The sequence below is a fragment of the Melanaphis sacchari genome, unplaced genomic scaffold, assembly GCF_002803265.2.
Source record: "Melanaphis sacchari strain LSU unplaced genomic scaffold, SCAv2.0 Contig20_pilon_pilon, whole genome shotgun sequence".
NCBI classification, from domain to species: Eukaryota; Metazoa; Arthropoda; class Insecta; order Hemiptera; family Aphididae; genus Melanaphis; species Melanaphis sacchari.
Window position 1 is genome coordinate 5,150,804 of NW_020271042.1, and position 144,179 is coordinate 5,294,982.

Sequence of the window (144,179 nt, forward strand, 5' to 3'; positions counted from 1 at the left end):
GTAGATTTAAGTAGGCATTAATTTTTAGTTGTCATTAGAAGATTTGTTTTATAAATTTATATAAAGCTATAGTACTTATTCATTTTTAACCAATAAGAAATAATATTAGTGAAATTGTAAAAATAATTGGTTTGTCGAAAAGGATTTTTTAAATATATTTCGTAATTGACAAATATCTTAATAGAGTTAGAAACTCTGCTACTAGTATTTATTAATGTTTATTAAAGCGCCTATGTCATTGTGTGATAGACAAGTTCATCCAATTAAACAACAAAGTATAGTATATCTGTAAAATGTAAGATTTTTTTAGGTAATAATAAATGTAGGAATAAAAAAGTACAATCTTGTGAGAAAAATAAAATATGAAACATTATAAAGTTATATGCAAATGGATTAAAATTGTTTAATAGAATTTAAATGTTAACTTTATGCAATATGAAACTTAGTTACCTAGCTTAATAAAATAATATTAAAATATAACATAACGCAAAATATGTTGTTGGTTGAAAATCATATCGCTATCTTTTATTATACCTATAGTATACAGTGTTAATTTTAATTAATTAAGTATTTAAATAAACAACACACCAATGTGTTTTGTATAACAATACAAGCCGCACTAATTAATAAAATTGAAATAATATTTTTCAATTTTTATTTTTATTTTTTAATACGAACAAATTCAATTTTTGATCCGATTTTATTTTTTATATTCGCGGTTATAACCACTTTACATATTGTATCAAAAAATGAGTTTGACATGAAAATAATATTAATAATCATTCAAAAATATTATTCTCTATACAAATTATTAGTTATTATTATGGAGAATAATAATTATGAAATCTATGAATTATTTTATAAATCAAGTTGGCATGAAATTTTTTTAATTATTTATTGAGTAACTAATTGCTGCTTATAATTGGCAAATGATTGAATACATTATTATAATTATAATGTACCTACCTTTACAAAACCTGTAATTAAAATTTTAAGCGTGACTAGGTTCTTATTTAACTTCATAGTTTGATGTTTGTCATTGCATTATATCATGAATATTTAATAAAATAATGCACTCACTGCATTGAAAAGTAAATGTTTTTCTAAGGTTTTATTTTTCTTATAATATTCATTAGATACTGAACTTAATTATAAATCAATCATTATTTACTATATTATATAAGTAATGAATATGTAATGTAAAATAAATTATTTTTAGTATGATTGAGTGATTGTGCACATATATAACACAGTCCATTAAATAAAAAATATAAATAGTCAATTAGAGGTGTTAAACAACCAGTATTTATAAGACATTAAAAATAAAATTATTATTTTATTTTTTCAACTTTGTTATTTAAGTAGTGTTAGATGGCTTAAATATTTAAAATTCATTGAAGTTATACTAGTAACTGATGGATTGGTTAAAGTAATTATGAATTTAAATAGCATACATAGAATATTAAAATATTAAATATTGATACGAAATAAATAAATTACTACAATTTTTACATACACTACATATATATATATATATATATATATATATTTGTAGAAATAAAAAGAAGTTCTTATGAGAGCAATTTCAATTTTGACATGTTTTGTGACTGTTAAATCTAAAATAATAGAAAAGATAAAACTGAAATATTACTTTAGACATGTAAAGCTACAATAACTTTATAAATATTACAATAAAAAATACAATTTTAGTTTACTTTCTCTACCATAAAATGGAAAATTATTACCTGCCAAAACCTGTAATTTATATAATTGTACATTTATTTAAATTAATTGTATTAGATATTCAGAATAATTTTTGAAAGTTTTTTTTTTTTTATTATAAATAAATAAATGTATTTACAATCTGTAATATAACAAAACAATAAGTAAATTTGAGATTTTTAATTTTTGAAAGTTATAAAAATAATTTTATGTTATTATATAGATATATTTAATATTGTATATTATACCTAATTATGTTTTTATTGGACATTTGTTTGAAATATCGGAAAATGCATGCATGTCTTACATATTTAATATATTAATATTTATTGTTATAACTTACTAGTGTTTTTTTTTTTTTCAGAAATCGCTATTAGTAAATTGTTTATACCAAAATAATAAGTAAAATTCCTTATAGTATTTCATGTTTATATATAGTATAATATATTTAATGTTATTATAGATATTGTAGTTAGAAGTATAAGATCAATATATTTTAGTTCATGATTATTATTCATTGTAAGTATCTACTACCTAAATACTATGTATGTAGTAGGTACGTATACTTAACACGTTTGATATTATATATTATGTTAATACAAGTAATTAGAATTATAAATCGTTGGCCTGATATTTCATTTTAAGTAAGCCGCAGTAAGGTAATTACAATTATATAATATTATAACATTTTATTTATTTAACTCTTACAAATAATAATATTCAAACTGTAAATCTAGTATAACCTATTTACGTCATTTATATTATTTGTATTTAAATTGTATACAATGCATATTGTAGACAGTAGGATATATAATAACATTTATAATATTATATTATATAGTATACATATTGTACACAGAGTTATTCACCAAACACGCTAACCTTATTATTTTTTTTAGTAATAAAATTATTCAAATTCTTGTTTTTTAGAACTTTTAAATATATTTTTTTTACAGCAACTTAAGAGTTTTCTTTTTGTGATCTAATTTATTTATTTTTTTAAATGAGAATCGTCCTATTTTTTTGCAAGTTGTTATTTAGACGGATTATTTTAGTATCTAAATCAAAATTCTAACAATAGTATATAGGTTTTAAGTTTAGAAGATATGTAGGTTTGATTTTATCAAATCATTAAGTTTTCACTTAAATAATTAATATTAATCTATCAAATATTTTCATAATTAGTAAAAATACTAAATCTAATATTACGTTTGTTTATATTCATTTTTAAGGTTATTATTTATTTTATATTATTAAAAAAAAAGTGGGTGTGTTTTTGGTGATTAATCCTGTATATTTATTATTATATATATATAAAAAAAACACTTTTTAACAAAGTTAAACGTATTATTATTTATGTCTATTAAAAACAGTTATTGTACATAGTTATATTTTTTAATTACATATTACGTAGAATCATGTAACTGCTTGGTAATAATAATATTTCACGGTATTATGTAGCCGGGCAAAGGATTATTATTTTGCTCTTGCGAACTTGAAAATAGTGGCATCATTATTTTAATTAAATATCCAATATTATTGTTGTTATACGGACATACTATATAGGTACTACCGAATCCAGTTCGGTGCGATCATCTTTATCACGTTTCTTATGGGGCCATAACGATATCAGCATTATTATTACAATAAATGCAGTATTACCACAGAGTAAGAATATTACTGTAATATAATATTATAATCGAAAATTATTTTAACACATTAAACCGACGCATAGAGTAATTATTTGTCTCCAGACAAAAAGCATTTTTTGTTTTTTATAGACACAGTTCTCTAAGGTCTGAACGACTGCCGCATTTGATCAACGTGATTTTGCCTGATTTGCACACGAACATTTCCAACTCGTCTCTTTTTGGTGAGCTATCCACGCACACATCGTTCGCTGTCGTTCTGTCCGTACACCGCGTTGAATATCCTCTTTTCCATTCGGAAAATGTGGTGGACCGCATTGAGGAAAACCTCCCGTGATTCGCGTTTGATTTATTACGAAAACGACCACGTCGGAAGTGCCTCAATTTTATGTGGAATTCACGTTTGAATTTTTCCTGAAATTTCAATATTGTAAATGACTCTTACCTGTTATCCGTCTGAATATAGTTTTAATAATATCCACAAATCCCCAATCGATAACTCCGTAACAATATACTACTCTACCAACATCGTGGTGAAATATAAAACATAAATTATTCGACTTATAATTTTGATACATTTTGTATGAGTTAATATTGTTTATTTTAAAACGCATATAAAAATCTACAATATATTATTACATTCATTGTTAAAATTATATTAGTTGTGTAATCAAAAGTTATGGTTCACTATTAATGTCACTTGTATATTAATATTTTTGTGAATAGTAAATGACGAAAGTAAGCGGCTTAATAAATTGTAATAAAGTTAAATAGGTTACCTAATTAATTATTTCTAGTCCAAAAATTTTTAAGGTATACTCATAAGTATACTAAGCCATTAAATATGTTTAGTTGATAAAAAAATAATTTTAATCGAAAATTTTGGTTTTAAAAAGTGAAATATATATTGTAAAATTTCAAAAAAATAAAATAAACAACAAAACCATTTGTTTTTAATTTATAACTCAAAATTAACAAATAAATCTTGCAGTGTTTATTATAAACGTTAAGACGTCTAAAATATTAACTCTAATAGGAATTTAACATACATAACATAGCTTATAATGGTGAATTAAGATGTAAAATTTCAAAATTAACTCTATTTAGTTTATTTATTATTTTTGTTGTTTATTTCAATTATTTAAAACTAAACTTTTTATGATCTTTGACCAAACAAAATTACACCTATATTAAGTTTTTATTTTTATTTCGTATTAAAGCTTAAATTAAAATGTTTTTCAATGTTAATAAATTTTAAAACAAAACATTTTAATACAAATGTAAAAAGAAAAATATTAATATGATATAATAAAATTATTTTTGTTTTATAAATTATTTATTTTTGTTTTTTAAATTATTTTCAAATTAAATTCATAATGATACATTTATTTTTATAAATACTAATTTATACTAAAATTGTAAGATATTTTATTTTTCTAAAAAAAAAAAAAAAAAAAAATAAAAAATATTCAATACTTGATTTAGAATATTTTAAATCAAAATTTAATGAATCACTATTTAGAGACATATTTTTACCACGTCTGTCCATATTTTTGAACATATTTTAATAATTATAGTAAGAAACAAATTATACTGATTGTATAATACATAAAATATGAATAAAGCAGATAATTGGTTTTCGGTAATGTAGCATTTTGAGTATATTTCGCATTATTGTAATCTATTTGTTAAATTTTAAATTTCAACTTAATAAAAGCTCATTGAATATATAAGAAAAACAATTTTAAGCAAAATGTTCTATCAGCATTAATAAGACACTAATTATATTTTATGATGCATTTATATTTTTATGAATGTAATTTGATGAAAAAATTGCATTTTAAAATGTCATCTGTGTATAAAATGTAATGATATATTTTAAAAGTTTCAATAGTGCATATGAATAATATTTTAAAAATACAATTAAATAACTAGATTCGTTATTCTTCATTCAAATATCAAATTACATCTAAATTCAAGTTTTTCAGATATCCTATACAATAATTATTTTTTATAACTGAAAATCAAAGCATATTAACTGATCTAAAGGCTTATAATGAACAGAAATAAAACATACACTTCCTTGTAAAAATCATTAACATTCGTCACTTCGCTCAGAATCTCAATGAAGAATATTTTACAATATTAATTCAAATAAATTACAATGAATGGTTCTGTCATAGATTTTAGTAAATTAATCGTCTGCTTATAATGAATAATATGATATAATATTATTATTTATAAACTTAATACGTAATATTTAATGTTCTAATATATTTATAATATTTTTCATTAATAAATGAAAAACATACAATAATAACTTATGATACTTACATTATATATTCCATAGATGAATGGGTTGTAACAACTGTTGCTCATTGCCAGCCAGTCACAACAAAAGAATACAATGTTTATATAGCGAAACCTAAAATAATTCAAATTTAAAAATTTATTTGTACATTCAGAAATTGAGTACCGACAAAGCAATAATAATTTACTGATTTATTGATGGGAATATATCTTGAAGTACGTTATACGTTTGTAATGGTAACCAACATAAAACGAACAATCCAACCACAATAACTAACATCTTTATGACCTGGAAAATATCATCAAATAGATATATACATTTAATTTTTAAATTGTATTTAACGTAAGACAGTGTAATAATAAAAATAAATATATCAATTAATCTAGTAGTTTGTTAGAGTATTTATCACATATGAATTCAACATTATTTTTGTTTACAAAATGTAAAATAGTTAAAAATTATCAAACAGCCTTATGAATAATAAATTGCTGCTAATGCAATTAGGTTTCGTCTCAATTATTTCCTTGGAAATGTTTAATTAGTAATTCAAGTAATTTATATTCTTTTTAATAGTTTGTCAATGATACTTAAATATTAATAACCAAACTTATTGTAATTTATAAAATATCTAATAGTAGTAACTAAGAATAATAAAATTACTACCATTTACAATTAATACTAATATTTATGATAATTATAGTAATTATACAATTTGTATAAAATATTAAGAAAACCAATGATTATATAAGTGTATTCACTAAATTTTATACGATAAGTGTGTATGACGACTAGCTTACTAAATTATTATGAAAAAGTGAAAAATATATATTTTGTAAAAGTATGTAAGTTTGCTAAGATATCGTTTCTGTTTCAACTTAATATTGAACTATGCAGATTTTTACCGTATAGGTAGACTCAATTTTTTTAAAACTGTATATAATAATATCTGATAAGTTTTATCACACATATATTATGCATATAAATATGCAGTATATAATGATTGCCATCGTAACTTTTAATAAAATTAATTGGTTCAAAAATGCAATAAATAATTTAAAAGAATATTGATGTAAATTGAACTATTGTCCTTGTAAGAATAATGATGTAATTTTGAAAAATGTGGAATATTTTATATCAATTTATGTTTTATTACTGAAACTTAGTTAATTTTTTTTAAACTAGGTAGGTAATATAATAATTGAAAAATTAATTTTTTATTTTCAGTAGTGAAAAATATATTTGTTTCAATAATTTATAAACAGTTTAATTAAAACTATGAGTTAGTTGAGCGTTTTTAAGAAGCAACAGACAATCGATATGTGCTTATATACTCATATTTCTACTCATTAACTCATTATACTACCATATTTTACTGTCTTTTTAGATATTGTGTTTCTATTTTTTTAAATGGAAATTGTATTACAATAAAAACGTTTTAGTTTTTAACAAAATATTGACAAACTTTAAATAAACCAAGCTTATAGCCTACAGCATTTATTCAAATCCAATGATTGATTTAAATTAATTATAATAATACTACAGTTCTAAAAAAAATGAAAAACTGAAAATACAGCTTTTGTTTCTAATCTTACCTAAGTTTTTTTTTATTTTTTTATTTTTATTGAACTTAAGCTCAGCGACTGGGACCATTAGCTGTTGTAGGGGTTATGAACTGTGGTAGGGGTAAGGTTGGTACGATAGGTTATTTTTTTATGATTGTTGTTACGGTTGATAACAAACACGTGTATGTGTGGCAAGGTTTTTAACCACTATGATCCCGGGTGGTCACCCATCCAGGAGCTAGTAGCTGTGGTCGATACTAACTCTCAGTTGCATTCCGTGACTAGTAGCAGCCTACGCGCCACGCCAATCCACACCTTAGTTTTTAAATAATATGAAATTAGAACTAGAGAATTATAAGTCGGACAACGTACATTTTTTTGAATATTTACATATTCAATTTATCAAAAAGTTCAATAGTTAAAAGAATAGCATTTCTAATATTAATAATATTCACTTGATGTACCTAATTAGTACCTATTTAGTTTATTGGAATTTTAATCTACCTACATTATAGTTTAGTCATTTTGAATTTTCAACAAGTTTTTATGAAAATTTAACAAAGTCATTAATAACGACGTATAATAAAATTGTAAATAAATGAGTTTTCAAATATCTTTGGATTCACTTTATTTCATTGTTTTTTAATTTACTGATTGATCTAAAATATGATAGTTCACATCACGATTTTTCTTCAATACTATAAAATTTAGGTTTAAACTCCTCAATTGATCGCAAGCATGCAAGAATACAATTTATAAATATCTTCAATAATAGATCTGCTACTTCTTAGAAATATAATGAAACTCTTCGTTGTTGTACGCCGTTAGCTAATTTAAGCTAATTTCTATATTATCTCAAAATGTTTCATTTATTTTACCAAGCTTTAGTTATTAATTTATATTGTACCATTAATTTGTTATTCTATTTTATATTATTTGGAAATAATTGCATTACATTAAGAATGATTTGATACCGAACAATCGTAAGTTACATTTAAAATCACCACTATTTATATTTTTGAACGTTTGAAACAAATCAAATGATTACTGCAACAGTTTATATTGATTAACTATATTTATATTATAAATTAGTTCAATATTTGGTAATAAAAATAAAAAAAAATAATAAAATGAAAAAATATTTTATTAGTTATTTGAAATTTGATAATTTAATTGAGAACTACTTTATGAGATTTGTCAATACATTTTTTGCCTGAAAATGTTAAGCAATTTTTACGCATCAATTTATTCGATAGAAATTCCATAATTTTAATAATTAAACATGAGGTAATTTTACTATTAAAAATCGGACTATAGTTCAAAAGATTTTAAATTATTATTAATATTAAATAATTTCGATATTATTGCTATAATTCTTAGTATTAATATAGCATGTTACACTAGCTGATATTAACTACTGATTATTAAAATCATTTATTTAAATTTTAAATAATTTTTTTTTTGTATTGTGTGATTTCATTGTCATGCAAGTAGTATATATTTGTATGTTCACAGAATTTTTCAGCAGGAAAATTAAAAAAAAATTAATGGGGAATATCTCCTTCAAGCCAATATTTTTTCTAGTATAAAAAAACAGAGATTCTTAAAAATCATATTCAACACTACCACTAATATTTAATATTTTAAAATTTTCAAATATATTAAATAAATTAACAGATATTAATTTATATATATTAATCAAACAATATGAAAATAAATAAATTAAAAACTAAAATCTTCTTATGCAGTCGAAATGAAGTAGCTAAACCAGATTTAAAATTAGATGGTGACACACTAGAAGTAGTTGATGAATATAAGTATTTTGGAAGTACAACAACAAAAGATGAAGGATGTGACAAGGAAATAAGATACAGATTACAACAATGCACGATTTGCATTTCAAAAAAGAAGGGCTTACTCACTTCTAAAAATATAGAAATAATATTAGCTTGAGGGGAATATTCCCCCTAATTTTTTTTAATATCCCTTAATTTGCTATTTGTTTAATGTAAATAAGCATTTTAAGTTTCTTACAGAAAACTATCTAAATTAACAGTATGAGTGATAGTTTGGGAATTAGAACTACACTAAATTAGATCTCGTATTATATTTTTGACCGAATATAACAATTTTGTCAACACGTACAGTCAAAATATTACACCGATTTAAAAATGTTAAAAAATTATAAATATTAAAAAATGATCTTAAATATTTAAAATAATACTATACTATATTAAATAACATAGCATTTATTTTTTAAGTGCAAATTAACAATAAAGGAAATAAATAGACTTAAATATGTTTTTATAAATGTTTGAATATAAAATTAATGACAAATTGTGAATTACTATATAGGAAGCACATACAATTTTAAATTTTAACCTAAGGCTAGTTTAGACTTGAACATTTAATAGAACGTTCCTCACATTATGTTTGATATATTTCATTCGAAGTAGTGGCAGATTTAATTGTCATTTAGTTAAAAAATTCCGACGAAGTCCCTTCCTATTAGCTAATGTGTACCTAAATTAAATGGTTGATTTTTTTTAGTTTTGACCAAAAATTTATATTGCTAACTAGAATATAATTTACCATTATTTTAAAAATAAAATAATTTAAATATATAGGAATATTTCAAAAGTAAAGAAAAAATGTTATAATTAAAATAATTAAAAAAGTAAAAAATATCAAACTAATAACTTATATACGTTAATTTAAGTTATTCTACATTTAACAAACCACCATTGATCACAAATAATATTTTTTTTAGTTATAATCAATGCTACTTCGTATTAATCTTAATGTACAAATATATGATTTTTAATTAATTGCACTGCACCTGTTTTTCCATACAATACAAACTAAAATATATTAATATCAAGAATTCTATTATCGCGGAAACTAAAATAACCATTAACAGTCATTTGTTAGTTCGTGACAAGTAAAATATATTATTTTAATTATTTGATTATAACTCAACTTGTTACAAAACGTATGATTGTATGAAAATAAAAACAACAATTTTATAAGTATAATAAGTAATAACAATCTTTTCATTACTTCATCAGCGGGGCTATGGCGTAAATTATAATTAATTGGATACCGTTTTCGCGATAAATTCGCAAAGTACATAATATTAGAAAATGTGGTAAACAGAGTTGTGAATTTAATGTATTTGTACTATGTTTTGAATATGTGTATACATTTAACGGGTTAAGATATTGTTCTCACAGTAGAATAACTATAAAGTTCTTTCTGATATTTAAAAGTATTATCATAATATTAAAAAGAGAGTCAGCGAGTAATTTCCTTCCCACCACCAATTCACTCAACAACCTAGCTGACTGGTCGGTCACACACACACAACTTATGTTTTTGTGAGTCATAACTAACTGCTAATTTTATCATTGATTATTGTGTATAAAGTGCATTCAATTTACAGTTCTGTTGATAAATGTATGAATGATATATAGTTAGATACCACCTACTTTAAATACAAATTTGAATAAATATCATTATTTAAATTTTTTTCTTATAGAAAAATGTCTAAAAAATGAAGATTTGATTCGAGAGCTTAATAAAGAGCAAAAAAAAAATATTCAACTTCTTGTAGTTGCTTATGAATATCCAAGTTAAACCAAACTTTTTTTTTTACATCAACAGTAAAAAGTACAATAAAAAATATGCCTGCAATGAAGTCTGAGATGAATGCAATTTATGAAACTAATACAATTAATATTAAGAAAAAACTGTAATTTTTCATAATTTTAATAATTAATACAAAATTCGATGAATGAGATAAAAAAATACCATTGGATGTCTAACTTAATCATAAAAAATGTATATTGTCATCTTTGCTTGATTTTTTGGTGTTAATGACACTAAGTAAACAATTTGGGTCTCTGGATATTCGGATTGGAAACATTTAAACACAATCAGTCATAATTCATTGTAATAGTAAACAAAATTTTAGATCTGATGTGGCATTAGTTCAATTTTCTAAAGTTAAATCTATTAAAGCAATTATTTCAAATCAGTATTTATTAGAAGTGAAAAAAAAAAATGGCATAAAATCCTTTAATTATTAGTTGATGTACTTAGTACTATCACTTACATGATTAGTTTTAGCTTTATGAGAACATAGAGAGAATATCAACAATGTTTTTGTTTGTAGAGTTTACTAATCAATTTTAAATTTGTTAGAAAATTATAACCAAGTATTTGAACAAAATGTACAGCCCTTTTAATAAATTATGCAAGTAAGACAACTACAGAAGAAATGATACAAATATTGGAATCTGAAATGAAAATTCGATTTTAAAAAAGATGTATAGAAGCAAAATTGTTCACCGTCATTGCCGACTCCATACAGATATTAGCAATATAGATCAAATGACTATTATGATAAGATTTTTAGAAATTAATCAAAAAAACAAGGGATTGTAATGGCGATTTTTATGTTTAATACCAATAAAAAAGAGCCAGTTGTACTAGTAATTGACAAATTAAGTGTTTTAAGAGCTCATGATCAATATAATGCGTTAGCTAAAAAAGCAAAAAATATTTGATAAAACGTTGATCTCTTTACATATATCTTATAGAACCATAATTTCCAAAGAAGAGGATAAAAAAGAAATGTTGTTACAAATTTATGAAAATACTAGAGAAATAAGTTTATCAGAAGAAGAATAACAGAAAAAATATTTTGAAATATTAGACAACATGATTTGCAAATTAAATGAAAAGATGAATTAATAATTTCAAAAAATTTTAGATTTGTATAATTTTTTAAATCCAGATGAATTATAAAATATTTATTTTATGGTTGGTAATTATTTCATGTGAGCTAAACAAGTGGTTTTGTAAAATAGAGATAAAATTTATACGAGGCTCCTAATAGATTTTCTTTGAACCCTTGAATCCATCATCGAATTTCAAATACATTGTTTTAAAATCTAAAAAAATCTCAAGTATACATATGCATTAATTTTTGTATAGACATTGTTTAAATTTTATTAAAATTACATACATTATATATGTAAATGAAAAATAATTATTTTAGTTATTTTCTTGTGAGGGAGTTAAAAAAAAATATTTATAGGACAATTTACTTTAATGCCATTATGGGTCTAATTATTTATTGTACACAATAAAATTTTCCAAATACTTGTATTAATAAATTATTAGCTATTTGTATCATAAATCTATTCAAACCATTCTACTTGAAATTGATTTTAAGTTACTTTGTATTATTATACTATATACTATTATAATAATTATAATATAATATTTGATCGGCTTTTGAATTAAATTAGGTCAACTTACTATATCAATAAATTAAAAACAAATTATTAATAGTAAAATAACAATGTAATAAAACATTCTTAACACCCTACCTTTGGAACTTCCTTCTAAAAAATAATAACACTAGATTTAGTTTTTTATCAGAAACTATCATCAAAATTATGTTAGGTTATAATTAAAGTATTTTTTCTTTTATTATATAAAGAGTGTATATAAACAAAATATACAAATTAATTAATTGATTAATAAAAAAAAAAAAAATACTATTATAAAACGAATACATCAGAATCTAAAAATGTATATCAAATCAAAAAGTTAGGAATGAAAAACTTTTTCAAAGAAGCAAGGTACCTTTTTGATAGGTAAGATTTTTTGAATTAGGTCATATAACCATTATTAGATAGGTTGTATATCGTTATAACACAAAACATTGAATTGTTTTGAGATGGCTGTCTTGACAGTACTCATATGGGGTTCATAAGTGGAAGGAAGAAAACCTTTGAGACACTATCTGTTTACTATATTTATCGAGGTTACATCAAATTTATCAGATGAAAAAATTATACAATTAGTTGTTCAACGTGGAGTCATCACTGTGAAAATCATGTATGTAATTATTTAAATGGTGTACCACGTTCGTTTTAAAACCTTTAGGTATTTTTAAAAATAAAAAGTAATTTATAATAAATATAACAATGATTACTTTATAGAAACTATGGTCTGTGACTGTGTTTTAAAAAAAAATTAGATACAATATCTGTATTTATAAGAATCCTAGTAATAACGCGTGATTGCGTTATGTTTATAGCAATGGCTTATTATTCTAATGTTGAGTAAAGTTTTACTAATCGATAATAATATGCATTCGTCGATGAAAAAAAAAATGTTTAACATTTGATATTTCTTAATATTTGAAATAAAATATTCAATTACCAATACAATTATTAATTGAAAACTGTAATGATGTAATAATTAATAATTATTTGTTTGGTTTTACTATAAACGTTAGAATAAAGTATAACGATATTGTAATTAGAAGAAAATTATGAACTGTAAAAATGCACTTATCAAATTTATAATTAATTTAGTTTGTTAAACAAATGAACAGAATATAAAAAGAAGTTAAAAAATAATATGAAAAATGTAATAAATGAGATAAAACTACGTACGATAATGGACAAAAATGTACATTACTCAATAATATCTAGTAAATATCTGGGGATATAAGGTTGTTTGGAAAAATAGTCGTTTTTAAATCAACACATAGGTTAAAACTTAAAATTTATTATAAATTATGAGCGATCTCTGGTATGTATTTATCAAATTTTCTACTATTAAATGTCTTGCATAATTTATCTATTCTTTTAATTGTTTAATAATATTTCTTTTCATTTTCTAGCGATTTTTGTTTTAGTATATTGAACTATTTTCAAATGGTTTAGCTTTTTTTTTATAGGGCTCTTATAAATTTACAAATATTTGGATGAATAACAGTTAATATAGATAAAAATTCATTATACTATCATTACTATCTCTCTCTATTGGTTTTATCGAACTATTGGGTTTTGGAAGATTGCGTTTAACTATCAGCCTAGTGACTCCAAATTGTAATTGAAAATTTTAGCTTTTCCTTTTCCTGTTTCTATCCATGAAAATACACCATGACAAATTTTCCAAACGACCGATTGACGTGAACTCATATAACTGACGATATTTTATCCAATCGTAACCATTTTATTTTATTATTGTAGTAGAAATTGTGTTTGGTGGTAGTTCTATATACTAGACAATACACACCAGTAACTTATCTGAAACCGGTGTAGAAACTAAACCATTTGCTTAAGTAATCAGAATTGATTATTAAAATCATTAAGTATTATAACAATTTATTATGATAATTATTATTTTAAAATGTAAATAATAACCAATTGATTTTTTTTCTGACTATTAATTCTGTCATTTTCAGATAATTATAAAAAGCCTTATGAACAATTTTCAGACACTTATTTATTTAATAAGCTATCTAGAAAATTTTAACACCACAGAATAATATTACTATATCTAGTACTTTCTATGGTGTCATTTTATAAGACCTAAAATAATATACGTTTATCGGTAATAATGTAGTCAGTTACTTCTTCTTGAACAATATTTATAGATTGAAAAATCAAATAGGTATATGTTTTATAAATCATAATAGATTTTATTCATAATATATTTAAAAATTCAAGGGGATAATATATAAAGTACAATAATTTATTTAGATAATATTCATTTGAATTTTTATTTCGTTACTTTCGTTTATTTAATAAAAATATATTGTAAGTAAAAATAATATTCATTTGAAATAACAATTTGTGTCGGAATAGAAAAGTCATGGAATATAGTAAATAATTAAGTAACAAAATACGGTTTATAAGTATACTTAAAATTTAAAAAAATCAGAATTGTAATATATAAATAATTTAAGTATACTATATTAATTTATCCATGGCGATGCACTTATAAGAAACATAACATATTCATCTAACAACAAGTAGCAATATCTCATTTATGTTTGGTACTAATTACTATAAAAAATTAATCAATTTTTTTAAATTGTTGTTTGAAAACAAATATTGGTTTAATGTTTTTATTTTATATGTATAAATAGCTATACAACGAAAAATAAATCGAACTGTATAAAATATTAGATTTCAAATTTACATGATATGATATAAATTATTTTCTTGAGGCGTAAAAATGATTTATTGTTAAAAGTTAACACAACTTATCTTTACTAAAATGTAATTAATATTTTGTAGCAGTAGTTATAAATTTATATTAAAATCCCATACAGTATAGTATATATCTACAACTATAGGTGTTTCAGAAGTGTTTATTTTCTGCATCAGAAAAAAAAACTATCATTTTAAAATTTTGTAAATACAGTAATAACCTACTCTAATTGCTTTGAATTACATTTTAATTTGAGAGAAAGAATTAAAAATAAAGTACCCAACCCTTACGATATCATATTTTTATCTACAAAGGTATAAGCTATTAAAATATGTAAATAAATATACTAAAATGGATTTATTAATAATTGTAAATATAATAAATTTAGATTTATCCACTCATCCTTCCAAAGACCGTATGGATACCTTGTTAAGTACAACTTCACCCTGAATCTATAACTATATATACGTATATTATAGTAAAAGATATAATGAATATACTTAGTATGAATTGTTTATTTAAGAAAAGTGACAAATCATAATTTTTCAAAAAAATACTTAAAAAAAAAAATTGTGGTTATAGACCGTTTGTAAATTTTTGAATTTAATTATACTATTTGAACAAATTAGTACAATAGTTCTTTTTATATATGAATTCAAATATTTAGTTTGCTTAAATATACCCAAATTTTTTGTTTTTACTTAACCCACTTTAAAAAAATCTATTCATAAATGTATATGGTATAAAATTAAAATAAATTAATGAAACTTGGATACGGTTACATATTATATTTTATCGACATTATCAATCCATTATCAAGGTTAATTTTATACAGTAGCTCAGTGTTTGCGTGTCACTAAATCGAATTCATCACACAGTGAGTAATTTTTTTCATTTGATTCTCTATTCATGGCTTACCCTATTCTGTTTTAAATGATTACCCTGATGCTAAAGGTTTAGGATCATGTTGAATTACACTTAAAATGTGTGCTTTAATAAAATATTGCTTCTGATTTTATTTACAGGAACAACAAATTACGATAAAAAATTACTGTAAAATATATAAATACGTCTATAATATTATTATTATTAATATGCTAGAGAAATAATACAACTATGGTGCTCTAAAAATAATTAATCCTTAATATATGTATAGCATTAATATTATATAGTTATATTTTTATATTAACTTATTTAAAATTAATTTTTATTGTTTTAAATAATAGTAATTTATTTTCAATAACGTTTCAAACAACACATAATATTTTCAAACACAATGTTTCATAATTGATTAATAAAACAATATAGTTAACTTTATCAACATTTTCTGAGAATTTTTAACATTTAATTTTTGTGTATTATGATTTATTTTAAAATTATATTATTTTAAATACTTTTTGTATCGGTGTAAGATTATGTAAAAAACTATTTTATTTATATATTTTATGTACATTTTGTAATTTATAAATTAAATTGTTAGTAGAAATTAAAATTTTATTTTACTACGAAAATTGTGTTATTAGCAATTATAAAATTTCAATTATTTAATTTTAGAACGTTGTATTTGTGATTGAAAATATGCTGAAGGAAAATTTTTTAAAACTAAAATTTTCAAAGAAGCAAAATTTTTTATCTGGCTGCCACCCTCCTATTACAAAATGTGAAAAATAAATAGTTTTGTTTAATTTACTCCAAAGGTTTTGAACAGGCTAATATATACTATCAATAATTAAAAATGACAAGAACTCAGGACTTTCCGGATCAATTAAAACTGTCACTATATTTTATTAATCCTAAAAAAAAAAAAAAACACTAAACAGTATGGTTGATACTCAAAAACAATTTAATTTACCATTCTAGTCACTTTTGCTTTAACTAAAATTTAAAAAAACATATTTATCCAAGTTTGATATTGAATTTTAATATTTTGTACATCTATGCCTCACTTGTATGATACATATAAAACGTTAAAATTACTCCTACCTCGGCTCAAGTAGGTTAGATGGTTATAAAATGTATTAAAATAACTTATGATATAAATACTTTTCCTATTCTGCTCTTCTGCGTGGAAAAATAACGAAACATTTTTAATTTATCTTTATTTTTCTTAATTAAAATTGAAAAGCCAAAGTTTACAGACAAATAAATCTTAACGGGGCCATTATCAGTACTGTAAAATATGTTGTAAATTACATATTGACTAATATCTAGATAGTTTAATGTTTCTTGAAAATGTGGCTCTATTAAATATATGAGTCTGTTGGCAAATTTTCACATTTTTCCATGAAAAGTGTACTGAAGTTAAATTATTTTATCCACAGTTTCAGGTATTTATCTTATTAATATTATTAATGTAATATAAATATTATCTTATATTTAATTACATTTTTATTTATTTAATTTCTTTCATATAAAATTCAGATAACTGAAATATTGTATCAATATCAAATTCGAATCGTATTTATGTTAAAACTCAATTAATAACTAAAACGAAAACAAATTATCAAAAATTCATTATTATATACAATTTTTGTAATAAAGGTTAAAGCATACTTTTATAGATACAATTTTTAAATGTAACCTTTGAAGTTTTAAAGTTGTAAAACTTTTTCTTGAATAATAACCATGATTGTGATTGATGTCTATCATTTTTAAAGGACATTTTGTGCAATTTCCATTAATCGGTAAACAGTGTCATTATAAAATGCTTTCAAAAGATACTAAAGTCAAATAATTATTGGGTACTTGCAAACGCAGTTAAGCGATGGGAACAGATATTAAAATAAAATAATTAACAATATTTTGTTTTCAAAGCGTTGAGCACATACTTTTTTTTTGTTCCTCATTAAATTTGCATCTCTACTGTCCTGCGCATTGCCTGGTGCGTGTGAGCCCCACAGCCGTAATGCCATTCTCATATATACAACAGTTATAATGACAACGGGAACTAGATACTGGACAAATAGAAGCGTTACCCTGTAGAATAGCATAGAGCGCTCTGGAAGCCGAACGTTGTAGCAGAACGGTTTAACCAACTTCCGGCCGTCTGTAACATATAATAAACAAATTCAACTTAGTTATATTATATATATATATATATATATTATACAATGCATATAAGGTGATGTTTTTAAGAGAAAATATAAATTTTCTTAAAAAGCATTAATTTTTTAGAAATAGTTTTTACAAAATTTAAAAAAATTAAGTTTAAAAAAAATTCATGTGTATTTTATTTATTATAAATGTTTAAGACTTATTCGTCTAAACGACAGTATACAATTTTTATTGCATACTCAAAAGAAAAATTTTTTTTTAAATAATTAGTTAAACTCTTTAATTTGAAAGGAGAGTTGAGCAGGTCACAAAGGGTTATTCCATTAAATTTTGTTCCATTTTTCTGTTTATTGAAACTTAAAAACTTACAACTAATTTATTAAATACTCATTTAAAATCTTTGTACATTGAAGTTCTAAAAAACAAATTAGATATGGAATAAAAAATTAATGTTATTTATTTAACTAAATCCATAGTATAATTTTAATTTTAGAAAATATTGACTAGTAATGACTTCAAATTATACTTAAAAAAAATATTTTCAAAGCTATTAATACTTTTTGTGAAGACAAGTAAAGTTTTAATATACCTTTTACATGATCATTACATTTAGGTATATTATACTCTCTATCATACAGATAAATAGAGTACCTAATATAAAAATAGATAATAGAATAATTGTTTCATTGATATTTTTGATTTTCTTGAAGACAAGTATGGCATGGCATTAAATTAATTAATTTACATTGCCATTCGTTCAATTAATTTATGTAAGCCTGTGATATTAATTGTATAATATAATTCTTTTTCTTGACAATTATTGTACATTTACGTATTATAAAATAGCAATGCATGTATTTTTTAATTTTGTTGTATTTAGAATATTAATAGATTCTTTTAATATTTTACAATGTTAAAAAAAATATTGTTGTGTCTCAATAAAACATTGATTTTCTTATAACACTTATCATTAACTCCGAAATTGTAACTGGTCGTATCTAAACTAATTAAAATTTGATTAAAATAATTACAAGTCTAACTAGTATATTTTTTGAATATTATTATTGCCAATCAACATATTATAAAAAAAAATATTCTAAGCTCTAAAATTAAACAGAACCATATGAATTGTACATTTTGTGAATGCTTGCGTGATTATATTTTGTGAACACTCAATGATTGTTAGCTTTATATAGAGGTATGTGCAACATCTGCATATGATGTCTACATATTTATGTAATTTAGACAAATATATCCCTAAAATAATTTTAAATGTCATTTATTCTATCAAATTATTGTTAGTTATATCACAACGGCTTTAATATTAAATACCAAGTCACAAAATACATTTGTTTATTTAATCAAAAATAATTTTGAAATAAAAGTTGAAATAGTGTTTAGTAAAATAAATCTAAAATATTCCATTGGACTTAAGCCTCTGCGGGCATTATTTTATCAGAATTTTTTTTTAAAATTAATATTTCAATTTATAAATTAATACAATTGCATATATTATTAGTACGATAGTAAACCTAATTTTAGTATTTTACCTTATATTCGTATTGTGTATACATTCGTATACAGTGTTAGGAACATAAAGTAAATAAATCATCTGGATAAAGATAACAACATTAAATTTTATCTAAAATATAGATAAAAAATAAATATGTTTTATCCAGATAAATATAGAAAATAAAATAAAAGAAATAAATTATTAAAAAAAATATATACTTTTATTATGAACACGCCTGTATATACGTTTATTTTTGTCTTAATTTGTTACATGTTGTATATCATTAAACATTAACTTTAACACATCATATTATTATTAGTAATTAATATGAGAGTAACTTTTGACTAAAGACTACAAACAATTATATAACTTCACTTCTTAGTTCGTATCATGACATTTCGAATTGAAGAAATAATAAACGCAAAAAGATAACAAGTGAGGAAAATGTTTAATTTAAATATAGCATTTCTAAGAATACATTCTAAAATAACATACACAAAAACGCACACAAAAATTATTAATTAACAACATTAAAAAGATATTTACGAGTATTGTGTATACGAAATAATGTTTAGTATTGTTGTACATAAATGTATTAAAAATAGTTTACAGACAGTTCATAGATCTATGTATAAGACCTGAAATACGTTAATAGCATGTCACGGGATTATAACTTGTTGTCTGTTTATATTAATTGGTATTTTAATTAAGTTTTTGAATATTGATAAAATTATGGGAAATAACTCCGGTCGTGACAAACATTAGTAATATAAATATCTACGTATAATAAATAAATTAGTATATTGTATTTATATTTATACCTGAATTAAGAATATTAATAAATCGGGATAAATAATATTATAGTCTTTTCACAATAACGTCATATTATAATAGTAGCCTGTGTTATTTTATGTACAAGATGCGCCCGAGATTAAGAGAATAAAAGTGAAACATCTTAGGACAAATCTAGCAAATTAAAAAAAAAAAATGTATGCTATGAAGTTATCAAGGTAAGTGAAATATTTAGCTAAAATAAATATTTAGATAACTCGTAATTTTTTATCTGGATAAGATAAATGATAAAAAAAACAATTATCTAGATAAGTCCTAACACTACTTGTATATACAATAAGTATTTATGATATTTAACTACGATTGGACGGAAGAAAATTCATTAAAAAATAAAAATATTATTACTTATTACTCATTAGTATTAATTTATTAATATAAAACAAAAAATATTTATTTATTCTTAAGTGTTAAAATAAGGATTGTCTAAAACTTAGTGTTTGAGTTATTGTGATTTATTGATTACTATAAATTATTCTATACATCTATACTAAATCAATATTCAAAATCTGTGAATAAATCAATGGTAGTGTTGTTTCTATTGTTTTCAGTTTTTAACAATCTTGATACAAGCATATTATTTTAATTATTGTAACTTAGAACATATTTTTAATTTTCATACTCAAACATAACGTGTTAAATTAAAAATGTATGGAAATTCATCAAGGGAAATACAGCAATTGTACAGAATTTAAATTTTTTTAATTGAGTAAATTTAATTTTATTATAGTCCTTAGGTAAATTAAAATAAATAATTATACTTAAAGTGTTTAACAGATTATAATATTTGTTTTATGCATTGAATTATTTGCATAATAGTGTATGACTGATACTCTCTTAATAATCTCAAATCTTCCTGTTGAACAAAACAATGTAATATTTTCGTTAAGTTTTTCATATTGAGCATTTCATTTACGTATTTATTGCTTATTATAAATTTAATATATTTACTTTAAGTGTAAAATAATATATTATGTTGATTAAAATTATCAACGAATAAACGGTTTAACTTTTCAATCAAATTCTCATCTGTTCATTTTACCCAAATACCCAATATAAATATTACTCATTGTTGAACAATGAGGTATATCTTTTGACTGCAGTCAGTAGTGTAAACAATGTATTTCCTACATAAACCGGAAATAATGATGCATGGTGTTTAGAAACTGTTTGAAGAAACAGTTGTAATATAAAAGGGAATTCGTCATATAAATAAAATTACCACTAACCTCTATCTTCGTATTCGATAAATTCCACTCTGAGAGCAATAGCCATTGGTGTCGCAAGTACAAAAGCTATTGCCCAAATGGTGGCTATTGACATTTTTGCTCGGAATTTCGATGGTATTGCGCTGTTAACAATACGAAATAACAATAATACTAATAATAAATCATGACTGTTAGCACAACAATTATTTATACATTTTGAAATGTAATAACTAATAATTATATTGAGGTCTGTTTGTTGTGTAATATAATTTATTTTTACCAAGACAACTTACTAACCTGAGCGGACTGAGAATAGCTCTGTGCCGATCAACTGCGATCGCAGTTAGTGTAAAAATGCTCACATTTACGGAAAGTACTTGTACGAACGGACAAAATGGACACATTAAAGCAGGTAAATTCCATCGTTGCAATAAGGCAGCCTGAAACTTAATTATCATCAAATTTCTATATTAATCGTTTATTTAATCAACCATGATGTTATTTTTTTAACGCATACATCTACACCATCCAGTCTAGTATGCACTTAACTCCGGTATTGCATATTGTATTATTTATAGCTACCGTTCAATATTATATGATATAATTAAACTAACTATGATAGTTAATTACGTAAATAGGTTTGTAATTTAATTATGTTAAATTTTTATCCCAACAGGTACACCTAGAGGCTAGAATCTAGGTCCTAAATGATTATTAGTACCTATCCATGTACATAAATTTAACTAGACAAGTAGCCGAAATAAAATATGGTTTATAACTATTACATTTAAACAAATAAAAAAAATTTATATTAAAGATAAAATATAATATACATATTGTATCACTTAGACAATCATAATTCATTTATTCTCTATTTATTTCTCGTTTTGATTTATTAATTTTTGTTTTTCATTTTTAAGACAAATTTGTAGATCCTCAATTAATAAAATACTTTAATTTATTAGTTATTACACCCTTTCCTAAAATAAATATAAAAGTGTAATTTCTATCAAAACTGATAATTGTAAGTAAAATTAAATTTATTTTATAAGTTTTAACTTATGTCATTGTAAATGAAAAAAAATGTGACTACCCATATTTTTAACATTTTTTAATTCCATCAATTACTAAAACTATTTCAAAACACATATTGAATTTTTATAAGTACGAAATACGAAGAACAAATGTATATAACTCATTTGATTAATAAAATAACATCTAAAAAAATATTAAATTAAAAAAGTTTATAAATAGTTTAAAAAGATTTTCAAAATAATATTATGACTATTAAATACTTAAGAATTTCATTAAATTGTCATATCTCCATGATTATAATAACAATATAATTAAAATTGAGAATTGTACATAAATATTTTTAAATCCTTACTGTTTTTGATAGTTTTTTAAATAAAACTTTTTAATTTAAAAAAATAGTTTTATGAATTTTTATTTATTTTAATAATATTTAACTTATGTATAATGATTTTTACTGAGATATCTTTTACGGAACTATCTGTACCTACCTTATCTTTAAAGATATTTTATTTGTTAATATGGCTCAATAGTGAAACTGGTATAGCCACATGTACCCTTAATTTAAATAATGTGTTGTAGGTAGTACAAACAGAATCGGTGAATAACTGCACTTTTAATACACAGCATTACCAATTGTACATCTGTTAAATAAGTTCAATAAAATTACTTACTTGAAATGGTATTGAAAATAGGCCGATAACAATATCGGCTAATGCCAAGTTTGCTATGTACAAGTTGGTTACGTTATGCATCCGTTTACTGGACGTTACAATCCATATCACTAAAGCATTGCCAACCACTGCCATGACCGAAATTATACCATAGAACATTGACAGAAGAAAAATTATGCTTATGGGCACATCGTATAGAAATGTAGCTATAATATTAAAATAATAATAAAGTATATAAAAATTGATTGTTCTAGTTAAAAATAATAAATAAAGAAAACACGTTTTTTTTTATAATTAATTATCAATATTATAATATATATTATATTTTAATGACAACAGTTTTTTTAAACTGTTTAATGTCATAAATATAGTCTTCTATTTTTTTTTTAATGAAAATTATCTTTTTAAACTATCAAATAGATGATTTTTTTTTTTTTTTAATTTTCGATGTTTAAGCGAATAGATTTTGAGTCATTTAATTTTTCTAAAAATCCTAAGTATTCGAATTTTAATAAATACAATTTTATTCATACATATAAATATATAAAAGAAATAAAATAATAATGCCCCTTCCTTGGTAACATGCTTGGAAAATATAGCCATTTATTAATAATTTTAATAAAATAAATAACATATTTTGAATTCTTAACATTGTAAACACGTACTAAATTATAAATTTATATTATCATATTAGACCCAATTAAATATTTAAATTTAAATTAATAAGATGATTTTAGGGATTACTTCGAATTTAATGTTATTCACTTCTAAAAATTTAACTACATCAGTGGTGTAATATATGATGATTTTTGAATAAATTGTACGTGTGCATGAATTGATTTAACTAACATTTAAGTACCTAGCTAAATTTTAGAGTTATAGAATTGTAAAATATTACTTACAGCGATTACATAGCTTTGTCCAAGCGATAAAAATATATAAAATCCGGGAATGTATATATAAATACTATACACTGATGACTAATTACAGTGTTTTATAGGTATTATATTATAGTATGGAATTGTTTTATATTCATTAAGTTTTTTAAATGAACAACATTTGGATTATGACATATACTATTATAATATCAGTGCATTAAATCAGATTATGAAATAAAACATAAATCATTATAAATAGAATTGGATGGTAATAAATTATTATGATGTTTATTACCTTATAGTTATAGATTTTTATACTTATGATAACCACAAAATGTTACTTATGCGATGCTCAGTAGGTATACATATATTTTTTTTTATTATGGATACATATAATATTATAATAATGCCATGATTTTAATATCAGTAGGTAATATTTAAACAGACAAAATCGCACTAATGAATGTGCTTAATAATGTATATAAAAGTTTTTAAATTAGATACAGAAAAAAATACTTTTGTTCGTAATAGGCACAACAAGTATTAAAATAAAAAGCGGGATGCGGGATATGCAATAAAGATAAAAACAAAACGGTGTATTTTAATACGTTAACTGTTTGTAAAACAAAATGGAGAAAAAAAATCCTTTTTAACTTTTTACACCTAAAAATATACGTTTTAAATATATAAGACTGATTATTCATTCACTTATTCATTAGTCTAATTAAAAGTTTGCGTTATAATTTAATGAATATGTTTTTAAAATGCATCTCAATGTTTTCTACTCAATATATGTAATATATTTATACTTTTATTTAAAAGACAATATAACGTTATACATGTAACACAATAATATGTAATGTATACGTGTTTAAATAATAGTCTTACATTTTTTTTATCCATTTGCAAAATGGCACTATTATTACTTAGGATACGCCCTTAGTATGATGTATATATTATGAAGGACTAACTTTACTATACGTGTGGTATATCTACGTCATATGTACATTATTGTTATAGTTGTTTGTGCCTTTACAATTCTCAAGTAGAAATGCTATTGTTATTATTATAACGTTAAACTTTTTCCAGTAAGAATCTTGTATGTTGGAATTAAAAATAACAATTCATCCTAATATAAACATAATATAATAATATATGAACCAGAAAGTGGAGTAAAAAAAAGTTTTTGATGAAAGACTACGGTGGCATAAGTATACTAGAATGAATTTGAATGAATTGAGTGACGCGTCAATGAATCGCGCCTAACTATCAATAAACGGAAATATTGTTGGCGTTGAATTCGAATGAGATTGGATTATATAGTATATTATAATTTTTATATTATTTTCTCTCAAGTCACGTGCTCGAACCGTACGTTTTTTGATTTAGTAGCAGTACCTGTAACGCAACACTTACGGAACTAGAGAGAAACGTCTATGAAAAAATACAAAATTATAATAACTAAAATCTTTGGAAATCGCTACAATCCTCTCTTGCCATCCATCAACCAATCACTGGGCGTGATGCACGATCTATCACCGTTTTCGAATTATATGCACGTAATTAATTAAATTTATAAAATATTCATAAGAGTATAATATCAAATAGAAAATTATTATATGCATATAAGTACCTATATAATATATTGTTAAAATTATCAATTGTTTCTCTTTGTAATGCAAAATCTAAACTATGAAGTGTTTACGGCGAAAAATTTGTTTTAGATAATCTCTCAATCGATACGGAAAATGTCACTAGTAAGTGCACTCTTTACTTTAGACGTAAGTTATATCTATACTTACGCAAAAACACTTATTCACACACAAACTATGTAAAATTTGCCAAAAAGGCTTTTAAACGGGTAAATGATATTGATATCAATGGTATTAAATAATATTATACTTATTAAATGTATGTTATACATGCTTTATTTACCTCCAGAATTAATTTCACGAGCATGCAAAAAATATTTAAAGGCAATATTGTAATTTTAATTCATCTGATGGTTCAAGAACTAAAATATTATTACTGAATCGTTAAAAAAAAGACCAGTTGAATACGTTTTAAAAAAATATTTAAACACTTATAACATAAAAATGAATAATGCTTACAACTAACTCATTTTTAAAATAAATGAGTCCATAATAATTATAAAATTAATTATTTTGAAAACGTTTTTGATTTTTAATAGACCAAACATATAGATATATCTGAAAACTAAAAGGCTAATTGGCTGTTTAAGTAAGGTTGGCAAAGGACACGTTAATACTTACCTACACATTAATAAATAAACCCAACGAAAAGAAACCAATATGTAAATCTTGTAAACGATGGCTTGTTAGAATAAACAAATACTTGAAAGGTTTGAAAATAAAAAGAATTGATATGGATGATAAAAAACTAAGGAGAATTTTCATAAAAATATGGTTACATTTTTTTATAAAAATCAATGATTCAACTATTATGTTATCATACTATTCAATTTTATAATATTTTGACTATAATATAATATAATATTTTAAAACATAAATAGTTAACTTAATATTTGTGATTTAATTTTATATAAGTGCTGCATATGATGCTCATGGTCTAATTGTTTTACAATTTGATGTAAATAAATATTGTGGAAAATACAAATATGTTAGTATACATTTTATATAATTCATATAAATAATGCAATATACTACTATATTTCATTATATTTATGTTTGTATCAATATTATTATGATTATAAGAGAAATTTAAATAAAATTAAAACCATAATTATTTACAACACAAAATTTAAAAAAAATATATACCTATTTTGGATTTGATAATTTTACTAAAGAAATTATTTATCAGTTAATAAAGTTATAAATATTTTAAAAAAACACAAAAATCAAAAATCTAATATTTTTTGTTGATCTTGAGCCAGGTATAACAAATATAAGGATATATTTGGTGAAATATCAATATTCTATACCAATTGTATAGTATGGTGACATACATTTATAAATCTGCTGTGAATTGTCTAAATTTCTAATATTTAAATACTCGAAAGAAATAGTGTTCTAATTTGTCCATAAATTGCAACAAATCTAAAGAGTCAACTCATTATAAATAAATCAAACTAACAATAATTCACTTTTTGCCAATCCTCTAAAGGATTTTAAATTACTTATAAATTTATCGTTCTAATTTTTCACTCCAGTTCTTGATCACCTTGACTACCAGTTTAAAATATAAAATATTTAAATCATCTATTAGCTGTTTATTTGACTACTGGCTACTACAGAATTCCTTCGGTTTAGTCAATTAAAAAAATAATTAATGAATACATTAGATAAAACTTAAATTGACCTAGCAATCATGGAACTTAATAAACGAATTTATTTTTAATTGAAATTAATTTGCATAAAATTTATATTTAATAATTAATAAATAATGATGTTTTTTGTATAAATAATTAATTTGATTATAAGTACTAATAATATATAATCAATGGTAGTACGTACACATATACTTCAGACAATATTATTGTGTTTAAGTAAAATATTTGAGTCTTCAAAGATTTATAATTAATCATTTACAACTAAGATACTTATATGAATAAATCAACCGATGGTACAAAATATGGTTTACGATCAAGGAGTATTAAAATTAGTAAATATTATAAATGTTGAAGTTGCGTGAAACAAATTCTCTAAAAAGAAAATGAAAAAAAAAAATCAATACTTTTTGAAATGTAAGATTTTCCTTCTGTAGTTTTTATGCATATTTGTATTAAAAATATTAAGTTGGATAAAAATGAAGGACAAGTTCTTTTATTTACTTACGTTCTATATACAAATCCGTGTGATTAGTATAATTATTGCATCTATCTACTGCAATCGAAATGTTACTTTTTAGATTTATATTTTCTTCGAACGATTCATTGCATAAAATTGTGTAATGCATATCATCCATTTTATATAATTTTTATAAATCTGAAAACAAATTTATTAAACATTATTAATTGATAAGAATTAAACATAATATTTAAAATTACGTATTATTATTAAATTAAATTGTTAAAATTATAGTATTATAGTTAGGTATTAGATTGTTTTTTTTTTTTTAAAGTTTCGAAAGTTTTAACTCCTTGTAATGATGGTTCATATTATATCTATGAAAATATTAAAAAATCGATTATTATTTTATTTTATTTTATTTTTAAATACATTTTATTATGAATACAATAACCAAAAAAAAATCATAAGACTAAATTCTTAATTCTGTCAGATGTCAGCATAACTCCTTAAATACATATAATATATATATTGAGAGTTAATGTCATAATCTTTTCAAAGTGTTATAAAAATGGTTTAACAAATTTTAGAATAGAGTTAACAATTTTAGAAAAATACCACTTTTCAAGTGAAGATTACATTAGATTTCTTGAATAAACGCTTAACGTTAGTGAAAATAACCATAATAGTTTATGGAAAAAAAAATCCTATTTTCATATCAAGCATTTTTTTATTTTAATTTCAGTCTGATCAACCTTAATGAAATTGAATCACGCTTTTTGGAAGTACTTTTTGTCTTATTATAACTAGATACTAGATGTATAATTCTCGTTATAAGTTTTCTAAGGAGCAAGTTAATTTTATAGTCTTAGCATCAATAATACATTTCAACTGTTACATATATGGTATTTTTTTATTTTTTTATTTAAAAATAGTTATAGAAAACTGAGTTAGTTGACAACTATGGCTAATAACTACGGTAAAACCATAAATATTTTATGTGTACTATGTATAAATATTAGTTTATTTACAAGCAATAATAGTTTTTATTTTATAGCAAGGATAAAAAATACAATTTGTTGTTTAAAATATAAAAACAAACAAGCAAATCTATAAATATTTAAAAAAAAAAAAATGTTAACCATTTTATATTAATTATAAATTATTTAATATCTTATGACAAAAAAAGTAATTATTATGAATCTAGTAATTTTTTTTTCAGATTAAGATTTTACAAAACTTTGAAACATTAAAATGATTTTAAAAAAATTCTCGGAAAATATTTTCTTTTAAAACCTGTAGTACATAATATTATGTTTATATTAGGTTTGAGAACATTTAAAATATGTATAGTTTTTACATACTATTAAAATTCAGTGGCACCAGTAATTTGAATTCCGATCATAACATTTCCCGAGGAGTAAAAACATCAGATTCTTGAACGGATACTCACACATTAGTTATTGGCGTTATTGCAAATGTGATTCTATGATTTTTTCCATTAAAAACTATAATCTGTATAAATATGTTTATTATACAATTTATATTTATTATCGATATACGTTTACTCGTAATTATTTAAAACAGACGTATTTTTGGTAAGATATAATTATCAGTAAAAAAAAAAAAAAAAATAATAAATAAAAGGTAAGATTCGATGTATACATTTTGTTGATATTAAATTATTTATACGAAATTTAAATATTTAAATAACCAGAAATACTTAAATATATTATAGTATAAATGGACAAGTAACCTAAGATGATATTTTATCTCGAATTTATTTTTAAGTTCAAAATGATAATGTTAAGATTTTCTTAGCTTGAAAAACTGTTATTAATTTAAATCTGAACATATATTTTAAGTCAGTCATATTGTCCAGAAGTCTAAAATTGTTTTTGGTTTACCAGCTACCACAATATGATTTTTATAACAGATGCATATAACAAATAGTAAAATTACTTAAAAAAAAAATATTTCAGCAAAAATGTAATCACTTTTTTAAATCCATTAAACTTATAAAATATATTTTCTGACAAGTGGTATACCAAAAAAGTATATTAAATATTAATAAATGTAACTTATATTTTTAAAAGGATGTACCCTGAAATATATTTTGTTTTTTTCAATTACCATACATGTATATTACTATAGCAAAACCGTTCTTAGAATTTATTATTTTATGGTTGTGAGGTTCAAGTAAGGGTATTAGGGCACAATGGGTTCATTTTTTATAATCTATTATTATAATATTGTTATCATCAGAAATAATATATTTTTTAAAGTCATAGTATGGCTACCATACGTTAGATGTAATCAAATTGAGACCAGATTGACATGGGAACCTAATCCTTGCGTATAATATTGAAGACTAGAAGTTATTATCGGTATTGCCAGTAAATGGCATAAATGATTTTCAATGTTAAAAAATAAATTAAAATATGCAGAAGACGTTTTTAATTAAAATAGTTTATTATATCAGCATATTAAGTTAAATGAAACTTGAAACTTTTACTAAATAGTTAAATATATGCCTAGTTTATTCATTTTTATACATTAGAATACTAAAAATGCTTTTTTTTTAAAAAAAATTGAAGACATAAAATAATTAAAAATTATTTTTATTTTTTAAAAAATATTTTTAGTGTTATATTATTTAATTGTAATCTTGTAATTGCTTACAATTTTTCCTATAATTTACGATACTTGTTATTTTTATTCATATTATTCATTAAATACTATTATTATATCTGATATTAAAATATTTTTATATTTTTTATACTTATAGCCAATTGGTTTGATCGTTCGGAAATAATATATCAAATATATTTATATTTTAAATAAAATTATAAGGTATTGCAGAAATAATAATAATTTTAAAAATGTGCATAGTATAAAGTTTTTATAAACTTATATATTAATACCATTTGATTTATCATTTACATAATATATTGAATTATATATATATGTATAATGTAGATTATTTATTTTTCATCAGTATGAAAAGTATTAAATTTTTTTTTTAGTAATATACTTGTAAAATTAATATCAGATACTTATTTATTTAAAAATTATAAAAAAATAAATATTTTCAAAATAGGCTACTATTCACGTGATATTGTGTGATTGAAATTCACAACCTATACATTAAACAAAGAAAATATTTACCCACAAAAGATTATTTTTACCATGAATCACTTTTCTTATTTTTAAATTTATTTGCTTGGTAAAAAACAAAAAACTATAATAATTAACAACAGCAATATTTGAAAATAATAACAATTTTCTGATTTTAAAACATTAAAATACTTAGCTACAAAGACGTATTAATTAAACACATAACAACTGAATACTATCAAAAGTTTTATTTTATTTAAAAATTATATACAAATATACGAGGGACATTAAAGATGAATGATTTGGTTTTTGTTTTTAATACGATTTGCATATTCTTAAAAAAATAATTTTTTGTGTCTGCTACTTGTTTTAGAGGTGAAAATTTTACAATTTTAAACTTTTAAAGTGTTTTAAAGTAGATATTTGTATTTAGTAGGTACTATAATATATATATACCCCATAGAATATCTTATAATACTAGAGATAAGCTGAAAAAAAATATTTCACTTAATACCAATTTTTAATAATTTTATTTTGAAATTATTAAAAAAAATATAATGTAAAAAAATCTAAAATCAATTATAACTTTAGTAACACGGCGTGTTAAATAGGCAAATTAGCTACATATTTTATTTTATAAGCTGAACAGGTACCCCGACAAAAGTAAAGAAGTAGTAGTAGATTGACATAATCGAGAGTTTATGTTGAAGATCATTTTCAAGGTATTTCATTTAATATATACATTCATCAATTAATATACATATTTTATTATTTATTTTAGATTCTGATCGGAGTGATAAATGTATTGATTTCATAATGATGTGTGTGTTTTTTTTTTTGTGTCTGTGTACAGCATAAGTAGTCGAAATGATGCTTCAATTTCAAACTTCGGGGGTGGTTTCTGATGGCAAAGTGAATATCTTTGGTACATTATAGAGGTAAAAAGTAAACATTTTCTAACAGTTTTCAAAAAAATCGAGAAAAACAAAAAAAAAAAATGACGGAAAAACGGGAATTTTTACACAAAACCAGTTTTCGACCAAATCGATTTTTTTATATAGTTGTAATTATAATGATATAACTAATCACTGTAAATACTTGAAATTTTCACCAAATTTTTATGTTAAAATTATCTATAAACTGTTTAATTTTCAAAATATTTTGACTTTTTTTGAGCTATTTATAGACAACTGAAATTATCGATTTTTATGAGAATTTTTTTTTTTTTTTGAAGTGTTGATAAAAAAATGTTGAAAATTTAATACATGGTTTCTTATGAGTTGTTCTTATTGTAGCTAAAAAAATTAAAAATCGTCCATCACAATTTTTTTTTATAAACGTTTTTAGTTCAAATATTTACAAAATCTATCGAAAACGCGAAAATTTGTAAGTAATTTTGAAGTTGAAAAATCATAACATTTTTTGTGTTTATAACTAAGGATTAAAATTATAATACTCTATGTTTTCCCTAAGTTTTCCTCCAAGTACTATAGTAAAAACTCAAAGCATCATTAAAGGAAAAATTTTAAGTGCGTTTGAATTTTAAATTTTTACGAAATAGCGTAACGATAACGATTTATCCTCAAACGATTTTAAATATTTGTGAATATTCAAAAAAGTATAAGTCGTAGATACTTGAATATTTTACTAGTTATTTAGATTGGCATTTTCTTTATATGATTTAATTTTCAAAATATTTTAACTTTTTTGAGCTATTTATAGACAACTGAAATTTTCAATTTTTCTGAAAAGTTTTTTGTAAAGTGTTTATGATATTTTTTTGGCCCAATCAAAATACTTGAACATTTAATACAAAATTCCTCATAAGTTATTCTTATAGCGATCAAAAAATTTTAAGAATACATAGGCACAATTTTTTTTTTTATTAGCATTTGAAGTTCAAATATTGATAAAAATTCGTCAAAACCATGAATATTTGCAAACTATTTTGTTGGTATAATTCATAAAAATTAATAATTAATTGATTAACTAAGAATTTTGCAAATGCGTTCTAATTGAAAAATAAAATATTTGTCACCTCTTAATGTACAGCAGAGCGGTACCCACTTGCCCGCTTTTTTTTATTATTATTATTTTTTATGTATATACTTATATCAATTTTATTAAATTATAAATATTTTTATCAATTCTTCTATAATATATTAATTATATAACAATATTATATTATATGATTTGAAATTTGAACTATATAAAATTATTTATTGCTATTATAAAATTACTTCTATAATTCATACTGGCGATATGTGTGCTGGCGATATTTATTCCATGTGGTATTTTACTGGCGATATTTTGTCGGCGATTCAGCTGAAAATATAATGATAATTTTATTTTAAACAATTTATTAAATGTACTTTATTTGTTTATTTTTAAGTACGGTATGATACTTTTTTTAAAATCTTAAATACCACCTACTTTAAAAGAATAAATTACGTTACACGAATAAAAAATTAAAAATATTACACAAGTAATGATGCATGTGTTTTAAGTTTCAGTGCATCTCGGAGTAAGCCAAATATCATTTCCTACCTACGAAATTACTGGGAGCTTGCATTTAGTTATCTAATTAAATATTTACTGTTTTGCATCTTCTAGAATATTATCTAGTAATCTTGGTTATTGTTATTCTTCGTTTAAGTATCCGATGTAAGCAAAATTAAAACTAAAAATATCTATAAAAGAAAATTGTGCTTATATTATATAGTTTTTTTATAATTTTTTATTTAAAAATTAGGTATTTATGAAGAATATTGTATTCAATTTTGAACCTTAAGCTATAAAAATTGAAATTTACATAAAATTTGAACAGAAAAACAATCTATAAATGTTTGTAATCCTTGAGGAATTTTAATAAAATTCAAATTTAAGATCTTCATACATTATTTTTATGTATTTACGCAGTATTTTTAATTTTAGTAATGAGAATTTATAAGGTTTATTGTTGAAATTTATAAATGAGTGAAGGTCGTTTTAGTTGAATCTTAAATGTATAGATTAATTCGGAGTTACACCTAGATCAATGCATTGAAATTTATAAAATACTAATTTATTTTAGTTGCAATATAATAATATAATTTGTACCTCATCATTATATCATTTTAATATGTAGATACATATTTGAATAACTGCTAGTTTTTTGCTATTATAATTTTTTGGTGATGGTTTATTTAATCAATGTTAAGACTATTAGACTAATCAGCTTAAAGTTATATTTGCCTAACGATCCGAACTCGAACTTGAAATTCAATTGCTATAGAGTAATTTAAACAATATTTTTTTCCCATTTTGGAGTTTGATTCCACTATAGACTTATCGATGAATACTTTTTTAGATATAATTTAATAAGTACATTGATTAAGAGTTGAATAATGATTGCTGGATAGTGTTCGTTTAATTTATAAACATTCACACCTATTAAGTTCGTCCACTGATGCATTTTATGAAATCCTCATCGATTACTTGTATAGAACAAATAATAGATTTTGAATTTTTTCATATTAAATCCTAAAATAAATTTAAAAAATGAATTTAATAAAAATAATAATATTTGCATCATGTTTTATTTTTAGTTTATTATTGATTAATGATATGATTTATCTATTAATTTATTATCAAAACATTTAATTTAAATATTTCAAGTATGTACAGTTCAATTAATATACCAGTAGAAATATACATACATACTTTCTGTAAGCACTATTTGTAGTAGGATTAATTCATTTAATTAATATTTAAATATTTTTCAAATTTTAATAGTAATTTAATACATATTTAAACGTTATGTTTAGTGACAACGATAAATAAGTATAGGACTATTTATGAAACAGACGTGTAAGTAAACCATCTTTTAATTTTCAGTTTTGTTTTTTTTATTATTATCATTAGTTAGTAACTAATTAAACAATTGTACTTTTCTATATTTATACAGAAAACTTTTTATCATGGCAGAGCTGAACTATATAAAAATAAGCTAGTTATCTTTATTAATATTTTGAGTGATTATTTAATTTTTTTATTTAAAATGGTTTTTTATTTTGTGTATTTTAGTTACTAATAGATTTTTTTAAGGAATTTAAACTGTTTATTAGTGAAGTTGCCTTGCTGTATTTTTTTTCATACTATTATTCCATGTATAACATTTTAGAATATTTTTATAAATAGATTCAAATATTGTGTTAGTATTAATTGAACAATTTTAAAAATAAATTATTTTAATATTACTTATATCGAGTATGTTACGTAATTTTTTAAAATAATATATAAAATCTTTTTCGAATGCGCGTTATCAAAGTTTTAGTGTGAGATGTTCATTTTAAGTGTTTGTCATATATTACGGTCACATTTGTATTATACGTGACTTCATATAATTCTCAGAGACTTTTTTTCTGTATTTTAATTTTTGTTTTTATCGAATGTATATTAATGTAACTGTAATATAATTTTAACTGGAAAATAAACTTTGGTTAATGAAAATTCTATATAGATTATTGATAATTTAATAATAAACTATTTTTGGTATACCATTCATAAACATTTGATAATTCTAAATTTGCTTTAGTTTCTCCCTCATTTCAATTATCATTTATTATCTACCTTCAACAAATAGAACTAAATCATCAGCGAAAGCAATTATACTTCTGTTTATGTCTAATTCTATTTATCCATTTGGATAAATTCAGAATAGTATAAAATCTAAAACCTTTCTGAAAGAGGGGGGAGGCAACGTATACTAAAGTCTTTGGATTACTTGCTAGTTCATTCATTTTTACTATTTGAGGTATATTATATAGAAATAATTTAAACCAATATTAAAGGTATTTTTTTCTATAAGTTTTTCTAATTTATATAATAAGAATTTGAGTTACTTAATCAAAAACATTTTGCTATATTTAAAAATACTAAAAATGTACCACTATTAAGTGAATTATAAGTTAAATTGGCCAAGCACGTTATATCATCCCCACTACTAATATGTTCATGCAAACAAAATCGCATATAATTTATAGCATTTTTATACGTTAAATATTTGTAACTAATTTTTTGCTAACTTATTTGGTACTTTAAATATTACAAAAACTAACGTGTTTGGGTAACAATTTGTAAATTCTTTTATATTTTTTGTTTAAAAAATGGATTTTTATTCCTGTTTTTACTTTTTTACTGTAAAATATATCATTAACATAGTTAAATTTGTTCTTAATATTTATAAATACAACTAAATTTGATTAAAATTATTTCTATAAGTCTTATATAATACAAATCCGTCTGTTTTAAAATTAATTTACATCTTTCATGCATACAATTAGTTAATACAATACAATCTATATATTGTATAGTATTATTTAATATACTGGTAGTTAATTATTGAATGCAATTTTTTTGTATTACAAATATTTTAAAATTATTAATAATTGAAAATACATTGGCATTGATAATTATGAAATTATTAATTTAATATTATTGTTTGTTTCATAAACAATATAACAATATTATATTTAATTAAATTACGAGAAAATTAAGGTAAAAAAAAAAAAAAAAATAAATAACTGAAATTACAACAAATACCTACCTATTTTAAATTATGCCAATCATTTTCATTTCTGATTCTGTAGACTCTGCATTGTTCATTCTTGTGTATTGGAACATCCGAATAATTTATTCATTCAAATTTAAATCTCTTGTTTTTTACTATTTTTTCAATTTCCAAAACAGGACTCTTCTATATTTTTTTAAATCTTCGTTAATATATAACTTTATGAATGGTTAATCTTCACTTTTTTGTTAAGTTATTAATTTATTTTTCTTACTTAATGATAATAGTTTATTTTTATCTTCTTTAATTGAAAATAAAACTATTATCTCTATATCTATTTAATGTTGTAATGATAACTTTTGTGCTTTTTTCATGTCAAATTTTTTATTAAATTTATGTGATATCATCTAACTTTAGTTTTACAATCTTCATTAGAAGCTATTGTTGTACCAACTATTTTAACAGCATTTTCCAAGATTCTTTTATATTAATTCTTTTATTTCGATTTACTATACTTGACCTTCTGTTGTTATTTAATTTTTTTCAATGAAGTATTTGATTTAATTTCGATCTCTGACCTGGTTTATTTTATCAAACATTTTACTTACTGTATTATTAAATTTACCGAATTTGTTTCATATACTAAACTGAAGTTAGTTTCAAGGCATTTTTTTTTCTTTATTTAAGTCATATACTACTTTTTTATTGCTTCATTTAATCATGAAATCATAATATATCATTTTCATTTGTTTTTGGCATTTTAAACATTAAAAAAATATATATTTTTTTTTATTTAATATTTTTTGCAATAATAGTGAGTTTTGATTTTGTAATTGTTCGTTTTAGAGCAAATAGCAATATTTTTTTTTTTAACTTAAAAAATATATTGTTATTTTTAAGTGAATGCGTGAAAAGCATATTTTTCTTCGTTAGGTATGATTATTAGGATGGCGTGAATAGATATGGTATCAAATTTCTTCAACATGCTTCAATTATTTTGTTGTGGTTACTTGATATGTGTGACAAAATATTATTAAAGAAATATTAAAAATATCGAAAGATATTGTTATACTCTTTTAGGAAAATATAGTATTGTATTTCTTAATCAATATTAAATAGCGTTTAAATAAAAACTAAATTTTTAAGTATATTTTATTACTTTCAAATTTATGATTTAACTAATTATAAATATGTATATATTATTATTTTGATCTGTTTTTAATTACTTAATTATTATAAAAGATTAATTAGATTATTATAGATTATAATTGATCACTGTTAAAGTGCAGCGTGTTATAAAATGATTCAAGAATAGTTTTATTTTTTAATTTATTAATTTAGGTTTTATTCAAGATTATATTAAATTATTATACAATAATTTATAAAATGTTATAAAATTGTAGAAACGTATTAAATTTTGATTAATTTAGTTTATTGGATTCAAGATGCTTGTAGAAAAAATATAGGATGGGGTTATGCATGTAGCTGGACAAAGGTTGACAAGCATATCAATATTTAGGTAACCCATCTCTGAAACAATAAATTTTACATTTGAACTTTTCATTGTTTTTAATCTACATCAAGAAACAGAGCTACAATTAATATAAAAACAAAATCGTCAAAAAAAAAAAAAAAAACGAATACTAACTGAACTCGACAATAGACCTTGCCCGTTTCATACACTAAAGTGTTGTTAATTAAATTTGCACTATTATATATAGTCTAACATTGAGTATAATGTGTGGAGAATTAGAACTCTTATAATTTTTTTATTAATTAAATAATTATCTAGTACCATATTAAAATAATGTTGTACTAAACATAAATTTATATTTTGTGTACATAACTAGTAGGAATATTATTATAGTTTCATGTATAAAATATTACAAAAAATAAACAAAGAATATTTAGTTATTTATTAATTTATGTATTATGAATTAAATTTATCAATTTTAAATTATCTAAACGAAATTAAACAAGTAATATTTATATTTATTTAATTTGTACATTTAGTTAACAGTTTAATTGGTTTGAATTACTAATTATTAGCGTATGTGTAATATGTATAATGAGTAAAATATACGTAAACATATATATGCCGGTGGTTTATTTGCTTTTATGGTGTTTATTATAGTAATGTGAATCTAAAAATATTTCCAAAAAGAAAATATAAGTTTTTTTTTTTTTAAATCATGAGTATTTACTTAATACTGGTATATTAAAATATTGTAGGGTTATAATTTAGTAAAATATAATCTAGATACGATTGTAGCTTTATTTTAAATTTTAAATACTATAGATTATATACAATATATATAATTTTATTGTTCTTTATTAGTATTCAATACAAAAGCTATTGTTATGATAATAGCTTAATATTAACAACAACTATTTAAATTAAAGTTTTATATATTTACAATTAAACATTTTCTAAAGTCAGAATCTAATCTATAAAAAATTGGTTTTTTCTTTTCGAAAAAGTGATATAATTGGATTCTAAGATTTTGATTTTATATTAAAGTTATGCATTAACCATAAGACGCAGTTCTAACTATATGAATTAACAGCTTGGTTTACCAAACTTTATGAGTGGCATATGCTGTATATATTTAAACTTAAAGAAATATTAGATGCAGTTCTTAAACAGATATTCGGAAGTATAATGATCCATGAATAATTAATAAATATTTTCTTTTGTCATGATTATTAAATCATTGTTAGTTTTAGATAGTATCAAATTAGTAACAGGTGCTAAAATAAATATAATATTATATTATATCGTGGAATGTAACTGATACTTAATTCATAATATATTATGATTCATTATATTGAAGTTTAAATAAGAAGTATGTTTTTTTGATTTATGTATACTTAGTATCTATTCTATTGGTGTTCGTGCGCCTTGTTTCAAATCAAGTTTATATGCAACCAATAACAAAATATATTAAATTTATTTTAGACAAATTGGTAACTGACTAAAAACTATTCGGAGAGAAATTTATTAGAATTGTTTCTTAACTAAGCATTTTAAGTATAACTGATATCAGTTTATGAACTATTAAATGGTAACGTATAGTTTTGACATTGTTATGGTTAATATTTTAGTAATTTAATTTATCACAAGAGTAGGGTCGTTTAGTAGTTAATAATGTTATTTTTTTATTAATGTTATGAATATCAGATAATGAACTATATCTTTGATGCTTTTTATATGATAAGAAGGAAATATTTTTTTTTATAGATTGTTGAAAATAATCAATATACCTATTATTCATGCTTTATTTAATACGTATATTTTACGTGCTATTATTATTACTATTTTAATTTGCATTTTTTGACGATTTGAGTATTTCTGAATTCAATATTTTGTATTAAGTATAAACTGCAAATAAATTTAATGCAATGTTTTTTAATAAGATATTTGTAAAATAAATCTTGCATCATTTTTTCCAACTTAATGTGGGGTAACGCACATTTTGTACGAATAGAATATCTGATGCGTATAATATAGATTGTACCTCAATTACGCTGTACTACTAAGTAGAGGTATTAATATAATATTTTTGTTAAATATAACCATAATAAAACAGTTTTTATCTATTGCAATAAATTAGTGAACTAGGTGATTTATTGTCAAAGATACTTTATTATGTATCAATAATGCGTGAATACTTAAGATAGAACTTTTCTATTACACTATTTTTTAATCAGTCACTTGCAATATTTTTCAGTTACAACAGGTTAATGTTAATCTTAAGTTTAAGTTTTACAATTTGTGCTGTAAAAGTTAAGATAATTATTTAAAATATTTATCTTAAAAAATATAATAGATTGTACCATGGTTTTAAAAGGCACTTTTTCTTTATTTTACTATATAAAGAAAAAAGAAGAATTATTTTTAAGTGCTTTCCTATGACTCTGATTATAATAAAAACTTAAAAATTCTTACATTTATATTTGAGTAATACAGATTTATAAAAATTATGCAGTTTTAAAGATAATAGTTTTATACAGTAAACGATTAAGAAAATAAGAAATAAACATTTTATCACGAATAGTGATATTTATTATACTGACGTTTGTACAATATAATTAACTATAAAATTTCATACATATTTTAATGGTTATCAAGAAATACTTCAATGTTTCTCTCAATGATTTCTTAAAAATCAATCAAGCTGTTTTAAAGATTTTCAATACAAGTATTGAAATATTATCAAGTAATTATTCCATGTTTTGCATTATTGATATAAAAGTTAAATAGTTTAAAAACAAATAATTTTAAGTTTGTAGTATAGTTGAAATAACTAAGTATGTTTTACAATATTTTAAGTATCTATTTCATAGGCTCTAAACCAGAGGCCCGTAAATAGTTACTTGGAGGTCTACGAAGTGGTTATGATTTTTTTTAAATAACCCAGAAATAAATTTGTTTCGATAGAATTTTTAAAATAAAAGAAATAATGCCTTGATCGTATTTGTAATTATTTATATACATATATATTTTTTTTGGTGGGGGTCCATGATTATATTTTATACTTTAAAGGAGTCCATGGAATAGAAAAGATCTTTTCAATTAAAATATTTATTTAGTAGATAATTTATTAAAATGTTGTTAATGGTGTTATTGTAACACGGTAGGTGAAGTATTTAATAAGTGAAATTAAAATTAAAACTATTTCCTTTACTTAAGTTTAGAAGTAGATAATATATTATTATAAATTCTGTTACCTCTGAAATCATATAATAAGATACCTAAAAACATAAATAAACTATCAAAAATAAAGATTTTGATTCAATAAAAAAAATATAATTGGTTTAAGATTATTGATTTTATAAATCCAAAGTGTTTTTCAAAATAATTGAAAAAACAACCACAAAATTAAAAAAAAAAAAAAAAATGAGAATTTTTACGTAAATCTAGTTTTTAACAAATATGATTTTGATTTATTAGTGTAATTTAAAAATGAATAATTTTAGATACTTGAAATTTTACCAAATATTTTTAATATAGTAATTTTATATGCATAATAACGTAATTTCATGATTTTATATTTAGAATAAAATTTTTGATTAGTTTTTGAAATTTTTGTGGGCATTACAATTTTTTTTTCTGGAAATGTCGTTTACAAATTATTTACTTATTAGTAAAATGTTCTAAATAACTAGTAACTTAATATTTTAATTAAAAAATATTGAAAATCCGTTGTCACAATATTTTTTATAAATATTTAAAGATAATATTTTACAAAAATTAATAAAATTTACGAAAATTAGCAACTTAATATTAATTAAAAATGTATGGAAAGTTTAGTTTTTATATCTAAGATTTGAAAATTTAATAAAATATTTTTCATAACTTTTTCAGTCTTTTCATATGAAAAAAAAAATCTATAGAAAAATTAATTATTATTTTATGATCATTTGAAATTCGAAGTTCTATGATATTTTATGTAAAACCGTAAAATAATTATTTTTGATATTTTTCGTATTCCTAAAAAAAAAGAAAAATTAATATTTGATTTTTTAACAAATATTTATATTATTTTCTTATTATAAGGTAAAATTTTCGAAATTCTTTAACTTTTTTTGAGGTATTTATAGGCATGATCAATTAAAAAATATTTTTTTTTTATAAATATTGATAAATGTTACTAGTTGTATTAAAATTCTCAAAAATTCAATAAAAGATACAGTTCAAAAACATTATTCGTGAGGACATACGTAAGTATACGAGTATATTTCTATATTTTGTATACATAATGCAAAATTTAATTCTAATATTTTTTACAAAAGTTAATTCATGAACATGAACTATGCAAGTACTTGAAATTTTATAGACTGACATTCTATTACTACTTAGAAATTTTTGCGTATAAAATGGCATATCAATTAATTAAAATTAAACATATTGGTCACAGTAACTCACTAGACACTTATCGTACAACACAGTAGTACCCACCTTTAATTTAATTTTATTTTATTCAATGAATAATGTTAATAAATGTAAGGTTCTTGTTGAAAAGTGTTTTATGTTTTATATTATAAACAGTTCATAATGGCTAAAGTTGAATTTTTTCAAAAATGATTCTCATTACAGTCACTATTAATTTTAGTTTGAAAAGAAAATAAAAAAATAATTTAAAAATCATGTTTTAAAATAAAATTGAAATGTATTATTTTAATATTTATATGTATCATGCACATACATAATCTAATATACATCCATTGATCAATAGTGTATTTAAAAAAAAAAAAAATTAATACAACTTCACAATAATATTACATAAACATTTTTTATTTTAAAATGCATATAACGTCAATCATACTGCTTACAGTAGGTATTTAATACAATAATGTCAAATTGCATATGAAATTGAGTAATTTAATGGTTCATTAAAATCAAATGGATTAATCATCTGCTTTTAATTTATGTTAAAGGATCATTAGCTTACTGTTGATTTATCTTATTTTCATTCAATGTTTAATGATTGTTTATTAAATCAGTCATTTTATCTTAATAACCTCCTTAATAAACGAATCAAGTGTTAATTTTAAAATAATCATATTTTTCAGTAAAAATGTAGCAAATTTGTCTAATAAACACATACAATTACTATTGTTTATATTGTTTGTTATTGTCTACATTTTTTTTTTAAATTTTACTATAAACATACATTAAATAACTATAATTAATAAGATAAAAAAAATAAATATTTAAAAAAAAAACTGTGAATCCGTTTAATTGTATACTAGGTTTGTATTGCATTTCATCATTGAATTTGAATATCATCATTCACAGTGATTTAATTAAATGTAATATGAATAATTATGATTAATTATAAATAATAAATTGTTTTACACATTTTTCAATTAATACCAATATTTAAATCGTCATTAACACACTTACCGATATTTTAATAATTTTATGTCGTCACTTATTGTTCCCTCAACAAACTAAAATTTTCTCACAGGCACTTTAATTATCCTATAAATAGAAATGTCACTATCATGGAAAAACGAGTGTAATTTATGAGGCTTGATAACTATGTTTTCTATAGAAAAACCAATATTATTCATACAAATTCTTTATTTTATACCTAATAAATATTGATAACAAATAAATGAGCAATACACGTTTGTTTAGATATACTTCTATGGGGAAATGAATAAAATTAAATGCGTTGACTACCGATATAATAAAGTAATTATACATTTATTAAAACTATTAATATTATTTTACTTATATTTATATATTTAAAACTTGTTTTTAAAGAATCTTAGTATTAAAATCATTTTAAAAATTTAATCTAAAAATAATAAGTTACCAGTTTGTAGAAAGGTTATTTATTTAACATTAACTCATAGATATGTATAACATAATACTGTTGTACACATTTATTGATTTTAATAAGATGTTTATTATTTTTTTTGTCTGTTATTATTTTTGAGGTGGTAAAAGTGCTTCATTTCTAAATTTTAAGGTTGCAATTTTAAATTTTTACTCTTTAACATTTTCAGAATAATATTATTATATAATCACATAACTAAGCTTCATGAATAAAAAAAAATCAATAATCATAATTTAATACTATGAAATGCATAGTAAGAATGTAAAATATAATTTATAGTACTTCAACCACAAACTGGTGCTAAGTTGTGAAGAAAAATTAGTTTAAAGTGAGATAAGAACCCGATACTAATGTTTATATCCTTATAGTTACTAAATTCTGATAACATGATTATTTATGAAACTTATACCTATATTTTGAATTATAATACGCGCAATGATATTTTTTAAATGAAGGATGGAAATCCTAAACCTACTTTACAAAACCTGACTTTTCAAGAGAAAGTTTTTTTTTTTATTATCTCTTCTATAACTATGTCAGTGAATAAAATTGAAGCCCAATAAATGCAATATATAATAAGTTATACAATTTTTTTTCTTTAAATATTACTATTTTTAATTATAATCTCTATTTTTTGAAATTTAAAAATTGGCAATAATCAAAAACGTGTTATTTTTATAAATATATTTATGTATTTACGTTTTTGATTTTATTTAATTCTTTTATATCTATATCATAAGCAATAATACGATTTAAAATAATATAAAACAGTAAATTTTGGAATAATTCACGAAAATAAATCGTTTTGGTACAGTTAATGATCGGTGTAAATTATTTTAACATTGGTCATTGTACGTTTTCTAGTAAAACTGGACAAAAAGTACCTTTTGACTATTATAAATATAATTTCTATGTATAGAAAAGGTTTGTTTTGGATTAATTAGTCATTTTTTAAAGCCAATTTTTACCTTAAAATATACTTGGTGATATAAACTGAAAAGTAGAGGTTTTTGTTTTGAATCATTTTTTGTATACAATAATAATATTCTATTGAACTAAAATTTAACATATATATTGAAATTAATCAACAATTACTGTACCTACATTAGTGTGGGATACACTTTCTCATATTTTTTTATTGATATAATTGCTAAATATTATTAATTATCTATATTTTTCACTAATATCTGTGCGTAATGTATTTAAAATTATAAACAATTAAGTATCTGATTAAAAATACTTATAACTTTTAATTCAGTTTATTAGATAAATCACGTAGATTACTATAAAGAATTAATGTCACAATTATTAAATTATTAAAAAATTTAATTTTGACCAATAATATCAAAATTATTACCAATTATTACTAATTATTCCTACAAATATTTAATAAATAATTTAAATAAGTTTATATGGTTAACGGTAGTAATTGTTCTTTGCACTTAGCTGACATTCGAATTATTAACGAAGAATAAACATAATATTTTTATTTCATCATAGTATCATACAATCATAGTATAATTAAATATTTATCTTGACTTCTTGTTTTTTTAAATAATATACAGCCACTAGTAAGTAATATTTCGCCATAAATTTACCAAAAAATAATATTTTATCATATGAACAAGACAATATAATGGAATATTATATTAACACTTGTTTTTATATAAATATATATGTTTATAGTTATATTGAAGAATGTCATTTCTTTATTTATATTTATAATTTTAAATTTTTGCAGAATTATTAATAAAAACAAAATAAATTATAATTTAACATTTATATAATATTAAATATATAGATAATACTACTAAAAGTATTTTAATGAATGTGACCTAATTAGTTCCTTTTAAATTATCGATAATACGTTTTCTTATCTGGTAATCAATGGTTAACAAAAAATTTAAAAAAAATATTGTATTTCTAACTTTGCCGAAAATAATATACACAAGTATGATATTTTTGATATGACTCAATGTACTCACTTTTTATTCAGTAACTGTGTTTGATTTTGATTGAAGTTATACATACATAGTTCATATTATGTATTTTTTAAGACTAGGTATATAAACCTCGAAGACATTTATGGCAATTTAAAACTCAGTCCTGGTTTTAATATACCTTATAGGAAGCTTAGAAATAAATAGTGGAATGATCTTCAACTGGATTGAATTAAATATTCCTGCAGCTTGTGTAAGCATATGTATATTCTACCGTTAATAAATGTCAACGGTTGAGTACATTGGAAAATACGAATTCGCATGTTGTTATTTATTCAAGGCGATGTACAAAATATTTGAGAATACAAAAAAAAAAAAATCATTAAAATGGCTGTTTATCGATGTATGTTTTTCATCTCTGCTTAAACTTATAAACATCTTTATATTTGTAGAACAACGAAAAATAACATTTTTATTATTTTAATTTCAGATATTAATAGTTTATTTTAAATAATAAATAATATTTTATGTGATTTATATTTTGTTAAAAGTGTTTGTTTGAATGGAAATAATTTATAACAGTGATGTTTGTAAAAAAAAATACTGAACCAAGTATTACATAATATTATTCCGATACGTGAATGATAATTTATTTATATAATATATATTATACTAATTAATAATTTTGGATAATGAATCTTCATTATTTTTAAAAACACAAATTTTCTTAAAAAGTGTAAGAAATAAGTTACTTTAATATAATCAACAAATTTTAACATTTTGCCATACTATTGTCTCTGTTAATGAAATAAGATTTTAAGAAAAGTTTTAATATGCATACATTATTAAATAGTATTAATTTCATAATATTACGATCAATAAAAGTGTGTTAGAGTTAATGATAATATAAATATTATTAGATAAAATTACTTAGTTCGAAAAATTTATTTTTATTAGTGATGCTTGGACGTATTATGTACTTTAAATTAGTTGAATAATATCACCATAAATCATAATATTATACCTTTTTTGGAAAATACATAATATAGTTTATTTTCACACATTGGAATAGATTTGCAGTAAATATAAAAATAATAATCGTTATAAATTTTAATATTATTTCACTATAGAACTATAAATCAACTATAAGTTTTATTATTATAATTTATAACTAATCAATGACGTAATAAATAATACAATTATATTTTTTAAATAAACCATGATATAATTATTATAATTTAGTTTTTTTTTTCTATTAGAAATAAATTTCTGTAGCAATGGCTATTGGCTGAAATTTGAAATTTTTTTTTTTTACATACTATTAATTATTATGGTACCTAATAAATTTATAAATAAATAATAACTATTATTATCATTATAAGTGAAAAATGTTAATTTTATGTTTGTTACTAACTTTTAATAAGGGTAAATTAAGAAAGATAATAAAATAATATAAATTAAAAGGGAGATAATATAAAAAGTTTAAGACCTTTTAGTGAAAAGTTTATCCATGTAGACGTGAGTTTCTTTCCAATTTGCTATTAGGAGATTTTAGATAGGATTAAGAATTAATTTTAAATTCTGAGCAGAGCTATGGATGTATTGATTTTACAATGATTTGTATTTTTTTGCAATAAAAATAATTCTTTTATTTTCAAAAATGTGAATGTTTTTTGGTAAAAAAAAATTGGTATTTTTAAAAATCGAAAGTAAAAAATTCTTAAAATCAAATTTAATAATGGAGATAAAACAAAAAAAAAAAAAAAATGAGGAATTGTGGAGATTTTTACACAAATCCAATTTGTAAAAATATCGATTTTGTTTTTTTTTAAATAACTCAAAAATGAATAGATATTTAAAATGTTCTGCAAATTATTACAAGTATATCATTATTTTTAATTACAGTACAATTTTCCATAACAGTAGATACTTGAAATTTTCATGAAATGCTTTTATTATCTTTTTCATTTTACGATAAAAAAAAAAATGTCAGTTATTTTTTAACTATTTTTAGGCAAGCTAAACTTGTTTAATTGTCAACCATATAGTTAAAATTTAAGGACTTTACAAATAAATGTCTTACATATTTAACTTTTTACAGTATTAAATAAACATGGTAAAAAATAATGAAAATTAAAAAAAGATTATTTATTTTATTGATCACTTTTCGTTTTAAAAATTATACATATATCTGATAATTTTTATATTATTTATAATATCGTATTTTATCCAAACTAAATTACCTTTATCATGTGATAAAATAAGCTAATATACTTTTTTTAGATTGAAATATTCAATATAATTTATAATTATCATTTTGAAAAAAAAAACAAACACGAGTGTTTTCGTCATCTATTTTTTTCTAGTTTGTGAACAACAATAACACGTAACACCTGTATTATTTATAATATTACAAGATAAAAATAAACCAATTTAATTTTAGAAGTATTTTTTACACTTTGATAATTTTTTGTACAATCTATGATAGGTATGACATTATATTATATTATATGCTCAATGAATAATACATATAAATATTTATTATTAAAATAGGTACCTAATCACTTTAATCATGTTGGAGTAGTAAGTATAGTTACTATTAATGCAACATTGAACATTTAATAAAAAATAAAAAAAAAACATTATTTTAAATAATAAGCGCTTTGAATAAGAAAACTATTTTACAATTGAGTTGAATGATGTATAAGAGATGTTAATAATTTTTAATTTGTAGAAGATTGTTATCGAAAATAATAATAAATAGTGTTATTCAATATTTTCAGTATTGAAATTTTTCAACTTTTTTTTTGTTGATAGAATACAAGAACGGATTTGCTTTTTTAATTCCTAAATCTTATGAATAGTTGTGTTTTATTGTTGTAAAAACTACACAATAATAAAATATACCAAAATATGAAATTCATAATATAAATTTACAATGTAGTAGACAAGTTACACATTATTTTACAATACAGACTTACATAATATTTCATATTTATATCTGTACTTGTTTTCGTTTTTCAATTGCATATTATGTAAAGTTTCGAATATTTTTCACCAATGAATGTTTTACAACAATAAAAATTGTTGTCTGTAAAACCAATATAGTTATTTTTAGCTATACAAGTATTCATAAAGACTAACATATTTCATGAATTTCTTGAAATTGAAAAAATTATTTACATAAACAAATCGCATTACATCGTCAGTATAAATTTTAGTAACCTCATCTTGCCTATAATCATTTATGATATTCAACTGTCATAACAGAAAAAATAATTATAATATTGTAAAATATTTTTCTATTTTATCGCAGAACCAATTTATTTTTTTTGCGTATTTAACTGTATATATATTTACGTTTTTAATATTTTCATTGAAAAAAAAAAAACAAATAATTCAGTTTTTACTTTATATTAGGTTTTGATTGTACCTATAAAATTGTTTACTGAGTTACTAGTACAATTAACAAATGTATTAACTTTTAATTCAATAACAAATTGTGATATCATACGAACATGGTTAATGAGTCCAAACATTTTAAATAGGTACTTCATTGTATTTATAAAATAATAATTTATTTATTTGATTATATTAGTTTTCAGTCCACGAAATAAATATTTTTTTTTTTTTTTTTACTGATTTATAAAAAAAATAATTAAAACTATCTTGTTTATATAAATACCCAATTACATAAAAAACTTTAACGTTTATAAAACTCAAATATTAATAATTAATATTTAATATTTTAAAAAATATAGCTTTAGAATATTAAGTATATTAGCTTTATTTCTTCACAATAAATTATGTGCAACCAGAAAACCACCTTCAATGATGAGAAATAAATCTATTTTCCCTGATTCTAATTGTAACGATAAAAAAATAAATAAATAATACATTAATCGTTTTGTTCAGAATATAAAAAAAATAAAATATTAACTAATTCGCATCCGGTATCTATATTCTAAGTATTTTATGAATATTTAAAATGATTAGAATGTAATTACAGTGATACTAGTTGTATAATATTATACCTAAACTTACATGTTTGAGTATGTGTTTATAAAAACAAAGTTAAATTAAATTTAAATTAAAATAGTTACATAATTGTATACATTTCTTTAAAATACTGATTATTGTATTTCGTTGATTACTAATTTTTGAACTATGATATATATATAGATTTTAAATTGTATTTATTGAGATATTATATTTTTTAAATATAAATGAAATCTCTTATTGTATATTTTAAATTATTTTTTAGTAATTTTGCGGCGAATTACCCCTCTTTAGTGATTCGTGATGTAAACTTTATTCATTGTTCTTTTGACGTTTCCTTCTATATCAAAATTATTTCTGTATTAATCTGAAAAATATGCAAAAATTATATATGAGTTATATTTTTAATTTTTATTGAAATCTTAAATATTTACGTAGTAGAAATAGTCATTATAAATTATCGTGAATTATACACCGTTTATAAAATTAATTATACTTAGAATTTTTTAAGTCATTTATAAGATTATTTTGACGCGCAAATACTTGTTGATCGGTTAATTGAAGTGAGATTAGAGGTAGATAAATTATATTATGTGATATTTTGCTGCTAGTTGATAAATATTTTCTATATTTTAGGTCTCTTGAGAATCATTATACATTTTACCAAAGGCAAAAGCAATTAGTTGGAAAGAATTTTGAGTACAAATATAGCTTTGAGATGGTTTGTTAGTCCCCGAAGTGTACACTATCTTTTCAAATGAACCTTAACAGAGATTTATATAACATTAGATTTGTGTGAATCAAAAGTTTGAATTTTAAATTGGTGCGTATTGTATAGAGCCTAGTATTAAATATCTATTTTATCTTATGTCATTACTGGCCAAAATACTTAAGAGTTAATAGTGTGTAAAAATGGGGTGAGACTGTTTTCGACTAAAAAGTACCTTTTCCTTTTCGGCCGATTCCCTTTTCGACCAAAATCGTGCTCTTTTCTTTTCGGCCAAAACAAAATTTCATAAAACGTATGTAAAAAATTAAAATAATTGGTATATATTTTTTTATAAAATTAGGGTAATCGTATAATTATATAATTTTGAAAGTTATTAAAATTATAAGATACATACTATTTTGTAAAATAAAATGTGGAAAATTATTTAAAATATAAGAATATCTATATATTAACATTATTTTTATGTCAATATGTCACAAACTTACTTAATATGTGGTTTAAATTGTATTTTTTTATATAATATTATACATATTACATTTGTGACATATTAACATAAAAATAATGTTAATAATATAATATAATTTTTATTATATTTTAAAAATTTGTTTATTTTTTATTTTACAATATTTTATGCAATTTATACTTTTAATCATTTTCAAAATTATATATTTATACAATTACCGTAAATTTACGAAAATTTAAAATAATAAATTTTATTTTTTTATATACATTACATCAAATTTTGTTTTGGCCGAAAAGGGAAGAGTACGGATTTTGGTCGAAAAGGGACTCGACCTATTTTAAATTTGGTCGAAAAGAGAATCAGTCGAAAAGAAAAGGGTATGTTTTTGGTCGAGAACGGCCTGCCCATAAATAAAGTTCAATAATTTAGTTTGCATGTTTATATTTACATTAATGGCCACACATATGGGGAGATAAAACAAGATAATAAAAAAAAATTACCTTACTTTAAATAATCATAGTTTATAGTTAAATGTATTTCATTTATATCTCATTTAGAATTTATCTTAAGGTATAATTTTGTCTACTCAAAAAAAAAAAAAATACATGATTCATTTAAATGTATTTAAATTATTAGAAAAAAGTTTCAAAATTATTATTGTTTTTATAATTTTTTTTTTTTTTTAATTAATAATTTTTATTTAGCTTTGGGGTTATAAATTGTTTAGGTACTACTATAGTATTAAAATAAATAATCCTTATATTATAAATGCGTATATATAAATAATAATTATATATATTTATTTATTTTTTAAACGTATCTATAAGTGTATAAATTTATAGGAAAATACTGATTTGTTTGTAAAAGTTATTTAATTCAATTGTTAGGTGTAGATTATAAACTAAGTTTTTATAACATATTTTATCTAATTTGATACACTTTTCAGTTAAGTCGTATTTTCACAATGTTCATGTGTTATATTATGTTGTAAAAAATGAAATTTATATATATATATATATTATTTTTAATTTTTATTACATTGGAAGATTTTAAATTCAGATATTTTACTCCATTAAAAAATAATTTTTTCTGCACATCTTCATAAGAAAAAAAAATATGTTTGATTAACACATTATTTAAAATGTTACTAGAAATAGATTTTGATGTAGAATTGACAACTGATATTATTATTTTATCTTTATTTTTTTTTTTCTGTAGTCAGTTTATTTATTATTCACATCTTGATGCCATTATTTCGTAATGGTTTTTGATGAGAATTCAAGTTGAAATATCGTAATTTTTTTAATTGTTAGTTAAAGATTTTTTAATTACAATCTCATGACACTTTATTGCTAGTTGATTCATTATACATTATTTAGTTAAACAGCTATTGTTTAATAAGATTGTATGATAATTTATAACAAAAAATGAGTTATTAAAATAACAATAATTATGTTAAGTTATTTAATTTAAATGGTTCCTACTTCCTTTTAAAATTAAAAAAAAATATCAATCCAAATTACACTTAAGTTTAGATGAGTTAAAAATGAATATATAGAAATAAAATTGTTCATAGAAAAAAGTGAATATTATAAACTCATAAATCACTGTAAATGTTATGAATTTTTATCAGTAAATAATATTCAATATAAAATTATGTATTACAAATTGTGTAATTAAGATTACATAGGTATCATGTTTTATTTCTTTAAAAATAAACAGTGTTTTGAAAGTTTTAAAATTCAAGTTATGAGCTTCTTAAAAGCACATAAACTAAATGTTTGAATTTACATTGGTAACAAAATAATGAATTCAAATATCTGATTAAAAATATTAAAATACGGATAGCTTAAAATATGTTTAATAAATTAAATTTAATTTAATACATTTTAATACTTAAATTAATAAATATTTTTTAGTACAACATAATTTTTACCTAAATAATTTTTACATTTGAAAAATCCATAGAAATCACTGTGATGTACTGTGTATGTGTTTAGTTTGCATAATTTCATTGAGTAGGTCACTGAAAAATATGGGGGCAATTGGTATTTGATTATTAATCATTATATACAATATAATGATTTTAAGCTGAAAATATATGCCGAACTCTTAGTCTTTGATTGATTATAACTATTGTTAATTTATTTTTCTACTATTAAAGCTGTGAAAAGAACTATAATTTTGATAAAAATATTAAATATAATTTAACTATATAAATTTATTAAAATATTATAATATAGCTACTTTTATCATCAGTATTATTGCTCGCAAATTGCTGTTTTTATTGTGGCTTAATAATTTCATAAACAAATATTCACAATTTATTTTTACGTATTCGTGCAATTTTAAATTAAAGTCTGTTATAACCTAAAATGTTTTAATTATAAAATAAAAATTAATAATATCATACATTTAATTTTTTTTTTATATATTTTTTTCTTTTAATAGAAAATTCAATTGTATTTTAAAATAACAAAAACAAATGAATATAAATATATATTTTTTTTTAATAATCATGTTAAAGTTTTTTTTTTAATTTTAAATTAAAATTAAATGCATTAAATTTGACCAAAAATATATAACTACAAAAAAAAAAAAAAAAAAACAAAAAATTAATAATGAGTAAGTAGTTTAATTAAATATTAAATATAAATTAAAATATTTAACATAATATCAAATAAATATTTAAATAATTGATAAACCATTTTAAATCAATATATCTATATTTTTAAAGTAATAACAGCTCTTATATCATTAAATTATTTAAATAAGCAATAATATCTTGCAAATTTACTTATAATATTTAAACTTTTATTTTATAGGTATAATTGATGTTCTTTATTGACGATCATACTATTTTATTTTAAATTTATTTTCAATCTTATAATCTAAATATTTTTAATATTTAATATTCAATTCAAACATTACTTTTATTACAATGTCGTGCATGCAATGTAAAATATTATATAAAAATTTTTAATGAATTTAAGTATCAACATGAATTCATTAACATTTTATTAATAAAATCGGTTTTATAAATAAAGCATATATTTTTTTAACTTTCTATAAATTTAGTTTAAATTCATATTTACTTACGCCAGATATATTTCAAACATTTTAAAATTGTATATTAATTAATCTTTTGATTCCGTATTAAATACACGAATAAAAATTATTTCAACGAGTAAACACCTTCGTAATTTCAAACGATTGAACGGAACGAGAGAAGCGATCGTGAATATAAGCGCTTTGGACATTTTGGTTAACCGCTTGGCGACACCGGACTGACAACTTTAAACGTGTGCTATCGTATTGTGTTGCCTTGCAACAACCCCGCGCAAGTCCTGAACCCATTTTAGGGCCTTGTACAAACAGATGTACTCGCAATAGAATGAAAACGGTAATACATACTTTGAACAGTTGGTGCGTGCGCTCGTATGTGTGTGTCTGTTGATAAAGTATTCTCTTTATTTATTTATTAATTTTTTTTTTTTTTATTTATTTACGTAACATAAAAAAAAACATTACATATGTATTGTAAAATACATTTTATTAACCGAATAAAATGTATGTAATTAGAGTTCAATGTAATTCTAATTAAGTTAATTGTTACAACTAAATAATACGAATACATAAATTGTTTTAAACATTTTTGGAAGTCATTAGAATACTTAAAACTTAACTATATAGATTATAGCGATTGTTTAATACACCAGCATTATGTTATTATTATTGGACCAAATTATTTTGATTGTTAAAATCAAATTTATAAATCTATAAAATATATTATATAAGATATCTTATAGAGTTAATTTATAATACTGAAAAATGTTGGTTAATATGGTTAATATTAATGCTATATTACATGTCCCAGTTGTATACGACTATTTGACATGAAATCCGTTTGCAAAAATATAATACATAGTATCTACATTATATGTCCAGTTATACGAAGTATTTATATTATATTTAATTCATTTGAGTAAAAAGAGTATAACAAAACATTTTTGTATTTTCAAATATATAAATCTTTAATGACACGTTATATTTTAAATTTGCAGCACACTCAATTTTTATTTTCTTAGGTACTTCACATTTTTCACGTTTTTGTAGTTTAATAAAATAATGATTGTATTTATTTTATATATATATACATATATATATATATATATGTATATATGATAAATCAATACAATATTCAGAATAAAAATAATTTACTGATTTCAAAATAAATAATTTCTGATAATATGTATGATAGTTTATATAATAATATTCTTGTGCGAGTATACTTCAGATGCGAAGTTATATAAATTTATGCGTACAGTAAAGGTTTAATAATTAATATTTATTATTTAAACTTTAAATAATAAGATAAATTTTATAAATACAGATTCCAAGCATGCTTATCAAAAATTGATAATAAACTTACTTTAGAAAAGGAGGAGAGGTTAGTTTATAATTTATTTTTAAAAAAATATACTAACATGTCGACATTATAAGTTTAAAGTTTCTAAAGTTTCTTGACATAAAACTTATATTAAGTATATTAATATTCGTCATTCAATAATTTAATAATAAATGATAGTCAATTATTATATTCTTAAATTTGATAAAATTTAATGTAATTAGAGTATTGTTTTATTCACCGCACTTAAAATGACCAAATATATTTTTAAAAGCAAAACAGTCATTTTCGTTGAGCATGGGTCGTTGAGTATAAATGAAAACGGACAGCACACGACAATCAATGCTTTAACATATTGTACTCCGTTATATATCTATTACTAAATGACAGTAAAAATGTAACGTTGTCATTACAATAGCTCATTATAAGTCATTGCATAGATGTTTACGACCAATTAATAGCTTTCAATAGAATTACAGTGTGAAGTAAATACTTACTGTATAATATTGTTTATTAATTACAAAAACGAGTGGGGAGATAAATATAATATGTAGTTTTAGTAATCGTGTAATAACAAATTTTTCATAAAATTTAATAAAATATACATATATAAAGTATCTTTTCTCCGATGTTTATAAGCTTCAAAATAATATTTTAATATTGTACGCATAATTTAATAAATATTATAGTATAGATACATTTTATCATATTATGACATCATATTTTATGTATGTCATAATACTATACTTTTAAAATAAAATATAAATTATATTATTATTGAATAAATATTTTTTATACACTTCATGTAATAAATATTCATAAAAACAAAAATGTATGCATATCTATGGAGTAATTGTCTTACTAACATACATTATAATTTGAAGAGGTCAAGTATTGATTCATCTATTCAATATTGTTACTATAATAAGTATAGTAATAATTTTCTGGCACAGTCATTGAAATCTCAAAATTTAGTTTTTCAAGAAAATTTTAGAAAAAGTGAAGATATACAAAACTATCTATCAAGTTTGTATTTGGTCTTTTAAGAACTCTAATAATATTTCTGATTGAGAAATAAAAAATTGCGATTCTTTCATTTTTTTAAACTTGATTTAAATTTAAAAATAAAGAATTTTACATTAAATATTTGAAAAAAATTTTTAATTACTCAATTAAGTATCTATGTAAAATATATTAATTAATTTAAATCTGTCTAATGCAAAAAATATATTTAGCCATATGTATATCAAACGATTTCATTTAAAACTATATGCAACATCATAGAATATGAAACAATTAAGATAAATGTATAAATGTTATCATATTTAAAATATATTAATATACCTATTATTAAAAACTTATGATAGGTATTTTATTTATTCATATATTTATATATTTTCAGTTAAAAAAGTATATTACATATTATTATTTATTATTAATAAGACGATTAACAAATGCATATAAAAATATAATAATTACAAAAATGCAAAAGATCAAGTATTGTATTTTATAATTTTTCATTTTTTATTCCGGTCTAAATCACGTAATAAATATAGCTAGTTCCTTATAAATTGCAAAATGGTTAACATAAAATAGTTCACAAATATCAGAAAATATGTTACATGATTTAGTAGCTTAGTAAGATGTCTTTTACCATATTTTACACAGCCGAATTATTTAGATGAACTATAAGATTAAATATTTAAACATTAAAAATGTATTATTGTTTTTGCTGTTCTTCAGTTTTTATTTTCATGTATAGTTTGAATGTTATATCAAAAATGTTGTTATTGATATATTTTTTTAGTTAAACAAATTATAATATATTAGTTAATTGTCTTACCGAGTTTCCTATTCTCTAAATAAATTTCTGATAACATTTTGGAAACTAGAGTTATATATATATATGTACTATAATTGATTTAGCATATATATACTCTGAATAATTATATTTTAGACAATTTATTATTATTTATTTTTCTTCAATTATCAGTGATTCAGATTGAATTTTAATGAAGATGTGAAAAATTATATCCATAAATACTTACCTAATTCAAAGTTTATCATACCTTTTGGCTTTTATGAATATTGGTGATAAGAAAATTTTTTTCTTTTATGTTTGTGTGTGTAATGAATAACACTCAAAGTTAATGTAGTATAGAAATAACGATAGCGCCTTCGTATTTGTTGGTTGTCCATACAGTACTGTTATAACAAAAAAATATTGATTTTGTATTCCTTCATGTTTTTGGAGTCAGTTTCATAATAATTCATTACATAATTTATGCACACGCATAAACATCAAATTACGTGTTTAAATGATACAATAACAGCGACCTCAAAAACATAAAGGATTAAATATTATGAAATTAATATTTTGTAGTCAAAGCAGTACCTTACGGACAACCAATAAATGCACATGTGCTATTTATTGTTATGTCGGTATTATGTTTATTTTAAATGAAGTTCATCATACACACATATAAAAGAAAAAAAGATTTTCCACAAAATTTTTATCCGAGTATGTCATTATGTAATTTTCGCATCATATATAATACGTGAAAATAGGTATTTATAGATCCTTTTAATATATATAATGTATTTATTTGGGAGAAGGGGTATTATGCGAAAATACATCTTCGTTAAAATCAAATTATACGATACTACTGAAAACATTTTAACTATTTAAGCGCTAGTAAATTACTTATCCAATTTACATCAATGGAATTCATTTAAATAGCTGATATTTTTAAATAACACAAAAATAATTTTAAGTCATATGAAAATGTAATCAAATTTGTACACATCAAGTGCTATATAAGATTGTGTAAATCATAAATAGATACTATAAATAAAACAATAATAATGAAAAATAAACTAGTTGTAAAATAAAAATATAAATATTTCAGCTGTTTAAAAATTTGTAACTTAGTTTGATAAATTTCCTTGTCTCAAGTTATACTGTTCCAAACTTTTTTTTTTTTTTTACTATCCAATTATCTTAGAATTATCGGGTAGTTTTTATGATATGTCGTTTTTTGAATGATTGAAACTTGATATATAGAAATCATTCAATATATTGTCTTGAAATGTTTTAAGCTAACTAATTGAATACCTAACAAAATATTATATTAATCAATAATATTAATTTAAAAAAACAAAACAAATATTTAAAAAACATTAATCTACGTGAAAAACTATATTATGATAAATGTTTATGAATCCAAAGAATTGCTGTTAAAACAATCCGTAAATAATATAAAAAACAAAAATTTTTCCAAAGTGTATTATCTCTCTTTATTATTTAATAGACGTAAATTAAATTTATGTTGCAAATAAAAACAATAAAATTCTGTAATATAAAACTTGACTAATTTTATTTTCAAAATGTATTGTTATGGATAAATTCAATATAATTGTATAGTGTTTAATTAATAATAGTGTAATATTATATCGTTAAATAAAAATTATTAGTATTATAATAAAAACACTATTTCAGTGTTATAAAAAGATAAATAATAATTTATCTCGGTAAAGAAATAGATAATTCATTAAAAATTCATATAGATACGATTAAAATATAGATAAATTTAATGTTTAATTTATATTATTATTATGAATATTATTTATTATTAATGCAATTAATAAAAAAAATAATGAAAGTGCGAATATTCAATTGTATGGGAACTTAAGATTAATATTTCAACCTTAGAAATAAGCAAAAACATAGTTCTGTTTTTATAGAAAACTTGATCGTTATGATGTCTTCCAATAGATATCATCTTAATAAACGTTTACATTTCATAATGGTTATATATCATGGTACAATTGTACTCTATAAACTTCATAAGTACTTCTCATATAAAGCTGTTCTAATTAATGTTACATAATTAGTAGTTATTGAATAATGTTAGATTGTACTTTCTATAGTAACTATTGTTATTTAAAATAATGTTCAAATATCAAGGCGGTCATTCGTAATATTTTAGATTGATATTTATTTTTTTTAACCTTACTTGATATTTAAGAATAGTTGAATCTTTAACCACTCATATTATTTAACATAAATAAAATATTTAAAAAAAAGTGTTTTCTAAAAATAAAAAAATAAATTATTAGTTATACAACTAATCATTTTTTTTTTTTATATATGTATAATTTGTACATAAATAATAACCATTGATTTTAAAATTTAAAATGGTTAATATTATTTTATAAAACATGTTTATATTTTATTTAAACAAAACTAAACATAGATAATTTCTTAATATATTGATTATTATGCAATAGTATTAAAACATTACATTTTTTTGAGATAACTAATAATTTCATAGTAAAATAAATCAACTAAAAAATGATTAAGAAAGTTACTGTATTTAATGAGAATATTAACTTTTATTCAGTAAGTACTAAATTGAAACATAAATAATAAAAGTAAGTAAGAATATTAATATTTTACTTATAAGTAAGGTTTGGGACTAATTGCACAAAAAAATTACTAAAATATAGTTAAACATATGCAATTAAATTGTTTTTATTTTAAAAACAAATACAAAATGTGTATAAAATTATAAAAAATATTAATTTTAAAAATATCTTAAGTACTTGTTTATGTGTTGACTTATGTGAATATTATTTGATTTTTAAAACATTTTAATAGTAATGATAGCCATGATAAATAAACATCAAATACGTACTGTTTTTTGATTTTGTCAAAATTTTATTGAGTTCTTAATGATAATTTTGTTCAATAAAATAAATAACAATAATCATAATATGTAGATACCATAACCTCCAATTACTGATGGAGGATAAAGATAATCTTATAATTTTATGTAAATATATTTTAGACATTTTTTTCAAATGTTATATTAAAACAATTTCAGTCAACAAAATGTTAATAATATAATAATAATAAAATTGAAAAATACACTAATATGCTATAAAATGTTTTTGTGTGGAATTTGATGAAACATGCTCCGAATTGCAGGACTTATAAATATTAAAGTTAAGAATCAAAATGAAATGAACTTAAATTTTCACTTTTAATACATAAAATGTATAACATAGTGTAAGTAGTCATCTTATTATTAATATAGTAAGCCAATTATTAAAGTTTAGTGACTTAAAAATTAAAGAAAAACTTGTATAAAACTTCAAAAATGATTTTTATTAATAAATTTAATTCTGGCTATAATTAATCTACACTATTTCAAACGTGTAAATCCCACTCAAACTGTCTATATAAATTAACAGATAATTTAAAATGTAAATTAACCATATAATAATAAAAACTTGTAAAATATAATAATAAAATATAAAAATAAACAATTATAGTTGATTTTTATGTTTAGACAGAAAATTATTATTTTAGAAATAAAAATAAAAATATACATATTATGATATAAATTTTGTATTATTATTTCCACTGTATATTAAAGTATGATATTAAGCTATACTATACAATACTACACAATGTTAACTATATACCTATATATTTTAATTATATAATTATTATTGAGAAGTGATGTGATCACTGTAATAATATGCCCTCTTTAAACAAAATCTACAAATGGAAACAATACATCTTCGACAAAATTATATTATTTCTTATATTTTAAAGCTATGATAAATCCTTACATTGAGTATTTGACAATAAAGGTGCAGTATTCATGTGGACATTTTTAGTCTACAACACTCTCCAACCACAACCAGTTGAATATTAAAAAATTAATAGCTTATTGACTTCCATCTTTTCAAAAAAGTTGAGTACGCCACTGTTAATGGCTGTCAGTATTAGTCGATTATGAAATATTTTATTACTGCCTTTTTATTTACTGATATTGAGTAGAATTTACGTACATGTTTCAAAATCAACTATAAAGTGTCATAAATAGAATTTACTCTTATAAATATAGATAAACAAGACTCCATTGTTTTTTTTTTTTTTTTTTTTTAGATAAACTATTTTTGTTATTCAGTTATCATTTAGTAAAAATTAAAGAGGAAGTGATTTTCATAACCCATATTCATTCATGATATTTACATAGTCTTTATGCTTTAAGAATGAAATTACTATAAAAATAATTGGTACCTATGAAGTAATATAAGAAAATAATTATCTATCTTAGTATAAGGTCATAATTTTTTATCTTACTAATTTTAATAATACTAAAATATAGGTACTTAATTTGTTATTTTTATATTTTTGTAACGTTATTTTTTATAATTTTATTGTTACTAGTTTTGATATTTTAATGGTTTGTTTTAATATAAGTTTCTATTTGTATTACTTGTTATTTGTTCATAATGAAATATAATATTCATATGAGTTAAATAATATATATTTGTAATACCATGATTCGAATCAATATTTTAATTACTCGATATTATCAGACTGAGTTTACAATTGAAAGTTACGTTACTTCTAATTGTCAAATCTAGTTTCAAAGAAAAAGATAATAATTATCTCAATAATCAATTATTGATTTTAAATTTGTCTAGAAAAGGTACGTTCGAAATTATATTGTCTAATATTCTATCCTAGATTCACAATCACTAACAATATTATACTAATTGAACAAAAATTTATGGCATCCTAATAAGTTTAAAAAAAATATTCTCTTAAAATATATAATATATAAATTATTGATACAAAAAAAAAAAAATTATATATAATTTATAAAGAGATATAATTTTTAATATTTATTTAGGTATTGCGCGTAATATTTTTTATTAGCTCCACTCTTGACATCTAAGATCATAGAGTCCAGCCACTAAACCTCATTCAACCCCTAAATTTATAAATCAATCAATGCGTCTGTTATAGTCGATTAATTAAAATAAGTTGATTTGTTTGTTTGATTAATTTTAGTATTTATCTAACGTTTACATTGTGATTGATGTGAGACAATTGTTATTTTGAATAAATGTTGAAATGCTTTTCATTTTTGAAAACAGTAATCATTATAGGATACTATTTTATATTAAAACTATATAGTAATTAACTTATATTATAATTGTATACTAAATAACTATAAAATTATTTATTTAATGGGACAATGGATATATTTTTTTTTTTACATGAATATAAAATTTAAGTTAATTTATCTGACAATTCTTAGTATACTTCAAAAAAAAAATCAAAGAACTTTTGTCACCATTTACGATTTTATTTTTCAAATAATTAGTGTTACCTAATTTAATATAGTATGTATAAAATATACTATACGACTTAATTGTTATAACTAAAAACTTATTTTTTTTTTTTTAACGTGATAAATACTGGAAATTCAATTATTTTATCAATAACACACTTTTTTAATTCAAAGGAAATCACTACTGTTATAGATTATTACATTATTATATAGTTATATAATATTATACATACAAAGGTTTTGTATTAATGTATATTAATCCATACCAAGTTCCAACTAAATCCCCACTAAGTATAAACAGTTTACAGTTCACATTACCATTTTATCATGCTCGTATCTACAGAAATAACTGGTACAATATCTAAGTCATATTTACTAATTGTATTCAAATTATAATACGTATCTACCTATAATATATTTTATTAATACCTTAATAACTAAACAAATTTTATATTATCTTTAAATCAATGGTTAATTCTTTCTGTTTGGGTATGTATATATATATATATTATATGATACGGGTTTTAAACATTTTATTTTATAGCAAACATCGTATAAATTGTAAAATGTTTTTATTTGTACGTATTGAAATATTCAACAAATTCACAGATTATGATAATAGTCAAATAATTCTTAATATTATTATGTATTATAATATTCTTTAAAATCTCAGTTTATTGAAAATCTCACGTTTTACAATAAAACTGCGTGTAATATTAACTATACAACATTGCTACTTAAATATAATATTGTTTTGTCTCATTAATCAAATTTATATGGTCGAATAATCCTAAATATTCTGTTATTGAAATTATATTTATGGTATTTTTCAAAATTCAACAACACTTTATTCGGGCAAAGAATTTATTACTCATTGTATTCATTAAATCAATATAAGGGATAATTATTGATGTTGAAGAATATTACTTAAGTGTGTGTTAATTTGTGAAAATTCATTATAATTTTAAAATATTCTAGATTAAAATATACATAAAATATTTTGAAAATTTAAAAAGTTTGCTATGTGATTTTAAATGGAGTAAATGAGTGAACAATATTTGTAGTAAATATAACACGCATTTAAAAACAAATTTGAAAACACATGCTTATATTTAAAATTCTAATTTATTGATACTCGGAATTAATACATACGAATAAATGCATATTTTATGTAATAACTAGTATATAATTAAATATATATTTAAATATAATATTTACTGTAAATAATTCAAAAGAAAATATTTATTTTATTATTAGATATTATAATTAAAAATACCATAACTTAATACGCTAATTCAAATTCAATCATAGATTTTTATATTTTTATATTGGATTAATCCAATATCCATATTAAACTCCATTTAATTTTTCCAATATTTCATATCTAATAAATAATATACACACAATTTTACAATTCAAATTATACTTTATTTATTTTTAATTGACATTTAGTTACAGTACGTAAAAACAAATACTTATTATGTGAAATATAAATTGTCAATCAACGTCTATCCAGGAGTTACCTTCTTATAAATATATACAATTTTATTGTAACAATATATTTAATCAAATTTACGAGAGTATCTATAAATTGACAGTACAGTTTTGGTAACTTCTGGACGGGTTATAATTAACAGATAGTATAAAATAATGATTATAATAAAAACAATTCCATCGAAATTTGATTGGAACAATTACAATCGTTGTGTAATGAAATAGAATATACGCTTAAAATGAATTTTAATGTCAATTATTCAATTATATATTGTATATTTTTATCTATTTAGAACATTTATTATTGAAAAAAAATATAATATTAAATAAGAAATTGTCCTTATAATTTGAACTATATTCAATAAAATTAGCTTAAACTAAAACTAAAATTATCTGAGCGTTTGTGGTATTGATTTCAAATTTGTATAACACAATGTAATTGTCAATTGATTTTTTGTTTAGTTCAATATGAAAATTCATATTATAATTGTACGTAGTAGTAATTGTTCTAGATTATATACTCAAATAAAAAAATTAAAATGTTAATTTTATCCTGTTGATATTTTATTTTTATTTTTTTAGTCTTTAAAGTATTTTTATTGATTATTTCCAGTATTATTCATCTTTAGTTTTCCTTCTTACAACTTTTATCTTTCTTCCAAATTCTTGTTGGTCATAAATTGGGGCATTTGGGTAATTCTTTCTGCTTGGACTTTTAATTACAACGGATGGATTTAATTGACTTTGTTTTACTACTTGATCAAAACTTCCTCTAATGGTTGCAGTTTGTGACTCACTTTGTTCGCAGTATGAACATTTATATGGTACTTGATAAGCCGACGGGAAAACAGGATTTAATTTTGATGAAACCACTTCTTTTGATACTGTAGTTCCTGTACCACATGATGGATAAAATACTACCGGTACGAATCCAATCACAGCACCCTCCGGGAGATTATTTAAGTCCAATGTTGGTTGTTGTGGTAATTGATTGGTAGAATTATTTGTAGGTGGAACAAAATAACATGGACAAGATCCTGGGTTTGGAACAATTGGCAAGGGATAAGGAATTATATTGACAGGTGTCGAAGAATCTGGTGAAAGAGTAGTAAATTGTTCTTCATAGGACACAGTACTAGTTGAGACCACTAAATTATTATTTTCAGGTGTCAATGCTGTTTTAGTAGATATACTATACAACGGAGTACTAGTTTCTGGTTTGCTTGATGATGAGATAACCTGATTCGATTTTTGACCAAATTGATATGGTAATTTTGGTCCCTTTGTAGGGCTGTTCACGTATTGTGGATTAAGTGAGCTGGAATGTCCTGATGATCCTGACGATGGCCCTATTAATTCATTATTGCCCAAAGTCACAGCTTTTTGGCCTTCGTTAGAATCAGGTTTATTCGGAACATTTATGCGAATATCTATCAAACTAGGTTTACTTGTATATTCTGGGGAAGTTTGACTAGACTTACTCTTAGAACCTGATGTTTGAGTTGAAACAGGCGTTGTTACTTGAGGTTTTTTATTTTCTGTTGCTGGATATGTAAACTGTTGTTCAGGGTAGCCATAAACGTTTCCATTGAAAGGGTATTGTTCACTAGCTACTGATGGGTATGCATTAAAGTCTAGTTGACCAGAGTATATTTGGTTTTGACCAGGATACAATTCATAAAAACCAGGGTAACCAGATGGTTCATTAGATTGTGGATAATTAGGGAGCGGTGCATTAGAAGGAGGGGGAACTGGATATCCAGAACTTAAATACTCGGGATACACGTTTGGTTGCTGTGAACCATAGCCAGGAACATTTGGTTTTTGAGGATAGCTGGTAGGATAAACATAATTTTGTTCCGTGTATGATGGATAACCATTGGATGGTAAACCTTAAAAAAAAAAGTTAAATTATTATAAATTAAAAAATGTTAAGTTATTTAAATATTTACTTGATACACTCCCACTGCCTGAGTTTATGGGATATTGACTGGGTTTTGATGAAGTCGGATAAGAAGCAGGAATTCCTGGGGTTCCTGGGGTTCCTGGAGTGCCTGGTTGACCAGGAAGGCCTGGTTGCCCTTAAATAAGACCAAAATTATGTTACACAAAGACAAAAATCACAAATATTCCACAACTAAGACTTCAACAAAATGTACTAATGATTAAATATTTGAATTAGTTATTTTTTCAACCATTGAACAGTTTTTGGTATTTAATATCCAAAAGCAAAGTTTTACGACATCATCTACATTAAAATTTTAAATTGATTTATTTATTTATTTTTATTTTTCTAAAAAAACTTAAAAACGTGTTTTTATACTTAATCTTGATAACCAAAATGTTAAAAAAAGGCTTAGATTTAATATTTTACCTGCAGATCCGGGATATCCTGTTGATAGATTAGGTTTCCCATAGTCAACCAACACTTGAGGACTTTGTCCAAACGATTGAGCTGGTATGCCTGGGAGGCCAGGAGTTCCTGGTTGTCCTAAATTAAGTATTATAAGTAAGTAAATTTATATTTAAATCAATAAAATACTCTAATTAAAAAAAAAAAAAAAAAAAATGATAGAATAAAATTAAGTATAACAATATATAATTATATTTAATATATTATAGACGGTTATATTAACGACAACAAATAAGAAACTAAACTATATTTAAATATATAGATTAAAAATTAAGTATAAATATACCTGGTGCACCAGGTGAACCTGGGTATCCAGCGGCAGGTGAAGGTTTTTGGTAGAATGGTCCTGCTGGAAGTCCTGGTGTGCCAGGAGTACCAGGGGTACCTGGTTTTCCTGGTTGACCTGAGGTATAAATCACAATTATGAAAAAATACATAGCTTAAATACAATAAAAAATTTAATATTAACTCGAACCGTTAATCATCACAATAGATTAATTTCATTTTTAGATATTATTTACTTATTTAGGATTAAATTTCAAAAAATTTACTTTTAATTGTATTTACCTGAGCTTCCGGGATTACCAGAATAAGATGGTTTTGAAGGATATGTGGGTTGAACTGGATATGTTGTTGGGGGAATTGGTTTTTGATACGATGGTAAACCTGGGGTTCCTGGTTGACCTAAAATTATATTTTACACATAATGAATAATTGTATCATATATGAATAAGAAAATAATAATAATATGTGCTAAAACTTTTACTTTACAAAGAATTAAAAAAAATTAATGTTTTTCTTTTTTAAAAAATAGTTTAAATATTTACAATATCTATGTTGAGTAATTTTCAAAAATTAATAACATAAGGAGTATTTTTTTAAACAAATAGTGTTTTAAAATCTGTTTTAAATTTATATAACTCAAAATATACTTCAAATTTTAAAGTCGATAGCTGAAACATAAATATTATGTTATTATAAGATCGATTAGAGTTCATCCGAAATGTTTTATGAAAACATAATTTGTTAATACAACTTTTAGTGGAAGTACTTTTTATCAATAATACATATATATAATATATATATATATATATATATATATATTTGAATAAGGTATTTAAAATAAAACATTAAAATTAATAATATTAAATAAATCACTAAAATAAAAATTTAAAAATATTTTTATTGATTAAAATTGTTTTTAAAAATATAATAATAGCAATAATGTTCATGTAAAATAATACATTTTAAATTAATTTAGTATATTTCTTTTCTTAATCATATAATTTAAGATAATTTAAAAAAAAAAAATCAAATGTTTTTAGGTAATTATACAATATAGAATTACAGTTAGGACAATTATATATATAATCATGGATTATCATTGGTTGGGAGGGGGATAAGTGCTACTTCTTATCCCCTAGAAAAATAATTTTAACTTTTTATTTAATAAATATTACCATTGTATTATTACCTAATGCATTAAGTATCAAAATAAATAAATGTGCATTCTTATTTACCGATATCAAATTATACATTTGATTATGTTTTATACTTATTAAAATGTATTTATTTTATCAATGACATATAATTATAGCATATATTTTATATTTATTATTAAAATAACATTACACCTAATACTATTACATTCATTACAAAATATGAGTTTTTTCTTCTTTTGTTTCTCCTATAAAATGTTATCAACTTGCGCGCATGCATTTGTACTTATATAACACTACCATGCGATTATGTGTCACTATTTTATATATGTACTATGATAATTATTTATTGAATGCATAAATTAAAATTAAGATTTCAAAACAAACCAAAATATGTATTATTTGATAAATTGTATTTTTAATAAATTATGGAGTCGTCTAATAAAACTTTTTTCGAACTGTCCCAATACCATTATTATAGAATTATGTTTCAGGGAAAAGTTTTAAGTTATAACTTATAAACAATTTATTTGTAATTCAATTAATTTTATTTTATTTTTTTTCTTTTTAACTGTAAATTCGTATAAGAAATATTATAATATTATTCACCTGGTAATCCTGGAGTGCCTGGTTGTCCTAGAACATAACAAAATATGAAAGATATATGATTATTTAATTTTCATTATTTATGTTAATTGTTTTTTGATTAAAGTTATAACTTTTCAAATATTTTTACCTGGACTTCCTGGATAACCCTGCGAGCTTGGTTTAACAGATTGATAATTAGGTTTTTGATTTAATGTAGAACCTGGATAAGCTGAGCCTGGTGTTCCAGGTGTACCGGGTTGACCTTAATTTAAAAAATATATTTTTTTTATTTTAACAATTTTATTATTATTAATTAATGTAAGTTAGTTAATTTTATTTGTTCAAAATGTAAAATAATACTTTCTATACTTTAAATTAATAATATTCACCTGGTAATCCTGGCGTTCCGGGTAGTCCTAAAACATTGACATTATATTATTATATTAAAACAAAATTATTTTTTTTTAATTTTATGTATATTTTTAAAATTAATTATATTGATTTAAATTGTTACCTTGACTTCCGGGATAAGAAGATCCTGGATATTGGTTATTGGAAATCGGTTTTTGATATGAGGGTTGGTATACAGACCCAGGTAGACCTGGTGTTCCTGGTTGACCTATGAAAACAATAGTTTTATTTTAATGAAAAAAAAAAAGTTTGAAAAGAATAAAAATTAAATCTGATATGATAATTGAATTATTATTTTTAATTGTTAACTAATATGTAGCAAATCATCAGAGTCAACAAAAATCGATGTTAATTTATTGAAATAATTACTATGATATAACATATTTATTGGGTTAAAAAAATATATACTATATTTTATTATTATACAATTATAATATTATATAATAATATCAATATTGTAATCGAAGAGATTTATAAACTACTTTTTTTTTTATATTAGAATTTCATGAATAAACCTAAGATGTTCTTTTTCATTATATAATAATATTTTAAATAAACTTACCTGGAAGTCCTGGGGATCCCGGGGTTCCTGGTTTACCTAGAAAATATTTTTAAATAAGTAAATAAATAAACCAAAATATAATAATATTATGTTAATGGTTACATAACTATTTACTATTTATTTTGAATTATTTTTATTAAATTTCATGTTAATTTAATTCGATACTTTATATTAATTAAAATATAAGAACGTTAAATTTAGTTCATAATTATATCTATTTGAAATATTTAAATTATTATCTGATTGTTTGTAAATTATATTTAAAAATAATAAATTAGTATATTTAAATATTATATTAGAATTAAGTAAAACTAAATTAAAAATAATAAATACAGCTATTTTATACATTATTCGGATTTTACATCAATGTGGTATTGTATATTAGTATAATATAAGTAACATTACTTATATTACATGTATTACATATTGATAATTAATACAAGTGACAACCTGCACTTCATGAAGAAATTAAGAATAACAATAAAAGTCAAACACATCTTTACAGGCTGACTATTATATGAAAAAGCAAGACTAAAGTATAAAATTCACTCTAACCTATATGAATCCTGTTAACTAGATACATCAAATCAAATTTAATAATTAAAACTAAGAAATTAACTTAATTTTAAATATATAATTAAATGTTTTATAAAAGAAATGTTGAAACTATGAGCCTTAGATGTTTAAGTTATAATATGTGATAAAAAAAAAAACAGAAAATAAAAAAATAAAAATGATATAAGTATAGTTTGGCCTATAAAAGGTTATAATATGAATGCTAAATCTGAAAGTATAATAAACATTTGAAAATATGTAGTTAAATATTCGTTAAAATAATATTTACTATTTAAATTTGGTTATTTATTACTTATATATATATATACTTATTTTTATTTATGCTTTTACTATATTACCTGGTCCTACGGGATAAACTGATGGTGGTGTTGGTTTTGGGTATGGAGTTGTACCTGGTAATCCTGGAGCTCCTGGTAAACCTGGAGTACCTGGTTGGCCTGAAAATATAAAAAAATTTATTAGAATACAAATATCAATAAGCTATCGCCATATTTTTACAAAAAGTAAACATTTTATTCCAATAAAATACTTTATATAATACAATTTAAAAAAATAAAAATAAAATATGTTGAAAATTACCTGGACTTCCGGGGTATCCTGCATTTGGTTTTTGATAAGTTGGTTTTGATTGTTCATACGGTGGTATGACTGATGCACCTGGTTTACCTTTATATTTTTTATGAGAAAAATAAATAATACAAATCCATAAGCTTTTGTTCGTTGTAAATATAATTTTGTGTAAATAAAAATTTAGTTTATTTCAAATAAACATTTACCTGGTAATCCTGGAGATCCTGGTAAACCTAGTGAAAAAAAAAATAAAATGGATTATATTAAATTAATATATTGATACATGATTTATAAGTAAACAGTACAGAATACTTTTAGTTATAATATTAAATATAAAAATAAAATAATTTTAAAATTTTAAAGAATATTAATTTATTATTATTATTTTATACCTGGGGTACCTGGATAAGCTGATGCTGGGTATGGAGATTGTGAAACGTAAGATCCTGGTTTTCCTTTAACACAATTATGTAAAATTAGAAATATGTAATTAATTTTAATTTATCATAATAATTTGGTTTATAATTAAAAAATTAAATCATATGTATGTTATTATGTATTCATTTATACGTATATAATATCATATAGGTAATCATAAAATAAATCATTTTAATCTAAATAACACTAAAATATTATACTATTATAGCTTAAATTTTTTTAAAGAATTATATTTATGAATATATTAAATATTATTTAATATTGTATGGTCATTATTAATTAAATGTCTAATAAACATTATATATTCTAAATATATAATTATACAATTTGCTAATAAAATATAAGATTTTACGTTTTAAAAACTCTAAATCATTTTTAAATTATAATTTATCTATAAACGCTGAGAGTTTAAAAATTTAAAAATTATTCAATTCTAAATAACAACTAATGGATATATTGAATAATATATTTAATTTACCTGGTAGACCTGGAGAACCTGGAGAACCTGGAGAACCTGGGGATCCTGGAGATCCGGGAGACCCTGAAATTAGTATAAATAAAGTATTTTATTAGATAAATAAAAGAGTACCTTATAATTTTTAAGTAAAAATTATTTTTATTTTGCTTATTACCTGGAGCTACAGGGTATGAAGGTTTGATGTATGAACCTGGTAATCCTGGAGTTCCTGGTTGCCCTACACAATTAAAAACTAATAAGCTATATACATATAAAAAATTATTGAACTTAGAATTAAATCATGATATTTGTTATTATAAACAAACAAACTCATTAATGAATTAATATTTATTTTTAGTATGTCTAAACAAACATATTATGAAAAATAATTAATGAAAATAATTGTTCATACCTGGTGATCCTGGGTATCCGGGAGTGCCTGGTGATCCCGGGGCGCCTAGTAAAAATATAAAAATACGTTTTTAAGATTCAATATTATTAATTTAATAAAACCTATTAAAGTACCTGGCCCACTAGGGTAATATGTTCCTGGGTATGTTGTTGGTTTCTGGTAAGAACCGGGAAGGCCTGGTGCTCCTGAATTAATAATTAAACATTATTATATTTTCTAAATTACATTTTAATATACTTTTTTTAACTATTTATACTAATATTTATTTGTTTTTAAATATTAATGAGTATTTATTTTTTTTTAATTGATTTTTGCTAAAATGTATTAAATTTATACCTGGCAATCCTGGTGATCCTGGTAATCCAGGTGACCCTAAATTAAATTTTATAAATAGTTAGTTTTAATTATAAATATTTATTGTTTTAAATTTACCTGATGCACTAGGATAGGACGAAGGGGGGTAAGGTAATGTTTGTTGATATGATGGATAGCTTGGAGAGCCTGGTTTACCTACAAAATAGAAGTTGAAAATATAATGTATTTAGTGTTTATTTATATTTATAATCTATAAGCTAAAATTATTTATCCAAACAACAAAAGTAGTTTTCTAAATATTTTCTAAATGGCTAAAATTGAATATTCACCTGGTAATCCTGGAGTTCCGGGTAATCCTGGAGTTCCGGGTAATCCTGGAGAACTGGGAGAACCTATAAATATTACATAACAAAAAAAACATAATTTCAGCTTAATAATATAGTGTTTTTATGAATAATAAAACAGTGTAACTTTCTAGTTATTTTGAGAATTTAATTCTATACATTTCACTTATCAATTTTTATACAAATCACAATCAAATGAAAATTTTGTAAGTATATTAAAAGTTAAAATTGTCAGTATTCTATTTTATAAAATATCATAGTTCATAATACTCAAATATGTTTTTCATATTAAATGTTTTTAATAGTTTTTAAATAAAATATCCAATCAATCATAATAACCTAAGTTTCCTGGATAAGTGGATGTTGGATAAACTGTTGGTTTTGGGTAATTAGGTAATCCTGGACTACCTAGAGCACCTGGGGAACCTGATGGTCCTTGTAATCCTGGGTAATAATACAATGTATTTTATTGCATAACATTTAAAATAAAATGAATACAATTATTTACATGACTAATATATTATAATAAAAATTCAATGTATTGTTTTAAACAAGTTCTTGAAATACATACATGTTTTTTTATAGACAATTAACAACCCAGAGAGAAAAAAAACCATCGGTAACCAAGGTTTTACGATTAACGTCGGTACTGTTACTTTAATACATTCAAAATAATCTCCCACCTCCAGCAATATAGTTTAGTATTATCGAAACATTTACTGTAATAATTATAAAAATAATATTATCTCTCAGATGTATGTAGAAATTATAAGCATTTAGTAGAATCAATCTTATGTCATTAGAGTTAAAATTTAAGCAAATAAATATATTATTATATTTAATTTTAAGAATATTATCTATAAAAGTATGGTGATTTTTACAAAACATAAATTTGTATGCAAGTTTTGTCCTTACAAAATATTACACTTAATAATTTTCATTTTCGTTTTAAAATACTAAAGCTAGGAACATACAGTAAGATCTACGAACACTCATTTCTTATTATTCATGTAAGTCAAAGAGAGAAAATAAATAATGTCCTAATATACTCTTAAGTATAATAATTTAAATGTAATATTAATATTAAGCACATGACGTAATATATTTATACCTGGATAACTCGGATAAACTGTAGATGGACTTCCTGAACCTGGTTTACCTAAAAATAAATTACATTTATAAATATTTAAGAACTTTAATATTTTTCACTCATCTTATGCTTAAATATCAGATATAAAACTATATAAAAATCATTAGTATAATCAATAAAAATAAATTTAAAAATAGTTAAATAAATCATATTTCAGTGGTTAGAATTTTTAATTTAGATCCAAATTAAGTAATATAAATGTAATTTAATTAAATAAAATTGTGTACAACAATACCTATATGCATATGATTATTATACTCTAGATACATTATTATTATATCGAGTTTAGAATAGTTATATAGTTTAGTATGTAAAAATAATATAGGTTTTAATAATAGTTTTTTATTATAACAATATCTGAAATAATGAAAACTACTGTTTAAAGACGAGGTAAGGAGTCAAATATCCAAAGCATCTACCATTTTTCGTAGAAACAACCTATTTAAAAAAAAAATAAAAAAAAAAATATCAAAAGTATTACCTGGTAATCCAGGAGTTCCTGGTAATCCTGGAGATCCGGGTTTTCCGGGTGTACCAGGAGTTCCTGATGATGCTGGATAACCACTTGGGTAGCCTATTAATACAGAAGAACCTGGAGATCCAGGTATGCCCGGAGCTCCTGGAGAGCCCGGAGATCCATGTGAGCCTGGGTAGCCAAATGATTCTGGGTAGCCAAATGATCCTGGAGATCCTGGTGATCCTGGAGATCCTGGTGAACCCGGCAATCCTGGGGATCCAGGAGATCCTGACGCTGGGTAACCAAGTGATCCTGGGTATCCGGGTGATCCAGAAGATCCTGGGATTCCTGGAGATCCTGGGGAACCTGGTAATCCTGGTGAGCCTGATGCTCCGTGTGAGCCTGGAGACCCTGATCCTGGGTATCCAGGTGAACCTGGTGATCCTGGTGAGCCCGGTGTTCCTGGTGTGCCTGGTGCTCCTGGTGAGCCTGATCCCGGGTATCCAGGTGAGCCCGGTGCTCCTGGTAAGCCTGATCCTGGATAACCAAGTGATCCCGGGTATCCAGGTGAACCTGGTGATCCTGGTGAGCCTGGTGCTCCTGGTGAGCCTGGGGCCCCTGGTGATGCTGGAGATCCGGATCCTGGGTATCCAAGTGGTCCAGGGTATCCAGGTGAACCTGGTGATCCTGGTGAGCCCGGTGAGCCTGATCCTGGGTAACCAAGTGATCCTGGGTATCCAGGTGAACCTGGTGTTCCTGGTGAGCCCGGTGCTCCTGGTGAGCCTGGGGCTCCTGGTGATCCTGGAGATCCTGATCCTGGGTATCCAAGTGATCCAGGGTATCCAGGTGAACCTGGTGATCCCGGTGAGCCCGGTGAGCCTGATCCTGGGTAACCAAGTGACCCCGGGTATCCAGGTGAACCTGGTGATCCTGGTGAGCCCGGTGCTCCTGGTGAGCCCGGTGCTCCTGGTGAGCCTGGAGATCCATCAGTTCCAGGATATCCCAAAGAACCAGGGGATCCTGGTTTACCTAATGATCCTGGTGATCCTGGCGAACCCGGAGATCCACCAGATCCAGGATATCCCAATGAACCAGGAGATCCTGGTGATCCTGGAGAACCGGGAGATCCTGGTGAGCCTGGAGATCCAGGTGACCCTGGTTTTCCTGGGTATCCAAATGAACCAGGGTATCCTGGAGTACCCGCAGATCCTGGTGATCCTGGAGGTCCGGCTGATCCTTAAATTTATAAATTTTAATTTATTTTAATTTTATATATTGATATATGAATCCAGAAAAATATTTATGTACCTATTTTTATAATTATATGTTTGTATTTTATATGATTATAAAAAAACAGAAGTGCATTATTATATGAATGGTTTTTAATTTTAAAATTTTAATTAATTGCTACTTTTATTTGTTTAATCGATATATATTTTAAAAAAAATGTCTACTATTTCCATTTTAGTTTAAATATTTAAATATATTTTATGTAATTATCAAATTATAAAATGGGCTTTTATAGTTATATATACATTTATTAATTTGTTTAGTAATAATTTCATACCAGGTGTACCTATTGGTCCTGGTTGACCAGTTCCAACAAAGCTGGGGTATCCTGATGAACCAGATCCACCTAATTGACCAGTTCCTTGAATTGGTCGACCTCCTCCACATCCTTTCGGAAAATAAAGATCACCCCATGCTGTTACCACTCCATGGTGTCCATGATGTTCATGTTCTGAACCACCTTCAGAACTTTCATTAGTTTGATTTTCATCAGCAGGATCATGTTTATGATGGAAAATTTCAACTGATTCACCCGGTGTGACTACTCTGTACCCCCAACCATCAGATATATAATGAGTTGCTTGTAATTTTCCTTCTGGATCTACATATCCGTAGCAACCATATGTGAATCCATCCGGTCCTTTATTTTCATGGTGAAATTGACCATTTGGACCTACTTCGTATCCGAATATATAGGCCACTATAAAATAAAAATAAATTTATTATAAAATATATTATAATAATATACATTATAAAATACTTACTGGTATCAAAATTTTGCTCATGGTATTGAGTCTTATTGCTATCTTCAATGTTAAGAACCACTTCCAAATCATTGGGATTGATTTGCTGAGAAAAGACAAACTGAATCCCCACAATTGCGAACGCCAATATTAAATACATCTAAAATAAAACATTTTTTTTTTTCATTTAAGTTCAGTTTAATGAGATCATAAACAATTATTAACAAGATAAACGTATTTCATTGTTATTCAGTTTAATAATCTAATTGATTATTAAATTATCTCTTAAAGTTGTAAGTTTCAAATTAATTTAAATTATGATATTTGTATGACTTTATAAAGTAGAACATAGTTAGCTCTAAGTAGTTATAAAAAATAAGCCATTTCTGAACAACATACAAACAGTTTTTGGGATCTTGATTCGTTTAAGATATTGTATTACAACACCTAACTTTATTTTATATGCATTAATACTAGTACAACATATATTACAAATAAATGTTAAATATTTGTAATATTATTAAGAAAACTTTAGTTTATTAATTTTGTATATTAAATTAATGGTCTTAAATTAATTAATTAATTATATTTTTATTAGAAAATCACAACAAAAATGTATGTTTTGAAAAAATTAATAATAATAAAAATACATTTTTTTTTTTTAAATATTAATTTATTATAATCTTAAAATTAAATAGCAATATTGTAGTGGCACAGGCCATGAAATTTAGATTTTCCATGTTTGCGAATATTAAGTAAAGTATTCTACTCTTCTGTTAAATAACTTTTTTAATTGTTTATTAAATAGATGATCTTAATTCAATTGTCTTTTAAATATATATATATATGCAAATATTTGTCTATTTAAAACATTAAATCTATTACTTAACTAAATTATTATTATTATTCAACTGATTTTATCATATTATAATATTTATATGTTTATATAAATAAATTATTTTAATAACTCAGCTACGTATACCAGCGCAGATGTTTTGATTTTATTCAACGGCTGACGGTGCCTAGGAAATATAGTTATTTTATTATCTTTACAATTTTGCCAATGAACGTTAAACTGTTTTTTTTTTTTTTTTTGTCGCGATTCCAACAAAATGTAACCGTAGTTGTTCTTCAATACAAGACGGAATTTTAAAAATTATAATCGTGTTGGCATTTTTGTCCTACATTTATTCACTGTGAGAACCTACTGGTCGAATTCATCACACGAGCTAGAGCACTCGTAATCACCACTTAGAAATTCAACTCAGACTAGCGCATTCGCATGGTGAATTACCTACCTTTTTTTTTTTATTGAATCACTGTATAGGTACTCTCGGTGTTCTGTTACTTATTGCAGGATATGCGTATTAAAATAAAACAGTGTACGGATAATATTAGGATTTATATATTTTTTCTAAAACATAATAATAACGCAATTTTCAGTTGAATAACTAATGTAATACAATTGTTTTTTTATTAAATGTCTTGCCCACTAAAATTAAAGAATATGTAAAATAACTTTAATAATTTAAATTGAAAAATTTTTTAAAACATATAGGTTTAGGTAATAGTATGAATTGTTAAGAGCTATTTACATTGAGAATGTCGTAAATCAATTTACAATTTTAAAATGCAGATATTCAAATTAAAACGCTTATGTGGATCTCTGACTAATAGAGTAACCTTTAAATTTAATAATAGGTCAATTAATTTTAATAATATAAAAATAATAGAGACAAATGCATTATTTTGAATGTACAATTTTAAATGTCATGCGCTCATGCGTTAGTAAGGCGAAAAAATCACACATGGACACTATGCCTTCTTAACAGCACTCCTTTATACACCAATTAAAAATCACAATTTGTAATGTAATAGTTGATACCTATAATACTATTAAAAACCCATAAAAAAAATCTTTTATTTTAAAATTATACCCAATTATAATAAAATATAGTATATATAAGTACCTATTAATGTAATACCATTATTTAATAGAAATAGTACATTCATCACATAATATTCCATTAGCTGTAAGGTTAGTTAATAATTTATTGTATAAAGGTATGCATTACAATTTTTTTAACCAAAAAATAAAATATTTAGTTGGCTAGTAGCTTGAACTAAAACCAATTAACTTAAAAACAGTACTGTAGCTCAATAGATTAATTAATTTTTTAACTTTAAATAATAGGTACGCCATTTATTGAAAATCAGTAACACTAGTTGAATTATTTAAATATAGTTCTTTTTTTTATTTTTTCAAGTTAAATATAATGATAACTACTCATATAATATATATTATTATATATATTTATTCATACATCATAGTTAAAAAAAAAAAAAAAAAACACTTATATATTTGCAATATAATAAGTACACTACAGATTTTCTAAGTAATTAGCATATAGTATATAAATCATATTATTAGTGAATTTAATTTTCAAGTCACTATTTAGATCCATAAAATGGTTTTAGATGTACCTACTGTTCATTGTATAATATAATTTTGACCAATAATCGAATTCTCGATTTTATTCATAGTAATGTATAACGAAAGACCATATATACTCATAATTTATATATTTTGATCTAAAGAATTCATGCCAAAAAGTCAAAATATAAATTTTATGTTACAATAATTAAAAAAAAAAAAAAAAACTATATCCTCCTAATATATCTATATCTATTACCTGTTGTCCTTGAGCTGTCAATTACATATTAATGGCATTCATCGTATTAGTCAAAAATAAGCTTATATTTTTTTGGTAAGCCGTAAGACTAATTTTGGAGAAATTGCTTTTTCTTAATCTCATCTTTATTTTAATTTAACACTGAAGTCGTCTAGTTTTGTATTTATTAGATAGTATATGTGGTACAACAACTTAAACGAAATCTGTTCATCGAATGTATTGCCGAAACTTCGTAGATGTAAGCAAAACTTACATGTATTTTCCATCAATAATGGGCAGCTACTAATAGTTTAATAGTATAAAATATATGTTAATTTTATATATATTTATATATTATGTTAATAGATATATCATTAGGTAACTATAAAATAAACATAACCAAACACGATAATAATCTTTTATAATTCTTGAATTAAAACTGAAATTAAAAAATACTATATATCATTAGCTGTCTAGCCCTTTTAATTTGTTTTTAAAATGTTTAGTTAAAAAAAAAAAATTAAAAAAAAAACAAATCTTAAATTTCTATATTTTATTGATTTATTAAATATTTTGTGTAATAATAAGAGCTTATTGAAGCCTCGTAATCGCTTTTTTGCTTAATCTATGTTTTAATTTTGACCAATTCGAAGTAATATCATAATAATAACTAAGGTTTTTTTTTTACAATAATATTAAAAATATAGTTGAATAAAATAAATATACATAATATAGTCATTTTTTTCTGCACCAGATGATTGCTTAAAAAAATATATTACCAATTTTCTCATTTTTCAAATTTTAGACATAGTTTAGTGATTCAAAATAAATAAACTATAACATTTTTGTATGAAAATTATAAAATTGTAAATAATTATCATAATACGTTGATAACAACCTAAGTAAATTCTTTCTCAATTCCCATGATGTATATAAAAACAACGGTTTTACATAAATCCTGTAACGACAATATAAAGAAAAAATGTATTATATTGATAAAATATTTAACTGTATCAATTAATGAATACCTAATATACAGTTTTAAAACAAAATGATTATTTTTGTTTTACGTGCTTAGGTAATTAAATATGAATAGTAACGGTTTATATACCCAACACGAGTTATGAATTGATGATGAATAATCATGGATATTTTCTGATAATTAATCAAAGTAAGTGCACAGTGAATTTTACAATTATTTTCAGAAACTCTAACACTATGGTTTAAAGTTTACGCACTTCGTTGGCTTAAATGCTTTAGTCTGAAAATATTATTGACACTTATTGTGTCAATTGAATGATTTAGGTGCAAGTGTACAGTAACTCCTATAATAATTAAATTTCAATGTCAATAAAAAAACTTGATTGCCTTAGATAAATTATATTATACATATGAGTAAATACATGATTACAAGATGAAAATATTTTTCTCACATTGAATGTTATATTATTGATACGATTAACTATACAATGCGGTAAACAATAGAGAAAATAAATAAATTATTACTTTATCCTATCCTCGCGGCAGAAATACGAATCGTTTTTCAATCGCAAAGATGGACTAGGGCCACTAGGGGTATAACACAATAATATAATATAATATAATATAATATTAATATCAAGGTGCTCTGGTACGAACGAAACGCCATGAAGTATGGGGTAAGATGTAGTCTAAGCAAAACAGTAGATGCCTTGAAATATCAGTCACTGTCTACTCACTCCCCATAATAAATCGACCGCCATACATTATATTACGTAATAATAATACCGGACTCGTGGGAATTGCCAATTCTAAAACACTTGGGTAACAGTTGCGGCGGTGAGATTCTGTCTGAACCCTTTTCGAGTTCTATCCTCGAATCATCTTATGTGTGCCGCCCGCGAAGGTGCAATACACATTTTTGCAGGACTGAAAATCCAAATCAACCGGAATTCTAAGTTTGTTGTTCAGTGCACACCGCACGTGTCTAATGTGCATGTAACTTTTGTTCACCAACAGATAAGTAACGGAAAATAAACATATGCTAAAACTAGTACAAGTACGTGAACGCGTGGTATTAATGTTTAATGTCCTAATAACTTACAAACGTACGAACCTACGTATATATGATAAAACAATGGAATAATGTGGTTATTTGAGTTGATATTATAACGGTGCATTTACTGATTGTTAATGCAGCTGGGATATAATATTAAAATCCGGCTTTGTCGAATATTTTCTTTGCGTACGTAGGCTTAAAAAACGATGTATTCTAAATACTATTAAATACTATTAAAATTGAGTAAATAGTTCCTAGTCATGATATTATTGGAACTTCAATATTGTATTAATGTGTTCAGTGTACAAGTAAACAATACAGAATGGACAATGCAAAAATTATAAATATGCGTTTATGTAATTTTGTAAACTCGGAACCTAATTTAAAAACATTTATACATGCCCTAAAGATATGTGTATTATTTTAATGAAATACCTATTCAGAAAATGCGGATTTCCAATCTCCGATATAAAACAAACAGAATATCCCGGATGCAATTCGTGTAGGTACATTTCAACATTTATTTATCTGCAATTTGCGTAATATAGGATTGTGATATTTTTTGCCAAGACACAATTTACTTATTTTGCAAAATATATACGATACGATAACTTTTATCATGTGTTATAAACCCTTGGATAAAAAAGATTATTCATAAGTTTTTAAAGTGGGACATTGCTTTTTTAATGCTATAAAATATAACACAATTTAAGCTGTAAAGTTAATATTACAATTTATTGTTATGTTTAACGGTATGAATGATGATGGCCCATTATCCGTTAAAAATTTTACTTTTATGCACTCGTGCACAGGTACCCAATAATTGCAAAACAGTTAGGTACAATATGAATTTATGTGATATTACACTCACTTCGAGCACATGCCATTGGGTGATACGCGCATTGTTTACAGTATAGGTACTATTTATTTGACCAACATTAACCATTGTTTAGCAACACTCCATTGTATCTAATATATGCTCATTATTATTACGTAATACCTAATCACGTATTGCCTATCATCTTACAACGACATGAGTGATAATAACGCCACGCAAGCATCTGTATTTTAAGTTGTAATCATGCAGATTCGTGTAAGTCTCTGTAGTGTTATAATAATAAATAATATGTATTTGATATTATGCTCAGTCGAGGTGCTATACCGTGGTACACAACAGATACGAGGTACCTGCTGACAAATGCAGATTGTCAAAAGGCCAACGCGTGACGGATGGACAAGCTCGCCCGATCGATACAATTATACAATTACTCAGTGTTGAATATAATATAATAATAATATACGAGCATAAATACTATGTATAATACATGTATTTTACACACAGCATTATGTCGTAATGTACGAAACACAAGAAGAAGAAGAAGAATAACCACAGCACTTAAACTACGGTCCTTCGATCACAGGATCGCCTCCGTTTGTTATTATTTATTGTTACAATCGACACGATCGCATTATATATTATTATTATCATTAAAATTATACGCGTTTTAACGGCCGCGTGTATAAATGGTACCAGGCGCCGTCGCTTTTAAGGTGAAGGCCGTCCAGTATCATCATCATCCTCGCCGCCGCGTATTATCTACCGCGTCCGTATACTTGGTTACGTGAGCGTCCTTATCCGTCAGTCCTTTACATATTATTATAATGTTAAATATAATATTATATTTTTATACCGCATGGCGTCGGAGACTGGTCTGACCAGATATTATTATTATCATCATCATCATCATCATCATCGCCGCCGTTGTTTGCGTTACGCGGTAATAAACTGGCATCGGGTGATCTACCGTCTACGGGCCGCGCGATTCCGATATTATTATAAATCATAATAACATGTCGTACAGGCGCGCTCGCTTGCATGTGAGTGTGTGTGTGTGTGTGTGCCGTCGGAATTCCTAGCGTTCACTTTTGCGCACATGTGTATGACCTAAACGGTTGAAAGTTCAACGTGACCGCCCAAAACCTTCTCGTACGTTTAATATAATACTCGTATAATATGTATTATAATACGAAGACCGGTATACGGGTCCGGGCGACCGCGCGTGGGCAAACACTTTCGACGACACCGACGACGATGTTGAATAATAATAATAACGTTCGCGTTCGCTTACGTTATATTATTATGTTATGTACATTTTTTCTAGGTCTACTTCGCCCGGAGCCTGCGTTTTATTTCTAGGAGTATCCGCGCCCTCAAGACCGATGTAAATTCGTACACACACGCGTTCGAAGGTCGACTGCCGCGGCGATGTGCGCACGTCCGTGCATCTTATTGTCTGATATAATATTATGTGTATGAGTGAAAGTTTCGTTATTCGACATTCCTCTTGCAAGCCGCCGCCGCGGATGGTTAATACATCTCGAACAGAGAGGAGAAAAAAAAAATAAAAAATAATAAACGAAATAACAATCGAATCCTGGGTACACGGAGGCAGTGTGGGGAAATGCCCACGCGCGGAAAAAGCGGTCCCATAAATCGGCGAAATACCGCAGAATATTCAACAAACATAACAAGTGCTTACGCCTGGTAGATGTGTGCATAAAAAACATACCACTATTATAAAACTGTATTATTATTTATTGGAAACGAATCGATGTGGTCGCTCATTCAGTCAGTAACGAGTGATAATATCGAGTCGTGGTAAATAAACGTTTTCATGAGTGCATTTCAAAGTGCCCTTACAAAGTGTCCAATATGTCCTCCGACTAATAAAAATGCATTTTTGATTCTCGTCAAACAAGCGTCGTATAGAAATCGCATATTAAACGACTGTGCAAATGGCATTCGTAATGTGTACACGTAAAAACAATTCGTACGGTTAAAAGCGTCATGTCTCTGCAAAAATCTTGCACCGTACGGTTATTTAAACTATATTATATTTTACTTATTGCGCTATATGTAATTATGTGTAAAAACACAGTTTTCATTTCGAATTATCATTGATTTGCACTTTATCGTAATATTCGTATGATAAAATTATTTTGTATATCAACTCCGTAGGCGTAAACGTACCTAAACAGAAAGTGTGGGTGCGGTGACTATTATTATAATATATCGCTTTCAAGTCTTTGCGGTCGAAATGATTCTGAACATACTCATAATACTATAATACATATACACCATAAAAATACAATATACAATACACAATTCGTTTTAATGAGACAAATATTGTTAAATATCGAAATAAAATGATTGATGTCTATGAAAATAGCAAACACCAATAAATTACTTTCACTAGCCCCGGGGTAGGTTCGAAGCTTTATGTCAAGTTCGACCTACGGTATTTAAATGCATTGCATTGCTTCCCGGCGGTACTGAAAAGACACCATTCCCCGGAACACCGTAATATCGTATATATTATAACGAATATGTGTGTGAGCGCGTACCTATATAGGTTACATAATATTTGCCCACACATATGAAATAATACATACAACAATGGACGAAGGCGCGAACTCCGACAATAGGTCTGCAGACGTGCTGGAGATATAATACGACACAAGCAGCATCCAGTATTTTATTTTGTTTTTTTGTTTTCGTCAATCTCAATGATAATAATTAATCGCTGTCGTGATCCATGTGAAATGTAGCAACACACTGTACGTATGCAGTTTGACAAGTTTATAATGTCATTTCATATTCCGGAAACGAATGCGAATTCAAATGTGTAATATATTTATATATATTGTAATAATATACGCGTAGTAAAAGTGCTATCTGTGGCCTGTGATTTTCGAATTTTTTCCGTAAATTATAACTTCACGACTTTGTCAAGCTTATTTATGCAAACATTAATACATAATATTTATAAAAAAAAATTTTCATTGATCTATCCATACAACTTTTGAATATATTATGTATTTGTTTCAAATATATGTGCATTTTTCACCAGCTAATATAATCCTCTATAAAATTAATGGGTAAGCTTGAAAAGTTTAAAAGCTGTACTTCAAAAATTGTAATTTTTTTTTTTTTTTTTATTAAAAATGTTTTACTAAACTTTGCAATGATATGTTAATACTTTTTTTCTTCAAATGAAACCTTACACAATATTAAACTTGTAGCATGTTTTAACGTTATTAAAATATAACTATTATAATATATGAAATCGTCACGTGGATAATTTATTTTGACAATCAAATATCGATTTAAATTATAAATTGTTAGTTTATCACGATGGATGAACGCGATCAAGACTATTTGAAAAGTTAATGTTGTTATAAATCGCATATAATAGTCTTTAAAAAATGTATTTATTTAAACTAATTAGTATGATGATAAACTTTTTTGAATTAGCAATATATTTAAGTACGTGTACACAATATTTTTAGTTTTGTTTTGATTAATGAGTGTAAATTAACTGGTTACGTAAATTTAAAATGATCATACCGTTTACCTTTATAAGACTATGTATGCATACACATAAATAGATTAGATAAGTTTCAATTTTTCTTTGAGTACTTTTTGTAACAACTTATAATAAGTATGGTGTCTTGGACTGTTCCATTAAATTAAAATATATGACGGAAAATCATTCTCAGATAAAAATTTAAATAAATAATTATTTAAGTCTTGATGCATGTGATAAATTTCCAATTAAAAGGTTTAATAACTATAAATAAAAAATGTCCAGTGATTATGTTAAATTTTAATTCTATGATAAGTCATTGTATACGAAAACGATATTGATTACGGAGCTTGTATCTAACACGCGGCCTTACATAGTAGATTACTGAAACATCGTATTTAGTATTATTTTTATTAATTTATATTATTAAATTTATAATAAAATCAAATAATCGATTTTTCCAAAAATTGGCGTTGCATAAATAACTCCTTTTTCTATATTTTTTTTTTCGTTTTTCCCAATAATTAAAAAAATATAAAAATACGTAATTTTTTAGTTACTTTTGACCAATTAGACAAAAATAGTATCAACTAGATCTATTTTCTAATAGAAACTATCTATCCTTATATTTTATGATTGAAATAATTTTACTATTCCTAAAGGTGACATCAGACAAAAAAAAAATTAAATTAAAATACTCTTATCTTTATAAAATCAATAGGTATTCATCGTTTTGTTCTGAATCTAAAATTCATTTTTTTTTTTTTTTTTATATACTATTGTTAAACAAATGATTTAGTTAAAATCAAAATTTGATGTATTTATATATTGAATATATTTTTAATTAAATAAACATATCTATAATTTAGAACGATTAATAAATTCAAAAAAAAAAAAAATAATAATAATTGACAAAATATCCAAGTATTTTTTTTTTTAAAGTTATGTAATTTATATTTAAACGATATGAATAAAGTTAATTAAACTAACTTAAATATCTTTCTAGTATAAATAATACATAAATAATTCAAGGTGTCACAAAACTATTAAAATAAAAATGACGTAATTTTTTGCGAAGAGGGGAGACAAAAATGTCTGTCACGAATTCGCATTCTCACGGACTCTCATAATCATAACAATAATACAATAGTAAATAGCTGTTAATTACGAGTATATCACATAACTGACAAGTTTGACTTATATCGCGTGTTATCTATATCTATTTCTGAAGTCAATAAAGAAAAATAAATTAGTCAGCCAAACAAAAATAGTTAATACTCATTATTATACCTTTTGAATCTCTCAAAATTTTAGATATAGGAAGTGCAGTCAAAGAAAATCTGGTAACAAAGATGCACAATTCGGTTTTACACTCAAGTTATGATTTTGATAATATTATTATGAAATTGAAGTGTTTCGAATTACGTTTTCATTACTTATCCATACTGTCGTTTGCCATTAATACGTGCATATATGGTCACTATCATCTATGTCCGACCGTGAAATTAAAATCGCCAGTTAACAATTCCCATACACACACATACAGTGACAATGATTTAAATGGGAAAAATGAAAATAATAAATAAAGAAACAAATAAATAGCATAGTATTGTGCAATACAAGTCATGATTGTCGTTATCCAGCATGGGGAGTTGTACGTATCAAAAATAATGGTAAATCCCAATTATGAGGGAGAACCGCATCGTTCAATATATGACTAAAACGGTATCGGTCGTCACGCTCATAACATTTCGTGTTGCATTGGCTATTATTCATCATTACTATGGTACACGCATGGTAATATTACATTTTACAGCCGTAAATATTGTCCGCTTATATAATACATTAATGTGGTATATACAATATTCATATAGCAAACGGTGACGGCAGCATCCACGAGGCAACTAACCTTGTCGACCGGTCGACGATGTCCTGAACGTCAAAGGAGTAGGAGCTGTTTTCTTGTTATGCATAATATGGTATAATATTCGTTCGGCGTTTATGACGTGTGCGTGTACGAATGCGTGCGTGTATCGTGTGGGTGCTGCGGAATATTTCCGACGAATTGAATTCGCCACGGAGGCGCTACGACCGGCTTTGGAGACATCAGAATTAATGATAATTATTGTTGTCGTATAATAATGCTGTAACAACCTGAGAGAGACATGTTATACGACCATATACGCTACTGAGAAACGTTGTTCGAGTAACAATTTCTACCAATCATAACGATCATATTGTTAAAATGGTTTGTAATATTATTGGACATCAATCAAGAAAACAACTTGGAAAAAATGTTAAATTCATAGGTATTATATCAAAGACCAAAAAATTTAAAACTATTTTATTAGTTAAATATTCAATAATAAAATATTTTTTCCATGACATATAGGTACACATAATATTTTACAATAAGTTATTGGCTATTGCGCAAAACACAAATATAATCGTATGCTGTTAAAATTAATATTTTTACTTTCAAATACTTATGATTAGAATGATTTATTTCAGAAATTAGGATACTACTATTGATTAAATCGGCACTTGAAAAAATAATTTAATTTAATTCTGATTATTTAAAAAGTACATGAAAATTTTCACTACATAAATATTGATGACTGGAACATTTTTTCCAGCTTTTTTAAAAACAGTATTATCTTTTGTACATAAATAAATATCGGTAATCAATTAAAAGATTTAATTTAATAAATAGCTTGTTTTTTTTTATTTATAAGATCTAGCTTCGCTTCTTGATTATTGTTATTTTTATCAGTTAAAATATCAATATGAGGTCTAAATAAGCTATCAAAATCAACTATACTAGGGAGTCATAGCTTCTGTTTATTGTTATCAAACATTCGTCTATACACTAAAAATCTTTTTCAAAAATAACGTAATAATATTAGTATAAAAATATAAAACCAATGGTCACCTCCAAAAAATAGTTGTAAATAAAAAAAAAATTTTTTTCGCGAAATAAATCCATTTACTCCTTGTAGTTTAAGCGTCGCCCACTATAGGCATGTAATTTGTCTAGAAACAAACCCAAGGCACTTAAACATATAGAATTAGCATTGCTAATAATATTATAATATGCTTGTACTATGTTATGAAACGACACAGTGACCGAAAAAAACAATAGAAAGACCACCCGCCGTATCTGACGGGCTTATGCGTCACATTGGCTACTTATACTTTCCATACTGACGCACAGCTATGTGGAATGTGTTGCAATCCGTTTCGTCCCGAAGGGAAATAAAATCGAAAACGTATTGTTTCTAACTAAAGTTCGTCGAAATGTAAGTAAAATAGCAGTCATTATTAATGATTATCCGACGTGGAAACACACATAAAAATCAAGCGAACAGACGTGTATCCTATCCCACGCATCTCTTGAACGGTTGCCAAGTTTTATAAATTATAAGACTGGTATTTTTCAAAGTGTATACATATACACATATTATACGGTCAAAATCACACGATACGTATGACACGATGATAGGTCGTTTTAAAAATCACGTTTAACCAGCATAGTAAAAAAAATAACGATACTTAAGAGCAGATTTTCAGGTAGTATATATTATACATTAGATTAAAGTGGATTTTGGAGAAGCCATTAGTTCCATCGTCTACACTCTGCAATATTGATTTTCTTTAAAATACTTTGACAAAACTTAGAAAACATTATATATTGTTATAAATTGTACACTTCTATCAGGAAATATCTGGTCGCGACTAAACCAGCTTTATATATAATGTGATATGTATTATATTATATAGATTTTTTTTAAAAAAACAACAGTACGGAACATTAATTTATCAACATTAAATCTTTCCGATTTCATAACAAACGTTCCAAAAAAACTCAATGGCAATGAAATATTATCAGCTTTACGCATTTATTTATTTAGAAAATCCATAAACAATTACGATTTCAATCATTTAATGGTTTATCTAAGCCTTTATTTTCACCAACAAACGTTTCTAAGTTATTTTACTATTACAGCAGATTTATGATTTTGACAAAAGCCGGATTCTTATCAAAGCTGTCATCTGTTAGATATGTTATTTTAACCTATTAATACATTTAATTACATAATACAGGATACTGATGAACATATTGCTAATCAATTTAAAAAAAAAAATGATTCATTTTAAAAAGTTAGGGTGAGTCACTAAATCGCCCCGTAATTGTGAAATGTATTACTTGAGTTTGAATAGCAAATAAAACACGTATAAAATTGTTTAGACCAGAGGTAGTGTGTTCTATCTCCTTATACTTATGACTGAATGACTTTCTAAGGTTTAATTTTATTCAAATCGATTATACACTTTAGAACTATAATAATAATTTACCCCATTAGATAAAAAATACACTCTAATTTTGCCACAACAAATCAATCGTTACTTCTATAGAAAAAAATTAATTTAAATAATATACACGTGGAAATGTTTTGAATAAAAACTGATATATAATGTTATCTCATATATAACAGTTGTTTTAATATACATATACATATACATTAAGCTTAAACATTTTGCCAATCAAAATTATTTTAGTGGGTATCAATTATTATAATATTATGAGGTAAATCTTTTATTTGGACTAAACGTAAAACATAATACATAATGCATTTCTATTTACAATTATTAAGTTTTAAATAGCAATGTACTTGTTAAAACTAAATTACAACAAAACATTCCATAGTATATAAATACATTTAAAGTTACGAAAAACAATTAATAGTAAAAATAGTGACCATAAAATATTTTAAGTAGAGGTAATCCAAAGATTAAATTTAAATAACATTTAATTAAAAATCAAGATAAATACATGATTCAGATTTTTCATTTTTTAAACTCGATAAAAATTATATAATACAAATATAATATTATTAACTATGATAACTTATATGAATAATGAAAATTCTCGTAGTTTTTGATAGTTCGCAAAAGTTATATTTTATTGATTTAAATGTTATTCTTTTTTTTTTCAGATATTTTTAACATAAACTCTTACACTAATACGAGAGAGCTTAATTTATTCTGAAAACATTATCTTGTGTCTACAAATAATATGTACTTATTTATTTTTAAACATTCCCCGTTTAAAAATTCTGTGTAAGCCATATTTTTCATTGATACGTTTGATAAAACTATTTATAATATATTATGATGGACTTAGTTTTATTAAATATTTATAAAAATTAACAAACCAAAAAAAAAATATTTATACAAAATTCAAATTATAACTGTTTATGATTAAAAAAATAAATCTATAACCTTCAAAGAACATTTACTATTGCGAATTTTAACTTTTGGTAAAATATAAGTACAATTTTTATATGATAACTTGGAGTATCATTTGTTAAAATTATATACTTTATAAAACATAAAAAAATAATAACTTATGTGTCATCAAAGTCATAAATATATTTTGACACCAACATGTTAAAATCACTCACGTGAAGGACAGAAATAACGAAAATTAGAATTTTTGTAACTTCCCACACACAAATTGATAGGATGTTAATTTAATCAAATTTTAGATATGTTAAAAATAACAATTTTTATGCATTCTATTTATATTTCACATTCCTTATAAACTTGTACATCAATCGGACTTACCATAACGTTACAAATTGTTAGTCATCCATTATTTTGGATATTATTTTTAATTTAATGAACGCATTTTTATTTAATTAAGTATATTTTATTTAATGACGGTCCGTGATTTAAACAAAAGCCAGATGCAAGGGAATTATTACTCATTATTAAGCCTCTGCCTTCGCCTAATAACATAATATATAATGTTATTCACACAAACATAAAATTTTCTGTATAAATCAATATTTGACGGTGCAGGTAAACTGCATGTACGTAATAATATCGCTTAAAGAGCTATCTAACGATGCCATACCGATTGAGATTTGAATGGTACATTTAACTACTGGGTTATAATACTTCTAGTACAAACTAATTTCAAACCAACGGCCTTTAAATAATCAATAGATAACAAGCAGATTTGAATAATCTATAGCTTATGGGGAGAAGATGGAAGAACGTTTTCAATAAATTGATTTTGAACATTTTAATAAATGTATTTCCGATCTCGGACGAGACACTAGGGGAAAATATTGTCGAATATTCTATAACGTAAATTATAACGAAACGTGTCAAAAGCATATTGACATATTATTTATTTTTAGCTAGGTAAAAATTAATTAAACTGATGACATCGAGTAAACTAAAAATGTCGGAATGACCATAATGTTTTGGATTGTTACACTAATGAAGAATACCTAAAAATATTGATTAAAATGTATTAGTTTTGCACTTTGAGAAAACACTGCACGCTATAGGTATTGATTCTAGGTACCTATACAAATCATATCAAATTAAATTATGTTGTCGTGGCTTAAGGTATTAATCTTGAATGTGTTATGGCACAATGTCAAATGTTATATATGAAAGGCAGACAGATAAATCTAACGTACAATATTTATCTGATTCACGATTAATAAACTTTGTCATTATTAGCATGTCAGTGGTATCAAATATCCACGAAAGAACAATTCAGCAAATTATCTTCATAAACATTTTAATCACAAGACTAAGCAATCTAAAATGGCGTTGTACAACATTTAGCTGTTGTTTTAACGTGACAATTAATCATTTTATGCTCTAAAGTCCTAAAAATAAGTTTAACTAAAAATTTAGTCACAAACATTCTACTTTGAAAATATAATAATATTATAAGTATAAATTATCAGAAACGTTATTGTAAAAATATTTTATTAAAGAAGTCAGTTTATTTAATAGTTTTTGGTTCTGTATCAATAGAAATATTATCAGAAAGGAAATAACTTGTATTAATTCAAAATAAAAGGCATGTTCAGAATAAATTGTGTAATAAAAAAAAAAAAAAAAGTAATAATATATTATTAATTCTGAAACTGAGTACAAAACAATAACAGAGATATTATAATATGAATTAATTTTATTAATGTGAATTAAAAATTCAATTTTTATTAAAATTACTTTCTTATATTTGTAACGTAATATTAACTGTAGTAGTTTAAAGAAAATGTATAGATATTACTTTACTAATTTAATAATTATTAATGTATACGTTTAGAACAAATTAATTTTATTTTTATTTAAAATAGTAAAAACTGCATGTTCAAACCTTTTAAAATTAAATTCAAGAATATTTTATTTAAAAAAAAAAAATAATCATTTTTTTTTTTTTTATAATCAATTATGGTATTTTTTTACTTTATCACTTTAATAATATAATATATGATTGGATTTTCAAGTTATTGGAATACAAAGATTTTAGATGCATAAATAATGTTTATATTTCTGAAGTTTTTGATACTATCCATTATTATTTAACATTTTAATATAATATATGATTTGGAAAATAGTGACCAAACCAGTTAAGAAATTCCATAATAATTTCATGGCATTAACTTATTTTAAGTTTTAGTTTTAAAACATTTAGAATTTTTTTGCAGTTTTTGTATAATTTATATCGAATACAAAATTAAAAGTTTCATTATCTATTTGAGAGAAGCTATTTTTATTTCTATGTGAATTTCATAAATGAATAATTCATAATATGAACTAAATTATAATGTTTAGTAATAACTAATAGATTAAAATTATTCCAATTGTATTTAATAACTTGGATGCATAATGATAACGATGGTATAAATTACAAATTAGATAAACGGTAAAATAAAATATTAATCTAACAATTTATGATAAAAACTAGAACAAATTATTTTTATTTTTAATATTTAAAAATATTATAAACATTGAAATCCTTAAAAATGTATAAAAATCGAATTTTAGTATAGGGTTTATATAGATATATGGATATTCAAACTATAAAAACACCTATTGTGCAATTCATGTATATCATCATCAAAATTATAAGGAAAGATAGTGCAAGAAGGTTACATAGATGTCACACCTTGATTACGACCTAGATCAATGTTACATTCGTTTGTATCTTCTAATTACGATTCAATAATTTATTACTATCATGTCATTATTGTATATATTATAAATGTGACGATAGACAATATTCTTTATAAACTGATAGGTATTCATGTTAATGTATAAACGAGTTTTTAAAACAATTTTTAATCTCTAGTTTTGTGTGAAAAAATAATGAATACATTAGCGTATTATTCAATTATTTCCATTAATAAATATATTATTACGCCATTATTTATTGAACAATTTGTCTTTTGATAAAATTATAGATTACTATTTAAAACGTATCAAATCATAGTTCTACATAATAATTTATAGGTATTATAATAATTTATAATAGTATGTACTATACAACCGTTTATAATCATCAGTGCCTATATTAACAATTGTATTACATTTGATAAAAATATTTGTTAATGAATTAATAATTAAAAGAAGTATTATATATATATATATTGGATTAATAAAACAAAAATTATTATATCTTACTTTAAAAACAGTAAATAAGTTAAGTTAAAAAATAATAAATTAATAAAATAATAACGTCATTAATTAAAATAAAATATACTGATTATTTAAAAATGAATCAAAAAAATTAATTATGATTATTGATTAATAAAATATAAAATAAAAGGTATATATTATTACCAACCAAAATTAATATCTTAAAAATTAAAAGTAAATTTAATATTATTTAGTACCTTTATTATTTCGTGGTTAACTTTTCACATGTGTGAAATAATACTTTTAATACAAACAACATTAGAATTTTTTTTTTATTTCTAATTTGACGTCTTCCGCTTAGTTTTTACTCACTATGTAAACTATAAAATAAATATGCCGAATTATCAACTATTTTTTCGTAAAAGAAGCTAGTTAAATTCAACTGTAAAACTATTTTGTTGATTTTTGTTATTTTAACTATTCGTGAATTTATATGATCATATTATATTTTTATAGATATAAATTTATTTACTGCTAAAATAGGCTATTTTAAATTGCATGACTTAAATGAAAAAAAACAACTTTATCTAAGTTATTGTTTAGTCTATCTGTGTAAATTCTAAAATACCTAAATTTTGTTATCATACAAGAAACCTGGTATTAGTTATATGAGCTATTTAAAAATATTTATAAAAAATGCATATCTACTATTTTATTTTGTTCTATTGTTTAATATAAATAGAATTTCGTATATTTGCGTTAGTTTCTATTAACTAACAACATACAAAATAAACTTTTAATATTTAAATGTTACTCATGTTTTTTTTTATATTGATATTTTTACGTATGTAATAATAATATACAATTCTAACGAAATAATTGATCAGTTATAATTACTTAAGTTTGATAAAGTAAACAAGAATTTTTTTTTTTCATATTTTTCATTAATATTTATTTAAGTAAGCTATTAAACTAGGTATTTTATGATTATAGGATATTATTCTATAGGTACTTAAATAATTTAAAAATAGAAGTAAATATAACATTTTATTAAAATAATATAAAATGTATTACAATTCATCTTACAATTATTATGATTTAAAGTATTAAAGATTATCTATTTTTAAAATGTATACCACACTTATACTAATTGATTAAGTATTTTTATATTTGTTAAAAGCTGGTTTTAAACATACCAAACTAAGTAAGATTAATGTTTTATTTTTTAAACCTGTGGAATATTTATAAATTATAAGTTTTTAGTATTTACTCGATAATAGCATAAAGTTTCTATAAGCTATAAAATCGAATATAATGCCGAAAACAAATAGGTAGGTACAAGTAAAACAAGTGAAAAACTATAAATCGTTAAACTATTAAAAATATTAATTCATACCCGGAAACTAGCTTATACGTGTGTGATATAAACATAATATCAACTATCTTAAAAAAAAAAAAAAAAAAAAAAACAAACTTTTTCGGGATATCGTTATGTTGTATTATTGATTTTTTTTTAAAATCTTTGAACGATAAAAATCCTAATCATAAATGTTTTAATAATATAACATAGATAAAGGATAGGTACTCACGTTTGTACGCGGTTTCAGAAACATCTCGTGTTGCAGGCGCATGGCGTCCGGATGCTCGTATGGGTTATCCTACTGGAACCCGAACGGCCGGAGCTATGTTGCGTTCGCGTACGTGAACGTGTATATTTTATTGTAATGTAATGTGTGAGACGACGCGGCAGACGAGAGTGAACGTGTACCTCAGTGTGTGCGCGATAACAATCGCGGGTTCGTTGTTTGCGGACTGGTTTGTTCCGGCGTAAAGAGTACGAATCGTTGGTGTTTCGGTCTTATATAGCGAAAGCCGGACCGGTCTGCACAGGGAGACTTTAACGCCGCCGTCGCGGTTAAAAAGAAGATGATGGCGGCGGTGGTACGAGCGAAACGAAAAAAAAATCATACGATAAAAACCGTATTACATTAGCTGAGGGTTCAGCGGTCAAGGCCCAGCGGATGCCACGTTGACCCCGGACACGGATTATTTTTTTTTTACACGTTTGATGGAAACTGGAAATCCCAGATATAGTTGAATGTGATTATTATATTTTGTATGCACACGCGTGGTATAAAACATATTTAACAAAATAATATATTTACATACCTACCTACATAATAATATCATATCAATACTCACATAGTCGTGTACAGTTATCAGTTGATAAAACGTAATCGTATTATTATATTATTATAGTTCTACGTGTAAATATATATACATGAATATATTATATACCTAATACTTATACATATTATATAAAATTATATAAATCGTCTGTAACATGTGTGTATATTATATATTTAAATAGAACTCACCGCTGAACTATGCTTTTATGTGTGCCAAAAAAAAAAAAAAAAAAATTAATTGCTTCGGATGAAAATGATTAATAAACGCATATACAGAATAATAAAATTTGGTATTTAAATATAGGAATTTTCAGCTAGTTACTTGTCTCTGAGTAATAAACCTTGAATTGTATTTATGTAACGTTATATTATCATACATGAGACTACTGGAGAGCAATATTAGCAATGACTATTGTCATAATTTATCGTTCTGTTCAAAATTCGAATAACATAATAGTGGTTAAATTATTTATCCAATGGAATGCAAGTTTTTGTAAAACTCTATAAATAATATTATTATCAAAATGAAGAAGTAAAAAAAAATTTAGTTTATTTTAAAACCCAATATTACAAGTTCTATCACATCATAGTATAAAATATAAAAATAAAAAACATTCTAATAACTATATCAATTATAAATTGATTTCACTAAAATTAAAATCGTGAATGATCTTAAACATTTATACATGCCATATTTGTCAAGATTTTTTTGAAATATAGAGCTAATACTTAAAATATTACTATATAACTTAAGACTTACCTATATAAAAATTTCAAGTTTCCTTAATCAGATAACAAAAAACAATTTCTAAAATTTCAATAGACATATTTTTTAATTAATACGTTCGCAATATTTTTTTTAAATTGAATCAGAATCTTAAAGTGTTAAACTAAAAAATTGTTTAATATTTCAATAAAATATTAAAGATTATATGGAAATATATTTTAATAAATAATACAATATTATAAAAAAACATAAAATATATTTTCTTGATATAATCTGTGATAATACATATTATCAAGTTTAATATTTTCTAATTTGGAAAAAAAATACTATTATTCAGATATTTTACGTTGGTTATACAAATTTTCACTGCACTTTACTTATTTTTTTTTTCAATTACAAAAAAACTCAATACTGTGTAAATTTGTGTATAATTTATAATCTATAAGGTTATTTCAAGTTTTTGAAGAAGCACTAATTTTGTAAAAAGAAAAATGCGCAAAAAACAAATAAAAAATATATCTGAATAAAGTTTTTTGATTACACAACATTATTTGTCAAATTATTAAAAAAGCTTAAAGTTATTACCATGGTCACGTTTTATTAGAGCTAAATATAATAAATTAATACTACAAACATAATTGTACACATTTCATAATTGCTATTTATTAAATCATTATATAAAATTATTAAAATTGTAATTGTTTATCTAGGCTTACGAAAAATAAGTATTACAATTTTATCGTCAGTTATTAATAATAATAGCCAGTTAATTTAAAAGATATTGCTTCATTTTTTTAATTCTATTAGATTTTATATTTTTATGAATTTTATTAATTTTATATTCGCGTGCGTTTCTAATTACTTATTTAAAATAAAAGGCATGATTCAAAACATTGTTTGCGTGATTTTTCTACATTGAATTATTTGCTACGAACCTCTTTAATAAATCAGTTATATGACATCGTTACATAGTTTCAGATTTCAATATACCATAAAATAGTAAAATGTTAATCCATGTGTAGATTAACGTTATTTCAACTTATTTTGAACGATTATTAAGATTCTTAAGGCTTTATAAAAATAAAAATAAATGTACCTAACCGTAAATATAGCAAAACTCTTTGCATGCTGATTTTTGACTGAAAAATGTATATTATTCATGTCAAATACAATCCGTGACTTTTTTATTTAAGTACGTAAAATGTTCTTATATATATGTTATCAAAATAATTTTATATTCTGGAATTGCGCTATAAAAAATTAAAATAATTACTATTATTTTATAAAATGAATACATTTTTGCTTTTAAAATTACTTTTTTAACAATATAATATAATACATTGGAAAAGGAATTACTAATAATCATTTACATATATCGTAAACTATAGTAATATAATTGATCATGTTAATTGAGTATAACAATAATGTTTAATTGAGTTTAGCATGTTAATTCACCGAGCATGTGAAAATACCTATGCGTTTAGAACACGTAAGAAATAACTACATTAAATATGACTATACGTTTATAACTTGTAAAACACACATTCAGTAGGTAACCTATGTTAACAGAATTGTAACGTGCATTGTATTTTAATAACTTGTTGGAATAGAATGCATCTAGAATATATTAAAATATATATATTATGCATACAACTTTTATGCACATATAATTACACAATTACAAATATTAACTAATATATAATTTATAATTGCCAGATATTAAACTCGCAAATTCATTCGAGTGAAATATCATTGGGATACTATACTTCAATGAAATAAGTACAACGCGGACACAATATTTCACATATTTTGTCACTTGAAGCATGCTACACAGACATTTACTGACACGCTCCACAAACTAGCTAACGGTGAAACAATTAGTAAAATATTTGCTCTGTTTTTACATTTATGTAGATTTAACGCCAAAAAGTAGAATACGTAAAATCATCATTGTTATTGAATAGAATGAGAATATCTTTACATTTATTATCTTATGGTGGATTTTTGATGTATTAATTTAAAACAAAGTATAAGAACCTATACATTTTTTTAAACTTTTTTTTAATATAATATTATAATTTATAATCAATAATATCAAAATAAAATATTATAATTAAATAATGTAATGTATTAGTTGTTAATAAATTATTATTTTTGTGATTGTATGTTTGAATATTTATTTATTTTTTTTTATGTAATATTCTAAAATTTGAAAGGAATAATCTTTGAATAAATACCAAATATGTGATTTTATGTTTATTGTGAAGTACTAATCAGTAATCATTAGACGAACAGTCGCGGAAATCAAAGCTATAGATTAAGCTGAGATTATTTTTGGAAGCATCTAGACAAGTTATCTTCGTGACTTCATCATTACATAATTTATTTTAATGTCATTATTTATTATTTATTATACATATTTTTTTATAGGATATAGTCTTATAGAATTAAAGCCAGATAAATCACATATGTTGAACTTTAGAACATTCGCTCATCTCGGCATAGAGTAGCGGTGAATTATTGCAGATTTGGAAGCAATAATAAACTATATTTTAATTCTGAAAACGATGTTTAGTTGTGTGTCATCAATTTTTTTTTACAGTTCAGTAATTTTTTTTTCATACCAAAAATAAGTCTAACTATTATAAATTGATTGAAAAATTACCATCTAGATCGATTTTTGAGTACACGAAACTCACTGAACTTATTGAAAAAGTTTCTACGGAAGATGATAAAAATGATCATTATAAAAAACAATGAAACGCTTTGCCCATTAAAAAAAAAAAATAATAATATTAATCACATTGAATATGTTAAATTACAATTAAAAAATATTTGAAACAATAATATATCATATACTTTAATAATTTATCAGTATATTTTAATCTAAATTATAAATTGTCTTGAAATAGCGCTTTGGAATTAACTACATATAACTGAATTATTGTTATTTTACATAGGCCAAGTTATATTTAATATACTAACATAATATAGTCTATATTCAGGTTATCTATAATATAGAACTATACATTGACCATTTTTTTTGCCAAGACATGTTTTCGTATCGTTTAACAATATATATATATATATATATATTTTTTTTTAAATTTATCTATTAGTCACTATATAAGTGATTGTTCACTTCTCCAATAAGTCATTGTTTATAATTTATACTCATATTTGTCTTTGATTCTATCTTTGTATTCATTGCTTAAGTTTTATAAATACTAGTGTTAAATGGTTGCAACAACATAATGGTTTCAATGGTTAAATAATTATTTTATGAGTGGTCACGCTGAAATAATATGATAATAAAAAACTAAAAAATAATAATTTATTTGTTTTAAAATATTCTGGACGGAAATACAGATTTTTCATTATTTATTTTTTATTTCAAAGGTAACATTGATACTAAAAATATTTACCATCTATGTGAACAAAACTAGTTTTTGACGGCCTCTATAATAATTTTGTGTTGAGTATTTGTTCAAGGGCGGATGAAATTGAAACCGCCGTTGGATTCTAGATTTCAATCGAGATTTATGAATTCAATATGATAGAAATTTTTACTCAGTATCATCATTTGAAATAACATTATTAATTAATATCTACATCAAGATGTTTATCAAGCTAATTTTTGTTCCTTGATTTTTAGCTCTACAATAAATTAAAAATACATTTTTCTAGGATTTGCTCAGTACAAAATGTAAGTAATAACAAAAAATTATGTGTTAATTTAAAAAGTGGATTTATTCTTGTCACAAAAAAAAAAAAAATGTTTTAATAGTCTAATGAGCTAAATTATTCTTAAAAATGTATGACCATACGTGATATAGTTAAATTTAAAAAGGTTTATTCAAAGAAATTGTACGAATCAGCTATATTTTAAGCTTATAAAAACATGACAAATATGGTATTGTGAGGTTAGACACAAGCATTTTTCTAGCTTGAGATCATTCTTGCAATTTTTAACATTCAACTAAAAATATAAATATTCAAACCATTTGTGATTTAGGATATTTCATGATTTAAAAGAAGAAAAAATTACATCTACAATGTTTCCTTTATTCGTGAGAATTTTATTACACGCTTAAAAGTGGTATTTCATGATGTTATTGTTCAGGATCATTGTATATTTGTATCTATTTATAGTTTTATTTTGAAGGTCAAAACATTTGTAAAATTTAATCTTGTATTTCTATTAAAAAAATAATAAACAATTATCATATTTTAGTCTATTACAACTTACAAATTATGATCTATTTTATTATCATAACTACGAATATAATAACGTGTGTTAATGGCTTCCCCAATCAAGCCTTCAAGTTTTCAGTTAATTAATTCATTTATTTTAAAAACTAAAAATATGTTCTTACAACAGATATTAAATGTATATAATAATATTAAAAATTAAAAAAAAAACACATTTTACTTCGTTATCGATTTATGAGTTTATGATCCATGTCTGTCGATGGAATGTATAGTACCTATTGCACAGTGTACTGCTAGTAATACTATAATAGTACACGAATAGGTAGATATAAAATCTACGAACTTATTAGTTACGTACGTGGGTAAACTGAATTCATGAATTTTAAATGAAATACATCTAATGTGTAATATATTACCTAATAAAATATACCTATTAGTTTTAAGTCGTTGACATTGCTAACAAGTAACGGTAAATGCGCATGTTTATATTATAACATAATAAATAGTAGATGTATGAAATATAAATAGAATATTAAACTAATTTAATATCAATAAAAAAATTGTTATACAGCGATTATGTCTCCAAATGTCTTGATTAAAGCATGTAATTTAATAATATGCGTTTAAAATCAACAATGATATTAATTGATGAGCATAGCAATGGAAGTCCAGACGAAGGCGAACGATACGCGACGTCTGCAGATGAGTACAGCAGAATAGGTATATTATTACTCATAACGTATTCTATTAACGTTTTATAGAAACACATATGATCAAAATAAATAGGAATTTAATATAAAATTTAAAATTCAACAGGTGATAGGACCAATAACTATGATATATTATTTAATAAAATTATCAATTAATATATTATGATATTTTGTATATATTTTAAATTCTTCAAAAAAAAACATACTAAAAGTGCAAAAAAACAAATACTTTCGTTTCACAATACCCATAAATTTAAAATACAAGTGAGCTTAACATATATTTTTTGTAATATCATATTATCATCTAATGCCTTTATATGAACTATATGGATTAAAAAATTAAATTAATTTTTTTTAATTTTACAATTATATTTCAAAAGGTAGAAATTATTAGTTAACAGTTAAAAAAATGTCAATAAATAAAGATAAAGTATTTAGCAATCTCAGCTTTTTTTTTTTTTATTGAATAATTTATTATTGATTTTAAATTTAATATACAAAATCATATACATTAAAATAAGTACAATCACAATTTTATTTAAAAAATCAAAATTCCTAGCTATTTAAAAAAATTAAAGCATGATCGAGAATTGGTTTTATATAATTTATACTATTGAATATTGTTTCAATAAAATATAGGTATTACACGTCTTGCACAATATAATATAATATGAAGACAAATACATATATTATATAAAAATGATATATAGTGTATTAAATTTATTACTGAGTTAAAAAATAATTAAATAATCATATGACATAACTATGTAACTGTGTACCTACTAAGTATAATAATATAACCCTATAGCCTACACAATATAATTCATAAAACTGTACGTATAAAAACATATATACAATGACATTTAACTTATTTTTATGTTAAAAAATATGCACATCGCGAATTAAGCACATTTGCGTTTATTTTCTAATTTAATATAATTAGTTTATAATTAGATGAATAATATACTAATATACTTTATTATGTATGCAACACCGTAATAAATATTAAATATAGATACCTAATGAGTAACGAGTAACGGCTTATTAATTCAATACTAATGTTAATATTTTTATAACTATTGAAAATTGTTATAATTGATGAGGTATAACTAAATAACCAATATCAATATTATTAATTTACAATCAATAACTGAAACCATATAGTTTCTATTTATATTATTTACTAAGTACATTTATAAAAGGCGTATTGATGTATTTGAAAAAAAAAAAACTATGTAACATAATTGATATTAGTACTTATATAATGATAATTAGTGAGTCAATATTTTGAAAAATTAGACTTAAAGAGTAAAACAAAACCACTTTTTAAAAGTAAAACTTAAAAAATTTAGGTAGTTTTAGTTTCAACGATTACCCACTTAACCTTTTAAATTAATTTTACAATTATTTAAAGAACATAATTTGAATAACAAACAAAAGATTTACCTACATAATGGACTATAATATTCAATCTACTTAATATCAATATAGATATAAATTTATAAAAATGATATACAAAAAAACAGTCAAAATAACCAATTTTATTCTTTTAAATTATTACATATATTTTTAATATTCGTGGCTTACAAAAATATACATAAAAAAAAAAAAAAGGAAACAATAAAATATTTGACTGTGGTTTCACTTATAACATTTTATTTTATTAATTTTTTATTATGTATTCAAATAAAATATTTATAATTATTTTTATTAGCATTGTTATAAAATAAATTATTGTTGCATGACTCCGTAATACGTATGAAACTTACTACTCGTTTAATTTACTATTAAATAGTAATGGTAACATTATCGATCTGATCAAACAAATAATAAAAAATGTTTAGTTATCGCGGCATTCACATAATCTATTAGATAATATCGTTTTAAATTTTAAAATGCATTTGTTTGCCCGCAAACATAGAATCATACAATATTATAAGAATCGTGGGTTGTGACCTCTTCAATACAACTTTGCAAGTTATGATAGAATTGCTATTTTATTCGAAATGAGTTTCGTAATGTGAAATTGTAATATATTCTCGAGTCAACGCGGACATTTGACACATAGGTCGTTACGTACATACGGGAAATGGTTTCTCATCATTACACCTATACAGTTGTACCGTTTATCACTGCTTGGACAACACCGCAACCGGGTCAAAAACATATAATACGTTGTACAAAAGCTTGGTGGGGATTACAATTTATATGATCACTATGTGGACATCAATACCAGTTGTGTTCAAATAAAATGTATATACTTAATTGTTATTTTTTTTTAAATTAATTGTGTCTACATACCTACCGATTTATTTGTTTTATCATTACAGTATTACAAAATGTTAATCATTTTGAAACTGCTATGATTTTTCCAATCTTTCATAATGTTATGGGCGTATGACTATTATCAATCGTAGCCTGAAATATTGTTTTAAATTACGCGAAAGATTTATTTTTGGATTTCAGTCATGTGCGAAGATAATACCAATTTTCCCGCTGAATTGTGATAATTTAAAAATATATTCTATAAATATAAATTCAGTAATATATGTATTCAATAAACGCGAACGTAGCACAGTTTTGCGTATACAATATTATCATATTATAAGACCTTTGAAATTCCGCTGGTTGCCATCATCACGTTATAACTTATATTTCGGTGATCATTGAGCCTATAAATATTCCGATAAATTCTATCTAAAATGTATCTACTCGGCCTTACATACACATAACATTAATATTATTATTATTGTGCGTCAATAACCAGTTTTATTTAGTGCGACAATTTTTTTCCATCGAGCAAATCGTCATTGATGTGCTGTTGACGCGAACCTTTATTACATAGTCATCGTATTACACCATATCAATATAATATTATGACACGATAATAATATATGTATAATATACATGTTTTAGACGAGGTCGACGATGCATGGTTTTAATATCGCACATTTTTTGCGTACATTTTTTTTCTTACTATAACATTTTAAATAAAATGTTTAAGGTTGTTTTGGAAAACCTATTTAGTTATTAGTCAGTTTAACTCCATAGATTAGACAACATTTCAGATATGTTTAGTTATCTAATGTTAAAATAAGCGTTATAAGATTCGTAGTCAACTATAATGCTATTTACAACAACAAATTTTAATATTTTAACAATTTTTAAAAAATATAATATAAGATTATTTGATTATTTTGAAAAATAAAATGTAAGTCTACTTATTTTTCTATATATTTACTCAGAACAAGGAATAGTAGTTTAAAACTTATTTTTCCAATTTGATGATTTTAGTGATAGTATGACAATTAAAAATATCTGTGACAAAAAAAAAAAAAAAAAAACTATAAATCTGCTCTGTATCTATGAAAACAGTATGGTCAAACTTTTAATAACATTATATAGAATTTTTTACAAATAACTAACACAATAGTTTATATTGATATTTAATAGAGGTATAGATCATAATAATCATAGTCAATAATATGTTAATGGAAAATTGGCAAATTTATTAAAAGAAGTATCTAACAACACTATAACATTGATGTTATATAGATAAATATATATTAGTGTTATAAAATAGTCACATAACTTCCCTTTCAAATCGAAAAAATCTTTCGCCTTTTACTAAGACTGTAAAAATTAAACAAAGTTTTCTAACTGATTTACAAATATTAATGGGAATTTTTTGACTGTACATTTATTAACACTAGAAGGGATTTTAATTAGTTGAGTCAATAAACTGGTTGAAAGTATTTATTTTTATTTTTTTTAGTTAAGCTTTAATGGTAAAATGTTTTTATTTAATGTTAATAATAATTTTGGAATGATTCTTTAATTTAGTCATTGAAAAAAATCGTTTTTTTTTATCCTAAAATATATTATAACACCATATACTATGCACTTAAGTCTACAACACATATGACTAAAAATTACACGACTCAGATTAAACATAGATAAAATATACATTTGTGTATTTTTAAGTTAGAACAAATATTTTACCAAAAAAAAAATATATATCATAAAAAGTCTTATTATTTATTATAAGCAAAAGTTTTTTTTACGAATTGCAAGAATATCACTAAAATTAGAGTTAAGATATTATATTTTCTACCTACATTATATTTACTATTGATAACGTCATATACTTGTAGAAGTATAGAGTATTAAAGTATTGACTAAATTTCAAAAGTCCCATAATCAGTGCTGAAATAGTAATAAATCATAATATATTATATTATCTTATTTTCATCAAATAACTTTTTTTCTTATTATAATAAGATTTAATTAAAATTATATTGTTTATTTCCTGAGCTGAATGTTTAATTAAGATTTAGTTTATAAGAGTATTTTATTTTAAAACTCAAGGTAGGACTTAACTACACAGTACATTTCATAGTCTACTACTTGGGTTAAAATTCTTTCCCATCTGTATTCACCACTAGTTAGCAAATATCTATGACTTATTATACATTGTTCATAGTTTAGCTCTAATTCAAAAACTCATTAAATTTATTTTCTCTTTCATTTAACATCGGAACTAACCTCAACCATAGCTTATTAAACTTTTTTTAATTTTTATCGTGTATACCGTATACGGTAATATTTTTTTAATTTAAATATTAGGTATCTTAAAAAAAAAAAAAAAAAATGTTATTTTGTTGCATTATGTTTGTTGGAACGTATACAACAAATAACAAGAAATTTAATATAAAACATTAACTTTGATTGAAATTCAGAATTATTTTTTAGTTTAAAATCAGTATAATATCCATACAACATTACAACATACTACATAATAATATTATAATTACATAAATTATGTGTCACATCAATATCTACTTATTATCTTGAAATATTTCACAAAAAGAATTTATTTTTTTTATTTCAAAAATTTTGCAATATTTACAATATAAATAACAGCACATTATATATTAGTGAAAACATTTATTTATTTACATTAATACGAGGGGAGAATGTTTATTTAGTGGCAGCATTTTGGCGTGGAATTATGATGTGCTTATAATGTTTATTATTAGGTTTCGAGACCATTGTCTCTTAAGCTTTTTGGATGCAATGGGTGAATTAAGGCGAATAAAGATTGTTAAGAGGTTATGAAAGAAGGGATTACCGTGATTTGAAGGCAGTTTCAAAATTTTGGAACATAGTTTTGTGTATACTTGTGGTATATTTATGAACAGTATAAAGGGTAAGGTTTGAGATGTATTGATGGTTTCGTGGAATTTGTTCGTATATTTATATTTTTAGATAAGCCTCATACTTGTATTCTATACCTCTATATGATGAATATATTAGTACAAAATAGATATAGATTTTATATTTTATCTATTTTATGAAATAAAATGTTGTGGTGGTTGTGTACTTATCGATTAATTATTACAATATTATCTTAACGCAAGTTTAATAAACTTTCACAATAATGCCATTGGTAAATAGACTTAATAATTTATTTGATTTAAAATGAAAATACACAGATATAAATATTTTTATAAGATACTTGGTAATTTAATTGATCTGTAGTTAAAATATTACAAAATTGTATATATTTAAATAATATAAGTACTATAAAAAATTGACCAAAAAATATAGTCGTGCTTTTTTCAGAATGACTAAAATTTTCATTACTTTTTATACAATTAATTTCTAATCATAACAGCTGAACTAAGTTTTTCTATGATATGGATTCTAGTAATCAGTAGGTATATATAATCTCAGCTCGTTTATATAAATACTTCACTAAAAGAAACAGCTAATTGTTTCAAACTATTTACGAAAACTAAACAATGTTATTTGGGGCCAAGAATGTTAGTTAAAAAATATCTATATCATTTATTTAATTAAATTTATTAATACGCTATAGAAAATAAATCATTCTATTTATCTATAAAAAAAAAAAATTAAGAAATATATTATTTAAATTTGACATTCTATTGGTTGTGTACACTTAAATCTAAAATGTAGCAGCATGAACAAAATAATCTATTATAATATAGTGTAAGTCTCAAATACACTTGTTATTTTTCTTTTTAATAAGTTTACTAATAATTGAAACAAAAGTTATTCAAATATTATTTTTTATTATTATAATAATGTTTTTTATCATTATTATATACACAATATTTTATGTCTTCATAGTTTAAATAAGACTTTTATATAATTAACTGTAATATTTTTAACAGCACACAATCACTCTTAAATCATAAATAACTTTTCTAATGTTTATTATTTATCTTGATTAATTTGTATATACATGTAGAATTTTCACCTTAACTATTTTAGCCATAAAACATATAAAAACATATAAATACGAAAAAAGACTTAAACTATTCAAATTTAAATATAGTTGGTACCATGACATGTACCTATCATGTCTTTTTTTCTTTATTAAATTTTAACATTTAAAATAAAACATAGTTAATTTAATATAAATATTATACTATAAACGATAAATAGGAATTAACAACAAACAAAAACCAGATTCGTTTTATCGATTTTTATTAATTAGTCAATTAAAATAAAATCTTCATAAGCTTTACTTAAACTGATTGAAGCCTTTTTTTAAAAATCAATATTATTGTTTAAATATTTATGAAAATGGAAATTTAAATTAAAAATAACGATTTAAATTATTTCGTTCAAATTTTAAAATATTATTTTAGAAAACTAAAACTTTTTACTAGTATTTACATCATTATTTATCAAACAAAATATCACATTTTCAATATGATTAGGCTAGTTTTAAGTTATTTAAGTGTCATTACGGGATGATTCTTCCCCCACGTTTACAAGTCCAATTCTATAATTGCGTTAGAAGTTAATATATGTGAGTGATATCATGTATTACAATACTATAATTATTATTATATAGTATGTACTATGTATATGTGATTATTATTGACACAAAATATTCCAACCTACGGTGTATGATTAATAAATTATTTCATTTAAACAAAATATCTTTAGAAATATAGGTATAGGCGACAGGCTGTTTTCACTTAGTGAATCATTTTTCATACAATATGATTTATCATTGAGTTTAAATTTAACCATCCATTAAAGTTACCCGCTCAATGACGAAGTAATCTCGACACCTACTACACACCAAAGCAATTTCTGCAGTTTTTTAATTACTTAAAAATCACAAAATATTATATAAGAAAATTATTTTCTTTAAAAAAAAAAATACGCCCCTCCAAAATCTAATTATTACGAATAAATGTTTCATATATGATTAACAAAATTATACAATCGGTCTTGAACATAATAATAAAATTGTTAGATATCTAAATTGAATACCTACATTAGGTGCTTCATAAAAAGTTGTTTAATAATGCATAGGTACATTATCAATTGATGTGTAACTATTAACAAGCATACCGTTTAATCGTAAAAACAAATCACATAGTTAATAATCTTCAAATATTATAGAAAAATTGCTCCCACTCCTTAATTGTAGAATGGAATATAGCTTTCATTTTATGATTAAATGGCATATATTTTTGTAGTATATTCGTAATAAAATGCTTTATTTCACGTCGAAACACTGTGAATACGAATTGTCTTCTATATTTTTTTTTTATTTACTTTATTCACTAAATATGTTCTATCAAAAATTGTTTTATTAATATGACCTATGAGTTAATGTAGTATACTTGTCTGTAGGAATAACAATATAAATAAAGTCTCTATAAACCCTGTGGACCAAATTTTATTATTCATTTTAGATTATAAGAAATATATTAAAATATATTAAAATGATATGGTTTTGTGTGTGTGTGTGTGTTCGTCTGTCGTCACTTTTAAAATGGTTTTAATAACAGTTATTAGTAGCAAATTGGATCTAGTTATAGTTTTTTAGGAGAGAGGAGGGAGAGTGATTAATAATATAATTTCCAGTACTTTTAAAAATAATCCAAAATTTAATGCAAGGTTCAATATACATTTTGGATTATTTATTAAACAATAAATAGTAATATTAATTATTTTATTATAATTTATAAATATTTATAAATATTTTAAGTAGGAACTTAAAACTTTTACTTTACGTATATTATGATATATTTATGAAATTTATTACATGCAATGACATTTTTAATTAATTTTAAGATATTATTCATTTATACTAGAATTTATTGTTAATGTTTTACAAAAAAAAAAATGTTATTACATTTTGTGTAATTTAAATTTATAAAAAGTGGGAGATATAAATATGTAATATTATAATCATTAAACACCTGTAATATGATAAATAATTTTAATAGCTAAAGATATCAAAAAATATTATCATACAACTCAGAATTATATTTTTACTCAATGATATATCATTGAATTCAAATTTAATACACCCATAATAAAGTGACCAATTCGACACCTAATGTATAACAAAACAGTAGCCACTTGCTTACCATTTTATTTATTTTTTATTTCACGTTTTCACAGTACTTTTAAGCATCAGTACTAAACACCATAAAAAAAAAAAATTAAAAATAAAAGACACTGTTCTATAATAAAATAAATCAAATTTATTACTTCTAAACTTACAACCAATTAATTCAGGAATTTAAATTAATTAAAAAAAAAAAAAATCTTTCTAATTAATAAATAAATTCATTTCTAATACCTTTAAATTGATCTTTAATCTAATATTATTTTGTTTTTATATTTTACACTAGAATATTGGCTTTTTATGATTTAAAATATAACACAATAAATAAATATAAAAATTGAATTAAATACATAAAAATCTAAAGAAAAAAATCATTATATTACAATATTATTATTACGTATATTAACTACCATCTTTTATTATCGTTCCCTCTGAATAAATTAGGTCATTTTTAAAACTTATTGTCACAATTATATATTATAAAATTGACCAAAAATAGATTGATATAAACATAATGCATTTCTTTAAACTATTCTATGTTCAAGGAATTCATATTCTGAATTGTTCATGAACTTTTGAACTATGAATTAATATAAGTATAAATACTATTTTTAAACATAATTGTTAATACAACTGGACATTAAATAAAAATATATAAAACATGTACATATTATATATAGTTCATATTTTTAACTTTAAAAACCAATAGTTTGGTCATTAGTTAGTTAATTATATTTTTAATTTTAACTAAAATCGCATTGTATTTTTTACTTGAGTTTTATTTATTCAAAATTTTAAGCTATACATTTATTATTTTTGAAATATTAATTTCTTATTTTGACATTTCATAGCAAACTGATAATTACTTTATTACGTATTACTATATTAACAGTGATAAATGATAAGTGTATATTGAAGTACAGTTTATGGTTATAATTGGATACTAAAATTATAAAATTATTGAACGATAATTTAATAATATTGAAATTAAATATAGTTATAATATAGATTTTTATTGTGAATAATGAATATGCTTGTGATAATAAACTAAAGAGAGATAATGTCTTTGGCAAGAAGTTTATTTAGAACTGTTTGATTAAAAGTAATTTAGTGATAGACTTAAACTTTGAATAAACCTAACACTATTTTGTAGCTCTAAAGACATTATCTGTTTATATACTTCAGAATTTTAAGCTCATTTTAAATATTTATCTGGTATGACTGTTCAAATATGTATCACAATATTTATATTTTACTAGCATAAATCAAAAAATGTTATTAAAAAAATTAAAGTTTCAGGTATTAAATTAATAAGTTGAACAGATATTTAATTAAGATAGTTTAATGATATAATTTCTAACAATAAACATTAAAATAAACTAATTATTTGTCCGTTGAATTCAATTATTAATTAAATTGTATTATTTAACACTGTTTATAATATTTATTAAACTCATTTATGGGTATAATATTATAATAATAATTACGATGACAATGTATATTAATACATTCGTTTTTATTTTGTGATTGGTTAATACTTCAAAAACGAGTGTAAAGTAACTTATTTTTAATACTCAAGAATATTTATCACACAGTTCAAAATTACATTTATACAAACATAAAGATATTCCAAAAACATACAAAAATCTCTGCTTATATCACATAAAAAGTAAATATTATTGTTTAAAATTTTTATAGTAATTATTTATGATAGATGTAACGATAATAGTATGAATATGTATTTTATATAAATTCAATGAAAAATTGTAAGTTTAGGTTATATAATTAATAATGGCTTTTATTTAAATTACCTATAGGTCAACTCAAATACGTAATGCTAATAATAAATATGTTTGTCATAAGCATAAGTAATTGTAGATTCTGTGTATTCAATTAAATTATGTTTGTATATTTTTTATAATGAACAATAATTTATCATTTATAACAAATAGTTAATAGATAATAAAAAATAATAAAAACTAAACCTTGAGAATTTTTAGTAATATTAAATAATATAAAACGTTTTTCTTTCCGATAGAAAACAAAAATGGGAAAATTGTTTATTTGCATGGTAGCTAATATCCATAGTTTTCTTGAAAATACAATTACAATAAAAAAAAAAAAAACAAGTTCTCAAATAAAACTTCATTAATTTCCAATTTAATTTGTATTGGTAAATTACATAATATGATCGTTTTAGAACATTTATTTTTACTCAAAAAGTTATCAGATGGTAGTATGAAAAATGACTTTTAACTTGTACAACATTTTATAAATATAAATTAAAATTAAAACACTTGTACAACATACTTTTTAATACTTAGAAAAATAACAAATTTCCACCATCGCCAAATTAAAACTAGATAATATACCAGTTTACAAATTTCCATATATCTACAAGTTGTAAGTCTATTTCCGTATTGCACAAACAGTTACTAAACATTTTAATGAATCAATAGTTCCTTAAACATTGTATAATGGTCCATTCCATTTTATTATACAATTAAGTTAATTAATCTTTTACGTAATTCGTCAAAAATGTTTTACATATTTTATGTTATGCGATTATTATTAAAGATGTACTTAAAGTTTAAAGTGTTTTCGAATCACGACTTAAAATAAGGGTGCTTCAACATTTTGGAAAAAAAATAATTTGCTTAGCAACCTACAGTAAAAATGTTGGTTCTCGCTTAAAATAATTAAAATTAAAATGAAATATTGTTCTTTTATTGAATTTTATAACGATGTGTATAATAGGAATTGAATTAAAAATTACATTTTAAATAAATATAAATAAAAAGGTTTTTAGTAATAATTGTAGGGGGGTATTTCTAGATGCATTTATAATTCTTTAAAAATTTATAATATTGACGTTCATATTACAAACCTAATAAATATATTATTATTAATCAACGAATTATGATAGTTTTTATTACTATGATTTTTAAACTAATAAATTAATATGATAACATTAAAACCTAAAATAAAAGGTAAACACAAAATTATTAGAACTACAACTCTTGAGAATATTATATTTTATTTATTTTATTATTCATAAAAATAACAATCAATATTTGAAATCAAAATAATAAACTTTTCTTATTTTTATATAATATAAGGTAACAACTTTAAGAGTAATCACTCATTGATTAAAAATGATTATTTACAAGTAAAATGGATTGTGCTTCACTAGATTATTTTGTTAATTAAATGTATTGTTGTCGTAAACGTACTCTAATACAAATTTATATTTTTACAATTTAACTTAATAAATCATCATTATTTGTTATTCAGCCTAATACTTTTAGTAAATATATTCTGGATGTATTTTTCATTCTAATATTAATTTTAAAATAACTTAAAATTATTGTTCAATACATTATTTAACTTAAAAATAATTTTTCCAGAATATACAGGATGATTCGACAGGTATGCATAATTTTTTCTTTCACATATATTAATTTATTCTTATTTGGAATTTGTAAGTGTATAGTTTATCTAATTTATCAAACAATTAGGTTTTCTAAGCCATTTGTAACTAGGTGTAACTACCTTTTTTCAAATGAAAACCATAATTTTCTCTATAAATTATTAGAAAGTTTTATTTTAAATATTTTAAATTTCTAAATAAAACGTCGAAAGAGAAGTTATTGAGTAATTTTACTCTGTATATAAAACATTATAGTAAAATTATAATGAATAAATGTTTATTAATAAATATTTTATAATAAAAACTTAATTAAATGTTACAATTTTTTTTTTATTTCATTATTATTTATTATCTATACTAAAATAACTAAAAACTATTATTCTTAGTAAGTAAGTGCATTTTATAATTCTAAAACTACTCGTTTGAATTGAATAAGTCAATATTTCCAAATTAATTATCTGCTTACCAATTTATTATGATAAAAAAGGGTGATTATAGTTTAATAATTAAAACATGCATCACTACTACAGAACGCTTTTTAATTATTAGAAATTATTGAATCATTCTGTAGATTTCCATATTGAGAAGTAAATAAGAAATTTATGTATTTATAAGTATTAACGTTATAAAATTACAAACATTTTTAGGAGTCAAATAACAATAGAAAACAACATTTATTATATGTAAACATTAATTTTATATTAATCGGAGATACTCACGAAAACAAATTTTAATCATTCTTCTCTTTATAATTCTTTATACTGACTATAGGGCAACAGCTACTACATCTATCCCTAACTATTGAATTTTAAATCATTATTTTATTTTATTTTGAAAATGAAAGGGTTTTGTTAATAAAATGATAAATTAATAATAACTTAATAAAGTTAATGTTTGTGCATACATAAAACCTTACTGTTTGATCTACAATATATTATGTAGTAGGTACCTAATGTTTAATATTATTGATGAATAAAATAATTTAGAATATAATGTATTTAGTGTTATATATTTATCACTGAATAATAAATAGATAGATTAAAAAATACGATTCGAATGACATTAACATTTTAAACAGATGAGATAAATCAATGTAATTCGTATAATGATAAATAACTTAATACTTATACTTACTAAGATTTAATTTACTTATGTTGAATTATACAATTATTTTTTATGTATATTATATATAAAATTCGTAATGTTAAATTCATAGTCTATATTATGTACCTAAGTTTAGTAAATTATGACTTTAGAAGGATATAAGTATACTTATCCATCTACTGGTAAATTAATGTCATTCTTATTATATAATTAGTATAACTTTAAAAATACCAATACCAAATATCACAATTAATTTTATCCTAATTTATGTCAAAACTTGAAAGTACTATCAAAGCATATATGATAATAATATCATGTTAATATTTTATTACTAAGTATAAAATTAGGTATTAAAATAAAAATTGTTTGCAACATTGATTTGAATCCTCTGAAATAATGTCATTTAATGTAATAATTTTTAGATACACAATTTTGATTATGATTAAAGTACTTCGAAATCTGTATTTCTCATATGGAAATTTAAATCAATTAAAAATTATGCAATAAACTTATATTATGTCATGTAAAATACGTTATTATATTATTTAATGTTGTAACTAAATTCGTATCCCATTAATATTCACTTAAAACCATTTATAAAGATTACGGTAAAATGTCAACTTAAAATAATTAAAAAATACAAAATCACTTTACACATTATATTCTACTCGGTAATCAAATCATGTTTGTAATAAATCGTGGCTTTAACAATTTAAAATTATTAACTTACTTTAGAATATTATATTTTTATATCTATTGATGGATTGGAATTCTTAAGCTCATAAAATCGTAAAGAATATGATAAGACTATAAAACCGATTGCATTGATAATAAAGTACTTTTATATTTTAATCCAAAAGTTTCAACTTTATTGATTAAAACTACCATTGTAATATTACTTAAAATGTAAAACAGTGACTCTTATTTGCGTGAAAATAACATTATTAAATTTTATTATTGTAATATTTTATTATTTTGTATTTCAACATTTTTTTTTTAAATGAGAACACCGAATAGATTATTAAATATTTTATACAAATATGGACAACTTATACAGAGTGTTTCTAAAATGAATGAGGTTACTAGTATACGCATACTCACGGTTTATGGCCCAATAAAAATTTTTTTGAAATTTTTTTTCTATCTTCATAATTGGAGTTTTTTCATATTATTTTTAGAATATTATCTTAAATTTAAAAATAAATACTCTAGTTGTATATTTTTGCAAAGTTATCATACGAATCAAGACGTCAGATTGTTTTTGAGCTTGTCACGAGTTTTTCACGATTGAATCGCTGATTAAAAAAAAAAAAGTGGTGTGATGGTGTGACACATTGATTTTTATGAAAACATAGCAAGATTAACAATTGTGATAGTTATTTGTTATCATTTAACATACATGATTAATTAACACATTGTTTTACATTTTAAACTAATTAAAACTATGAAATAATAACACGCCTGGGGTTAACAGAGCTTTAAGTGATCGAATTTATACTGAACCTATACACAATATCGCCCAAATATAAGCTATCCCGCAGTCCTAATTTTAACCCACGTGATTTACTAGAACAAGTTTATGCCAAAGAACACATAAAGATGAAATTTTCATGAGAATTAATAATGTAGCTGATATTATTCGTCAAACATAAAATTTGTTGGAAAAACATGAAATTCATAATAAAAAGTATATTGAAGTTAATGGGGTCACATTGAACAACTTTTGTAGATAAAAGTTGTAAATAAAGTAAAAATTAATTTGATTATTTAACAATGTGTTAATTAATCATGTATGTTAAATGATAAAAAATAATTATTACTACTGTTAATCTTGAGTGTTTATTTTTACGTTTAAGATAATATTCTAAGAATATTATGAATAATCTCAGATTTTGAAGACAAGAAAAAAATTTCAAAAAAAAATCTTGATTAGGTCATCATAATGAATACGCGTATACTAGTGACCTCATTCATTTCAGAAATACTCTGTATATCGATTAAAACTACATTACAAAATAAATTAATTTGAAATAAATTTGGTTATGGTCTTATCATAAATATTGTTTCATGCATTTTAGGACAAAATAAGTATGAATATTACAAGTTAACAAGTTACAACTAAAAATACGAAATTGTATAAACAATTTAAAAATACATTAAGAAAAAAGAAAGAAAGATGATATTATGGAGATAACTGTCTGTTTGTATAGTAAAGAGCCCTTTCCAATTTTTTGAATTTTTTCAGAAAACAAATAAAATATTTTTGTTTGTAAATTTGTGTATCTTTGTATGTCTCACAAATATAAAAATTAGATTAAGAAAAAGGACAATAAATAACTATAAAAAAAAAGTTTATATACTAATATTGAGTATATTGTAATCTGATGGATATCCTGCATTAATTCGTATATTAACGGCCTTTATTTAACGGATCATATTTATTTTATTGACAACCTTTTTTTTTTTTTTTTTTTAATCGATAACCTTAAAAACTCAGAAGTCGATTACAATAGTCTATTAAAGTTAGCCACCCCTGGTATAGTAGATGTAGAGTGTATCTCATCAATTGAGCAAGTTACTGTATTGTGTGTTAAATTTAAATTGAGTGTTAAATCATAGCATAAGAAAAATGGTTCAAAGCAAAAACACTATCATTTCAGTTTGTATTACTATTAATTAAGTAAACCTATTTTATGATTTATTTATATTACTATGAAAATAACTAATTTTACTATGAGAAAATTGATGGGTTAAATTAATTTTTGCCAAAACATTGTAATTATTATAACAATATTTAGTTATTATAGTACAATAGTATAATATATTTATAAAACATAAATTATTTTTATAAAAATTTATGTCAATACATGCTTTCTATAAGGTATTGTGAATATTTTCATGAAATAAAATATTCATAGCCAGTTAACCTATAATTAAATTTAAATGTTTTGCAAACTGCATTGTGTATATGATAATGCATATAAAATATAATAAAGCATAAAAGTTCAAATTTCCCCTGAAAGAAATTTTTAAATAATAACTTTATAACCAAAAGTGTTCTTCCACATTTAAATATAAAATTGTTTTCAAATTTTAACTTCAGATATTTATGAAAAAATGTTGCTTAAATATATTTTTGATTACTTGGTTTCAATATAAACTATAGTTTAATTTAAATACAAAGTATATGTATTTCGTTCTTATACATAATCACGTAATATTAATATTTGGACTGTACATCCTTTAAACCCTATCTATGTTTCATTAGAACAATATTATTAGAAACAACCAGAGTTTACTTTAGATCCACAAGTTTTATGATACGTCACTATCTTTTAAATTTATATTTACATATCTTTTATTTTAGAGAATCTTATTTGTCTTTCTTATAGATTTTTATAAAACAATTAAAAAATATTTTTAATTTCAAAAGAAATTAGGAAAATTTACAAACTTAAATAATTTATTCAAATATTAAGTACTAAAAATTAAAATTAAAATCATAAAATTTGACAAATAACAATATCAATATCATTTACTGCTTAAGATAATATTATCTTTAATCGTGGTATCAGAAATTTATCGTTATTAGATAAGCTCTCTCTCTCTCTCTCTCTCTGATCCAAATTATTCCGTAAGATTCATCAAAATGTTATCAATTCCGGACAATTTATTAATCAAAGCGCATGCGTGTGATTTTGAATATTTTTCTTCAATATTGTACAATTTTACTACCTGTGATAATAACGTATCATATAAATAAAATATACCGATCAAAAATATGAATAAACGTATTACAAACCGAAAATAGTTTTGTATGCATAGTTAAAATTGAGTCTTCAAAATAAATGCTGTTATAAATGTTATAATTATTTTTATTCAAAAGTGTTGTTATTTCATTCTTTATAATATTATCGTTGAATAAGCATATTAGTCTTGGTAACCAATGATTTATTCATATTTTTTGTCGGTATACCAGTAGTTATCTAACACGTTATTATTACAGCTAGTAAAATTATTGTACAATATTGAAGAAAAATACTCCACATGCACTTTGATTAATTAATTATCCGGGATTGATAACGTCTTGACAAATCTCACGGAATATCTAGAACTAGAGACGGAGCTTAATAGATATTATAATTGATAATTTTGTTATACACTCATGACACATGATTTGCTTTTTTTAAGCCTACCGAGTTATATACTATCTTTTTAAAACGATCTTGGTCCCGGACCACTGTATCTACTATCAGCCCATCTCTTTATAGATTTATGATTTTCCTTATTTCTTAATAACTAAATAAAAATCTCATGAGGAACTTTTTGTTAAATTATTAAGCATTATGATCGATAAGAAATTTTTTTATCGATAATTATAAAAAAAATATTATACATTTTAAAATGTAAAAATGTATCTATGATTAGCTGAAAAAGATAAAAAATATTTTAAAAATTATACTAAGTTAATGCAATGATAATTTAATTATTTGTTGAAAATTCTAAGTATTAACAGTTATTAGTTTTTGAATTACGATAAAATAAGAAAATCTTTTAATGAGAAAATATTTTATGAGTAAATATCCAATTTCGCCGTAATTTAAATTTCAGACTTACTTTCATAAAAAATATTTATGGAAATATGCTCAATTTTTGATTTTAATATTAAAAACAAATGATAAACAATGCAATACATTTTTAATATATTGAATATAAAAAATATGAGGAGTTTTTAACTTAAAATAATTTTACGAGTTTTGATGATTATGACAAAACTTGTCATTTTGAATAAAATAAAAAATTAGTCTAAATAATTATGAAAGTAAAACAAAATCCTGTTATTATTTTAATTACCATACTATATTATATTAACTACTACTATTGTATTAAGATAATATTTAGCAATATGTAATGCAATGTAGAATAAGAATTTATTATAATATTAACATTATAATAAGTAATAACTAATAATCTACCCACGAATCCTGTCGTATACATAATTTTACCCCGCATAATTGAATAGTTAAATAGATATTATTACAATAACAAAATCATATGTAGTAATTTAAACATGATTTTTTCATGAAGCTTAATTTTGATTCTTAACTTACTGGATTTAGACGTATTAGTTTTACTGTGATGTTTTTTATGGTATCCGGTGAATTGGTCGCCAAGATAATTGATCGCCAAACGAACTTTTTTTAGTATTTTAAGTATTTTATTATCCTAGGTATATTACCGAATTTTATGTTTATTATTTTAGAATATTTAAGTATTCTTATTGTTTTATTTTTAAATAACGTATTTTTAAATTAAAAAATAATAATAAATAGATTATGTATATAGTGGATAATAATAATAACAATTTAATCACGGCCATGTTGATATCACCTTAACACTAATACAAGTTAATTTGACAATTATATAATAATAAAATTAGGTGACTTCACGGTATTGATAATTTAACAATGAGAAGACGTTGGCTTTTGACGAACAATTTGAGATTATGCCGCCGTGATTAGAAACGACAGAAATAAACTAATAATGCCCATGTGGGTATATAATATCAATAATAAATACTTTATAACAATATAATGATACGAACTCAATAATGAAAATTTAAAATAAAATACTTAAAAAACTAAAAAAGTTCGTTTGGCGATCAATTATCTTGGCGACCAATTGTATTCGCGATCAATTCACCGCGAACCGTTTTTTATGTAGACAATGATGGAACTTTTAAACTTTTTGTGGTAAATCAAATGCTCGCTTCGAATGTGGTTTTTTATATAACTGATTAGATTAAATTAGTACCTTAAGAGCTTAAAAGTAAAAACAATACAGTACCTAGTTTTCTTATAATTGATAAAAACCGGAATATTTTTGTAACACCAATTTTTGAGAAAATCTAATTGTTATAATTAATAAAAAAAAAAAAAAACTGATATATAACCACAAAATGTAGGTACTTTGAATTTTCACAAATATTTTTAAATTAGCATTTTCTATACAGTATAGTATAATTTTCAAATTTTTACTAATTTTGATTTTTATAAGGATTTTTTATTTTTAACTTATATATATATATATATATAATCTTTTTATTAGATTCTTTTTTTATAAATTTCAACTCAAATAGATTTTATTATTATGTTATAGTTTTAAAACTATTTATCATAGACACTTGAATTATTACTTATATTATAGTTTCATACAAACAATGAATTATTAAAAAATATTTTAAACTATTTATAGTTGTATTTGTAGTTGGTAAAAACCTTTGTATACTACTTTGTATATAATAGAATAATAAATAATAAAATAATATGACTTATATTTTTGACAAGAATTAATTCAATATGACAACGTCTAGGTCATTATTACTAGACACTAGTATTACTAAATTTTTAATAATAACTAATAAATTTATAAATAAATTGTAAAATGTACTTTAAAATATAGAATGACAGATATAGCTGATTTTAAATTTAATATATATTTTACAGCGACTTTTCAATTTTTAAAATTTTTTGTACATCACCAAGCTCTTTTTTATTTTTATTTTAACTTACAATCTATATTGTATATCTACTTAAATGTATTAACAATAATCTTTTTCAAATAAATACTTAATACAAACTCCTTAATTGGTTATTTATTAAATTTAAATTTAATCTTTTAATTCATAAATCATTTGTATAGATTATTATTTATAAATAGATACTCAATCAATATACTACTATAGTTTTGTATAAATTTATTATAACTTTATAATACATTTTTCATCGTTTTTGTTAAATAAATATAATATTTTTTTAAGAATAGATGATTTGAAAACAATGTCTAACCCAGCGATTTAAAATATGCTGATTTTAAAGTTATATTGAATTACTTTCAAAAATATTCAAACATAAAAAGTCATTATTTAACATAATCGATATTTTTTTATAGCTTATCAGTTGCTTACACATACATATTATTGTGAATTTTTAATTCCAACAAATTTAAAGTATCACATGTATCACTTTGATTGTCATATGAAACTTTATGACACTTTAAAAAAAAATATATATATAAGAAGATCAAATATTTCATTTTAAGACCATACCATAATCCCCGATTCAAATTTCATAATAAATTTCAATCTTCAAATATCTACTGAGTATACAATTATGTGTTATCAGTTATCAGTTAAGATAAATTATCAAAATTAATTTATGTAATATAAAATAAGTGAGTATAGCGAGTATACCGTGTGATTCATTGTTAATAAAATTATACTTTACATGACATTTGATCGGATTCTCATTAGATCCTGTTCAATATCTACATTGCACAAGTACCTATGTACCGATAAAAATGTATGGTTCAACGATGAACTATTATGGAACCTACCTTTTCAAATACCCTCGAAATTATATACCTTTCTCTATAAGAGTTTAACATTTGGATATAAGTTTATATAAGCAGTGTTTGCGTATATATAGTGACTGTCTTTCACATTCACTATAGCATTATTGTATTGTTATATTATTAAACTCATTAAAATAACATATTATACACCTTTACTAATGGTTTATGATTCGGTTAGATCGACAATCATTGATGAACTGTATTGATAATTAAAATTGATTATTTTTTTTTGAAGGTGAAACAAAATCTTTCTAAGATTTATTTTTACTATAGATCTATAATAACTTTTTTTTTTTAATTAAAGTTTAATAAATTACGAGTAAAAAATCTTAATCAAACAAAAGTTCTATTGAAAATATTGCAATTTTTATAATCGTCTGCTTATTAAATATATAATTAAGATTATAAGAGTTTTATAATAAAAAAACATGCAGGTAGACAAAATGACATACAGGCAAACATATTAATGAGTATTTAAAATAATTGCTCATCTCATTCAAGAGTGTATTAATTTTATTCATGTTTCTTAAAATTAGTGAATAAAATGCATTGTTCGACTATGCGATTTTATACATAAAATTTAATAAAAATTAGGTAATTTAAATGTACCTAAAAATAACTTCTAACATAGCTTAATATAAAACTACGATTAAAATACTATCATTATGTTTAAAAAAATGTAAAAACAACGAATTATGGTAATATTTGAAAAACAATTATAAGTTTAATATAAATTATAATGTAATTTTTAATAGTGATGATGTCAGATATAATTAAAATATGTTTAAAATGTTGATATTTATTAAATAACATATACATTAATCACTCGTATAAAAATACTAAGATAATTTTGTAATGAGGAAGAGTAAGTTTTCTTAAATAATCATTGCATTTATTTATAATATTTTATGTTTTCGATGTGACCAGCCTTTATTTGAAATAATTTTTTAAATTTTATATTAATTTTACATAGTTGAATTGAGCTTAATCTTAATGTTAAATCAACATATTTTGATAATATTATTTGAAATATATTATTATCACCATTATATATATATATTTTTTTTTCTCCAAAATAACCTTCAACCTATAATACATAATCTCATTCGGTCATTTTTAACTTGGTTATTTCAAGTTTTTCATTGCTTACAATAAACAAAACTTTTCATCTGAAATATTAAGACATTCAACCATTATATAAATATAATTGAATAAATTTATTCATAATCAGCCTATTTTAGTAAATTTATCACGATATTTAATGTATTTATTATTATTGACAAATAGATATTAAATCAAAGCATATTTTAAGTTATTAAAGGCTAACTGATCATAGCTTATATACAATAATATATTTAATTTTAAGTGAGCAAATGTTATTTATTAAGAAGCTACTATTATATATCAATGCTATATATTAGTAGGCGTACTAAAAATATGATATGAACTATTAACATTTCTAAAATCAATCAAATTCAAGGTTTACGGGTGCTTTAGGCAAGTATATCTTATATCTACTCTTAATGATTCATCTATTCAGCGGAATTAAGACTTTCTTTTTAAACGTTTTAGTATTCATTTTAAATCTCATTGCCTTGTCCCCCTAATTCTTATTATTTGATATTTTAAACATGGATTTTTATTTAATTTGAAATACTTAACACATTAAGTTCTTTTCAGAAAACACACTAATTGATAAATACATCTTTTATAAGTTTCTTTAGGCAGAAACAAAAAAACTTATCTAATAATTATGGATATTATTTATTATTTTAAAATTCTATGACGTACTGAGCATATGAGTGATTATTATAATATCAAACAACGCTTATTACCTATTTTAAAAACTATTAACATTTTTGAAAAATAATTTTCACACAATTTTTTCTCGTTGCAAAACCACGCTATCGAAAAACAATATTTTTTTCTATTTTTATCATTATTATTTTTAAAGTTAATTTGTTTTTTGATATTAGGATAGATTTATTCGTATCCTTATTCAAAAATAAAATATTTTTTAGAGTACTTCAGTATATATAAATTAGATTTTAGAGGACTAGGTAGTTTATGCCATTTATAGGTTCTCAATATTAATATTTATACATATTTAGTAAAAATTTAGTAAATACATCAAATATATTATATGATTTTATTTTTATGATTTACAATAAAGTATAAAATACTTAATGAATACTAATTAATTAAGTACTTAATGAAAGTTGAGAAAAATTTGTTTTGTTTAAATATTCTCGAATTTTTGATCATTTTGATAGTTTTTTTTTAATTATTTAGAAAAATACAAAGTTTTTACTTTTTTCTTTCCATAAACTAAATATTTCACCAAAATTTTACTCTCAATGTTGACAATACTTGAGCAAGTATTCTACCTTAAGTTATTATAATAAACCAAAAAAATAAATAAATAAGTAATAATAATAATAATAATAATATAATCTTCATTATAAAATCAATATTTTCTTCTCTTCGTTTAGAATTTAAAATTTAATTTTAATTTTAATTAAAAAATTTTTTTATTTCTAAATCTTAAGTAGGTTTTGAAAAAAAATGATACAGTTATCAAATACTCTCATATAATATCATGATAAATAGAGGTTGTTCTTATTAAAATACTTTATTTAAAAATATTTGAACAGTATTAATTTGAAATCCGCAAGTATAATAAACAAGATTAACCTATAATACTAATAATAATATTTGTATTAAATAAAACAGGGATGGGCAACTGACGGCCCGCGGGCCGCATGCGGCCCGTGTACCTTTTTTATCTGGCCCGCGCTACATTTTCAAATCACTTCATATAATTTTAGCGCTTATCTGTATTTTATTACATTTTTCGATAAAATGTAGATATAAATTCTTATTTAGTTTAAAACCGAAACTAAATTATTAAATCGTTTAACAGATGAAACCTTGGGACATTTTCTAAGAGTTTCAACTACAGAAATAAAAGTGGATTTTACTAAATTGTCTATTGAAAAACCTTATCCTCAAGTATTACATTAAATAATAATAGTAAATATAAATAAATTAAGATAAAAAATAAATGTTAGTAAATTTGAAGGACTTTTTTTTTTTGCTTTCTCCTATGCACTGCGTCCCGTTAGATTTTAAAGTACTTAAAAGTGGCCCGTTAGTTACTTTGAGTTGCCCATCTCTGAAATAGAACATTTTCGTGTAATGTTGTTTATTCACATTGTTCTAATAAAGAAACGGAGTAGGTTTAAAATGTTTCCAAGTATAGACTTTTATAGCATACTGAAACGGTAGTGAAATAGAAAAATGGTATAAACATATTTCATATTTCTATAAACTTGTTTGTACATTTCATAACTCACGATCCAATTTTCTCTCACATAGAACATTCAACATGACAAATAATATAGTTGGTATCATTTCATCTCTATTCAAGTTGATATTTATTTCTACAACAACTTTGATTTAAATAACATCACAAATGTTGCAATATTGAAACAAACATTTACAATAAATTGTTGACCATACAAAATCATTCTATTTATACACAAAATTTGCTTTCAAAAATTATATTATTATGTGTTGTTATACTTAATGATATAGGTTTATTAAAATGTCAAAATGGAGGTACGGTTCATTTTAATAATTAATTGAGCTTTATTGATTTTCATTAAAATGTGTAATACTTTTGGAACTTTAAATTGTCTAAACGATAACAGCTTAGTAAATTAACTATTTCAAAAATGAGCTTAAAATTAACCATTCTAAATAAGTTTAATGGTTACTAAATAATAAACTAGGAGTATACATTTCCATAGCTTATATGTGTATAAATAATACTAACAATAAAATGCATAAATATTAAAATTTTTTTTTTTGAATTTATTAAGAATGTGATATTCTTTTTATTTTTATCACAGGCAACTATTAGAAACTAATAAAATTACCAACTAAAAACGCTAAATAATAAATTAAACATCCACGTTTAATCCTGTCATTAATTATTTAAATTTACACCCTACTGACTTAATTGTTTTTAAAAAATGATACCAATTTACGGGATTACCAAAATTATCATATATTAATATAAGATCATTTTCGTCTAAGAATTGTAAGTTCTAGGATCAGATAAATGTATTATTATCATTATTGAAATTCTGATGATGGTTATATACATAGTTAATTATTAAAAACTTAAAGTATAAATGTTAGGATGTTAATAGATTATTTAATATTTTATAAATGTTCTGCGAATAATATTTTACAAGTAAAATAAAAAATATTATGGCATGATTTTTCATTTTTCTAGTTTACGAATAATTTAATAAGGTTATAAGTTTCCCATAATTTATAACTAGAAATTGACTCTATTTAGCTAATAATTGAATGTTGTGTGAAAAATCACTATTTTCATAAATAATAATCTTTATCATCATCATTTAAGTACCAAATACTAAATAATGCAATTCATTTAACGTATTACATAAACTATATTTTAATTTTTTTTTTTTTTTTATATATATAAATATTAAATCAATACAATTGGTACAGCTATACACAAACGCTAATAAAATAATTACAGCTTGCAATACCTATCTCATTTCTTGCTCTTTGAAATAACGATATTATTATAATTTAGTCTCGATGTAAGACTTTAAGATCATAGCGTTTTATCGGTTGTTACATAATTCAGTTTTTACGATAAGATATTATTATAAAACGCGTGAGATTCATTTAAAATATTGTTTAATTATTGAAACATGAAAATGTTGAAGTTTTCCTGTTCAATAATAAATATGTAAAATTCATTCACAAATAAATATAATAAAATTTAATTGATTAATGCGTAAACTTATTGATTGTTACAAGGAAATAAATAAATATAACACGACGTGTTAATTAAAAAAACTAATACATTTAATTGTTTCTTGATTATTCGAGAAGAAACACAACAACTTGGTGACCATACAACTTTTATAGAATTTTCTTTTAACTAAATAATATATTTTACATTATTTAGTTTAATTAATATTAAATACAATAAAATTTAAAATATATTTTTTTCATCATAAAAAGTGTAAATAAGCAATATTGTTTTTTTCCATATTTGAATAAATTAAAATTATGAACTTTCAAAATATAATTTTTTAAATATTTAAAAAATAAAATAAAATGTCATCATAAATATAGCATTTTAAGATATATATGAACATTAAGTGTTTAATTTTCAATATACTCGACTTATTAAATTATATTTCAAAAATGAAGTTATTATGTAGTTAACATCTTTGTTTAAGGAATAATATGAATGGCATTATAGTTTTACCCTTCAAAGTTTATAATGCTACGTTAAACTTAATTTTAGTTCTATTTTTGATGTATTGGAAAATATATATAAAATATTATAAAAATGATCATACATATTTATTATAATTAATTCAATAAATCTAAATTAATTTTAGTCGAAACGTGGACTAATTTCAATAACAATTAAAATAATGATGAATCTATAATTGTGTTTATAAACCGTACTTGGATTTTAAAATATATAACATATTTCAAGCTTAGCGTAAATTTTTTTCAAGTTCAAGTAAATTATAATACATTTTTAGACTCTGAGAATATTTATTTGCATGGTTAAGTATAAAAAAGTGTACCTATACACAATAATGCATATAAAACCTAAAATGCATCACGACCATTTCTGCTACGAACCCATGTATGACTGTATCCATGGACGACAATCTTTATTATGAGAAACAGTGTCAGTGCCACACTTATACACAAAGTACAGAAGATGGAGCACGGGGAACAATCACGATATGGAGACCGTGTAAGATGACGACTATGTGTAAACACAGTGAGGTCATGCGCCGGTGCCGTAAAAAATCGGAAATCTTCTCGAAACTTAATCATCACGCGGACCATCTGGACCAGTTATGATGTAATCTGGGTGTGTGGTTAGATATTTTCTATTTCATTAGATTATTTTAATTTTTTTCCTTTTTTAAATAGTGTAACCTTGAATTGGCTACCAAAATGATAGTACATATAGTGCCTATACAGATAAATAAAATAAACGCATACACACATCACACATATGCACACGTACACATACACTACACGAGCGGAGATACATAATCGTTTCAGATCAGAACCGACCTCGAATGCATGGCATTCAAAGGACGTCCATTCGGCGTTTTATTCTGTTATTGTATATTTCAAGATGAGCACGATTCGATTTCCGAATCGTTTACAGATAACATGCGCGTTATAATATGCACAGTTGTTTCCAATGATTAGATAATCTTTGTGTAGAAAACCGGTTCCGATTTCAACAGTATATCCTCGTCCGGATTATTTTTCGCGTTTAGAATCCGTATAGACGAATTAGTTATAACGTCAGCGTTTAAAAATCTAAAAAAATGAATGTGTTAAATGATTAACTAACGACAAAAATAGAAGAATATCGTTGCACATGAGTTTATACGGAGGTCATACTATTAGCGACTGTTTGTTTATCCAATAAAACACATTTTATAATAATTGCCACATCTCCATATTACATGATAAACATTAATAATATACCTCAGAGTTGTAGGTCTATTTATGCTAAATATACTTGTAGTACAAGAAGTATATACAATAAACTATTTAACTGTAATCGTCATGATGGCATTGCAACGTTTTTTTTATTGATGCATGCACTATGCAATATGCTAATATAATATTTGATTTTCCTCAACTAACTGGACGTGATTCAAACTATTATTGAGATATTGCCAACATTACAACATTTTTAAATAACAAAAAAATTTTAAATTCTCAAATCATATATCGTGGCAACTTAAAGTTTATACGAATTAAATTTCATTATTTTAAATTCTAAACCAAAAACAATAGAAAACAACTAGATTAATAATGTATTTTTCTTCAGGTACAATACATTTTTAAACGAAAAATATTCTCAAAACATATTCTAGTGCTCCGTCGATTGAAAATAAGCATGTACCAATAGAAAAACTATTGGAATATTATACAAAAATTTAATAAATATAAACATTTAAAATAAATAGTGTGTAGGTTTTCATTCGATTTACGAAATTATAATATAATCATGATTGTGTAAAACACTCATAAAATAAAAATGTTTTGCACATATTTGGGATACATTTTTACCAAATTATTACAACCGTGTATTCGTAGTAGGTATATAAATATATGTTTGGGATTATGTTCTATATAGATAGTTTGTTGAAATTTCAATCATATATGAAATTAATCAATTAAATATTTAAATTTTAACTGTCAATATTTATTGAGTTAAATATGTTTATTTATTTTAAATGAAAAATATATATTAGCTTTTGAATTTATTGAACATTTATAGAACGTAATAAAATTTCTTTTAAAACATAATACTATGATAAAACACGCTACCCTTACTCTCCACAATGACTGAATTATTCCAATAACAATATACCAGTATACTAATAAATACAACTAAATGGCTACTATACCTATAGTAAATTATCTCTAAATATAACTTATGATTTGTAGAAAGGTAACTAATAAATTCTATTAGCGGTATTTGTTTAATCATATGTGTTATGATTTATTCAATTTTAATTAAAATAAAAAAAATAAAAATGAAATGTGTTCATCTAACGAAAAATATTGTTTTTAGACGAATTATATATTTTATATCAAATGTTTTGTATTCATCAATACTTCAAATACCAAATTTAATTTGACAATGTTTTTTATTCTCTTTATTCGTAATAATATTATCATCGTATTTCTATTAAATTCAAATTTTTTTAAACTAACTTTAACCTATAATCTTTTTCAGTATTATTAGATTATTTTTTACATGTTTTGTACAATCTCCCATAATGAAATTATAATAATATCATTTGGCCCGAGGTAAGACTTTTTTTAAAGTATTTAAATACCCAAATATTTTAAGTTGATAGTTTTCTGAATGATATAGTAAACAATTTCCGTCTGTACACGTTTACTGTACATAATCGTAGCCAGAATGTATCATGTGTTGTTAAGCTCTGTTTAATGTAGTTCGTTAAAGTACAATGAAATATGAATTCCTATATTAAATTTTGTTGTATAACATAACATTATATTTCATTTCAAATTCATATAAATTGTATGCGTAGAAACCAGGAAATGTGATCATAAAGTCTGTTTCTCTTTTTTTTTTTTATTATATTGAAATACAATATTTGTTTTATTTTATACCAATCGTTAAATCATTATTTTATTATTATTATTTAATATTTAAAGCTGTTATATAATATAAAATACTACAGGTTGATATTTATAGAAAAATAATCTTTTCATTGTATAGGTGATTAATCATCCCAGAATAAAAATACTAAATTAAAAATAACATATATCGATCTATGTTTTTACTGCGTTACAAAATACATTAATTTTTTCTCACTTATTATATTAAACAAACTTATCAAAACTTATTTTGGTAAACTTAAATACTGTTAAAATGGACAGTTATCAGTTCTCCTATTAAACTAAAAAGGTCAATATAAACATTAGTCGTGTATTATAGTATAGAATCAATTTTAATATTAATTTAATTTAATTTATTGACAATTATTTTTATTGAAACACATAATCACTTAAAATAATCTTAATGTGTTTTATCATTTTTATACAATTTGTTATTAATAATAACTTGTTATAAATGTATTTATTTTGTTTAAATATATTATACATGCACAATAACATGTTATTTGTAAATTATAAATAGTACCTATTCGACGAAAAACAAATAATAGAATTCAAAATTTATGATAGTAAAATTACACGACTACTATGACAATAGTTTTTTAGATTACTTTAGGAATTAAACATAAATGTATTATTACTTTAACGCTTGAAGTTATGACATAAACATACAGTAAATTAATATAACAAATTATTAAATTTAAAATTATTTCTTTATTTTAAGTTGTATATAATTACAATAAATAAAATGTATTTATTATTGATTTATATATTGACAAATTATTGAAAAATACTACTTCTTTACTAGATACTATATTGAGAAGATTAAAATCTTTTTGAGTATATTCGCGACCATAATGAATTCAAATGAGACGGAAATTGAGTTGGGGTCTTAGTTAAGTATTGAATCCAATGATTCTGAAAATAACATACGACATTTGGTGAAAATACAGGTATGCTTAATGCCGATATGTAATTAAAAACCTGAGCAGTGCATACTAGTGCATTCTATATGGCCATTAAGAAACTATGCGAGATTTTTGTTGGATCAATTCTTAGTCTAGAGTTAATGACTTCGAATTTTTTGAACAATTATAGAAGGAAAAGTTAGAAATATATGTTATGCAGTTTGGTGGATTGAAATGGTCATTGTTGGTACCATGTAAATGTGAATTTGATTTTAATTTAGGCTTACATATCATTGCGTAAAACGATTGTAGAAAGGAACTATTGAGTGTATAATATTGTAGTTTTGATTGTTTGATCGACTCGTTTATTTTCTATGATGTTTGAATGACCGCTAGAGACCTAATATAATTCGATTTTGAAGTTGATACTTTGAGAGTTATAAATATAGTTTTAAACATAGAAGCTGGTATCTGAATGATTGAGAACACTTTTAATATTGTTTATTGAGCTGATTTGTAATGTAACTATTGGACTAATTACCAAGAAATAGTTATAACACAACAATTATAAATAATTTTAATTACTATCATTAAAATTTTCTTATTTATTTATTTATTTATTTTTTTTTTTAAGGTTAAAAGTATATTTTTAATCACGAAACACTGTTTCTAATTTTATAGTTATAAAAACCCCTAAAATTGCATTACCTTGCAATAATTGAATTAACCTTGACCAAAACACATAATAAAAGGGGCGTTATTTTTCTCGCCGTCCATTCTCACGAATGAATTCAATACGCAATCAAAACCAAAAGGGTACCGACCTGACAACATATCATTGCCCTCTCCCTCTCATGTGAGATAATTAAAATGCACACAATAAACGAATTATTATTGTTATATTAGAATGTTCTTTTTTTTTTCTTTTATTTTTTTTTTTTAATGTATTGTCTAATGAAGTGTAAATTGAATAATAATTAAACGCACAATATGAGACTGCTTTGTGCAAATCAAAATTCCACATGAATCTATTAGCTGAAACGCTAATTAATTTGGTAATTAATTTGAATGGATATACTTTGGCAATTACATTTTTAGCATTGTTTAGGAGTAAAAAAGAAACGTTTACAACGATTTATGTGACCACCTGTATGGTCTTTGTCACCGTTCTAAATAGTAAGCACTAACACTAAATATTCGCATACATGAAAGGAAGGTTAATTTACATAGATTGTAAATAATTTGATTACTATTGTGACTTGTGGCCTATATTAGTGAATAGAAGTAGAATGAGATGTAAGCCTTTTTATTTGATTCAACATAATACTAGTTTAAATTAATTTAGAATAATAAGTTTACTGCCTACCTTTTTAATACTTAATAGTGAAAAACATTTAAAACTTTAAAACCATTTGTTATTATTATTGATACTTGAACCCGTGCACTTATTGTGCTAACAAAACTAATATCTTATTAGTGTAGTTTTATTCCATAAATATATATTAATGTATTAGAATTAAAAATTAAACATTGCATTGATAAATTATAGTGACTCAAACAAAGATTAAAAATTGTATAATATTATAAAAATATTAAGACAAAAATTTAAATTACTTAAATAATTCTTCATATTATTACATAATTTGTGAATTTGTGAACTTTCTCGGTTATCTAATTTAAATTAGTATTACCTATTAAAAGTTTTCTGAAATATATACAGTCTTTTTAACAACTTTGCATTTATAAAATAGGTTATTTAAAGTTTAAATTCAAACATTAAGTTAATTGAAATACACAACTAAACTTTTGTAGTAGTTTTGATATTTAAATTATTTTAATAATGGTTAATTTTATATTATACAGACATACAGTATTTACCACTTTATAATATATAATGATTAATAAATTAAACAAAAACATCGATAATACATTTTATGTTTAATTTACCCATTGAACTCTATATGATAACTATATAATTTAGAGTTCAACGAATTTACCATGCAAAGTTTAGTTTTTTTTCCAAAAAAATGATTAATACAAATTTTAAATTGATTTTTATTTTAAATTAGTTATATAATTAAGATTATTATAATAAATAGAAATTAAATAAATGGTGGGTTTCTATTTACGTGTTAAGTTTTTTTTTTTTAATTAAAAATAAAAAATGTAAAAATAAATCTCCATTAGAGGAGATACACTTAGTCATAAAACTCGTGTATTGAAAAATTTGCTTTTAATTTTTAGTTTATAAACTGAAGTACATATTTACAAACGTAAATAAATAATTTTAATTTAAATAAATACTCTGATAAGTTATTTGTAATGGAACTTCCATTATAAGTTATAACACAAATGTATCGTTCAAAGCTTACGATAACCAAGTGAAATAATACCATATTTTAAATGACTAACATACATAATTTATATTCAAATTTATATTCAAATTCATTTTATTAAACAGAATAGTTTACATATCATATGTTTTTGTAATTTTCTATTTCTTATTTTAAATCTGTAAACTTTAACCCTATTTTTATACTTACTAACAACATTAATACAATATTATTAATAATACTAAATAAATAATTTAACATATTAGCATTAAAATAATTTCAATCCAATAACTATGTAACAATTATGATAGCTACTGCTTATGAAACTAAAAAAATTCACGACTTGGTTTATTTCCTGATTTATTTTTATCAAAATAAAAAATATTTCCTCAAAATCCGTCTTAATATATATTGTTATGCAAGATCTAATAGTTAAACATTTATTATAAATTGTATTCACTTATGAAGTTTTTATTTAAAAAATTATATTTAGTATTGGTTTAGTTAGCGCCAATTACTTATATCTTTTGTATTTTCGATTTTATGATCATATTATTTGGTTACAAAATGTATATACCACATTTACTATACTGTATTTATAAATTATACTTTAATATTAAAATAATAAATATAAATTTAAGTGGTAAAATAAAATAGATAAATTATACACAAATAATTAAATCGTAAAAAGTAAAACAATTTTACAAAAATAAACATATTATTCTAAATAAAATAAATGAAATTATGCAGGTACCTAGTTAATATTCGGCTAAATCCTACATCATTTCATTAAACGGATTACATCTATTTAATTTATTTTGCCACATTAACTCTGCCAAATGAGAATCAAGGATAGACCCTCTTCGTTTTTTGTTATCTTATTTAGTGCTTTGACATATCTTTTCAACACTCTGTATGTGAGTTCCACTTAAGGATAAACTGAGTTATATTTGTGATTTACTTTTAAGTTATTATGAAGAATGTTTTATTTAATATTATTATAGGCTCGCCAGGAATCAGATATAATGATCAATCCCACTCGTAAATGTTTATATATTTTTAACGATAACGTATTTAAAAATATTTTTAAATTAAGATATTCTTAAAATATCCATTAAATAAATTTCTCACGTACACCTAAGCTGTATATAGTTTTCGTATTTTATTTATTGGCAATATATATATTTTATAACAAATAGTTCGAAATTACGATTGGTGGACATCAATTAAACCAGTACCAAATATTTATTAAATAATTATTTTTAAAACAGTTTTAATGCTTGTTAATAAATGATAAATACACATTTGAGAACGATTTTAACTTTGGTAAGTATGATACGCCAGATTTTTAAGTGGCTTAGAATAAGTAATATTAGTAAAGTTTATCCTGGTTGACAGTGACTTTTCGACCCGTAAGGTAAAAAGAACTTTTTTTCTACCAATTAAACTTTCAAGACAGCTGTGAAAAAAAAATAATATATTTTTGCATGATATTTTGCATATTATACGCTTGTATAAATAAAAAAATCGTATCATCTTTAATCCCTTCACCAAAAAAACAATCGAACATATATTTGCATTAAATATTAAATTAAAAATTCTAGTCCATAATAATACGATGCGGTAGGTTATGCTACCGACCGTTTCGTGTAGAAATGAATATCCCTCAGTTATAAGTATTACACCTTGTCCTTTATTTATACATATATGTTAATTACAGAATATATGGAGCGAGTGAAGTACACGGGTGCGTCATTGGCGAATCCAGGAGGGGGAGGCACTGGTGGAAGTGCCATCCCCGTTGGAAAAAAAAAATAATAATTTTAGTATCGAAATTTTTTTTTTTGTGGGAGGATATATCTATATTATAAAATTTTTCCTATAAAGTGCTCCAACCGTAAATACATGCTGGATCCACCCTTGGGGTGCGTCAATCAGGTTTACACAAGTGGGCTGATGCGGTGAGCGGTAAGAGCTCGTGTTCGACCGACGACATTATTAGTTCAGTTTTACCACATATAACAAGGAAATAGTATTTAGGGTTATAAGGTGGGACGGGGTCCTCCGCCGGTAGCGCGTAACTTATACAAGCGGCTAATACTCGGCGGAAAAAACTCGGGTCGACGGTCCTTAAGCAAGTGGCCGAAGGGAGAGCCGGGTCGACGGCGGCAGTCGTGTGTCGTGCTGTACGACATCCGGTACGGCTGATTCTGATCGTCGTCTCGAGTGGTCAGCGCCGTCAGATTCTTTGATAGCTCGGTGGTCCCCGTTCCATGGCTTCTATGATCGGTTGATTTCGATTGGACCTGGTTAGTAACAATTTACTGGTCACGGTCGCATTCGTCTCGTCGTATCGAGTGGTCGACGGTGATCTGCTCGGCGATTTGAGTTGAAATGCTGTCCTCGTCCGGTTTATACTGGAAAAGATCGGCGTAGGTCTTCTGGTCTCTGGTCATCAGTATTTAACTTGTTAATGGTTAGAGATAATAATAAAGAGTGTCTAAGTTTCGGAAATGTACTGGTACGTATATATTATACCCATTTCGTTCATTATAGTTGTTGTTAATTGGTTGTAAGTTGTTGGTATGACGAGTAAAAACTGCATCGAGCCAACAATAACAATCATCAGACAACCGTGTGATGATGACTCGTCATACCATTACAACTTAATTATGTAAAACCTGTCATTGCTAACTGCATTTTACATTTGCTGAGTGGGCTTATTGGTTGTTAACGGTCCTGAAAACAACTGTTTATATCATATTCCGTTAAAACTTCCCACCCTAAGTTCGTGCCCGGGTGGTGTAACCATCGTGTACTAATTCTTAAGGGACTGTTTACGGCGTATGGATGCTCTAAATAATGCGTAGTTTGTTATTAGACAGGTACCACAACGGTGTATTTGTAGATATTGTTTTTTGTTTGTTTTTCGGTGGTTCATATTTCGCTAGCATTTCTTTGACGTAATTGAATGGAACTGACAAGTTGACATTCTGCTGCTCGAGTGGTATGTATCTATGTACTGATTCTTCTGTTACCAAGAACGTAACCAAGTTTTGTTTCAGAGTGGGTCAAGTTAAAAAAAAATGAATAGGTATTTTTAAAAATTCTTATTATTGAAGTAAAAATCAAACTATTGTAGTATCAAAATTCAAAAGTAATAAATTATTACTTTTAATTATTACTAATAATTATTGTTTAGTAAATAGTAATAAAAAAATAAAAAAAATATTGATGATATTTCGGGGGGTAGAGGTCCGAACCCCATGGACCCCTCCACTGGCTACGTCCTTGTTTGTTACCATTCTAAAGTCTATTGATCTGTTCCAATTGTCGATCTGTATGTGTCTGGCCGTATTACCTCGGTAATCCACTGTATTATCGACAAGTGTTTTTTCTTGTTTTGTTGTTTTTCATCTTTTTCGCTAATCTTTTGTCCATCCTCACTGCTTTTACTGATGCCAAGGGCAGTTAAATTTTCTTTGTTCTCATACATTAGTTTTCGTTGTTTTTCTGCAGCAAGTTTCTTTCTGACAGAATTTGCTCCATGGTGGTTGTCGATGATTTGGCTATGTCTCGTTTTTGTCCTGTTAATAATTGTTATACATAGTGTTTTTTGTATCTTTATTAGTTTTCTGATACGTTATTTTATTGACTGGTTAATCTGTCCTCCTTATTGGTTGACTGGAAACCGTGGTTACTAGTTGATACGGCGTTTGTTATAAGTACTTGTTCGGTAAATAGATAAACGGTCGTATTTCCACCACGTTTATTAATTTTGTTTTGCCCATTTTGCTATCGCGTTTTCCACTGTGTTCCTGCTGATGATCTTTTTAATCATGTTTAGTTCGTTAAATACATGAAATAACTGTTTTATTTCAGTTTTGATCGTTTGACAGTTCATGTGTTTTCTTTTGTATTTGTAGGCCAACCGTGTATTTGATTTTTTCTATTTTATTTTTTTCTTCATATTTGTTTGCCTTATTTTTTATTCTGTTTGCCATCAGATGGATTATCTTTTGTTTGTTCTTTTTGGGTGGCTGCTCTGGGAATTTGATCAATTTGTTTTATTGGTTGGCTTAGTTTTCGTTTTTGATTATCTACCACGGTGTTAATTCTGTAACTTTCGACCTTAACTTGTTCATCCACTTCTCTATTTGACTGAGTTTGTTCGGCCATTTTGTATGTTGGTCATGGCAGTATATCCGAAGTAATCGGCCAATTTCCCTGTTGTATCATTCCACCGAGTTTGACTGTGGGTGGTACTTTTTTGAATGTTTTCTCTCAATCCCTAGTTCTTCTAGTTTTTTTTTCAGCTTGTCGCAGTAAACTGTGTGCCGTTGTTCGTAAGAATTGACATACAATCTGATAAATTTAGAGAATGTGTCTAATATAGCCAAGATGTAGTGTGTCCCACCGCGTTCTGTGGTTATTGGTTGTTAGTGGTTCTGAAAAGGATCGTTTATGTTATACCTTGTTATAATAACCTTAACACTATAAAATATTGTTTTTATGTAAATTAAATTATCTTATATCTAATTGATATTGTAATAGTCTTTATTTTAATATCAGATTATTTTTAAGAATTAAAATGTATCTATTTATTTGTTATTATTATGGTTAGTAAACGAAACACTTAGAAAAAATATTTGGTTAACTTTGAATTTATTTTATCAATGAAAAAACAGGAAAAATATCCTATGAATTAACAAAGTATGTAAACATTTTTTAACAACTTGATTTAGGTATTCTAATGGTCCTGTGGCATATTTTAAACAATATGAATAATAAATACATCATAATATTATACACGTAAATAAAATACAAAGCACTTTTATGAAGATTTATTAATTGCAATTAATGTGTAGGTATTTTTAATCTTTTTTATTGTAGATTATATTATTAAAACTTTTAATTTGTAAATATTATAATATTATATAATTTAATATAAAATATAAAAAATAAATTATTTTTTTTTGGAAAATATTGCAATGGTATACAAAATACAAATCATTTTTACAATTTGTTTAATTTATCTATATCAATAAGTCTATACCAACATATAAAATTATTGTTACCTATAAATGTTATCAAATATTACTTCAGAGTATAAATGATATTCAAATATAATAATATAAATTAAAAATTATTTTAATTTTTAATATTTCTAAGTATATTATTTATAATTAAATCTTATTCAATTAAATATATTATATAATATATATCATTTTTTAAGCTTGTTTTGTCCCTACGTAATTAATTTTACCATTGTACTGAATAATATTATTTTGACTTATACTCATTGTAATAACTACCTTCGTCATTTTACCTTGTAATACCAAACATTTTGTTTTAATTATATTACATCGATTATGTATTAGGTACTCTTCATAAAGTTCTATGAATAGGTATTATGTTCTTACACCAAAATTTTTTATTAGTTATGTAATTTTAAAATATATAACCTAAAACAAAAGATATTACAAATAAAATTTACCAATTATTCATAATTTTATGCATTTATAAGCATTTTAAAAATTTTAAAATGCTAGTTTAAAAAAAATCGTCAAACAAATTTACACTATTGCGCAATATAAGTATTTTCTGTACTCATCTTTTGAGTGAGAGTTATGCCAACCTATTACTATACACTTTTATCTAAATAAATTATTTATTATATAATTCACACTGAGAAATTAATCTTTGAACTTATCAGTAGTAAAATTTAAATTACAACAACACGATCAATGGTTTTTACCTCTTTCGTAGTATGTAATATTAATTCATGGTAAACACCACAAATTAATAGTTTAATAAATGATAAGTATGAAACAAAAATTATACTTAGCACTAATTAATTATTACTTAACTATTTGTACATTAAAGTAATATATTTATCATAGAAAATAAGATGAAAAATATATACGTGTAATACTTTCCAGTTTCTGTCACACTGTACGTTGAATTAATATATTAATAAAAATAAACAACCATTAAAATTTATAATAGCAGGTTATTAAATAATACCTAATACATTATTTATAAATTATTCTAATTGGTACCTTCTAAACATATACCTAACATATAATTTAAATATTATGTTTTATATTCTAAAAACATTAAAATATTACGTACATAATATTTTGTTACATTATTATAAAATACAATTATTATTATTATTATTATTATTATTATTCAATTTAGGTACTAAAAAAAAAGAGTATTACAATTTAAGATTCTGAACAGAGCGAACACTTTATTGTTTATCAATATTGTCTTACGACAAATAATAATTGGTTTTACAAAGATATAGGTAGTTATGTGGTTTCTTCAGGAGCATATTTATGGCACTGTGAACTATGCGGCTCCATAGGACAGGAAATTTGAAGAGCACAAAAATTGTATTGAATATCTATTTTGTTTTTATATAATAAACTTACATAATTTTTAATTTATTTTCCATTTTAACATTTTGAACAGTATATTTTTTATTCGTTTATTTTTAATAAACCCTATTTGCCCCGTTATAAAATACTCGATATTAACTAGCTAATAAGTTTAAAAAAATGATTTTAACCTACCGTATTATTAATATAAAAATACATTACCTGCTCATTTTAATATTAATATAAAATAAAATATTCTTAAAAATATAAACTGCTCTGTTCAATAAAATTTTAGTATATTATGTTGATTTATCGTTAATTTAAATTTTAATACATCCATTACAGTGATCAATTAAATAATTAGCTAAGCTACTCTTTATGCCTACTATACAATAAGTTAAGACGTCATAGCCGTCCTTCTCAAATTTCAATATTAATGTTATTGTGTATTGAAAATTATTGTTATTTATAATTTCAAAGATTTATCTTTTATGCTATTTTTAAGACTTTTCTTGTAAAAAACGCTTCGTTCAGTCAATAGATTATACAATTAAAACTTAAGTATAATTATTTATACTTATAATATTACAGAAGTATATATCAAGATATTTATTAACATGCGTACCCTTTATAGATTAAAAAATATCTTTTTTTAACATAATATTTTAACCTATAACCACTGTTAGTTTGTATTGTTTGTATATCGTATTGAATTTAATTTATTAGTTAATTATTATTATTTTGATTCTGAAAATAATACGAATTTAGCTATTTGTATACAATAAATAATAATACACATATTCATATATTCATTTATTTAAATTTCAAGATTTATAGTTAACAACTTTACTGTAGATAAACAATCATAAAAATCTTTTATAAATATCATATTTTGTACTTGATTATAATGTTTAAAATGTAAATAATATTAGTGAAAAAAATTAAAAATGTCCAAACAATATTATCATACATTAATTATTATTTCTAGTCAAATTCACAGTATATAATATGTACAATTATTATCAGTATGTTTGAACATAATACAGGAATATAATACCCATTAAATTTTAGAGTCAACCATTGGTTTAAATATTTATCATGTGTTTATTGTGAGTTATAACTTTGATGTATTGTTTAAAAGCTCGAAAAATTTCATAAAATCTGTTAAGTAAAATTTTAAACTTAAATACAAATTTTACTCTTTAATGTCAATTTTTTCAATTTTTTACGCAAAAAGTTATTTACCTGTATTATATAAACATATTAAACATATATTAAATCTTTATCAGTATCCAAATTTTTTTATCTCTATTTCTCTTTTTATAATTATTGTATAACAAACAATACATAATCGTGTTATATTGTTTTGCACATTATGAATTATGTAATTTATTAATAATATCCTTTTAAGATTATAAACTCTTTGTTACGATAACATCATGATCCTTCTAATTAACCCTAGGTCTATGATCTAGTTTTGTTTTTTTTTTTTTTTTTGTTCTATTGTTTTAAGTTTTAAAGGAAATTTCGAATTTATTACAAAAAATACAGTGCTAACAATACATATAGAATGTGTATCATAAAAATAACCTTACCCACTAGGCGCCAGATATAAAGAAGTTTTATTTGTAGAAATTAAAATATTATCTATTTTGTAAAATTATGTTGCTGAATACATAGGTATTTTAATAATTATTATCGTGAGTGATTAAACTTTATTAATTTCTAATATTATTAGACATTAATTACCTATTGATGTATTAAGTGTTATAATGTGTCGTACAGACATAATAATACTAATAATTGTCTTAAACTTATTATTAAATTTTAAAACTAAAGAAAAATCTATTAGACTTACATTAATAATTATTAATATTTTAAGATTTGAAAACTTAACTATTACAGCTAATACTAAGGAATAAGGTTCATATTTATACCAATATTAATTAATGTTTTTACCTTCATATAAGCGTTATAAGATACACAATATAAATAATACTTTTTTTTTTTTATAAATTTAATTTGTAAAAAAAAAAACAACATGTGAAAAATTAAATAATTTAAAATGTAGTTACTTTTGATAAGTACTTTCTGATTTTTACGATTGAAGATCCATTACTTACTTTTAAAACATTTAACTAAAAGACAACTATGTTAAATTTAATATATGTAGATGTAAAAGGTTAATTATATTAATATTAATATATTGAGAACGATGTATGTTATAATTTAAACACATTCATATGAAAACCTTGTACAATAATAAAAACATATGAAACTATTACGAAATATTTTATTACTATCACATATTATAGAAACTTACATCAATAATCATCAATATTATTTTATGTAAATACAAAATACATCTAATATTTACGTTCATAATTTTGAAACGATTCCAATTCATACTTTTTAATTTTTATTGCATGTAATTGATGACCATTTCGTTTATGAAATAATATTATTGAAATAACAATTTACGATTGTTGCAAACTTATATCATAGATTTAACATTAAATTATTATTATTTATTTTTTTATATATATACAATTTTTATTTGTTTAATCTGCAAGAAATATTTTTACAATAAAAACAAAAGAAATATTAATATTTACAGAAATAACAGCGTGGAGAAGAAGTCAACCATATCTGGAACTTCAGAGTTCAGACATAAATACATATATTCGAGAAATTAAAAGTATTAATAAAGATTAATACACTTTCAATTAAAATACAATAAAACAATTCATTTTTTAGTTACTACGCTACTATCCGATTAATATTCAATAAGTTTAGTAAGTAATAATTTTAAATGTTTAAAAAAAAAAAAAATTAATTTTTTTCTAAATATAATATATAATTCAAAAATACTTTTATCTTTTTAGTATAGTTTTGTTTAAAATTTTAAAAATTTAACTAAAAATTTAGTGTGATTAATTAAACATAAACAAGGTGATTCGATGTTTAAGTTTAAATTCACCAATTATTAAAAAGTATTAAAATTTTTAGCAATTTTTATTTTTTAAATAGTTACAAAACAACATTTAAAAATATATTTGTATGATTATATATTTTTTTAAGTTTTTTATTTCTTAAAACGACAAAATACATTAAGAGTTTTATATTCCGAAGTGATATTTATTTTATTTTTAATTTTTTTTTTGACAAAAACATGTATAAACATATTTTTACTTATAAATATAAAATTAAAAATGTAAAAATAAACTTTAAAAATATAATAATATATGTAGTAAATTTTTCAAAAATTTTATTTTACAATTTAAAACCATATAAAATAAATAATAAAAAAAAAATATTCACATTTTAACAAGATATGAATGATAATTGTTAAAAAAAAATCATCCTGTATAATTAATTGACCATGTGTCAAATTATGTTAAGTCTTAAGTGTTTACATAATGTATATTAAATACTATTTTGAATTATAATATTAGTACATTAATTATATTATATAATTTTTTTTTTTTTATTATTATTAAAAAGCGTAATTACAAACTATACATATTTGTACAATAAATATTTTTTATAATAATTTAAAAAATGGAAAATTACCATCCGACTAAACTTCCATCAAATGGAAGTTCAAATATTTTGAATACATTTTTTGTACATAATCTGTAATTTAAATTTTCTAAAACTAATAACATAGTATAGCTAACATAATATAGTTGAAAAAATAATGCTCTTTACGAAAGGTTACTTATATTTACGGCATTCTGGTATATATTTGTTAAGTATGTCATATTAATATGAATTTATTGCTGAAAATGTCAGAATTATTTTCCCAAAAATGCTTCATGATTCAAAAATAAATGAACGTCTCTCCAGTATTTATCGCGTTATTAAATATTTAATTGAAAAATACGTTTAAAAACATCATATAATAAATAGTAAAAGAACGATCTAAGTTTTTAAAAAGCGTTTTATTTTAATACTAT

General features: G+C 23.1%; 2 protein-coding genes across 5 annotated transcripts; both read right to left on the minus strand.

The window, feature by feature from the left end:
• Positions 1-3,118: 3,118 nt before the first annotated feature.
• On the minus strand, positions 3,119-54,666 carry LOC112593700 (RYamide receptor-like). 2 transcript variants are annotated; one of them, XM_025338215.1, is made up of 11 exons: positions 54,493-54,666; positions 50,485-50,567; positions 29,606-29,756; positions 28,290-28,439; positions 23,597-23,802; positions 22,188-22,336; positions 21,912-22,033; positions 18,095-18,312; positions 5,870-5,970; positions 5,706-5,796; positions 3,119-3,785 (listed from the first exon to the last, which is right to left on the minus strand). In XM_025338215.1, exons 4-11 carry the CDS (start codon positions 28,417-28,419, stop codon positions 3,498-3,500), a joined length of 1,305 nt encoding a protein of 434 aa, XP_025194000.1. In that variant the 5' UTR covers positions 28,420-28,439; positions 29,606-29,756; positions 50,485-50,567; positions 54,493-54,666; the 3' UTR covers positions 3,119-3,497. The 2 variants fall into 2 exon arrangements, with proteins under 2 accessions (XP_025194000.1, XP_025194001.1); XM_025338216.1 differs by lacking the exon at positions 29,606-29,756.
• Positions 54,667-64,872: 10,206 nt separating this feature from the next.
• LOC112593808 (collagen alpha-5(IV) chain-like) lies at positions 64,873-95,971 on the minus strand. Of its 3 annotated transcripts, XM_025338362.1 has the most exons (26): positions 95,735-95,971; positions 76,639-76,777; positions 76,152-76,574; positions 74,609-75,820; positions 74,089-74,136; positions 72,963-73,025; positions 72,751-72,828; positions 72,655-72,690; positions 72,432-72,503; positions 72,319-72,363; positions 72,082-72,144; positions 71,928-71,990; positions 71,404-71,466; positions 71,218-71,244; positions 71,021-71,107; positions 70,780-70,878; positions 69,866-69,901; positions 69,407-69,511; positions 69,282-69,308; positions 69,041-69,154; positions 68,914-68,940; positions 67,433-67,549; positions 67,152-67,268; positions 66,827-66,943; positions 66,405-66,533; positions 64,873-66,344 (listed from the first exon to the last, which is right to left on the minus strand). In XM_025338362.1, the coding sequence occupies exons 1-26, from the start codon at positions 95,774-95,776 to the stop codon at positions 65,068-65,070; spliced, it is 4,626 nt and encodes a 1,541-aa protein (XP_025194147.1). In that variant the 5' UTR covers positions 95,777-95,971; the 3' UTR covers positions 64,873-65,067. The 3 variants fall into 3 exon arrangements, with proteins under 3 accessions (XP_025194147.1, XP_025194148.1, XP_025194149.1); XM_025338363.1 differs by lacking the exon at positions 72,751-72,828; XM_025338364.1 differs by lacking the exons at positions 71,218-71,244; positions 71,404-71,466; positions 71,928-71,990; ... (5 more) ...; positions 72,963-73,025; positions 74,089-74,136 and having other exon boundaries at positions 64,874-66,344; positions 74,951-75,820; positions 95,735-95,970.
• Positions 95,972-144,179: the final 48,208 nt, after the last annotated feature.

What these genes read in the sequence shown, in the direction of transcription:
- LOC112593808 (XM_025338362.1), bottom strand. Translation starts at nt 95,776, where the DNA reads ATGCGCCTGCAACACGAGATGTTTCTGAAACCGCGTACAAAC. An exon ending in AGCTTATCCAGGTACCCCAG is followed by an intron (nt 71,245 to 71,403) that starts GTATAAAATAAT and finishes TTTTTTCACTAG; the next exon opens with GTTTACCAGGATCTCCAGGA. An exon ending in GGGATCCCCAGGACTTCCAG is followed by an intron (nt 69,512 to 69,865) that starts GTAAGTTTATTT and finishes TTGTTTTCATAG; the next exon opens with GTCAACCAGGAACACCAGGT.
- LOC112593700 (XM_025338216.1), bottom strand. Translation starts at nt 28,419, where the DNA reads ATGGATGATATGCATTACACAATTTTATGCAATGAATCGTTCGAAGAA. An exon ending in TATCGAATACGAAGATAGAG is followed by an intron (nt 18,313 to 21,911) that starts GTTAGTGGTAAT and finishes TATATGTTACAG; the next exon opens with ACGGCCGGAAGTTGGTTAAA. An exon ending in TAATGAGGAACAAAAAAAAA is followed by an intron (nt 5,971 to 18,094) that starts GTATGTGCTCAA and finishes GATATTTTCCAG; the next exon opens with GTCATAAAGATGTTAGTTAT.